Here is a 102,999-nt window from a genome sequence, read left to right on the forward strand (position 1 = left end):
GTTCAAGGCTAGACTCCCCACTAAATATCGAGTGGCCCCTTTATACCCAAAAAACTTTCAGTATGCAAATGTGCTTTTTTCTTCCTTTTGGACAAAGCAAAATGTTTAAGTAAACACTGTCTGTTCTCTGCAAGCTCAGGAATCCCACGCTGACAGTCATGTTTTTCTTATGTACAAAATACACAGAAAATCATTTTCCTTTATTTCAGCTGTGCAATTATAGAAAATTCAGGAAAGAAAAGGCTACAGTGATGATTTAAAGCAACCATTCCTAAAGTTAAGCGTGCTGTGGTCTAACTTAGAAAACAGAAGATCCCATGGGACCCACCTAATTTTAAATCTTCACTCTAATCAACATACAAGAGAAAGTGATGCATTTCCTTGAGAATTTTATTCCAAAAAGATAAACAACACAGGGGATTGGCTATAAATCTCTAATGCAACACAGTCATATGCAAACTTCAATACAACAGCTGTAAATTTAAGTCAAAGTAATGAATAATATCACAAACTAACAACCTCCTGTTTGAATTCATTTTTATATAAATAAATACATTTAGATAAAGATGTAACTGTACACACTTGTGTGTAATCACCCTGATGGGAACTGCAGCTGTAACACAAACAGATTTGTGACAGCATCTTGCATAAGGGTGACGAAACTGTTCACAGACAAACATGCAAACATACGCCAAAGTACAACCCCACGAGTGGATGACTCCAGATGGCACGTTGGGGGGAAAAAGTGTTTAATGTTAAACTCCAGGTTGATTAACTTTTGTTTTCAGTTCCAGGGACAGTAATCAGAGTTAGCTCGATCAGCTGTGTGTAAGGACGGATTGAAGAGGTGCTGTGGTTGAGTTCTGTAAATTGTTATGAATGAAAAGCAAACAAACAAGAAAGACCACTTAAAATATTTTTATTATAGCAAACTTCCCTGATATGCTACCTCAGGGTGCTCATGTTACAGCTGCAGTGAACAAACTGGGTTGTGGATTACCTCAGTCCAAGTTTAATCTAAGTTAAGTAAGTTGAAATGCAATAAAGCACACGGCTCCTTCTGATTTATTAGACCTTTGAACGCTTTAAATAAATAGCACCACTTTAAATCATATTTGGCATTTGCAGAGACTTTTCCCATAAGCCACTGCTTACCGGTATATTAATTTTTACAGTTGACTGAAATGGTGTTTGCTCTAGTAATGACAGTGCAAACCCTGACAGCGATCGCCTTATTTCAAATGTGAAAATGTCCATGGTTCAGGAGAGTTAACGTGCTTGGTTGAGACTGCAATAACAATGATTGATTAGAGCGATTGTTATAGTCTTCAAATTGTTTGTTGACCAGTGGGTACTTAAACAAGCAGAGTGAGTCATTTGTGATCCTTCCCTCATCCTGTACTCTCAGTATGAGTTGTTACCGACAGCCAGGTAGTTTAGACTTTAACAGCAAGAATCAAAACTCCTTTGTTCCTCTGTGGAGACTTTTAAAGGTTAGCCTAAAATGAGCTGAGGCTACACGGCACCCTGAGCGATGCCTGCTGTTAATAAATGTGTCTGTACCTGCTGGTGCTGTGTTTATGGGTCTAGTTTTCTACAGTCCAGATCAAATTTCACCATGAGGAAAATAAAGGATCTATCTTTAATATATTAATGGTTATTTTGGCGTTTTGAATTTTAAATTTTTTATTATAACATCCACGTTTCTGTTCCGTATAGACAGAATATCTGACAGCTGTTAAGATAAGGGTCCAACATCTGGATGCATTTTTCTTGTTAATGGTTTTGAAAGTGACTAAATTGGCTGAGGAAGATGTTGTTTGCACATGATTACACTGAAATAAAACTCCTGATCTGGCGCGAAAAACAAAGGTGGATATTTTGTAAGACATCGGAATAAACTGGGGGGTGGGCAACTCTGGAAATATCGCGACATCAGAATGGTTTAATCCAGTTCTTTACTACTACATTCATGTCTCCAAGTCATTCTCGTTACTGCGCGCAAGCTCCGTCGTGGAGGACTCGATCTTTGGCTCCTGTTGCACCTCACACTTCATGTCCGTCGAGGTGTCCGTGTGTTCTTGGCCGGATGTGTACTCGGCTAAAGCTTCCAGCCCTGCCGCGATGAGGACGTCCTCTCCCTGCGTCTTGCGGCTGTAACCCAGCCTCTTCAGGGTCCGCTGGGCAGTCCTCAGTGAGATGGGTTTCTCCACCCCACTGCTGTTGTACAAGGCATGGATCTCCTCAATCGTAGCCTGGTTGTTAGCCTCCACGATCCTTTCCAGTCTCTTCTCTCCGTTCTCGTCGACGAGCCGCTTCCTCCCGCTCGCTCCGCGGTCGCTGGAGGTTTTCTGCTTCTGACACCATTCCCTGTGAACTCGGGACACCGCGGTCCTTGAACAGCCCAGCAGGTTCGCTGTCTGTGAGATGCTACACCCGGCGTTTCGGGCTCCCACTATCATACCCCGCTGAAACTCACTTAAATCGCGCGACTTGCCCATGAATCCCCGCTTCTTCACACTACCCAGGGGTAAATATGTGAAACCATGGATATTTCCGATGCTAAAAACCAAAACATCCTTCTTCTTTTGTCGTATATCCGGCAAACTAGATGCATTACAGTTGCATTGTTGCCCTCCAGAGGACATTTGAAGAATTGCAACGAAAAAACCCCTGAATCAAATGAAAGACTTGTTACCAGGCCTTTGCCAAACTTCATGGCATGCCAAAGAGATAATCAAACCATTTGATTCAGCTGTGTTGGAGTAGGGATGCATCTAAAAGCTGCAGGACAGTAGCTCTCGAGGACTGGGATTGGGCACCCCGTTGTACAGGTTGGGTACTCAGAGGGACTGGGGAGCCGGATTTAAATGCAAGCGTGATAAATGGTAAATGGCCTGCATTTGTATAGCGCTTTACTCAGTCCCTAAGGACCCCAAAGCGCTTTACACTACAGTCAGTCATTCACCCATTCACACACACATTCACACACTGGTGATGGCAAGCTACATTGTAGCCACAGCTGCCCAGGGGCAGAGGCGAGGCTGCCGGACACTGGCGCCACCGGGCCCTCTGACCACCACCATAAAGCAAAGAAATACAAAATGAGCAACATTTGAGAACCATTTTTATTTTTAGGCGTTTTCCATTGTGGAGGACGAACGGTTTCAAACTTGTCCCGGCTATAAACCTCATGTGTCCTTCCTAGTACTAGCAAATGCATAAAAATACTGAAAAACACTGCATTTACGGTTCAGTATTGAATATTACATAAAATAAACTATATACAAACTGTCTTTGAATGGCAGAGATGCAGAAATGTGTGCATGTAGCACAGAGGCTCATGGCTCATTGTCTCAATGTCTAAATAAGTCTCACAGGCCTGAATGTATGCTTGAAGCCATTTATAATTCCTAAGTTGTTTGTCTTAAGTTGTCATCACAATGAAGCACAAGCAGAAATGTTGGATTTTTAGCTGCTTTTTACAGGTTTTCCTACTGATAAAAACCTTCCTTATGGCCATTCATACTACACAAAGTAACTAAACAATAAACAATTAACCCGTTGAACCCCAATGATCTCGGTGTCGGGGGCAAGAGGGAGAACATCTGATTTAATGGGATGTACCACCAGATCTGTTATTTAAATGCAGACGTGTGCTATCCACAGAAGTGTCAGAATCCCAGCTAAAAGCTCACAAAAAAAAATTCATCAACCAACAAACAGCTACAACAGCAAACGATCAAAGAGCAGGTAAAAAGATTCCACAAAAAGATGTCTGCCTTATTCGCTTGCTTATTAAGCACCAGTCTGTGTGCAGTGTTGTCGGCTGCTGTTTTTTAATTAATTTTTTTTCCAAAATGACCTCTGACAAGAATGTCTCATTTGTGCAATTCAATGCTGAAGATTTTTAAGCTTTCGCAAATTATTCCAAATTGCAAACCGCTTAGCCGTGTCTCTAATAAAACCTCTGTAACGTTGTGAAAATAGGACAACTTTCTCTTTTTCACTTTCTAGTATGGTAATTTCTGGAGGGGGGGGAGGGGTTACAGTTAAGCGGGGGGAAAAACTGGAGATTTCTGTAAAAATGGAAGGGAAGTGGAGGTCAGCCAATGAGAAATCAAGACCAAGCGGTCTTCATCATGTCCACCATGGTGGATTCACAATCACAGAGAGCATGATAATTTTCTTTCAAAGTTTTGTTTAGTACATTAGCACTATGATTAATAAGGAAATCAACACAGACTGGGACTCATCATTCCCCAATGGGGACAGCAGCAAAAACCAGTGTGAACGACCATTTTAGCTAACGGTACTGATGTTAGCTAACTAGCAACCCAGCTTAAATAGCGGTAGAGTTGTCCCCTCCCTGTCTGCCACTGAGGGCTAAGAATGGGGTTCTCAAAATTATGGTTTCTTTGCTTCTGTGTTTTAAGTAGGTTTCATTCTTTTCAAGTATCTTCTGACTAATACAATTTGGCATGTGGGGACATTGAGTCTACTTGCCAAATAGCATTATTGAATTCTGTTCATCAATAAATCATGTTTAGTCCCTTCTAAAGACCTCTCTGTAATAAAATATGCACCCTCTGTGCTCCCAGTTTCTGTTAAGTATATTATTAATAAATATATATTTCTCTTTAATCTGGGGAGTTGTAAATTTTTTATGTTTTTGCAAATTAAGTTTTAAGTTTTGCCTCTTTTCCTCGTTTCAGGAAAAGAGGCAACGATGAAAACCTCAGTTTACTGTGTACTTATATTTCTACTTTGCTTATCATGTGTGTTCCCATGACTTGCCAACTTTTTGTCTATCTTCCATGTTGAGTCCTTTTGTCTTGTGTTTTCTATATTTAGTTTTTCTTCCTCTCTCTGTTTTCCCCTTTTAAATCTGTTTCCACTCCCCCCATACCTTGTTGAGTATTTATTATCCTCCACCCTCTGTTCGTTGTCACTTCCTCCGTCACTGCTGTGTACTCAGCTGCTCCGTTTTAACAGAAGTTACTGTTAGTTTTCTGTGCTGTATGTCCCCTCGCCCTGTGCTTCCTGGGAGTTATTTTTACCCAGTCAGATTTTCAGTGGATTATTTAAAACTTGTCTCATCAGTCAGCACTAAAATTCCCAGCTAAACCTGTTTTGGTGATATTATTTTGGCAGTATTACACAGGAGTTAAAATGAATGGAATTGTAGTATTTGTAGATCTAATATCAACTACCGGTGTTACAATAAATACATGGGAGGGGGCCTACAATGGATCCCCTTTTATCTTTATTTTAATGTCAATTTAATTCAATGAGTGTGGAAAAACAGAGATAGTGCTGAAATTTAGCTTCTTCGTTTTAAGCCTGCTCACCTGTTTACAGAATGTACCACAATTTTAAAAAGCACCTGCCCAGGCAGAGGCAGTCCTCCTGTGTTATGGGAGTTGGGATAGTCGCCAGCACGGTTGGATCAATTTATAGACATTTAAAGATTTAAAGGTATGATCACAATTATTTTTGAAATATCTGGAACTTCTCTTGCTTTGTTTTTCTATTGGTGAAACTGGGCAGCGAAAGGTTTGCCTATTAAAATACAAAAGCATATCTTTACAAATTCTTGATTACATTATTCACATGTAATTGGATTTCTAATTGTTATTTATTTAACCCTGTACAACAAAACATTGCTCTTGGCAGTGGAAAGTTTTCTTGCATAGTTTATAGGAGTAGTACATTTGTATACCTCAGCCTTTTATGGCTTCTCAACTAAAAATCAACATAAATAAATATAATGTTTGTAAATGAAACACCCCATTTGTGTAGCTATCTAAATTTTATACTTATGGGGCTACATGCTTATTTATTACATTCCTTTACACTACATAAAATCAAAATTAAAATGTTTTATGAAACTGAAATGTTTAATTATGTTGGCCAAAGAAAATAAAGTTACAGACTATGTTTATATGAAATGCTTATGCTTACTGCTTTTTATATATGTTAACCATATATAATGATTATTACAGAATGCAACACCTGCATATGTGTAAGAGAGAAAAAAGGTTTTCATTTTGCCACCCCGTTTAATTTCCATGCCACCCTGAGAAAATTTCTCTAGATCCGCCCCTGGATCCACCTGAGGGCGACCTGCGTTGTACCAAGAACCATAGAAGAAGAATGATTACTAGCGGATATCCGCTGCTCTTCCCCATACACCTGTGTTAGTGTGAAGGAGGGGTGATTGATGGGCAAGTCGCGGGATTTCAGTGAGTTTGAGCGGGGTATGATAGTGGGAGCCCGAAGAGCCGGGTGCAGCCTGTCGCAGACAGCGAACCTGCTGGGCTGTTCAAGGACCGCGGTGTCCCGAGTTCACAGGGAATGGTGTCATAAACAGAAAACCTCGAGCGACCGCGGAGCGAGCGGGAGGAAGCGGCTCGTCGATGAGAACGGAGAGAAGAGACTGGCAAGCATGTTGGAGGCTAACAGGGAGGCTACGGTCGAGGAGATCCATGCCTTGTACAACAGCAGCGGGGTGGAGAAGCCCATCTCACTGAGGACTGCCCGGCGGACCCTGAAGAGGCTGGGTTACAGCCGCAGCAATAGGACCACCGTGGCGGGGATGGAGGCTTTACTCGAAGAGACATCAAGGCCAGAACAGCTGGACACCTCGGGGTTACAGTCCGAGACGCAAAATGACTCAGAACAAAAGATCGAGTCCTCCACGACAGAGCTTGCGCGCAGTAACGAGAATAACCCGGAGACATGAATGTAGTTGTAAAGAACTGGATTATTCCAATTTGGCATCCCTGTATTCCCAAACATAGTTGTCTGTTGTAGAGGACACAAGCGTTTACATTTTTCTTTTCTTATTATTGTTATTCCAAATGGAGGCAGGTTTTCATTGAATGTAATCAGCTGTGCAGAGAATATCTTCCTAACTGAACTGAGTTGCCTTTAGTGTGGAAGGAGAGCTGCTGCTGTAATGCTTGCAGGGAAATTGTTCAACAGCCAGCTGAATAAGCACGACATAAACATTACAGTAAACATCGCACATTAAGCAGTGCAGTTTCAGGTGAATTCCTATGAGTTTTGAAGCAGTGTTGTCCCTTTGTTTTGCAAAATAAAGCTTTGATTTTTTTTCCCTCCCAAAAAGGGAAAAAGCACAGTTACGGCTTGTTAGTGCTGATAATATTGTAATCTGGAGACAAAGTCAGGCAAATTTCAGAGTTGTTGGACTTGTTTCGAGACACCGAATCCAAAAGTGGCCCATCATATGCTGCTCCTGGACTTGTATGCCAGTGCTGCAAGGGTCATCCTCTCTTTAACTTCTACCTCCCTGTTGAGTTTGCTCAGCATACATGAAGCGAGTTTATATGAGCCTTGGTCTGACTGCATGTATTCACATCTGCCAGGAGGGGGCACTAAAAGATCTGTATTTGCACTGCACACGATGAAGTTTCGAAGCCTTAAATGTTTACCGTGAGCGCTGAAGGTTTGTCTTCATGTGCATTAAACTCGAGGATGATGCTGTTCAAGTTACATTTGCAACAGTTTGATCACTTACTGTGAATAAAGCACAGGCTGTTTTGGATTTTTCTTAACGTTTAGTAAGACTCCTGTGTTCTTGCCCAACATGCACCTTCACTGTCTTTGCTAGATATTATTTTGACACGCCAAAATGTGATTCTGCAAGTGTGTTTTGACCTTTTTAAATCTCTCAGAAGTAGCTGATGTTGGGACTGCCTACTGCTACTTTAAATAGCTTGCAATGCAAAGGCAGGGAGTGCTTAATATCCATTTAAGTTCTAGCTGTTTTGACCTCGGCCTTTTATCACATATGATCTCAATAATGTAATGAGCCCCTGCTGAATTTGTGTATTTAGAAGTGCATGTCAGGTTACGTGGAAGGTTACAGTGTATGTCTCCAGTTACGATGTAGATTTCCCATAGAAGTATAAATCAGGCCTTACTATGCCAGGCTCATTAATCTGGTCGAAGGTTAAAAATCAAATGAACAGCAGTCTACCTTACTTGAAATACTCTTATATGCTTTTCTTTCCCCTTCCTAATTATCTAAGGAACTGGTTCTCAGTTCCTTTGTTTCACACAAAGAAATATTTCTGAAGTTATTACAGCGACACAGCAAACTGTCTTGCAATGGTATAGATGCTGTATCCAGAAGCTGGACTACCTGTGCAGCCTGATTGGGCTGTGGGTGTCTTTATGAGTAGTGACAAAGATACTAGCAACAAAAAATAGTCAGAAGGGATAAGAATAAGGCCATCACCCACAAAATCTTTCCCTTTGGGGGGGGGATCATGTTGTTGCTTCTTGGGTGCACCTTTTGTCGGCTTTATTTGCACCAAAGCAGGTGAACTGATTTATGCTTCTTGATATTCTCCAAGTTTAACTATCTTTGTGTTATACTGTCACAGTCAAATGTGTCCTAATTCCTATGGGTATTTTTTTTTTCACCTTTATTCAAGAGTGGAGCATTGAAGACAGCACCTCAGTTATTGGAATATTTTATCTTGATTGAAAAAAATATAAGAATAGTTTATTTGGAATTACAAAAGGTTAATCTACTAATTTCTGCTCTGTAAAAACAATATGAGACAGGCATCAACTGGTATGGGAAAGTTAGGGACAAATAAAATAATACATCTAAACATTTTTTTAACAGTACTGCGCAAAAATCTAAAGGTAGAGGAGACAGACTTTCTTAAAATTTCCAAAGGAAAAGGGTTTTCCTTTGGAAATTGGCTGCTATATTTAACTTTTTTTTGGCTCAAATCATTGTCAGTACGTATGGAAGATATCAGGAGAGAGGTACAAAAGTAAGCATTTACAGCCATCTAACACAGAGCGGAGGCTCTGCCATGATTTGGGCAGCAGCAGTGGTATTGGGGATCTTTTCAAAATTGCTGGACCATCCAATTTTGGGCCACTATATATACACCATCTGGAAAGCATTTTCTCTATAATAATGATCCCAAATGCACTGCTAACATGGTAAGAGCTGTCTGGATGGAAAAAACACACCTTCGAACACTATTAGTCACCGATTGGCCTCCCCAGATCTCGGACATCAACATTATTGAAGCAGTGCGGGATCATCTTGACAGAGAGAACAAAATGCAGCCAAGAGCCAAAGAAGAGCTTTAAATCTACCTCAAGAAGCCTAGAGAACTATTTCTGAAAACTACTGAAAGAAATAACAGGAAACCTTTCCTAATAGAGTTCAGGCTGCGTTGAAGAATAAAGGTAACAAATATTGACTTTCAAGCTTGTTAAAAATGTACAAACTCTGTTTTCACCTTACAATATTTCCATGCATGTGTGCACATTTCATTAAACTGATGCACTTATAGAGATGTTGTAAAAATGGGAAATAAGGTGAAAGAAAAATTAAAGATCATAAAGAATTACTCTACAATTGGCAAGTTCTAAATACAGGGGTGCGATATTGGAATAATCCAGTTTTTAATTACTACATTCATGTTTCCAGGTTAATCTTGTTACTGGATGCACGGTCCATCGTGGAAGGCTCAGTGTTTGGCTTGGAGTTGTTTAGCTTCTGTTATTGTAAGTCACTTGAAGTGTCCAGCTGTTCTAGGTCTGCCGCCATGAGGATATCTTGTCCATTCCCCTTGCACCTGCGGATCCTACCTCACCGGACACCCTGCATTCTTCTTCTGAACGACACGTGTCGCCACTGAGAGCGAAAAAGAACCCGCCAGTAAAGAATTTGCTTCAAACCTATTTTCAGAATTTTCTCCAGAAAGTCAGATTTTTGTCAAGCCGTCGCAGCACCCCCTTCTGTATAACCTGGGAATCTCTTGAGTTCCTCAGCTGATTACATCACCGAAATGGCGGTAAAGTCCAACCTGGCCGCAGCACGCGAGCAAACTGTTGTCATGTCACTTGTTGCTGGCTCCGCCCTCTGTGAGGGGGTCATCGACTGGCAGAAGGCACCTGTAACCCAGCCTCTTTAGGGTCCGTCGGGCAGTTCGGAGTGAGATGGGCTTCTCCACCCCGCTGCTGTTGTACATTGCATGTATCTCCTCAATCGTAACTTGGTTGTTAGCCTCCACCACACTCTCAATCCACTTCTCTCCGTTCTCGTCGACAAGCCGCTTCCTCCCGGTCGTCGCGCGGTCACTCGAGGTTTTCTTCTTCTCGCACCATTCATTGTAAACTCGAGACACCGCAGTCCTTGAGCAGCCCAGCAGGTTCGCTGTCTGTGAGATACTGCAACCGGCTCTTCGGGCTCCTACTATCATACCCCGCTCAAACTCACTTAAGTCCCGCGACTTGCCCATGTATCTCCACTTCGTCACACTTCTACGCGATACCTGTGGAAAACGTTGCGGATATATGGTTCTTCTTCTGTGGTGTTCGGTACCTCGGCCTCAACGACGTGTCGCCCTCTTCAGCGGCCTCGTTGATTTTTTTAAAATGTAATTATACATAACATCCTGAAAAAAACGAAATTAAAACAAAAATTATGAACATAAGATACACTGCAGAGCAATAGCAACAAACTCGGTGCATTGAGTGCTACAGTTTCAAATTAAAAGATGGGAAACGAAAGACTTATAAAAAGTTGTGTCATTCTCCAGTGAACCTTCATCGTGTAACATTACATGAGGGAGCCCTACTTTTGTCTTTATAGAAAACGACTTGAGTGCTTAGGTCCTATGGTTGGCCATAAAGTGTCTTGCTGTGCATATGATGTTTAGACATTCAAACCCTGTTGATAACGTCATTTACACCATTACTGAGCCCTGGATCTTAAACAGTGCGGCTTGTTAATCTTGTTATGACAAATAGCGTTCTCCCTCAAGTTTCACTGAGTGGCCATTTGTAGGCGATATTTAAATAGTAGGCATAAAGTCACACATGACTGTGTATATTTGGTTAAGTAAAAGTGGATTTCATGATTATGATGAAGATATTATGAATTAAACCTATAAACTTAACTGTTTTGTAATTTGAAAAGGTTGCTTAAATGACAGACACTCCATTATTTTTATCAGTATACCTATCACAGGATTAAACATTAGCTACTAGGCTACTGTGAGAACCCATGTCCTCAATGATCCAGGTCCAAGAGCCTGGTAAGTGCCAGTTTGTAAAGTCTTCATGGTTTTTACATATTAAACCTGTATGGCATACCATAGTGTACAAGCATGTATGGAAGATGGCCAGGATTGGTTCTCAATTTATCTCAAATAATATAAATATGCATTCAAGTAGTCAGAACCTAAGTAAGACTACAGTTTACAACTGCATCCATATGAACTGAGTAACTACTAGTGTGCCACAGACTGATTTTAATTTGCAGAGCTGTACTGGAAGTCTGAGCTGTATCATGTGAACATTAACAAGGACAGCACACAACCCTGTGAAGCTTCTGTACTGCACATCATCAAACCAGACAAAATTCTGCCCAGTCTCTGATACTGTGGCCTGTCCAGTAGTTAATAATGCATGAGATATTAGTTATATTTTAGTGTCATTTCCTGTAGCTTCTCTCATTAACTTGTGTTAAATGCACTTGAGAAATAAAATATAAAATATAGTGATCCTCACCTGCAGGTACTATCCAGATCCAAGTAAGCTCACTGCAGAATGTTCTCTCTCTCTCTGTTACACACACACCTGTTTGCACTCCTCTGGATCACTAAATAAATGACTATTCTGCAAAGGACAAATGCAGCTGCTAATTTAATGCAGAAACGCGAGAAAACAGTTGCTGGCACGAATTTGTACTGAATAACCACTAGAGTGCGCCGCAGGCTAGTTTTGTATATGATCCAAAACTACATCAAGTACAAAGTTTACTTATACTTCAATAATAAAGAAGAAGTGACTCCGGGACTATTGAAAGAAAAAGATTAAAACAAAGAATGACAAAGCAATGACACAATGTCCACAGTTTGAGAACACATTTATTGCAGTGATAACTCCAGTGGCCCCTCTACATCAACAAGACTGTTTTTATACACAAAGTGTAATTTTCTGGACAAAGCAAAACATTTGAGAAGACGCTTTGTCTGTCCTCTGTATATTCAGAAATCCAGCTGGACGGGTGCATTCTTCTTACATACAAGACACACACACACACACACACACACACACACACACACACACACACACACATTTGGTTTTATCAGTTGTGCAAATATAGGAAAGGAAAGACTACAGTAATAATTAAAAGAAAGAAAAACACATACACACGCATACACAATCAATGAACCTAGTTCCAGTCAAGCAAGTCACTGGAGTAAAATATCTGAAAAACTCAAAGATTTAAAATACAAATTAGTTAATAAATAAATCATCTTACAGTAAATAATACTAACTAGAGATCACCCTGATGGGAATCGCACCAGCCATGACACATAGCCTCTGACTAAAGATCTGTGACGCCATCCTGCACAAATGTGATGAAATCTGACAAACATACAGCCAAACTACAACCCCAACGTGTCCAGGACTACATTTTGGCATGACACACTAGCTCAGACAGCAAGTTCAGAGAAAGACTTTCTTCCTGGGTATAACTGACTGAATTCACAACGCGTGAACTACATCACTGCAGACAGCCAGCTGTCTTTCAAGCATCTGTTTCTCCACTAAGTCTTCCACTCTGCCGACCTCCACCTCGTCCACCTCATCTATAAAGCTGGACCAATCCGTACTGCCGTCTGCTCGTTCCACAGGCTCTGACTGGCTGGAAGGGTGAACAGGGGCTGTTTCATCATGAGTGGTGGTCACACAGTTGCAGCTATCACAGATGCCGAAGCGTCTGAGTCCGGGTGAAACGCTAGAACCAGTGAAGTTTCGTCTGCAGCTCTTGCATGACACTGGCCAGTAGTGTCTGTGGACCTGTGGATGATCAAGACATGGAGGATGTGAATTCATCTGTTTGGACAATACCAACTTTTCCATCAGTGTAGATGAGAATAACAGCACAATATTTTTTTTTTTTTTTTTAAATCCCAGCAGTGGATAGTGCTAAACCTCAGACTACTAACAGATGCACTTATGGTGCCAATTTGAAACTCTACTCCACTATGACGCTTCATTCTCAAGTTATCACATTCACAAACTTGGGTGTCCACTCCAGCCACCTGCCTGCCCGGCAGGGTAAGATCAGCTTTTTATGGCTGAGGGGTAAAAAAAAAAAAAAAAAAAAAAAAAAAAATACTGCACTAATGAAACTTACGTCACACAACGGTGAACAGTGAATGCAATTTCAGTTTTCACTGAATTTCTTTAAGTCACTTAATGAAATTTACTTCAAAATGTCATACTTGCACCTAATATTAAAACAATGTTTAGCATCAAATGTCCTTAAAGTACCTAAAGAAAAAAAATACTCATTATGAATCTGATACATGAACATAATCTTTTACAGTATCACTTTAATGTCGCAGTTGGAGACTATTTTTAATATTCATGTGACTTTAAAATATTACACTGCACAATGTATTAGTGTGGAATGATGTTTTAAAGTAGAAAAGCTTTAAAATGAGTACTATGGAGCACAATGTAAAATATTTCCATCCATAATACGGTGCATTGTAAGTTGGAAGCAGCATGACACAGATACTTTAATGAAGTCTTAGCATACAGAAGCTGTATTCTAGTATTGTATCAGGTCTCTGTCATTGAGACTCCTGTAGTAATTACTGACACATGTTGCTGTAATTGTTCAGTGCAAGAGGCCACAGGAATGCAACAAAAACTGAGATGTGTCTCTTCTCAGATAATATAAATGTTGTGTACAGATACACTTAATAAAAGAAAATCTAACCTGTTCATGCTAATAGTTTGGGTTATTCGAAAATTTATGAACTAAAGTTGCATAAGGTTAACTCAGAATGAAGTCGACCTGCTTGCAGTGCATGAAATTCTTACACTAAGGGCGTGGCTGCGTAGGTGCTCCTGTCGTGTGAACCTCTTGCCACACATGGGGCAGGGGAATGGCCTCTCTCCTGTGTGGCAACGGATGTGCCTCTTCATGATCCCCTTCTGCTTGGCAGTGTATGGGCAGAAGGGGCACTTGTGGAGTTTTACTGGCACTACTAAGCCATCACCTGAAGGAGGAAAAACACAGCAACAATTCAAACCTACCCCTATCTATTCCGGTTGACAATTTACTAACATTGCTATATAGCTTTTTAATCGATTAAATGTCCTTGTATTTATTCTGCTAATTACCTGTGTCCTCTCCAAGCCAATCAGACTGGATCTCCATAATTGATGATCCTACAAATCCCAGACCTTCGTCCAGTCTGCTTCCTCCAGTGCTGCTACCCAGCCCTTGGGTGAAGCGCTGCCCTACTCTGTCCCCCAAAGAGTTGGGACCTTCACCTCTGGCCAGCGCCTCCATCAGCTGCCTAGCATTAAAGGATGAGCTGTATCCCAAGGGGGAGCGTTCGTTAGATGGAGAGGGACTTGGGGGAAGCAGCCTGCTATGATGAGTATTGTGCAGAGGAGGCCCAGGATAGGATGTGATGACTTTGGTGTCTGGTGACTCCATAAGCTCTTCATCAGGGTCATATTCTATCTTAGGGTTCACCAACTCTGGAGTCAGAGCAGAAGATGAGGATGATGAGAGATTAGTCTGATCCATATGTCCCTTCTGCCCTTCACTCCCAGGTGCAAACTCTTCCCGAGAGGGATAGGAGGTGTCCATATCCCTGGTAGCGCCTGGAGTGGTGGTGACAACAATGGACAAAGGTGTTCTACCTGATGTAACAGACTCCTGACCTAAACCTGACCCCCTATCTGCCTCTGAGACCTGTGAATGAGGCTCTGCAACCCCAGCACCACTGGAAATTGTTGCAGAAGGAGTGCCACTGTCTGCAGGACCCATTCCTCCATCCTCTGTCTGATTCTCTTTCTCCGTGTTTCTCTCCTTCTCCTTGCTGCAGATTTCCAAAGACGACCGGATGTACTCTTTGCAGAAGTTCACCAGATCCGTCATCTGCAGGTAGCTGGCTGCTGACATCACCTCGATGACATTGCTCCTGTTCAGAGCCAGGCGTCCAGAGTAGAGGAAGTCCAGAATAACAGAGAAGGCGTCAGCTGTCACAATGTCCAACGACGCTGTGCTGTAGCGCTGTCCGCTGTCCTGAAAAGAGATGTTTTCAAAAGATAGACAATGTTGAGCCAAATGTATCGGAAAACAAATGCTGGAACAGAAGATATTTAGAAAGTGGAACAGGGCTCCAGAGAAATACCGTTATATTTCAAATCATAGTTTTTACAAAACAGCTGAAGGTTTTCAAGATCTCCATTTTCCTGACTTCAAAAATGCTGTTACGCTACTTTCTAGGTCATAGAGCTACTCCCATATTACCCAACCAATGTCTCTTCACCGGCCCTCAGTAATGTTAAGTATCCAGTTAAAATTCTCATCCTTACCTATACAGCATTCACAGTCAGGCTCCCTTGTGGCCGACCTTCTTCATGTCATTCCCTTTAGTCAAAACAATTTAAAATTAATGTTTTTTGGGAGGTTTTCCCCCCACATCCACCGAAGGACACACTGTGACAGAGTACTTGAGGCTGTGACCTGACCTGTGTAACTCTGCCTGTATGCTGGGTGAGTTGTCATTTCTGTGGACTCTTAAAAATCTGTTTACGTGCGGATATTAGTAATATATTTATATCAGTTCTTCTTTTGTAAAATGCATAATTTGTCTTAATTTTTGTACTGCTTTTAACTAGGGCTGAACGATATATCGCATTTGCGATAATATCGCGACATGATCAAGTGCAATTTTCTAACCGCAAAGGCTGCGATTATACTCTGGACATGTCCAAATTCATGGGCTGCATCCTCCTGAGGCCGCATTTGTAGACCGATTACGTCACAGCGACGCGCCGAAGGCTGTCCAAATTACTACCATATCCCAGAATTCATAGCGCGGCCCAGCCAAACTCCAGTTTCCAGCAATGGCGGCCGCTACTAAGTTTTAAAATTACTCATACTAATCTTTCTGGGTCACAAAATAAACTTTTAACATATTTTCAGGCGAGAAAGTAGTTGTGTAAACATCAAATATCTGCTCGGTTTATCAAGATATCCCATATTTGCAAAAGTGCTTCGACGTTTTCAGAGGCGTCTGCTACCCACCAGCTCGACAGCTAGCCGGGAGCTCGAGGGTTACTGATGCGGCCGAGAACGGCACAACTCCCGGCACATCATTTTCAGATCACCGCGGAGTTTCGCTGCTCGGGTTAAACGTAATATATAAGTCACTTAGACAACCTAAAAATGTTATTGTTGGGCTTTTTTCAGTGTTTTGTTTGTTCGTGAGTAAATCGGTTTGGCTGAGATTAAAGTTATTAGATTAGATAAAATAAAACTTTATTAATCCCCCGGGTGGGTTCCTCCTTGGTTTTCACACAGCTGACTAAACGTCAAACAGAAAACTTATTAAACAGAAGTATGAGACAGTCGAGAATTTACACCAGTGTCTGGTTATATTTTAGATAGCAAGAAGCAGACGGCCGAGTTTATTAAACTCCACCGAGACAGCGGTGACGCTAATCAGAACTAGACCGTCCAATTTCACGCCTTTAAACTTTAAAGGCGTGTTTGTGTGTGTGTTTATACAATTGCTATTATGTTTGCACTTTATGTGTAATGTTACTGACTGCAGAGATCAGTAAGATGTGTGTATTTTTTATTTATTAGTTTTATTTATTTAATATTATTTTTTAATTGAATGACTGTCTAGTAGTTCACAGATGTCGAAAAACTGAGTGTGGTAAAGCCACTGATTTTTTTTATGTATATTTCTGCAATCTGCACATTGTACTGACTTTCATTTTAATGTTTACACCAGGGTTCCTTGTCAGCACTTTATGCTCAGATGTTTGTAAGCTAAAAATAAACTATTGTGTATGTTCAAATATACTGTTGTGATTGAAGAAGTTAAATAAAAATGTCAGTCATCAATTCATGCATCACCTCATGTCATCATAACAGAGGTCTGTCTTCCAGGAAAGAACAGTTTAAAATTAATGTAATATAGTATTGGCCATACTATATGATGTATTGCTTGTCTTTGTTTAATAATACAGAAGACAAAGACCTTAAAAAATAATCGCATATCGCATCGCAATCGCAATATTGGGGCAAAAAATCGCAATTAGATTATTTTCCATAATCGTTCAGCCCTACTTTTAACACAGATTTTTCTATTTGTAGCACTTAATGCATTATTTCTGTTGTTTAAATATGACCTCCCTTCATTTTGGAATTTTTACATTGCTTATGTTTGTTTTCTGTGAAGCACTCTCTGCCTCTTGTTTGAGAAAAGAACAATATAAAAAAATACTGCTTGTCTGCAGATTTTAGTTGTGACTTTGACAAAACACAGTGCTGTGGAAAAAGTATTTGCCCCCTTCCCAATTTCAAATCTCAATTAGATAAAAAGAGAGTAAATGCAAAATTGAGTTTTTTTTAAATTATGATTTAATTTATATAAAAAGGAAACAAAAGTCTTCCAAACTTTTCTGCGGGAATTTTAGCCCCCAGAATTGTTTTAATTCAGCCACATTGGAAGGTTTTCAAACCTGAACCACCTGGTGAAGGTCATGCCCTAGTGCCTCAATTGGATCCAGACTTTGGCTAGGCCACTCCAAAACCTTAAGTTGTTCATTTATTTTATTTATTTATTTGTGAGCCAGTCAGGTTTGTTTTTGATCATTGTCCTGTGGCATAACTCAAAGGTGCTTGAGCTTTAGGCCATGAATTGATTGCTTCATGATTTTCTGATAGGGAGCAGGTGCCAGCTGACTGTTCCATAAACTGCAGCAAGTCATCCAAACATTCAAGCAGCAAAGTAGCAAAGCCCTAGACCATCAAAACACCAACATCTATGACTATTGGTATGATGATCTTTTCATGAAATATTGTGTTTTAGTTTTATGCTAGATTTAACACAATTCAAACATTCCAAAAAAGTTTATGTTTTTATCCCGTCCACAAACTATTTTCTTAAAAGTCATCACGATGTTTTTTTGGAAAATGTGAGACAAAACTGTGTTATTTTCGGTCAGCAATCGTTTTTTTCCTTGGAACGCTCCCATGGATGGATAATGGCACTCACTGTGGTTCGTTGCGAGTCCCAAAGTCTTAGAAATGGCATCTGTTCTTGAGTTTCTCTAGATGATGTGTTGCTTTTTGAGAACTTTTAGCCTACTTCATTTTGTCAGACATCTTCTCTTTAAGTAATTTTTCAACTGAACAGGTCTGGCAGTAATCAGGCCTGGGTGTGAGCTTAATTTAACAAGTGGGGGCAATTACTTTTGTTTTTTTTAAACACAGGGCCAGGTAGAATGGATATAAAAAGTGTAGACACCCCTGTTGAAATGCCAGGTTTTCTATGATGTTAAAAAGAATTACTACAATACATCATTTTAAAATGTTCCCACCTTTAATGTTACCTAAACCTGTACAATTTAATTGAAAAAACAAATCTGAAAAATATTAAAAGTTAAAAACACATAATAAGCTGGTTGTATAAGTGAGCACACCCTTAAATCACTACTTTGGTGAAGCAAATTTTGATTTAATCACAGCATTTAGTCTTCTACACACCTACTATCAATAAAAGAGACTCCTCTCCACTGCTGGAGGTTTCTTCCTGCTCATAGGGGATCATAAGATTGTTGGGGTTTTCTCTGTGTTGTTATTGTAGGGTCTACCTCACAATATAAAGCGCCTTGAGGTGACTGTTGTTGTGATTTGGCACTGTATAAATAAAACTGAATTGAACTGATTAAGCCCAAGTAAAGTTAAACTGTCCTAGTAGGAGTTTCCTGGTGGCATGGTGGTGGCAGTAACATGCTTTGGGGTTGCAGCTGGAACTGGGGGTTTAGTCAAGATGGAGGGCCCCAAATCTTCAGGCATCTACTAGAAAGCTGAAGATAAAGGGGAATTTCACCTTTCAACATGACAATGATCCCAAGCCAATTCAAATGAACAAAAGAATGACCTCACCTGAAGAAAATTAAAGTCTGTAATGGCCCAGCCAGACATAAATCCAATGGAAAAATCTGTGGTGTGATCTGAAGAGGGCTGTTCACAAGAGATACCCTAGCAATCTGACATATTTGAGTACTTTTAAAAAGAAAGGTGGGCAAATATTGCGAAGTCAAGATGTGCCATGCTAATAGTCTCCTACCCAAGGAGCCTGACTGCGTTCTTTAAAAAGTGCTTTGCCTAATTATTAGTGTAGGGGTGTGCCCACTTATGCAAAAAGCTTTTTGTACATTTTTTTAATCATTATTATTTATATTTTCCTCCAAGATTTTTTTTTTTTGCTTTTCAGTTGAATTATGCAAGTTTAGGAAAAAGTTTAGGGAAAAGTGTAAGTCATTTATATCCACTGCAGGTTTGGAAAGCCTTTTCCCCCTTTCGACAAGCGGTATGTGAAAGAACACTCTGGGAAACAGCTGTCACAATAACACAACACACTAGACCTTGAAACTAAAGATGAAACTGACTGTAATATATGCCAGTCCAATAATAAATACATTATTCTTGACCAAATTGTTGAATTTACGTCCAAGAAGCCACCTTAGTTTAGTCAGCTCTCCTTAAACACTCAGAGAAAACAATGGAATCCGTGCTTATGTCCTTACCTGTAGATAGTGAACGAGAAGAGCTCGAAAATAACCGCTTCCTGCAAACAAGACATTCCGATGCGCCTTGAAGACACGGCCTTCAACAAGGATGCTGCAGTCACAGAAGAAGTCACGCTTCCGTTGCTCATTGAGCTCGAACAGTAGTTTGGACAGATAGCAAGGCACTTCCATAGCTGAACTCCTGGCGGCTCTGCCAGGATGAGGGAACAGACGGGTAAACGGAGGTAAACAAGCACTTGTGATCATTAACTGTTGGAGGTGTGTTATTTACAATCGTATTACCACTTAATAGTCAACTCCGACAGAGTTGTATTACAAGCTTGACTTATACATCGTTTAAAATCTCCAGGTAAACAAACGTTAATGATTATAGACTTTAGTCCTAACGGTGAACAGTTAACTCAGCTAACACACACTGGGTCTGACAAACTGTAACCACTGACGCTTGACACTTTAAAAACACAACAAGGATAACGGAGTTTAAACACGCAAACATTAACTCAGACACACCTGAACTAACAAAAGTGGAATCACTTTTCTCTGCTTGCTTGCTAGCTAGTGTGTGTTGCTAACGCTGGGTAGCTAGTTGGCAGTACTTTTCCTAAAATAGCCGACTGACGAGACCAGCTGCTTTTTACAAAACCTGTGAAAAAACTGAAATAAAAAGGCGTGAAATACCGACTCACTTGTTTAATTACGCTGACCGTAACAACTCTTTTACAGTAGCACCGCTAGAAGCGAGGCTCTTTTGTCCCATATCCACGTTAGCCAACAACTTCCGCTTTCGGCCAAAGAAAAAAAAAAAAAAACAGTGACGTTTTTGTTTATCTGTCCAATCAGTGGCCAGTTCTGCGTCTGCTGTACTATTTTTACCTGGAGGAAGTTATGGTCAGATTGACAGATTTACATCTTGTTCTGTACATGTGCCTCTGACTTCTTTGTGTAAAGGAATAAAACAACATGACTTGCAAAAATACCAGGAATATGTTAAGTAGTGAGATCACCAACTATGGCAAGTTTGACCCCAAGAAAATGGATTTCTGTCTTCCATGTGCTCTTAATTCAGGATGCATATTTTACTTTATAGTAAATGATGATGCCATGCTTTTAACTATTAGAAAACGGATTTGTTAAGCTTCTGGACAAATACAGAAATAATCTAAAACGTTTTCGTAACACTGTCTGCACTGAACTTTTTTTTCCTTACTATATGGCAGTATTCATTAAAAACCAAACCAGCTGATTAATGCTTACAATTCAATTCTAGATGTCTCCAGGAGAGACTGTATATCAAAGATGGATGTGACCATCATGAGCACACCGTTAGTGTCTGGATTCGGCATTTTGAAGTCTCAGTATATTTTGGCCACAGCTGGCTAAAATAGCTAAATGATCAGCTCACCATCAGGTTTGGCTAGAAAACTGCACTCACAGATGGGTGCAAGTAAGGTCCAGCTAAGTGATTTGAGTTAGAAGTCAGCGTTTGGCTACAGCTGCCTGCCAGTCAAAGTGGCCACACCCCTGACTTTAAGTTTTAACATAATCCATTGGAGAGCCGTTTAACAAATTCATCCAGCACACAGCTGTTACAAAGCAGGAAACTATCCATAAAGAGCAAAACCGTTTTTTGTGATGATGATGATGATGGTAATGATGTTTTGGAGGAAGAACCTCCAAGTGTCACCCTCCATCTCTTACCAAGTCCAGCATGCCGCTGTACAACCACAGGCGGCTCGCGCCTTCCCACATTGTCTGCTCAAGAATACTTGTTTATTTGCCTCCCATTTCGGAGAGAAAATAGATCCTTTTTTTTATTTTATTTTCAGACATAGCAAGAGTAAACAAGTAGTTCCTTTAGCGCTGCACCACACCCTCTCAGCACAATCCACAGCTCTTAGAAGTGTTTTTTACACTGATGGGTGCCGACTGGGCAACTTATTTGTTTCAGATATTTTCCCATGGCAAACAGAGTGAATACAAAGGCTTCGTGGTGGCCTGTGGAAACCACAGGGTAGGCGTACATGAGCCTAAGCACTCACCCCTTTTCTTTTTTTTTGAAAATGAAATTTATAGCACCTCATAAAAACTCTATTCATGCTTATAAGCACTAAATATAAACCAGTATAAAGCAGAAGGCTTTCACTCAGCTCTTGTAAACTTGACCTGATGGAGCGTTGTGTCCGGCTGCAGGCAAGTCCAGCTGTCAGTTGACCCGACAGGCACAGCCCTAACACGAGTCCATCCCAAAACAAAGCTAAAATGGGCCGAACACTGATGTTGCTCTGCTTATTGACCTTCTTCTGGTTGTGACTCAGGGAAACACAAGGCCTTTGTTTTTGTCATTTGTTGACTTCAGGGCAGGAAACTCCCTCTCTGCAGATCGTAGCCAAGCAATCACACTGGACTTTCTACAATACTGCCCTATCTGTGTGGCAGTTTAGCGCCGGTTTACACCCAGCAACTTCTTAGGAACAAATAACATTCATGATTCATGATTGGGTTTCTTGCCTGTCCCTGTGATTACAACGTCGTATGATGATTTACTGATTGAAAACCCAGACAAAAAGTAAATAGATGAAGTGATGGCTGTTATGTAAGGTTACATCCAGACTTGGGACCTCACTCATTGTGTGTGTTAGCCACTCTGAGACCCACGGCTGGCACAGAGGGCTCCAGCAGCACCCCTCTGGGTCCCTGTGGTCTGCGCCTCAGCACATAACAGCCACTTAGGCCGGCATTTTCCCAGGCTGAGACAACACACCATGGTGGCAGCGTGAGCCACAGAGAGGGCCTGATTAAAGAGTAGGGACAATGGAGGGAGAAAGAGACAGGGACCGTGGTGGCATTTTCCATCTCTGCCGCTGTCTCCTGGGGGGACCAAGTATGTGCCGTGAAACGTTTGAATTATCCCAGAATCTCTGGAATTCAGACTGAGGCACCACGGAGAGGACCCTCGACCGGGGATCAAAGAGCTTTGAGAGGAGTGCGGTGGACTCGTGGTGAAGTCGAGTGCATAGCGGAGTATGAATGTGTGTGTGCACGCGTGCTTGTGTGTTTCAGGAAACTAACTTGAAAAAGATTAGGAAAATGTTTGAATTTGAATCCCATGTTCTTTTATGGCTTCATGTATAAAGAAAAAAAAACATGTTTGACTTCTGAGTGATCACTGAGCAATGAAATGCAGGCATGTGGTGTGTGTTTCATCCCTTATGAGATCAGATAATGCAATCATAGCCAATCATTCGAAGTCTAATAGAGTGGGCGCCCCTCTTAGTCTGTGGTGGCAGTAAAGGAGGAAGAGAAAAGCGAGAGGGGGAAACCTCGTCCCTTTCTTTCTATCTCTCTCTGTAATTATCACTTAATGTTCTTTGGTAATCTGGAGACGTCTGTCTCTTTGCTTTGTCCTTTCTTCCCTCGCTGGAGAGGAAATGTATAAGTCTGAAATAAATCTGCTAGCCTTTTTATTATTGTATATTTAGCACCAGAACAGAGTAGTAAATGGAGCCAGCCCAGACCACAAGCTTCCGGTATCGCAGGGCCGCAGCGCTGGCTGTCTTTGCCACAGCCAAGTCCAGAGATCAAAGCCTTCTGCACCATATACAGCTAGCAAGGCGCTCTCAAGCAATGACCTCAAGCAAGTTTTCATGTCTGAGATAGACAGTGTTTGTTTGTGCCCAAGATACACGTGGAGTGTGTAGAGTGAGTCTACTGTACAAGTATGCCTTTCAACATTTGTATGAGCATCTGTTACGGGCAGTTTTATGAATGTGTGCCTGTCCTTTGAATCCATATGTCTGTGTGGATGAGGAATTGTCTTGTGTTTGTTTGATTTCAAAGCAGGCAGCATTGCATTTACATACATATACACATTTACATATATTTACATATATATATTTACACACACAACACACACACACACACATATACATATATATATATATATATTTTTTTTTTTTTTTTTTTTTAGGGGTGCAATGATACTTGTATCGATATTGAACCGTTCGATACAGTGCTTTCGGTTCGGTACGCATATGTATCGAACAATACAAAATTTTTAATTTATTTTATCAACTTTCCTTCTGACGATGCTGTCTGTGTTGAGCGCTCAGTGGATCTGCGCTCGACAGTGCAGCCTAGGCGGAGTAGTCGAACGCAGATCCACTGAGCGCAGCACAAGCTAGCAAGACAGAAGCTAAGCTCGTTGCAACATGGCAAATTGAACCTCCCCCACCCTCATTCAGATGATCTGGCGTTTGGAACTATTTTGGTCTTCATGTGAAGCATGACCCTGATGGTAAGCGCGTCATGGACAAAAGTAAAACAGTATGTTGGATGTGCCACGCAATGCTCAATTACATGGGTGGGAACTACTGCATTAGCGCAGTTAGCTCGTTAACGTGTTGGCCGTCCAGCCCCAAGCACGGGGCGATCCGCGGTAGCTCGTTAACGGAGATTTGCCGTGTTGTGGCGTTAACGTCATTTCACCGAGATTAACGCTGACAGCACTAGTGGGAACAAAATGAATATGACTGCACATTTACTCCAACATCATCCTAGTGCAAAGACAAGTGGAAGCAGACAAAAACAACAAGCATGCATGCTACAAACTTTACCCGAGTCATTTAGACAGCCGTTAGCACATGATTCTCCTTATGGGGACCTGATATGTTTAATATGCTGCTGAGAATATAGCCCAGAAGAAGCGTATAGTATAGCTTTTATTTTGGAAAGAGACATTTCTCTGTAATAAACTCTCTTTTCCAAAGATGAGTGATTTCTCAATCAGATAGATTTATTTTTTTTATTACTTTGTTGTTTCAGCAACGTTAAATTTAAAAACTGTACTTTTGAGTTAAAATATATATTTATAATTTTAATAAATGGCAAATTAAAAAGGCATGAACATTTTTTGTATCGAAAAAATATAGAACCGTGAATTTTGTGTATCGTTGCACCCCTAATATATATATCTATATATATAGATATATATACACACACACACACACACACACACACACACTGTGATTCTATTTTTAAGAGACACGTGAAAAATTTGTACAAAGGAGAAAAATGTGTTTAAAAAATGCCCGTTTGTAATAGATGAATTTGAAACATGTCTATAAGTGGTGCTTGAGCTGCCAGAAAGGTCAGGCGGTCACAACAGTTTTACTTGTGTTTATTTTTTAAAGTGAGATTATTTTTGTCTAATTTATTAGTTTTATGGAATGATGATTTGGCATCTGGAAAAAAAAGTGCTCAATCAAACCCACTTCAGTGTATCCTGTATTTCAGTTTTCTCAAAAAACAAAACACTACTGTACTGACACCAATAAAACCAACTCCCTCAAGGGGATGAGAATGATGGCTGTTATTGCCCACATCCTTCCTCCATCAGCGTCTTCTCTTCCTTTCGCGCACACTCACCATAATCCCCGTCTAAAAATGACCCAGCAGTGTGGTGGCGGTGAGTTCTTATGCTGGGTTTTCAGGGGTTTACGCTCGCTCTCCTGAGCTGCCATCGGAACAAGGTGTCGGCAGGTCGCCCCCCAGATAAGGCTGTAATCTGAGGTGTAAAGTTAAACGAGGGATTTGGGAAAGTGAGAGGCTGTCAAAGAGCAGCAGCACAGGGGTGTCTAACAGGGACGGGGAAAAGCGTGGCCTGGCTTTGTCTGAGAATCCAGTTTTATTTTCATCTCTGAGTGCAAAGCACAGCTTGGATTAATATACATATATGTAAATTCAATCAATCTCCTCCATAAATCTAAACGATGGGCAGCTTCCAAGTCAAAAGTCAGTAAAACTGAACTGAACTGAAGAAGCTTCTTGGATAAAAGTTTGAAACATCTCCAAGAAACTTAAAGAAGTCCAGTTGCTGTTCTTTCTAAGCTCCTTAGATTACCGTGACCTGGACATGACTGAGAACCTACGCAGATTTAGTCAAACTTGTTTTACAGTGGCTAATATTAGCTGAGTCCTAAACACCCCCCTCTCCACACATACACTCATCAAAATCAGGCACAGTCACATGCATGGCTGAGGGGCACTGCGGATTAGCCTCGAACTCTTTCATTTTTCACTCCCCCCCCACACTCCTTTTTTTCTCTCTTCTCCTCCTTTCTCTGTGGCTCGTTAAAGATTGTGTCCTGTGTGTGATGTGGCAGAGGAGAGCAGTCAGAGTGAACTGATTACGGACGAGGGCCAACGTGCCTTTGAGTCATGGCACCGAGCAGCATTCTTCACGTGCTTAAAAATAGTAACAGTCGAGCTTTTTCAGGTTTGTTTTTCCTCACTGGATGACTTTGGGGCATCCTCTGTCAGACTGTAATCATAGCCAGATTCTCTCAACCCCCCCAGCCTTCAATTTTCTTTCACGTCGTTATTGGTGAGCTTGTTTAATCTTATGAAGAAAATTGGCTTAGCGTGGGAAAGGCGAGATTGTTTTGGGGATAGGTTTTCTTGTTTTAGAGTTGTGCACATTTTTTCTTCTTCTTCTTTTTTTTCAGTGCAGGAGGAAGAAAAAGTGCCAGCTTGTGCCAAACCCTCACGAAGCACAGATAAAAAGGAGTTGAGTGAGAGGGAGGCCGCAACACCACGACAAAGATATGGGCTGTCTAAGCAAAGAGCTTTACAAATGACGATCTCCAGGGGGAAACAGAGTGGGTGGGGTGGGGACAACATAAGGGAGAAGAGGAGGCGAAGAGGAGAAACAAATGTGGATGAATTGGTGGGAGGGGAAGGAAGATGGGTATGGTTGGTGGGGGTAGGGGGTGGTGCAACACAGTGCAGTGTGGAGGGATGGGGGGGGGGTGGAGGGTGGTAGATGAGAGGGGAAACATTCCCCTTGCCCACATTAAAGACATAAAAAAGAAAACAAACAGAAAAACATGTCTGACATAAAGAGGCTGGTTTCCGCGGCGACAGCACAATGGCTGCCTGTGGCTCTCGGGGCCCTCGCCGTCCCGTCTGGGGCCCGGCACCAGCGAAAGTCACCGCAGTCACAGGGCCCATCAGCGTGTGTGTGTGCCTGTGTGTGTGAAACATGGTGAATGTCATCACAGGCCCAGTGCTGTGGGAACCGTCATGAAAGGGACCCCACTCGGAAGCCACAAAAGCTCCTTTCTGCTTCTTCTCTTCGGCTTTTAGCCTCTTTATTTATCTTTGCAAAGGGGGAGCCAGATGAGGAGGGAGGACTCTCTCGCCCTCTCCCTGTTCTCTCTCTGTGTCTCTCGCTCTCCGATAGACGGCACGACCCGTAGCCGCAGCCATTTTGCCCTACTGACACCTTAAATCACGGCAGCTACTATTTCAGTCATTCGCTCTGGCTGCGTCTTGCTGCGTTCCTTTGGTAGTTTATTCACAGCTCATCTTAGCTCAATCAGATCATAAAAACACAATGGGTTTCTTTGGAGACACCCTGTGGGCACAAACCTGGCGTTCCCAGGAATGCCTCATATATTCAGGTTATTTGGAGTGAATTGTGAAGACAGCCAGACAGCAAGTGCATCAGGTCCCAGCATTCCTTATGTGTCTGAAAGGCAGATAAATCCCTCATGGGTCCGGCCCAGAGAGTGCCAAGCCAGTCTGATGCCAGTTCCCATGCCAATCCATTCCTGATCCCTGCGACAGAGCAGCCAGCCACAGTCGGACTATTATAAAGGCCTCATACCAATACGGAATCAACTGATTTTGAGGGCATGTGTCAATAGCGCTTGCATGCAGCAGGGCACCATGCAGGGCCCCTTTGACCACATTTGGCCTTTCACAGACTCACTACGGGGCTTCAAGACAGTGAATAAATATTTAACTTGCTTGATGGTTTGATGGTATATTAGCATTTTAAGGACCACCTTCAATTTAAATAACATATTTGGAAACATATTTGTTTTCTTGTTGTTTATTTTCTACTTTCTGTGAATAAGATGTTATATTATTATTATATTGTGAATGTGAAGGTGTCGTTTTTTTTAGCTTGTTCTATTTGCAAGATTTACATTTTATTATTAATATTTTAACATAATAACACAGCACTCTTTTTGATTTCCATACAGTTAATCAAATTTTCTAGAAAATCTGCATCGTTTCCAAATATTCACTTTTATTAGAAATTTAAAAAATGCGTTAAAAAGACCCTCCTTCAGATTTATGATACATAGGATTTTACTTTCATGTCTCTTTTTTCAGCAGGTTTAGGTCCCTTTTTTTGTTTTTAAACTGGTGCATGTACATTACATTTTGACAAAAAAAATTTGTTGGTGTACTGTTAATGAAAGCAAACCATGCAGTGAGACGTATCAGTGATCAGTTATTTAGTTTCACTGAAAAATGCGGAGAAAAAAAGTCACAAACACAATACCCCACTGAGCTTGTTCCATCTCACAGAGTTTCAAACAATAGCAGCAGTCATGCATCAGAAAGAATAATTGCAGCTGTTTGTGCCTTATAAATTGTGGGTATGTGCTGTCCACATTCGTGTCAGGGAGTTTCATGTGTGCGCTAGCTTGTATGAATCAGTGCGTGGCCTCCCGCGCGTGTGTGCGTGCGTGTCCTCATGTTCATATTTGAGTTGCGCATGTGTGCGTGTGTATGCAAATTGTAAAAGTATGAGCTTGTTAATTTCAATAAGGGACTTTGCCTTGTTGTGGTTTGGTGGGATGGGAGGGAGAGTACTTGAAGTGGCCGACCAAGATCGCCAGAAATCTCCCAGAATTCCATCCAACCACCCAGTGCCAGCTCTCGTCTCCCTCTTATGTTGGCTTTACGCCCCCACCATGAAACCATTTTCATAATTAATATATCTATTTAATCATTTATCTCCTTAATTACTTTCCATTTCTTTTCCCTTTTTTTCTTTTCTTGTAACTTGCCTCATCTCGGAACAGCTGGGCGGTGTGGCCGGCAAACCAGAGCGATCTCTCTCTCTTGTTTTTAAAGAGACGTGCGATACAAATGGGAAAGTAAACCTTTGAAGAGAAGTAAAGAGTGGGTGATAAAAATAGCAATACGGAACACTGAAGGCTGACTTCATAGATGTCTTTTCATCTTTCTTTCCCCCCAGTTTTCTGATGCTGAAATGAAATCCAGATCTGAATTAGAGAATGATTAGTAATGAAAGGATATGTGAACTGGGTAGTGGGGGTTGTTTGCTGGGAGAGAAAAGGGATTTCTCCACTCTGTTAGTCCTGACTCATATCCACCACACTGCGAGCCCCCTGGTGATGGTCACACTGATTACTCACACTTGGCTATTGCAAACACACTCACTTGCACATGTTTTAAGTTATTCCACTACTTTACACATGCGACATGACAAAAATGATTGTAGGAAAGGCTCGATTGTCGTCACGCTGAGCAAGATGAAGCTGAAAAGAACATAAAGACTACTGGAAATCCATTTAAAAGACGACCAAATTAAAGTTTTAAAAACGACTTCACTTGCCCAACTAGTATACACAAAGACCTCGCACTCATTCATTGTCGCAGCCTATGTTTAAACTAACACACCCTTCCAGTCTGCCAGGCAGGAAGAGACACCCTCAGCTGGGCATTGTGTGCAAGAGGGCATGCCACTTGGCCTCTCTCAGTCTTTCACATACACATATGCGCACACTGCTGGGTCACTTAGGCATCGCTCCTAACAACCGGCGCCTGGGTCTCATGTTTCCATGGCAATCTGCACCAGCAATCTTCCCACGGTGGCAGAGGAAACAAGTGCCGCGAGTGACTCTGTGTGTGTGAGTGTATAGAGAGTGCTATCTTGTCCAGTGAAGAGCCCAGATGTTCAGACACTCAGTGGGGTGACTTCTCTCCTTGACCCTTCAGTACCTGCCCTCATCTCTGCACACACAGGCTGAATAAAAACGATTTGAATAAGCTGGGTTTATCTGTGCCTCACTTCTTATCTTGAAATACTTGAAGCTGTAATTTCAAAAAGATAGTGACAAATCTACATCTTGACATAGAATGCATATGAAAGATAGATGTATAATTAGTTGGATATTTAAATATATAAATGGTTACATATCCCAATATTTCTGGATAACTGTTTTAAAGCCTGTTTATGCTGTTCGACTGTTGCCAGAACCAATCATATTTAGATGAGAAAGTGGAATGCTGAGTCCTCAGATAGCGCTAGCAGCATCATTTGGCAAGATGGCATGTTTTTAGACCCACACATCTATATGTATAGTTTACATATACTGTATATAAATGATGGGCATAGCCTCTGGGTTCTGCAGTCTCTTTAATGGCCAGCAGGGGCAACTCTTTAAAAAGACTTCCAGTTACTCAATAATAGTTTCCTGGTAATTTTTGGGGTCCATTGCTAGTTTCAAGTCAGTGAAGGAAACATTATGTTTTTGGCATACATTACTGTCTTCATTCGAGTAAAAAAGGAAGATGGTACTCTGACCGTTGATTTCACAGTCGGATCCATCCAGTAACAGGATGGCAATACTAAAAAAACCTCAGCTAATGGGACACTAACTGATAGCGGATATCACAGTGGTTATGTCTATCTTTTTTATACAGTCTATGGTGGATTTCCACATTGAAAAAAAAAAAAATCACTCACTCACTCTCTGAAATTTACAGCTTGTTACCAAAACCCTTTCCCACCAGATCCTTTCTGTAGCCTACTATTGCCAATTTTTATCGTTTCATAGCAATTTTTCATAAACGTCAACTATGAGTGTTAACTGATAGCTGAGCTGTGTGGTCAGTTCTGGCTCCATAAAACAACCACAAAGCAATATGTCCATCTCTTCTACACAGTGATATGCTTTCTTTTAAAGTTTTCTAAAACTTTGTTGACATTATTTGTCACACTGGAGATTGATGCTTGATAAAAGTGTTATTTTCAAAGGTGAACATAAATTATTGGCATTGCTTGTAAATCCCTGTAGTATACTCTTGTAATGATTTAGGTACTTTAAATATCACCTTTTAAAACAAGAGCAAAAAACAGCCAACACTGTTAGTTAAACTGCTGACACGGCTTAATTATTCCCATAAAATCTTTCTATACAAGTATAAAACTTTTCTATTTGTATCATTTATGGAGCTCAAAGGTCGGCGCTGGCTGCGTTTCATCTCTGCAGGCGTGTTTTCACTCTGTGCCGTTTCTCTCTCACAACACAAAATTGCTCAAGAACTCGAGTCAAAAGTGACTCGTGAGACTGTGCAAGTATCAGATGTTGTGCATCGCCTCTGTATGATGGAGTGCTTTCACAGTTCATAATTCCCACACTCCTCACCTCGCTCTCCCTCCTGTTGCCATTGTTCTATGGAACAGCATAATTAAAGGAGCAGAATGAGAAAGAAAGCAGGACAGAAGGAAGGAAGGAAGGAAAGCAGGATGAAATTGGAGGCTAATTGACAGAGGATGATTGAGCAAAGGGGTGGAAAGATGAGGCTGAGGGGGGTGCAGGAGAGAGGGAAGGAGGGTGAAAAGCCAGAGAAGGGCAGATTAAAGGGAGAGAGGAGGGACATGGAAAGGAGGCGGGGGAGCCAAAACTGGCAACCCTGCCCAAACTGCCAAAGTCCTGTTTTGTCATTGGGTGGCTGTGACAGAGCGAGCGAGCCAAGAGAGAAATAACAGTGAAAGAGAGAGAGAGACTATGATTGGATGCCAGTGATAGAGTACAAGACTAAAGCAGCTTGTGAATTTTCTTAGTTGTCATGGGCCCTTGGGGGTTGATCAAGTGGCACCACTGACTCACAGAGAGGGAGAGAAAAAAAGAAGACGCATGAAGAACCGACGACAGCGAAAACAACAAACACGAGTGACAAGAAGTAACTAAGGACAACAGAGCTCTTATAAGTAACCGTGCAAGAGAAGCAGAGAGTGACGGGCACGCAGGGTGAGTGCTTCATCCAGAGGGAGACTTCCTAAAGAGGCAGAGGCAGGAACCAACGAGATCATCCAGCCAGACCTGTCAGTCTCCTCGTCCTTCTGTCATCAGTCGTCATCGCTCCAGCCAGTGAGGAAGGGGCAGCGAAATGAAGAGACCTCACGATTACAGCTCTCCGGACTCGGACACCGACGAGTTCATTGACGTGGGCCAAGAAGATAGCTACTGGTGAGCCTCCTTCAGTCACACCTGAGATTGTAACACGTTCCCTCCAGTCATGTTTGAAAAGAAAATTACATGGCGCGCGGCTGTATTTAGCAGACAAAGTTAAAGGCAAATTTGCCCCGAGCATGTTTTCCAGTCTGCTGCGCAGTAACGAGTTTAAAAGACTGTGGGAAAAGTTTGAGGTCCCACAAGGTTGTGTTTATAAAGCAATTACAGCAAAATAGAACTTCTTATTATTTAAAGATTCCTGCATTCAGGTACAAAGTTTTTTATTTTTATTTATTTTTTAAGTCTTGACACGGTTTAATTTGCATATTATAAATCTTTAAGCAAATTTAAAAACCACGTCAGTGATGTCAGTGTAAAAACTGACGTGTCAACGAAGTTTGAGGCTCAAATCAGCAAATTTCTCTTGTTCAGAAAAGCAGATTTATTATAGATTTATGTTAGATAGATAGGTAAGATATACAGTGTTCACTTTCTGTGTAAAACAGAAGCTTTACAGCGGTTGTTGCACATGTAAGTGTAGGGGTTAGTCGAAAAAGCTGCGTGCATGACCATCCATGTAAAACAAAAAAGGCCTGTCAACGCTGAAGTGTCAACACAGGAGATGAAAACATGAGCAGGAAGTCATTCACTCAGGAATATTAATTGTATATATGTATATTTATAAAAAATCTATTGATTTGAACCACAATGAGTGATTATAGTATTATGTCTTAAAATGAAATGTCTGCAGTTGATGTAGAAAATTTCTTCACATGAGAAACACAAGTGAAAGCTCATGAGTTGGTTTTAATAAACAACTCTAAAATAGTTTTAATATTTTACGTCACATTAAATATGAAAAAAGTGCATTTTCCCACTTGAGTTTAGTGTTATTATTCCATGCAAACAGTGTGTTATTTAATTAGCAACTTTATGAAAGATCTCCTCGTCTATGTCAGACACACATTTTTGCTGCATTTCCAAGACTGCATTTTCAGGCATAGAAAAACTGCTTTTTCACAAACAAATGAGTTTTTCTATGCTTTTATTATAAAGTTATAATCCCAACACTGAAATCTTGCTTTTGCACTGGAAAACTCCGATAAAAAATGTGAACTACACAGTTAAAATGGCTGGTTAAACGCTAAAATACTTCTGGAAGAGGAAAAAAAAATCTTCTAACCTTTGAATGCAAACGCGGCCTGCAGTGCCAAGGTGATTAAGTGCAGTCCACTGCATGTAACTTGTTCCATTGTTGTGGAAAATGCCCGATAAACAGTAAAATTACTCTGAACGCTGCACACTCTATTTTAAAGTCATTAAAGCGTTTTGCTTCTTAGATAAATTTGTCAAATTCCTTGACTTAGCATTAAAAGACATTTTGATTCAAAGCGCCAGTCATTAAAGTGTATTTGTAACAGTATACAAAAACTCATTCCCAGCAGTGCTGCTTACATCACAGGCGCTGAGCGAGCCAGTAACGCTAAAGACGGTTTAGATAAATTAAATTGCCATGTGACATGCAAACAGAAGACAGCGCTGCTTTTTCAAGTCAACCCCATCAAAGATTAACCTAAACAAAAACACACAGCTAAACTGGCAGCCCTCATGTTAAAATCTAATAGAAATAAGTCTCTAGCGGGGCAGTTTGGAGGGAACTGTGAGGCTCGGAGTCTCTTTCAGGCCTGTAAGATGAGAGTTCACAAACAAACACAATCCATATTGGATGACTGTACTCGGAGGAGCTCATGCTCCCATTGCAGCGTGCTGGAGCCCCATGTGAGCGCAAGCATCGCCTCGAGGCTATATAATCATCTTTTCTAAAAGTGCTTTTGCTCAGACGGAAAGGAGAACAGCATGTCATTTCACTGAGACTAATGTCCAGAAATGCATTAAAGTGAAAACAATCTCATCTTCCCTCCTCTCCCGGGCACTGCTCTTCTTTTCTGTGCCCAAAAAACAAATTAGATTGAAGGGAGTTGGTGTGCCATCCTGCCTCTGTGTCATATTAAGGAGGGTAATAATAACAATATGCAGGAAAATCAAATGATTTTTTTTTCTTTCTCCCTCTGTGTCCCTTCTTACTCATCTCGCTCTCTTGCTTCAACACTATCTTCGCGGTACAGCCCAGTCACTGGGTCCATGTCTCCAGGCAGCGCCTCGCAGATTCTGGCTCGAAAGAAGAGAAGAGGGGTGAGTGGATTAGGTCATTGGATGTTAGTCGGTTCTGTCTCTTTTTCAGTTGAGTCTGCAACTCAGTTTGCTTTTTTTTTTCTTATGCAGATCATAGAGAAGAGGCGCAGAGACCGCATCAACCACAGCTTGTCAGAGCTCCGTAGACTGGTGCCCAGCGCTTTTGAAAAACAGGTAAGGAATGAATTTGAGATGATGATATTTTTTGTCATAGTTAGACAATAAAACTAAAAGACTAAGCAGCTTTCTGTCATCGTGCCACTGATCAGAATGTTGCTAATTTTCACTGCAGGGTTCATCAAAGTTAGAGAAAGCAGAGATTCTACAGATGACAGTGGACCACCTCAAACTGCTGCATGCCATGGGAGGAAAAGGTGACAATTTGGACTCTTGCTTGCTGCCCTATTCGGATTCTCCCAAACAGCCGTTCCACATAAAGCAGTGATTCATAATTATTTATTATCCTCCTCTTTAGAAAAGAGATTTTTACTGCCTCCCCCTGCATTTATTCAGCAAAGACTAAACTGAACTGTTTTTCCACCTCAGGATACTTTGATGCGAGGGCTCTGGCAGTCGACTACAGGACCCTGGGCTTCAGGGAATGCGTTGGAGAGGTGGTACGGTACCTCAGCTCACTTGAGGGGGACTCCCCAGACCCTATAGGAGCTCGTCTGGTCTCCCACCTCTCTCACTGCGCGAGTGAGCTAGACCCTCTTCTCCTGCAGTCACCCCCTGCTTCTGCCCTGCCCTTCGCTCCTTGGCCATGGGCATCCTTCCCTCAAATCTCCCCTAACTCCCCAGCCTCCTCCTCCTCTCCTTTCCCCAGTGGGCGAAGGGATCTGGCCCTGCTAGGGAGCTACCCATCGCCCGCCTCCCTACGCCTCACCCCCCTGGCCGGGTGCCAGCAGGGTGCACCACAGCTCCTTGCACCTACAGCTCTTGCCACCGTCCACAGGGTGCCCTCCCTCGCAGCGTCTCCAGTCCTAGCCCCCTCCAGACCGCCACAGCTGTCTCCTCACAGCTCCAGCAGGGCCTCACCTCTACCTCTCTCAACCCCTTCCTCTTCCTCTCCTTCAACCTCCTCCTCTTCCACTTCCTCATCCTCCGCCCCTCCACAAGTCTCTTTCAGGCCCTTTGCACCTATGGGGTCTCCCACAGTCCAGCGCAGGGGCTTGAGCGGATCAGCCAAGGCGGCCCAAGGATGGGGGACTGAGATCGGTGCTTTTTGAGGGTCAGCTCTTTATTTGAGCGGACATGGACCTCCCATGTGCTCTATGTAGCAAATATTGGTTCCTTTGGAGAAAGAAGTATTCAACCTTTGATGATTGTTTCTGCTTCTAAAAAGCCATATCCGGTGATGGGTAAAGTTTCAGACGATCACAATCATATGTTACGGAACAAAGAGGGAATGTGAATGAGTAGCTCTGAATAAAGTCGTATTGTTGATTTTGCTTGACAAATACACACAAAGAAGAGTGTCCACCAGAGCCATAATCACAGTAAAACACTCAACAGAGAGTGCGGTTGAGATTTTACTGATCCCAGAACTGTGATGTTTCTGTTTTTCCAAAACATTTATACTTTTGATCATGCTTTCTGAATGTTTGACAAAATTTCTATAAAGACCAAGTGCCTTTATCTCTTTGCTCAAGTTTTCTGTGTTTTTCTCCGATTGTATCAGTAAACGCAAACATGTAACTGCAGATATGCCATCTGCTATCAATACAAATGGGAAAGGAATGGTTTAAAAAAAGAAAAGAAAAAAGACTGCATGTTAGGCATTTATCCGTATATTAACTATGTCTGCAAACACTGCCTGCATGTTCCCCAGCCATAACCCACTTGGTATCTGAGCTGTTTCCAGTGACGGCTGATGGGAGCTGTGGTCTTGTGGCTGCAGAGGATAAACATGGTGGGAGATGGTGATGTTTTTGGGATGCCGCGGCGAGGCAAACAGGCCCATCACTTTGCCCTCTAATTGGCGGTCCCCTGTAATTAACTTTACCCTCGTATCAGTCGATGTATCTTCCTCTCCTCTGCTGTCTCTCTGCCATTCTTTCTCTCCAATCTTGCGGTACACCAGCGGATATCTTCTCCCCCTGTTTGTCTGCGCCACTGTCTCCTCAACAATGGAGAGACAGAAAAGACGAGGGCGAAAAGGGAGGGATGGAGAGAGAGGAGAGACAGACTGAGAGAGGGGAAAACAAAAGGAAAAGATCTGAAGGGCTGTGGTTGAGTGACTGATTTGGTGTAGACGTTCAATAACAGGGTGGGAGGGAGGCAGGAGACAGGGTTACGGGGACTGCGAGGGTTTAAAAGGACAGGAAAAGAAGCAGTGTGAATCACAGAGAGTGGGCCAGCGTGTACGGGGTGCACGTGAAGCACCCGAAAGCTGATGAATGACACTTGCAACAAGCTTGTTTCTCAAAAACATCAGCATAATTGTGCCATGCTTCACCAAAACTGCTCTGCGGGGATGAGAGGGCAGAGAAGAGCCTTGTGTGTGTTTACTGCTGGGGAACGCTTTGATCTACTTCAGGATGCAATGTCTGTGGTCTGTGGTCCAAAAATGTGTGTGTTCCGCAAAGTGCATATTGTTTATTTGAGTGAGTGTGCTTTTGTGGGCTCGAGCCAGTCTCTTGCGCTTTCTTCTTTGTGTGTGTGTGTGTGTGTGTTTTGTTGAGTGTTTTGTTTATGCAGTGTGCATGGTCGTGTGTGTGTATGTGTTTGTGTAATGTGAGTATTCAGGGCTGGCGTCAGGACTGAACCGCGGTGACGGCGTGGCTCTCGTGCGATGCCGGCCGGCGGTCGGACCGACGGACAGTGTGGTGGTGGAATGTTTGTGGAGGGTGTACGCACACACATACACATATACACACACAGATACGCACTCAGGCATACAGACAACACACAACACAGACACACATAGGCTGGCTGGCACTATTCTAGCCCCTGCGTGGAGGAGCCAGAGTCACCACCACAGCTTCCAGGAAGGACAACCACAGTCACACTGTGCTGGGTTTCCCACGGGGGAGGGGAGAGAGTGAGGGTGGAGGGATGTGCAAGGAAGGAGGGAAGGAAACTTTGGAGAAAGAAGGAGGGAAATGCTGTGTGTATGTGAGTGTGCATGTAGGGCAACAGGACACGGTGCAAACTCAGTGAAGAAAAGAGGAGGGTTCAGCAAGCAGGAAGGATGGCCGAAACAAATCGGAGAGAGAACAAAGTAAACTCAGCCACATCAATGCATCACAGCTGATTTTTTTTAATTACATGTCTATAGATATAATTTTCCGAGAATAGGAACATGGTTCATTTTTTGTTTGTCTGTGCCATAGACAGGGGAGTAAAAGCCAGTCTTTCTAATGGCCAGCCTGCAGATGACATGCATGCATCACTATTGATTTTTTAAATTTTTATATAATTTTATATATATATATAACTAAATATATGTGGCTAACATTAGCTTAGGCGACCCCAGCCCATTGTTACTTCTTAAGGATTTTGTGGGGCAGCTGTTGCACTCATTGAAATCAAATAAATCTGATTATCATGAACTCCAAGTGATAAATTCCTCCTGTCTCACCCCACATCTAATTTATCTGGGGTGAATAACTGCCTGTCAGCTAATGACGGACAAATACTATAAACAAAAGGCCCCAAAAACTCAACTTTAAATTTATCTACTGAACAGAAAATGAAAAAGCCATCAGTTCTTTATTTTTTGAAGGAAAATCAAACTGACAAGCGGACCGACTACAAACCAGCTGATAATGTAATAGCCATGTCCATCCTTACTATACAGTCTTTTTCCAGGCTAACCCTAACCCTCAAACCACTGCACCACCGTACTGTTCTCAGGCCCATGTTTTAAAGGTTTAAAGAAGCATTCGGATCCCCAGACGTTGTATAACACTATTACCCAATAGGGTTTACTTATTAGATAATGGTAGTGCTAGCATATAAATCTAACGTTAAAAAGATCACTGAAAATTAAAGTGATTAGCACATCCACTGGCAAGTAAATGTCCAAAGTCTATACTGAACACAGTATGAGCACCAGTGGTTTATGCAGTTAATTTAGTGACCTCTGCTGTCAAAACTACAAAGGTGCAAAAGCAAAGGAAGAACATGTAGGGACAAAGATTCATTTCCTTCTATCAAAATGTAATAAAACAAATAAACTGCACAATGCAAAAATTGATCATTTATAAACATATAACAACAAACATTTGTAAACAGTTAAAATTCATTAAAACAATGTTCATCCAGAATTGCCACCTTGCACGTATATTCTCTGTTCACGTCACTGTTTGTTCAGGATAGTGGACATTATATTTGTTGCATGAACTTTAAAACCACAATTTTAGCTGATTTTATGTGAACATAGTGCTGTAGCCCTGACAGCAGTTTCCATTACACCTGTTACTGCAAAGTGGTTCAACTCCTGATGTTTAGAAGAAAGTCCTCCAAATTTAAAACAAGACGGGTACATTTACTAGAACACAGAGAAATGTGTGTATCTGGGAGCATTTGACTGTTAACGCTGTTAACGCTGAGTCCCGTCTGGACTACAAAGTTTCTCTTGAGATGTTAGGATGCCGATAAACATGTTCTTTCTTCGTCCATGGTGTAAAGTATTCACTTGAGGTTACAAACATCCGCCACAAGGTGGAAGCATTGCAAAGAGGAGTGGTTATTCTTTACAAATTTTGCCATCTTGGTCTATGGTTTGTGTCATGTTTATTTAAGCTGGAGGTGGGCTTGCTCTGCAATTTTCAGGCAATATTTTAAAGAGGCCGGTGTATATGTTTATGTAGCTGTTGGTGTTAGAGATCATGTGGCTAGAGACTGCCATGTCCTCACATGTGTAGAGATATCCCATTATGATTTGGTGGTCTGGGCTTGGCATTAATTTGCTTTGTTTCTCCTTTGTTTTCTCCTTTCTTTTGTAGCCAGAGCCACTGCCAAATGTCCTGTACATATTTTCCATAGTATGTTTTTGCTTTTTTCTCCTTTCTGAATGTTCTCTGTATGTCATTAAACTGCTGTAAGAACCCCTTTTATTGTGTCTTGTGTGGCAACTAATTACCCGGGCAGAAGTTTTGGGAGCTTGTTGGGGCTGGAGCATGTACATGTGTGTTAATACAAAACCATAATCCTCCCAGGAGCAGAGATTCCAGCAAATTCGCCCTAAACACAGAACGTGCAATCCTTTGAGAAAACCCAAACAAAACATAAAACCCAAGAGTTCATTTATAGATTGCAAAGGCCTCAGTTAACATTTTAAATGTTAAAGTTCATGTCAGCACAATCACAAAAAACTGAACAAGTGGCTAAAAAGAACATAGCAGCACATTTTAGGTTAGGTTAGCTGTGTTGCATCTAAACAAACAAAAATTTCTGGAACATTTTCCTTTTGGTCAGATGAGACTAAAGTGGACATATTTGTTTAATAAACATGTCAGACAGACAGCTCATGTTTGAAATGATTTATTTAGGTTCCACAAAAATCCCACTGAGAGCTGTGAAGTCTTCAAACTTAATTTCACACATGTTACAAGTAGATCCCTGAGTCTATGGGCAGTTTTTAAGGGAGAAACCCGACACAACATTGGTGACTTCGATGACTTTGGGAGGAGCAGGGATGGTGATGACACGCTTCAGGTAGCAGCGACGCCTACAGTACAAAACCCAACAGTTTAAATTAGAGACTGGAGATATAGTTGTCATCAGATTACAAAAAGTGTGAATACAACAGATTAATAAATGTGACGTGGTTTCTGGGTGCGACGTGAATTACTAGTTTAAAGTGTGCACAGAAGTATTCGTAATACTTCACCGATAACTGCGATCAAAGAAGGTTTCATCAACGTAGGTGTAGAACTGGCAGTGAGGGTCCTCAGTGCATGTCTTCTGGCATGTGTCTGCATCATCCATCAACTCATAGCGAATGTCAGAACCATTGAAATCTACTCCTTCATAAGCCACTCTGGCCCAGTCTGTTAGCAGAAACACATGTCACTGTGCTGAAGGGATGGACACATAAAATATTCCTGTGCATAATTACAGTGTCTTTAACAATATTAGGCTACCTTTACAGAACAAAGCCCAAAAGATGATTGTCTCACATCCACATGTTGTATTAGAGGAAAATGACATAGATTTGGTTTGTCATCATGTCTGAAATACTAATTTTTACATTAACCCTCTCGAGGCAGGCGTTGCCGATTTGCAACAGTTAAAAACTAACAACCCGATTACCCCACATACATATTTCTGTTTTGTTTGAAGCTAAAGAAACACTTTCAAAACAAATCAGATTTCAGTGATGTCAGATCTATACTTGTATGACCTCAAAATCCTCCTTAGTAGTTTGTTTGGCCCCTAGACGTGCATGCCTAAGCCTGTTCTGAAGCGGCCTAACCACATCAGGGCATGCATGTCTAATCATACTTATGAGACAGTCGATGGTGTCCTGGGGTATCTCGTCCGGGATCTGGACCAGTGCAACCTGACAATGTGGGACTGAACCATAATGCCCTAGAGGTGGGGGAATCAATTACTTCATCCTCCAGGAACTGCCTGATTGAGTGTTTCTTAAGGTGTTCCAGGTTCCAATAAATTGAACATTTATGTAACAGTGATATAATTCAGTATTCACCCACATTTATTTGTCTACTTTTTAAATTTGTTTGATGATCTAAAACATGTAAGACTGTGAAATATTCAGAAAAATGAGAAATCAGGTAGGGGCCAAATACTTTTCACAACACTGTATGCTGTTCAGTAACTGTTCGCTCACAAACACGTTCATGCGGAGCATTACAGGTTGATTTGCGCTACTCACTGTCGTCAAGCTGACAGGAACGGTGTGGTAGCCCTGAAGTGCTTGTATCTGCCCTGGTGACTATTTCATGTGTGTTTTCCTTCAGGTAACAAACAAAGGTATTCCTAAAAAACAATCAAATAAAATCAAAAAGCCTTAAAATCAAAATGTGTAAGAGGGTCTAAATGTTTGCATATAATGTAGAGCTGTAGAGCTATAATTCTGCACTTAAGTACAGTTTTATTACACTGCCTGTTAGACATGAAAGAAAAAGAAAAACACATAAGATATTTGTTTCACTCTCAGATGAGACGTTGTCTGAAACACAAACAACTACCTGTTATAAGTGAAGTAGGTGCAGCGCGGATGAGTTGAGCACAGAGTCTGACAGTGTTCAGGAGAGGCAGCAGGCAGAGACTCAATGTCACTTCCTGGGATGTCAGTGTTTGGAAAAAGCTTTCTCTGACATACTGAATACAAAAGAGGAAAGACATTTGTTTTGTTTGATATGCTTTTATATTCCCATGTGAAGCACTTTGTAATAGATTCTAGTCTTAAAAGGCCCATATAAATACATTTTACTTACTTACATTAGGAAAACACACAGGCAACAAACAGGAAGTGGGCCGAAAGCTACAACTAGGTCTATGTACCTTTGTCAAAGTGCTGAGTTTGGTTTGTTTTTTGGGAGAATCCAGATGTTACATCAGCTTTTCTTTCAATAACAGGAGTCCTTGGTACAGTCCAACTGAATTTTAGGTAACACTTATACCTTAAACAGAACAAGAAATCATATTCTCCTTTGCTGTTAGAGTGCAAAATATCATGGACAAACATGGACATGCAGTTTAAAAAAACAAGATGTGACGCAATAAAATGCAATAAGATGAACTTTGGGAAATGCAGAGGTGTAGGACAAATCTTTTGTGGTTAAACAATAAATAAATATGGAAACATGTTTAAAATAAATACACTATCCTAACTCAAATTTACCTGACTTTACTATTTGAGAAATTCTGTTTTACAAAAGTGAAGAACTGACACGCAGGGTCCTGAGTGCACACTCGCTGGCACTCCTTGTGGTCACCTGTGAACAAGGACCTGTAGTCTCCCCCGATAAAGTCCATGTTTTGGTACAGCTCAGACAGGCAAGGTTCTGTTTCAAACAATAGAAACATGCATAGAGAAAGGTAAACTGGAGGTGAACATACTTCATGAATTGCTTAATTTTTAAAATGGTTTATTAATGGTTGTAAGCCTACGTGGGCCTGGGCTGCAGGATTTTAGAGAAAAACCAGAAGTGACACCCTGTACTGGAGTCTGAGCACTGGGCTCTCCTGAGGGAGTGGACTTTAGGTAGCAGTAGAAGTGCCTGCAGAGACCGACAAGTGGAAGGAGCCATAGTAAAACCAATATAACACATATATAACAGATCCTGAAATAACATGACATACTGTGCTTCCTATAGCTGGATATGGGTCTTTAGACTTTTGGCTGAACTCTGTGAAATCTTAAGTTGCCATCAGTGAGAGGCAGTAACCATGGGTGAGTATACTGGTATACAGTGTGGGACAGCTCTGTAACATCTCGTGGAAGTTGGGGAGAGTGCCTCTGGATTGGCAGACTGGAGGGATGGTGTGTTCAAACTTCAAGGGGATCAACCTCCTCACTCAAAAAAGTATATGCCATGGAACTGGAGAGCACAGTCTGTTGAATTTTGTGGTGAAAGAGAAACAAGCACAAAGGTGATTTTGATTTTTGTCAATCTAACTTCTCACTCTCACCCAGGACCAGGAGTAGATCACAGATACAAGAAGCAGAAATTAGTTCAGCTCAACTTTAGAGATACGGTGCAGAGAAAGGTCATTTGGAAGGAACTCGTCGCCTTGTTTGGGAACACTTTGGTGGTGTTGCTTAGACTGCTGCACCTTACAACCTGCCACTGCAAGATGGACCTGGATAAGTACGTGTATATATTGCAACTCATTTGTGCCAGTCATACCTGTCATCGTGGGTCCAATCAGCACGAATAAAGCTAAAGAAGAGGCAAGAGGGGTGCTGGGTGCACAGGAGCTGACAGTGGTTAACATCAGGGGAGTAGAGAAATGTTATGTCATTTCCCGGGAAATCCATGTTCAACAGAATATTTGGATTACATGCTGAAGAACAGAAAAGGGAAATATTTAAGGAAACATTTACATGTACAAAGACGTTGTTCATATATCACAAACATTTAACCACACAAAAGTGCCAAAAAAAGCATAATGGTACATGAACAGGTAGTTGCATACGTTTAGCCCTGTCATAACAATATATTGCATAGTGCATCATACCTTGACATAAAGAAGAGCTGAGGAGGGAGAGAAGACCAACGAAGATCAAATGTGTTATCATCTTTAACGTTTAACATCAGAGGAAATGAAACTCATCAAACACGACTACATTTAACGAAAAGGCTGTGCAAATAGAAAATGGTCCTTTGAGCCATCCAAAGGGCAATTTTGCAATCGGATCTATTTGCACAGCCAATCTCTGGCACAGTCAATAACCTGCCCTACAACTAGAGTTTAGATAATTTTATGTTGGCATTTACCAAAGTGAAAATTTATCATGTGCTTTGATTATTGTGTCTAGCTTTGGTTGTTGCCATATTCCATAAATGAAGCTGGCCTCCCATGTGTACAGGCTGATTTTGGGTTCATACTGAAAAGCGTGTATGAATGTTTAAGTAGCAAACTGCAGAATTTAGTTTATTGCTCTTTACTTTCAGACACTGACTTTTCCAAATGCAGAGAACAAACAACACACAAACTGAAATGCAATCACAGATACTAACAGGATCAGTGCCCGATGAATGAAGTGAATCCATCAGCAGAGGGCAGTGATGTTGTACTCTTATCATTATATAATCCTGTTGAACGATACAAAGGACTCCAACTGTAGAAAGACAGACTGGTGTTATGTCTGGAGATTCCCACACAAAGAAATGTTAACATAGGTGGTTAATGTCATAGTCCTGCCCGCAAGAAACCTTGCATGTTTTGCTGTTATGTGTCTTGCACAGTTTAAGGTTTTTCTGCCTTTTCGTGTCAGAATTTAAACATCTTTATGCTTGATAACAGTTGATAACATTATCAGAAAGGAAACACTCAGGAAACAATGACATACAAGAGTATAACAGAATAACCAACAAAGCACTAAAATGAATTTAAAAGAGTTTTGACTCAGTAGCTTGGAGCACCACAGTCTCACCTCCTTTCCTATTTCTCAGTTTGCACACACTTGATTTGTCTCCTTGTCTTCTCTCCTTGGCTCTTAGTCCTTCCTACCTGGCATGTGAACGAAGGCCACTTGGGGAGCGTGGAACAGCTGCATCATAAATTGTTTCATTAAAGCCCAACTACTGCCGTGTAATGCTGTCAAATGTAACAGTGCTCCTCAGTTTTTCTTTGATATTCAGGGCTACATGTAATTACAATTGCAACATGGCTCATACAGTGATAAGATATTATTCCAATTTTGTTTTGTTTTGTTTTTTGATCCCCCACACACAGTGGGTCGAACATCTGGAATGAGTAAAACAGCTTGTGTACACAAAGGACTAGCTGCTTAGAAAAGCTAAAAAGAGAGGAAGGCTGCTTTGTGCAGAGGAATGCAGTGCACTAACTGAAACACGGCAAGTTATCAATGTGACCTCACAGCTAATCTGCAGCTGATTAGCTCTTCCTTTGATATTAATTTACCAACATTAATTTTTTTTGCATTATTTTTTTTTCCATCTGTATTCGACATCTTAGAATAGATTTTTGAACAGGTTTATGATTTAATCCTGTCACTGGTGGTTTTCTAGTGCGCCAGCTGGTAGTAGCCTTCCAGGTGTGGTCAGTGAAAGTTGCTCCCACTTACTTTACATGCGGATTTGATCCTTTGTTTGGTGTTTTGGTTTGTTGATGGTAATTGTTTGCCTCCTGTTGGTCCCATCTTTCTTTCTTGCCTTGGTTAGAATTTTGAAAACTCACATTTGCTTGCCACGGCTTTTTAGATAGAAATTGCCGCAGTGACATGTTAGAGGGAAACATTGGGATCATGTGTCCTTCCTTTATGTACAAATGATAACCCACTGGCGCCAGTGCCGACCTCTCAATGCATGTAGACATTAAGAGTTCTCGGGAGGGGCCATGCGGACACCTGCTGCTTTCTGGCAGGAAACACCATGCCCTCCCGTGTTTTAAATGCACTCTAGAACAACACGCGGCAAAACTACACATGAGCGGACGGAGGGAGGTATGGGGTCTTCCCACACCCCGTTCTCTGTTAGCCATCGGGGCAGAGGGGCTGGACGGAGGTGTTGGCCTCCAATTGGGATCTGGGATGCAGGGGGCGGCCTGCTTGTCTCCACCCCGGGGGAAAGGGTAGCATCTGGACCTGGACCTGAGGTAGAGAGTATGTTTGGGGAGCGTGATTGTGTGTACAATGTCCATTTGTGTCTGTCTTTACGTTGTGTGAGTGCTGAGTATTTGTATATGTGTGCATAAGGGTAGGAATGCACGTTTGTGTCTGCGTGTGCCTGTTTGTCTGTTTCTATATGTCAGGTCGGATCTCAGACTCCACCTCTCTGGCAACATCTCAGGACTATCTCCCCTCACCACACTCCCTGCTGGTGGCCAATGGCCTCAGGTGTCAGTGTGTTGGTGGCGCCCGTGGCTCGGTCGGGCCTCTTCGGGGATGTGGGGGGCCCTCAGGCCTTCGGCCTCTGGGCCTGTGGCTTTGGCACAGCTCGCTGCGGGCAGAGCCTGCGGGCACACCACTGCAGCCCCTTCTGGCTTCTGCTCAGTGGCTGCTGGGTGACCTCTCGTTTGGGACTCTCCTCAGCTCTTCCCAGGAGGGTGGCACAGTTGCCCCCCTGGTGGTCCTCCTTGGGCTCTCGCACTCTGGGGCCTCTGGATGTCTGGGGCCTAAGTCTCCTCCATACCTGCTTCATGCCCTGGGGGACGGGGCTATGGCTCCCCAGACCATCTAGCAGATCATTACGTGGAGAAACCTTTTGAATACAAGCACGCTGATACACACAGGTGTGCACACAGGTGTACACAGACACAAACGACACCTTTCTTGGCTGCTACCTCAAAGCACATTGTGCGCTGTCGGTCCTGCGTGCTGCATAACAACATTCAATATTTAGTATTTACTGTTATTTACTGTTAGCTAGATTAATGCGATAGTGCTGTGTTTATTATGTTGCTCCCTCTTTTTACTTGTTTTCTCTTTTTCTCTTTTCTTTCTCTCAACAGGTGATCCGTGAGATTTTTTTTCTTTTTAAGTGCCCTTTCTCACTGTCCCTCTTCCCCTCTGTGTTTTGTTCCTTCATCTTTCTTTCTCCCTTTCCTATCCCCCAGTCATGTCTGTCCCATCTGTGACAACTGAAAATAAAATAAAATAAAATAAAATAAAATAAAATAAAATAAATAATAACAGCAAAGGTCGATCAAATGGACCAAAACAGCAAGGCCGTGATGATCCACTTGGCAAAGTAAATCCATTAGGTATCTTTGTTGCCTTTCAGACATCAATTCTGACGGCTAAAAAACCATATGGGACAGGCAAAAAATAAATAAATAAATAAAATAAATGATAACCCATGCTGACCGTGTCTCAGTCATATATGTGCACACATATAGATACCTCCAAAAACAGTTTTTAACAGTGAAACTTTAGGATGAGCAGGCAATATAACAACACAAAATTAACAACATTGCGAATTAGACACCGGAAGTACAGCTGTCATCAAATTACAAAAAGTGTGGCTTTAACAGATTAATAAACATAACATGTTTTCTGGATTTAACCTGAATTACTAGTTTTCTTTTAAAAATCAAAAATATATGTATTTAAACAATTGTGCATGTAAGCAACCACTTTTGAACATTATCTGTCCACACACTGCAAATTCTGAAATGTAATCCTTCACGAGCCACCGTAGCCTAGTCTGTTGTCAAACAGTTAAACTTACAGATCAGTTACACTATGCAGATTTTAAATGAAATTTCCAATGAAAATATGCTGAACTTTTCTTTACAAATTGTATACATTGTATCCAAATTATATCCATTTAAATGACAAAGTTTAAATGGAATGTAACTGAAAAAATTAAACCAATTATTTGGCTGAAACTAAACTTTATCAAACTTAAAATGTAACTCTAATAGTGTCACTTAAAATTACTTGTAATACTCAAATAATTTCCATGTGATGTTTCTCAACACAAAAAGGTGGAAGTGCACTTGATAAAAATTCTTCAAACGTTCTTTAGATTTAAAACGTATGTTTATGTCAGATCAACTGAATTTAATGTGACACTTATATGTTAGACAGAACAAGAAATTTATGTTATCAATCAGCTAATCACTCAATCAATCAGTCAATCTACCCAGACGATATACGAGATGATGATGAACACTGGAGGGAAACATAGGTATGGTGTTTAAAAAAATAGCCTCCACCACTCCATCAAAACTCCAAAGCTGAACTCTAGGAAGTCCAGAAAGTCCAGAAAGACGCAGTTTTGCCTGTTTATTCTTTCCTTTCCTTTCAAACCATTTGCATCAGTAATAGTGTAGAGCACTTTAAAAAGCACTGACTGACAAATCTAGACTTTTCTAATCAAAGTTTAACTGCTTTTGTCTTTGAAACTCTCTTGTGTAAAATATAAAAACTAACATGCAATGTCCTTCTCTCAAAAGCACAGCCAGCTTTATGTACAGCTACCATGAACACAAACTTAGAGTTTAGATGATATTTTGTTGGTATTTTCTGAAGTAACTGGGGGGGAGGGGGGGACGTAGAAGGCAACATACAAAACCAAGAGTATGAACTCAAGAACAGCATGCTCTAATTGAAGCATGGGCCACAACGTTTTCTTGATATACGAATCTATGGTTTGGGTGACAGTTGAAGCAAGCCACCACCTGCCCCTGTATCACTTTCAGACCTGCCCCTGTATCACTTTCAGTCACCATGGTCCTGGGACAATAGGAGAAACCAGATAGCTTTAACAGTGTCAAAAGCACGCTGACAAGATGACCACTCATATTTGATTTTAGCCTTCAGTTCTATGACAGCAACCAAACAGTGACAGCCAATGCAAACTGGGAGCTGGTTCCAGAGCAGGGCCCTGAAAGCTGAAGGTGCTGCCACCCGTTCTACTTTTGCATACTGTAGGAATGACAAGTAAACCAGGAGTCTGAAAAAAATGTTATGTTGGGATAGTATGAAACTATGAAATGATACGTGACTATCTAAGACCTTTTATGTAAGTTAAAGGATTTTAAAATTCATTCTCAATTTAACAGAAAACCAAGAGAAGCTGACGGAATAGATATATGTTCTCTTATTGTAGTCCCAGCTAATGTCTTCAAAACATTCTTGGAGTTTAACTAACTAACTGGACTGCATCATATGGCTTCATAGGTAAATAAAGCTGGTAAAATGTATATTATGCCATCTGACAATAGTGCCTAAATGAAGCCTGGATAATAGGAATAGAAATGGTCCTGGCATAGAACCCTGTGGAACCCCATAATCAGCCTCAGCGTGTGAAGAATACTCGCCATTATGGCAACACCCCAAAAAACACAGAAAGCTCATGAGCTCCTTCTTGTTTGGGGAAAACAAACTTGCTGGCTCATAAGAGACACATTAAAAAGAGGAAAAGGAAACAACTCCCTTTTAGGTCAACCGAGTATTTATGGGCCCTGAATTTTCTGAACTACACCTTGATAGAATTGATAGTCTATAACCAAACCTGGAGAAAATACTCACTCTCCCAGTAAATATTCTCTTTAGCAAAATCCCCATGGTGAACCCAATAAATCAAGTTGCTCTTAATTTGAGATCTTTGCTTGTTCTTTGCTTGAGTCCATTATGAAAAGAAATATTTACAATCTGAATAAAAATTGTTCAGAAACAATTATTTAGCTGAGTCTAGTGAGCTGTCTCTCTTTCTCTACAGAAGTTGCAGGAAGGATCATGTCAGTTTTCTTGAAAAGTGCATCCAAACATAAAATCTGCAGTGAAAGTTGTGAAAACCTAAAATAAACTCTAATAGGTCTTTTGTGGTCAATAATATGATATTAATAAAGCAGACAAAACTGAAACTTTTTTTATTGCTGTTTGTTCACATCACAATGAGAATCAGACAGTTTCAGAAACAAATGATGTTAAAAAATATGAAAGGATAGAGCAGTACAACAACTGGAAATACATGAAAAACACAACAGGAAACGTTAGCTGGTTAACCAAAGAGCATCTGAATCTCAGATGTCTTTAAGTATGTCCTGTCCTGGTGTCTCCTTCCAAGTAGGAGGCCAGGTGGCTTTGATGCTGGGTCTGTTCATCAGATTTTTATAGTATTCTGTCAGTTTTGGGTACCGCTCTTCAGAAAGCCTGCAGGAAAGAAAAAAGCTGGAGTGAGTTCATTGCTATTTTTATTACATCCAATCATCTAGCCAGGCTGCTAAGAGATGTTTCTGGTCATTTAGTCCACTTACCCAAAGCGGTAGAGATAAGCAATGGCTGGAAAAACAATCACATCGGCCAGGGAAAAGTTCTTTCCTGCCAGGAAACCGCCTGATGTCTAAAAAGAAAAGGAGAAGTAGTTATGTAAGAAAAAATTGGAAAAAAAGCTAGAAAGCACACTAAGTAAAATAAAAATAGAAAAATAGCCATCACAGGGGGTTATAGCCTGGCTTAATAAATGTTCTGCATTGATTATGTTTCCTTAAAAACCAAGGCAAGATTGACTTTGATGAATAAGGCTTGCTTTATTCTACAGACATGAAGATTAGCACTGCAGACTGATTCAAACTACCAGCATGGCCTTGTTCAAGTAGAACTACATGGATGTCTAAAGATCAATAATTAACACATAGAATTTTGTGTAACACCCTTAAGGGCTAAAGTCTGAAGAGCTAAATTGTTCTTTTACAGCTTGCTGACCAGGTTAATGCTGTTAATGCACACCATTTCAAAACCTTTTGTTATTTTACCTCATTTTTAAAAATTGTTTTAGAAAAAACTGGTAGAAATATTCTGAGTTTTAGTTTAGCATGACAGACTGTAGGCATACACGTCATTCACATACCTTCTGCAGGTATCCCTCCCAAAGCTTGACCTCAGCGGTCAGAGCTTCTTTGTTTCTCTTAATGGCAGAGTCGTGTCTCTCTCCCTCTGGGACCTTCCAGTTGTAGTAGATAACATTTCCTAGAAAAATATAACACACAAAAAAAATAAACCAACAAAACCTGACATATAATTATTAAAGTGTATCTCTACAAAACCTAAATAAAATCTACCCACACACCAGCAGGGAATTTTACGAGTACCAAATCGCATGACAAACAAGTGACTTTACATGCAAAGCTAGTCTGAGCATGTGATCACTGGTGGGATTAACATGTGACCTGTTAACATCAGTGTCTGTTATGAGAGTTGCTCACCAGAGAAATGGACTAAGGGATTTCTTATGGCTTAATTATGTGAATGCACAGATCATTAGTGTCTGCAGTGTGTTTTGAACAACTAAAGGTCTCAAGGGGAAGCTGAGGAGGGTTGGTTGCTGAAGACAAGTGACAGTTGTTAGTGTGGTGTTGCCAAGTACAGCAGTTCAAAATCCCAGAGCACAGACCTCTGAATGGCAACATCAGCCAGGTCACACAGAAAGAGATTTAGCAGCCTTGATATATCCTTTACAGACTCACTAAATCCCTGTGGTTCTAATGTTGTTTGGGGTACACACACTGTGATGAAGGAAGTTCAGGTTTCAACAGTTATGTCACTGCACGGCAAAACAAAACTGAGACATATTCTGCATCTCTGAACTAACATACCCATTTTGTCTCCGAATGTGTTAACCTCAAACACACGCTGGAACATCAATGCTTGTTCCGCATCGCAGTCGGGGATCAGCTTGGTTCCCTGTGACTTGTACTTGGACTGTTGGGGGAAAAAAAACAGCAAGAAGCTCTCGTTCTTTACATCTGTGGTATAGTGTGTCTGTTTTTACAACGCACTGTTAAAAATATAATCACAAGCAGCTCTGCTACCTAGGAACTCCATGGCAACATAGCATTTCAAGTAGGGCCAGATTCAGAGTTCTCACCTCTAAGAAGAAGCATACACCGCAGGACTCATTGATGATTTTGTCCCCACATTTGAAGGCAGGAAGCTTTAAGAGACAGTGCAAGGAAAACCATAAACACTTTGTTTGGTTCAAGTCTTCTTATTTGTGAATGCCAAGTGAATACTCCATTTACTCCATTTCAGGAAGACAAATGCTGATTTCAGATATGAGAGTGTTTACATAGTGTGATATGAACCTACCTGACCCCTGGGGTTAATGTCCATGACTTCCTTTGACTTGTGCTCCCCCTTCTCAAAGGAGAGCAGTTTTTGGTTGTATCCTTGCAGGTTCTTCTCCTCCAGAGCGATCATTATCCTCCAGCAGGGAGGAGATCCAGAGCCCCACAGCAGAGTCATGTCCTTGGCCATGATTTCAGAGTGAAGCGCTTAACCTAACAGCTGAAGTCGAGGAAGGTTGAAGACTGGAGCTGCAGTCGATGAAAAGGCTGGCTTTATAGCTCCAGTCCTCTATGTCAGGTTTCCTGGAACAAAGCCCCATCCCATTTCTGTGCTCCAGCCAAAGAGCTGTCACACCAAGATAGCTAATGCCCGTAAAGGTTAAACACGACATGACGTCAACCTGATCCTGATGAATATTTAAGATGTGTATTCAAAAAACAAGATAAAGTGAGATTTAGTAACCATTTCAGTGTGAATTGTCTTTAAAATAGAATGCAGCCACAAGTACTACAAAAGACGTGTGGAGGAGAGGTGACTTCTCTTGCTTTTTATAGAAACTCTTTGATCCGAAGGCGGCCAAAGAATGTGAGGGTACATGGGAAAGAGGAAACATGAAAAAACTCCAGCGAGTCAGGAAAACCTTAACATTAACGGGTGGAACATTTTTCTAAGACACAATAAAAGACAACAAAGCCACACGGAAACAGTGTTTAAAGAAGGATATAGTGGAAGTTAGAGTGTTACTGCTATGCGCCCGTGTGGTTAGGGCTCTTGCAGCTTTTTGCAGTTAAACCTTTTATCGCTAATAACTGTTGCATATCAATAATTCAACGATTCCTGCAGTAGTTCGTTGTTTTGCTCCTGCTGTTGCTGGTGAACGACGCCCTGAGAAGTGAAACCCGCGGTGATTCAACACTTTGTATTCAAATCTGCACACAGTTCTGACATGACCGATAAATCACAATTACACTGAATGCATCTAATAGGACCGTAATGCAAATAAAATAAAATGTGTATGACTGATTAAACTGTTGGTGCATACTCGGCAGTTTGCTTCTCTGAATCTTTGACCTCTTTGCAGCGGGCACATAAGCAGCTGTGAATATCATTGTATCAGTAAGGCAATGACGCAAACTGTGTGTGCGCCTACATTACTGCAGTTGCTATGTCGGCATTTTGAGTCCGTTTCAAAGGGCAGTTTGTTCGTGCATGCAAAGAACAGTAGTGAATCCGGTTTGATAATAAATCGGTATTACAAAAATAACAAAGGCAGCATGTACAGAATGATAAATGCTTTCTCTCTCTCTCTCTCTCTCTCTCTCTCTCTCTCTTTAAATGCTGTTGGTTTTGTCATGTTGAACCTGTTCCGCATGCATCAATCACCCTCGTGCATGTTTGTTCTCCCTTTCACTCCGAACATTCATTAATAACGGAACGTTATGTTTTTGTGTTTGGTGTTTAGAAAAGAAAAGTTTTTTTGAAGTATTTTGAAAAAAAAAATCCCAATATTTTACTTTTATTTTGGAATATCAAGCAAAACTACTCATAAGGTTATGAGAGAGTTCCTGTATTTAAGCATGTAAACTCAATGTATTCTAGTACACAGCTTAAACTAAATTCATAACTTGTACATGACTGCGATACTCGCTCATGACTCCTCCCACTTTTGTTTTAGTGAGGCTTTTTCATGAAGTGACATTGCAACAATCATGTGGTCTGTGTTTGTATGAGAGAAATCTGTGCCATCAGAAAATGAATTTGAATAAGTTAAATTCGAATTTGAATTGCTCGGATTTAACGTGAATTGTAACTTGAATAAATGCTTTTAAAAACTGAATATGAATTAGCCTAATTTGAACTAAAATTGAATTTTATAGTTTGAAAATGAATTCATTTGCTTTGTAATTGTATTTTATTGTTTAAAAATTTAGCTCTCGAATAATTTCAGATTCACTTCTCACCATTCAGTTTCAGTTCTACAATTCAATTTCAGTTCCAAAATTCAGTTTTTTGGGGACTTACATCCGGTTCCGGTTCAAGCGCAGATTAATAGAACTACGTTTTACTAGCGGACGGAAAGTGTTACTGACGGGAATCTACAGCGTCTTGAGCTGAATTAAGACTTCAGAAGTCATTCGTCATGTCGATTGACCAGCGGATAAACTCTCAGGTTGGTAATAAATGTATTACATGTATAAGGGATGCTGTGTAAGACATAAATAAAGCTAAAATACAAAGGTTTGGACACCGTTTTGATGTTTCCCTACTGTAGGGGTCTCTGCAAGCATACAGGGCTCTGACAGGGTACAAGATGACAACTTTGGAATTCTACTAGAAACAGTCGATCATATTTGTTTGTCAAAGCTGAATTAAGGGCAAACTACGCTAAATTAGCGTTTTTAGCTAACAGCTACAATAAGCATAAAAGTTACTGTACGGCTATCATTTGTTAACATGACGCTTGTTCTTATACATGTAATACATACATTCATTTTCAAACTATAAAATTCAATTTCAGTTCAGTGATGATCATTTTCAAACCAATAAATTGAATTTCAAATTAGGCTAATTCATATTCAGTTTTTAAAAGCATTTATTCAAGTTACAATTCACATTCAATCCGAGCAATTCAAATTCAAATTTAACAAATTCAAATTCAGTTGTTGATGGCACAGATTTCTTCCCATATGTTTGTGTCAGTATGCTGAGATGGCAGCAAAGTATTTAGAAGTTTTGTGTGTACTGATATTTATCTTTAGCCACAAGTTCACACATGTTTCAAGGCTTGTTCTAACCTGCAATGCAACTGTAGGCAGAGTAAAGTAGGACAAAGCACAGAGGTTAGCATGCCCAAGTAAACCACAGGCTGCTGGTTTAATTACTACGATCATAAATGTTTTAATTGCAGTTGCATTAAACCCCAAATAAACATAATGAGTAATACATTATCATCAGGTTGTTCTAAAAGTTTCCAGAACAGCCATCAGTTAATCCAAAGCTCTGTTGGGTTAGAGTGAGAGTGCTGACAGAGAACATGTAGATTTAACATTTAAAATTGTGTTTTAAATATAAAAAGTTACAAATATTTTACTAATTGTTGTAAAAAATGACTCGAAAAAAACATGTTTTTGTAAAGATTTGAGCTAAATGTGGAGAAATGTTGCCGTTAATTTCAGCGTGTTTCACTTTACAAACGGCACCACATAGTGAAAGGGACTGTGTTGTGAAAGGGCCGTCTGATTGTTGGGGTTGATTGTTTTCTCTGTGTTATTGCAGCTCTTTACCTCACAGTATAAAGCCCCTTGAGGCAACTGTTGTGATTTGGTGCTATATAAATAAAGTTGAACTGAAGTGAATGTGCTTATGTCACTGAATAGCCACACCTGTAAGCTGCTATGTGACTCGACTATGTCTTTTTAAAAAAGCTTTTCTCCAACAGTGAAGTGGTTGAGCATAGTTTACATTTATAAACTGCTTGTATAACTGCACAGATAACCTTTCCTGTGCACTCTGCAGAAACAGCTACTGGAAAATAATGGAAATGACTTTTTGTGATCCTTTTTTTCCCCATAGGACTTAAGCTGGCTCTCCCATTAAGAAAGAAAGAAAACACACACACAAACACACACGTAGAAGTTTGTTTGTGTCTGTAGACAGACTTCCTGATGTATTGTGAGTATGAATTGTGGGTGACAGGTTGATATTTCACATTAGAACATGTACCACATTATTTCTTTAATCACATCAAAAGGGACATCTCAGCAGTAATCATAAAAACAAGAACATTTTCATTTAATGTCCCCTTCTGTCAAGACTGCACAGGTGCAGGATGAATGTAAGGTGGGTGTCTCAAATAACAAATGTGACAAAGTCACTGCAGAGCAGCGCAGACAGCAGGAAAAGTTAGCTCAGTCGAAGATGCCTTTAAAAGTCTCACTCCAACAGTGTCCTTCCTAGCAGGAGGCCAGCTGCTTGGGATGCTGGATCTGTATGTTTTTTGTACATAAATAAAGAGGAAATTTTAAATGAAATGAATTCAACTTCAAGGCTGGGCGTGTTGGGGAGTTCAAAGACGATCTTCTGCAAACCTTGGTTGTAACGTGTGGTTACATTAGTTGCTGTTCCTCTCAGATCAAATGTGTCAAGCTGTTCTTCTCTGAACTCTGGCCTCAATATGACTGTTCTGTCCTTGCAGTGAGTTTCCATTTTTTAAACTTGACAGATCACTTACACTATGAAGATTTTCAATGGAAACAAGACTCACCTTGTCTTTACACCAACACACACGCACGCACACACACACAGGTCACCGTGTTTTCTGTTTTCTCTCTAGGCTGAGTCCACATGGTGAAAAAAGAGAATCCAGCAGCAGAGGGCAGTGAGGTTTTATATTCAGCGGGAACAAATTGTTTTCCGTGTGTGCCACACTTCTTTTCAAAGATAAAACGATTTCGCAAAGGAAACAGCGTAGTATTCTCAATAATTTCTCCTCTGGCAATTCCCACATTTGTTTTAGGAATTAAAGCATCCTTAAAAATGGCATAGCCTTTCTGGATCACAGGCTGGAGGAAAGAGGACAGAAAAGTTGAGGAGGCACACATTAGAAAATAAATAAAGCCTTGAGTAGATTTCTCCACAATACAGCAGGCGGAAATGCTGTAGTGACGTCAGAAACATGGCCTGTTCAGTTTCTTGCTCAGTTACCTGCTCAGGTTGCAGGTCATGCATTAGCTCAGCCATCAGTTCGGCTATTTACTCCACCACCTATTCAGCGATCACCTTCATCTGCTCCTCCTGTACAGCAAATTATGTCAATACAATCCGTAAAGGACTGTTTTGCAACCACTAATTCAAAGCAGAGAGACAAACCTGTTAAGACTATTTCGTTCCTCAAAAGGTGGCCTGCTTGGAGACAGTAACTCTCTCCAGGGCTTCCCCAGAGACTGAGTTTCAACCCTTAGCCGACTCTGGACCCCTGGAGGCTAAGAAGCCAGCTGAGGACTGCACCCTGCTGTCGTTGCCAGAGCAGAGTAAAAGCCCTGCGCAGCTCCAGCCTGCTTTGTGTTTGCCAGAGGTATCTGAGGCTGCTGGTTCTGTCCTGTTCAGGAGGTCCCTTCACCTGCCAGTTTACGTTCCAGCTGGAAGGTCTGAGGGGCCTGTCCAGCCATCTGCCTCCACTGGAGGGTCCGAGGGGCCCATTCAGCAGCCTATCTTCGCTGCTGAACGGTCCTGGTCCTGCCTCGTCTGGTCCTGCCTTGTCTGGTCCTGCGGCTGCCACGCCACCATCAGTTTCTGCTCAGTCTGCACGTCCATGTCCTTTGCCAGAACCTCGTCGGCACTGGCCACTTTCCAGGCCATCAGCTGGGCATCTTCGCCATCATGGGCGGCCTCCTGAACTGTTTTGCTGCCACCGGACCCGTGGCAGGCCTCCTGAAGGATGTCGCCAGCATCACCGCCTGCCGGGTAGGCCTGCTGATCTGCTCCGTAGCCTCCATTGACGTAGTGGTCAGTCTCCTGAACCGCTTCTATGCTGCCACTGCCTTTGGCACGGTTGGCTTCCAGAACTGTTCAGTGATGGACTGTTGTGCTGATTGGCCTCCGGGTTGCCCCTCTGAACTATGTTTTGGACTCTGTTTTTTTGAGCTCCACTGCCTTTGTGAACATTTTGTGTTTGGACTCCTGGGGGTTTCTGTTTTGTTTTGTTTTGTGTCATTCGGCTGCTTTCCTGAGCAGCTGAATGAAATAAAGCCTTTGCTGGGCTTTTCTCACTGTTGCTGTGGTGTTGAGAGTCCAGCTCAGGTCTGATGCAACCTGCAGTCCCAGGAATCTGTGGCCGTTGGCCCTCTCCACCTCTGTCACTTTGACGATAAGAGGCTGCAGGGGAGGGGGGGTTCTTCCTGATGTCCAGTATTAATTCCTTGATCTTGTCCATATTGAAGATGAGGTCGTTTTCCTCACCATAGACAAGAAAGTTGTCCACAAGATGCTGCTCCTTTGAAGATGCTCCAGTCTGTGGTCTCTAAGCAGCCCTGCAGGCTGGCTTTTGCACTGTCAGTCCAGGTGTTAATAGTCCTGACTGTGACTGGGTTTGTCTTGAGCTTTTTGTTATAGGTGGGTTTTAGCCGGATTGCCAGGTGGTCAAACTTTCCGAAATTAGGTTTTGGTTGAGCTGAGAAGGCATTTCTGATATTGCTGTAGCAGTGATCCAGTATTTTATTTCCCCTGGTGGGGAAGGTAACAAACTGATGCAGTTTAGGCATAGTTTTCCTGAGATTACAATGAGTTTCCCATAAACAATTACAGCAGCGTTTGGGTGTTTATTTTCGTGCTCGTTGATCATGTCGTACATCTCCTTCAGTGCAGCCTCCTCCTTAGCAGAGGAGGGATATACACGACACTCACAATGATGCACTGCAGTTCTCTGGGCAAATAAAACGGCATTAGCCTTGGAGTCAGAAATTCCACATTTTCAGTAGTTTGAAATGATCTTACAGTCAGTACACCACGATTGCTTGACGAGGGCGTCCGTTCCTCCGCTGCGGATCTTGCCACTTTCCGTAGCACTTCAGTCCGCTCTGAAGACCGTTTAGCCGTCTGGTGTTATTGCCACGCTCTTTGGTTCTGTCCATCAAAAGTTTTGGTGCCAGATATGTGAAGACTTATCAAAGTGTCTGAAATCTACAATTTCGGATAAACATAGTCCACATGGCTCTCGCCTCCTCATGCATTGCTAAGACTGTCAGTGTGAACTGCAAAAATAAAATCTGTCCGGGGCGACCTTATGGGCTGAGGTTTTGGTTGGCCTGTGGGACTTGGGTCCTGGCTGGTGTGCCACCGGGGTTGTGGGTTGGTGTATGCACTGAGGCCAGGCCCTTGCCCAGGAGCCTTTGGTGCATTGGGAGGTGTTCACACAAGTGTGCACACAGATACCCACAGACAAACCTTGTGCCACTGCCTTTCCCCAAGTTCACTTTCTTTCTTTCTTTTAATAAAAAAGGTAAAAGGTTCTGATAGCCCTTATGGTCTGAGAAGCTTTTTCATTTCCAAAACACAAAGATTTATAGCTGGGTGAAGTAACCTCTCTGCAAAGCTGATGGAAGGGTGTAATGCAGATTCTTAACTTGATATCCAAACATCAAACCTAAAGTTTGATTTTGGTTAACATTATATTAACAATAAATATCCCCACTGCAAAGAAACAAAACACAGATGAGCTATAAAATATAAACTCAGTTTTTATTGCTTATTTAGGTCAAAGCACAGTAATAATCACACATTATTGTCACAAATTATATTTTAAAAAATGCATATGAATCACTAGTGCAGTGCAAGGAGTGGTAACAAATGAGCGCCTGAATCTCAGATGTCTTTCAGTGTTTCCTGTTTCGGTGCGTTCTTCCAAGTAGGAGGCCAGCTGGCTTTGATGCTGGGTCTGTTCATCAGACCTTTATAGTATTCTGCCAGTTTGGGGTAACGCTGTTCAGAAAGCCTACAGGAAAGAAGAAAGTCAGTGTGAATTCATTTCTACTATTATTCTATTCATTCATGTGTCTGGTCATTTAGTCCTCTTACCCGTAGTGGAAGAGATAGGCAACGGTTGGGTAAACAACCACGTCGGCCAAGGAAAAGTCCTTTCCTACAATGAAACCGCTCGAGGCCTAAAAATAAAAGAAGAAAAATGTAGAAATCACATATAATATAGATCATTTAACTATGATAGATGGTTAACATTTGACTTAATAAATATTCAATCTCAATTATATTCTTAAATTCAAAGGCAAGATTGATTTTGTGATATAAACCTTATTGCTGTCATGCTACACTGCTAATCACCATGCAGCTGTTTTACATCTACTTCTTCTGCTTTAATTATACCTCATATTTACATTTATGCTACTGTTTAAGGATTTTCTTAAAGGGAACTAAAATGAAGCCTCATCACTCCTATCCTGCAAAGATTAAATGTTTTTATTCAAAGAGAAAACACTACTTTTTCCAGAGCACCTATTTACTTTGTAATTCTGGAGCACATGTGTTATTTATTCCTCCAGATATAAGAATGAATCTTTTCTTATGGACTAAAACACGTTTTGCTGAAAAACTGAATATGGAACAAGCAAAGCTTAATACTAAACAATATATATATTAGCTGTATAATACCAGTAGGCCAGCTCTAATAGTAACTTGGTATGGCTTCGCGGGCCAAATGTAATTAGGCTGCGGGCCAAATTTGGCCCGCGGGCCAGAGTTTGACACCTATGCCTTAGGGCTATGCCTGTAACAATCTGCCTATTGCCATCATATAAAATAATTTTTATATTTTTGAACAATAATTTTTAAAAATATTTTGTCACGTCATTATGCGGGCTGCAAGTAGAAGTGACATGGGCCGCGAGATATAGACACAGGCATTTGAGCTTCTTAATGCGTTTTTTGTTTGGGTTTCCACTGGCGTGGAATTATCAAAAATAGAGAGGGCATAGCCTAACATATGAAACAGGAAAAGAAGGCCGTGTAATCCATTTATTTCAACAAAGTAACTGTATTCTGAATACTGCCTTTTTAATACAGTTACTCATAATTTGTATTTTAAATGTCATGTATTCCATTACTCCCCAACACTATGTGTGGCTAAAACAACAAAACCTAAAAAGAAATTTATGGACCAGCTTATTTCTGGCAAGGTTTAAAATCTACTCCTATGAATTTCCAACGTTTGTATTCTGGGTTTAGTTTAGTCGTTGAGATCGCGTGCACACAGGTCATTCACACACCTGCAGGTATCCCTCCCACAGCTTCAACTCAGCGGTCAGAGCCTCTTTGTTTCTCTTAACGGCAGAGTCGTGTCTCTCTCCCTCTGGGACCATCCAGTTGTAGTAGATAACGCTTGCTGGAAATGTGTAAAAAGCAAAAAACAGAATTTTATATTGTGCCAAGGTGCTAAAGTGCCAAATCTCATGACAAGTCAATTACTTTACATGCAAAAGCTTGGCTGAGCATGTGATCACTGGCGGGATTAACAAACATCAACATGGGTTTTTAGTGTTGCCAAGTTCCGCAGTTCAAAATCCCAGAGCACAGACCTCTGAATGGCAACATCAGCCAGGTCACACAGAAAGAGATTTAGCAGCCTTGATATATCCTTTACAGACTCACTAAATCCCTGTGATTCTAACGTTGTTCGGGGTACACACACTGTGATGAAGAGAGTTCAGGATCAGAAGTGCGTCAGAACAAACTTACATGATTTCTCAACGAGCGCGTTAACCTCAAACACACGCTGCAATATCTGCGCTCTCCCAACCTCGCAGTCAGGGATCAGCTTGGTTCCCTGCGTCTTGTACTTGCACTGTTGGAGGAGACATGGAAATTTTTAACATGCAGTAAGAAGCACTGTTGTTGTTTTTACCTCTGTGGTGTGGGGTGTCTGTTTATGCAATGCATTGTTTAACATATAATCACAAGTAGTTCTCCAAACTAGAAACTCTGTGGAGACATAACATTCAGATTCAAGTCATCATTTGAGTTCTCACCTCCAGATGAAAGCATGCAGCACAGGACTCGTTGAGGGGTACATCCCCACATTTGAAGGCAGGAAGCTTTAAGAGACAGTGCAAACCATAAACACTTTGTGAATGCCAAGTGAATACTCCTTTTTCTCAATTTCAGGAAAACAAATGCAGATTTCAAATATGAGTGTTTACATCGTGTGATATGAACCTACCTGACCCCTGGGGTTGATCTCCATGACTTCCTTTGACTTGTGCTCCCCCTTCTCAAAGGAGAGCAGTTTTTGGTTGTATCCTTGCAGGTTCTTCTCCTCCAGAGCGATCATTATCCTCCAGCAGGGAGGAGATCCGGAGCCCCACAGCAGAGTCATGTCCTTGGCCATGATTTCAGAGTGAAGCGCTTGACAGGTAAAGTCGAGGAATGTTTAAGACTGAAGCTGGAGTGGGTGAAAGCCCAGGCTTTATAGCGCCAGTCGGCTTTGTCACGATTCCTGGAAACAAGCCAAAGATCTGTCAATCTTTGGCAGGCAAGATAAATGACACTTATGAAGTTTAAACTTGGTGTCATGTCAACCTTATGTGACACTTTTTAAAAAATCTGATTTATTAACCATTTCTGCGTGATTTGTCTTTAAATAGGACTCTAGTCCCAAATTTCACCAAAGGCATTTGGAGGAGAGGTGACTAGTCTTGCTTTTCTCAGAAAGTCTTTGATCTGAAGGCAGAAAAAAAATCTGAGGCTAGATGGGAAAAATGTGACTAAACATTAAACACTTAACTTTGTAGTGGGATATGAAAGTTTGAGTGTTACTGCCTTCTCCTGTGTGGTTAGGGATCGTGTCGCTATTTGGAGTTAATTCTCTGAACATTTTATTGCTAATAACTGTTGCATATCAGTAACGATTGATTAGAAAAAGGAAAAGAGTAAAAATGAATTGTGGTTATATTGAACTGATTCCTGCAGTAGTTCATTGTTTTGCTGCTGCTGCTGCTGGTGAACGACGCCCTGAGAAGTGAAACTCACTGTGATTCAGCACTTTTTATTCAAATCTGCACACAGTTCTGACATAACCGATAAATCACAATTACACTGAATGCATCTAATAGGACCGTGACAATGCAAATAAAATAAAGTAATAATATTTTATTGTTGGTGCATACTCGGCAGTTTGCTTCTCTGAATCTTTGACCTCTTTGCAGCGGGCACCTAAGCAGCTGTGAGTATCGTTGTATCAGTAAGGCAATGAGGCAAACTGTGTGTGCGCCTACATTACTGCAGTTGCTATGTCAGCATTTTAAGTCCGTTTCAAAGGGCAGTTTGCTCACACATGCAAAGAACGGCAGGTAATCTGGTTTGATAATAAATCAGTATTACACAAATCTAAAAGAGAGCAAGTACAGAATGACAATTTTTGTTTCTTTGTTTTTTTTTTTTATTGCTGTTGGTTTTGTTGCGTTGTATTGCAACCTGCTCTGCATGCATCAATCTTCCTCGGGGAGGACATTCATTAATAACGGAGGGACTGCTCGGTGCACTGCTCAGTACAAACAGGGCTGGATTTATTGTATGCAGCCCATATATCTTGCAGCATTTTATGTTTTGTGTGTGCTTTTTAGAAGAGAAAAGTTAAGCCAAAGATAAGCTTAATCTTTACCTCACAGTATAAAGCACCTTGAAGCAACTGTTGTGATTTGGTGCTATATAAATAAACTTGAGCTGAAGTGAATGTGTTCATCCCATTGAATAGTCACATCTGTGAGCTGCTCTGTGACTCAATTTTTAAACTGCTTGTATAACTGCACCGAACTGAAAACACAGCTACTGGAAAGTAATGGAAATTACATTCTGTGATCCTTTTTTCCCCATAGGACTTAGCCTGGCTGTCCCATTAAGAAAGAACGAAAAGACACACACACACACACACACACACACACACACACACACACACACACACACACACACACACACACACACACACACACACACACACACACACAGAAGTTTATGTGTAGACAGTCTTCTTAATGTATTTTGAGTATGAATTGCAGGTGGCAGGTTGACATTTCACATACAACATGTACCACATTATTATTATTATTTTTACCAAATCAAAAGACACGCCTTGATTAAGTGATATTATGTTAAAATAAGTCTTATGTGAGATTTATGTATAAAACTTTAAAATCTACTGTTTTAGAGAACTGCGTTCTTTTCTGTTTGGGAGGGTGGATGACTATATCGTAAGTGGCTTATAATAAAACATCTGTTGCTCATTTAGTTTCACTTTAAAATCTTTGCACTCAGTAATTGTAGTTACAGCCTCAACATGACTGTTCTGTCCTTGCAGTGAGTTTCCATCTTCAAAACTTGATAGATCACTTGCACTATGAAGATTTCCAATAAAAACAAGACTTATCTTTTTTTTTTTTGCAGACTGTAGGGCAAACAACAGTATTTGACATTATTGTATTCCCATTTGCTATAAAGTTGAAATGGAATGTAATAGAAAAGGCAAAACAAGTTATTTGGCTTAAACTAAAGGATCAAATTTTAAAAGTCTCCGTAAATGTTTAAAATACAGTCACTCAAAATACTGGCGAGCTGTCCAGAGTACCACAGCTGCTTGTCAATGAATTCAACCAAGACCACCAAGTCAGAGGATGTCTGGCCCCAAGTGTTTCCCCTTCCATTTACATCTATCTTCAGATGTCTCTCACACAACTGTGTGCACTGCAAAGCACTGAGTCTTTATAGTTTAGCCCGAGCTCAATCTTTCTCGCGAGTGTGTGACTTCCATCACTATGGTTGTTTCCTAAGTCTCACTACTGAGTTGAAAGTGCATGGACTGAAATGAAAAACGTTTGCAGGATCTCGCAAAAATGCATCTTCAATTATTTTCTCTCCAATTTCACTTAAGGGGCTCTGTAGAATCCTGTCACTACTACTTTGCTGGGGAAGCATAAATGAAAAGGGTTCTTATATCTCCTATGTTATAGCAGCAGTGAGAACTTATATTGAAAAGAAATAAAAACAGTTTGATTAGTAATTATTCAGTTTCCCACACAGACACTTTTTAGCTTGGTCTAGTGACGTCTCCTGTCAAATCTGCAAAGCTGCAGGAAGGATGTAATGCAGATTCTTAAGCTGGGCAAACACTGTGCAATTTTTTCAGTCATGTTATTCAGCCCCTGCTCAAACTGTACAATTGAATCACAGGGGCTGAGTGCTCATACTGTGCGTCCATAACATGAAGTTTATAACACAAAATCTGTCTCTCGCTCTCCCTCTCTGTCTTTCACTCACACATACACGCACACCACCATCAACTTTCCTGAATTGCTAATGAAAAACATTGACCTGGCAGCTGCAATTGAGCAGCAATGTCCATCCAACTCTTTTCACGGTTGTTGTGGTCGTGATAATTTTGTGAGGCCATATTGAAAAGGCTCGGATGAATTTGTCAAAGTTCGACAAGGTGGGACTCCATCGCTTGTGTCCAGATCACACGCTGCACTGCCGTGCTGCTCCGTCTTTTTCACCGACATTTCTGTGTTTGCACATGTCTTTGCTCATGGCACTGCTTCAACAGTGCAATACCCTCACGAGGGGCGACCAGGATTTTAAACAGGTTGATTTTCTTGCGACCGTACGATTGCTGATTGGGAGCAGGCTGTGAGGTGTTAATCGCTTCTCGTTACCCCATGTATACTACACGATGCACAACACACGATCAAGGCAAAACCCAGGCCAATCCCCAAAACGGTCGCACAACTGAAAAGTCGTCTCAAAATGGGGGAAAAAATCACACAGTTTTAGCCTGACATCCAAACATCAAATTTGCAGTGAGTGGTGTGGAAAACCGATGTTTGATTTTGGTTAACATTAAATGATATCAACTTAACAAAGTGAACAAAATTGAAACTCAGTTTTTATTGCTTATTTTGGTCACAGCACAGTAATAATCACACATTATTGTCACAAATTATATTTTAAAAAATGCATATGAATCACTAGTGCAGTGCAAGGAGTGGTAACAAATGAGCGCCTGAATCTCAGATGTCTTTCAGTGTTTCCTGTTTCGGTGCGTTCTTCCAAGTAGGAGGCCAGCTGGCTTTGATGCTGGGTCTGTTCATCAGACCTTTATAGTATTCTGCCAGTTTGGGGTAACGCTGTTCAGAAAGCCTACAGGAAAGAAGAAAGTCAGTGTGAATTCATTTCTACTATTATTCTATTCATTCATGTGTCTGGTCATTTAGTCCTCTTACCCGTAGTGGAAGAGATAAGCAACGTTTGGGTAAACAACCACGTCGGCCAAGGTAAAGTCCTTTCCTACGATGAAACCGCTCGAGGCCTAAAAATAAAAGATATATAAATTATATCCTTAAATTCAAAGGCAAGATTGATTTTGTGATATAAACCTTATTGCTGTGATGCTACACTGCTAACCACCATGCAGCTGTTTTGCATCTACTTCTGCTGCTTTAATTATACCTCATATTTACATTTATGCTACTGTTTAAGGATTTTCTTAAAGGGAACTAAAATGAAGCCTCATCACTCCTATCCTGCAAAGATTAAATGTTTTTATTCAAAGAGAAAACACTACTTTTTCCAGAGCACCTATTTTCTTTGTAATTCTGGAGCACATACATATATGTGTGGCTAAAACAACAAAATCTAAAAAGAAATTTATGGACCAGCTTATTTCTGGCAAGGTTTAAAATCTACTCCTGTGAATTTCCAACGTTTGTATTCTGGGTTTAGTTTAGTCGTTGAGATCGCGTGCACACAGGTCATTCACACACCTGCAGGTATCCCTCCCACAGCTTCAACTCAGCGGTCAGAGCCTCTTTGTTTCTCTTAACGGCAGAGTCGTGTCTCTCCCCCTCTGGGACCCTCAAGTTGTAGTAGATAATGCTTGCTGGAAATGTGTAAAAAGCAAAAAACTGAATTTTATATTGTGCCAAGGTGCTAAAGTGCCAAATCTCAAGACAAACAAGTGACTTTGCATGCAAAACTAGTCTGAGCATGTGATCACTGGCGGGATTAACAAACATCAACATGGGTTTTTAGTGTTGCCAAGTTCCGCAGTTCAAAATCCCAGAGCACAGACCTCTGAATGACAACATCAGCCAGGTCACACAGAAAGAGATTTAGCAGCCTTGATATATCCTTTACAGACTCACTAAATCCCTGTGGTTCTAACGTTGTTCGGGGTACACACACTGTGATGAAGAGAGTTCAGGATCAGAAGTGCGTCAGAACAAACTTACATGATTTCTCAACGAGCGCGTTAACCTCAAACACACGCTGCAATATCTGCGCTCTCCCAACCTCGCAGTCAGGGATCAGCTTGGTTCCCTGCGTCTTGTACTTGCACTGTTGGAGGAGACATGGAAATTTTTAACATGCAGTAAGAAGCACTGTTGTTGTTTTTACCTCTGTGGTGTGGGGTGTCTGTTTATGCAATGCATTGTTTAACATATAATCACAAGTAGTTCTCCAAACTAGAAACTCTGTGGAGACATAACATTCAGATTCAAGTCATCATTTGAGTTCTCACCTCCAGATGAAAGCATGCAGCACAGGACTCGTTGAGGGGTACATCCCCACATTTGAAGGCAGGAAGCTTTAAGAGACAGTGCAAACCATAAACACTTTGTGAATGCCAAGTGAATACTCCTTTTTCTCAATTTCAGGAAAACAAATGCAGATTTCAAATATGAGTGTTTACATAGTGTGATATGAACCTACCTGACCCCTGGGGTTGATCTCCATGACTTCCTTTGACTTGTGCTCCCCCTTCTCAAAGTAGAGTTGTTTTTGGTTGTATCCTTGCAGGTTCTTCTCCTCCAGAGCGATCATTATCCTCCAGCAGGCATGCGATCCGGAAGCCCACAGCAGAGTCATGTCCTTGGCCATGATTTCAGAGTGAAGCGCTTAACCTGACAGGTGAAGTCGAGGAATGTTTAAGACTGAAGCTGGAGTGGGTGAAAGCCCTGGCTTTATAGCGCCAGTCGGCTTTGTCACGATTCCTGGAAATAAGCCTCATCCCATTTCTGTGCTCCTACCAAAGATCTGTCACACTAAGATAAATGACACTCGAGAAGATGATGTCATGTCAACCTGATGTACATTTTTAAAAAGAGGTGACTTGTCTTGATTTTTTTTAGAAACTCTTTGATCCAAAGGCAGACAAAGAATTTGAGGGTAGATGGGAAAAAAATCCGAGTCAAAGGGAAACATGAAAAAACTACAGCATGTCAGGACTAAACATTAGACACTGAATGTTAAATAGTGAAAAACTTTTCTAAAACATAATAAAAGACAATGAAGCCAGGGGGGAAACAGTGTATAAAGTAGCTAGAGTGGAAGTTAGAATGATAGTGCTGTGCTCCTGTGTGGTTAGGGATCTTGTCAGCTTTTGCAATTTGCATTTAGTCATACTTCAAACAAATGCTTATCGAGAAAGTGTGATTTATGCCTTTTTTCTTTTTCTTCTTCTCCTTTGTTTTTTAAAATTATTATTTTACATCAAGGTATTTCCTGTGTCTGCATTCCTTTCAGTATGCTGATTTTGCTTACGTTGCACGACATATCAAAAAAAGTTCATTCTGTTCATCTGGACGTAGCAGACACACTATTCAGTTTTCAGTGACTTCTTCAGACTCACTAGAAGTTTTGAATTTCCTTACCTGGATGATTCAGCATGCATCGAGACACTGCATACTATACTAATTTTCTGTTGAGAGATCATATATTAAAACAGAGCATGTGCTGAATGACAAATAGACAATGGTAGCTGGGGTTTTTGTACAGTTGTTCGTTATGTTGAATTAGAGCCTGCTCTGCATGCATTAATCCTCCTTTGCTGCCATTGTGGAGGTTTGTTCTGCCTTTCGCACTGGGCTTTCATTAATAAGGGAGCGACTGCTCAGTGCACCACCCTCTATAAACAAAGTCTGAATTAAAGGATGCCGGATTTTTGAAGAAGGTCTAAACCTTTCATATCGTTATATGTTTGGGTGTGGTGTTTTCAATGAAGCTTTGCATATGATGGACATGTTTTCTTTTACCTGGCTTTATTTTGAAATCTCATAAGCTGCTTCATGTCATAGTGATGACATGAAGCAGCTCCTGAGTGATTACAGCCGGATTGGCGTCCTTGCGGTGGTGCCGTAATGTTTGGTGATAAGAAAAAATTCCAAATAATTCTGGCTATAGATTTTGTTTGGGCAAACAAAGGTACTAATAATTGACATCAAAGAGAGACAAAATGGCAAAGATGAAGAAAGTCGAAGAAGATCTGGAAGAGATTAAGCATTCACTTAATTCGTTAACGTCGGAAATTGAAAAAGTAAATAAGCAACAAGGAATATTAATGTCGATGATGGAGCAAATCAAAGAACTAAAAGATCTGGTCAAGGAGAAAGATAAGACAATCCATTTTTTGGAAAGGAAGGTGGACGACCTAGAACAGCAGGCTCGACTCGAGGAAATGGTCATTACAGGTCTGGAAACTAAACACAGAACATATGCGAGAGTTACTGAATCTGGGACTGGTGCAAAACGAGGAGAGGACGTGCCCCCGATGGAGGAGCTACAATCGTTGGAACGGCAGGTTGTGGAATTCTTTTCGAGTAAAAATCTTCCCCTGCATAGTAACAATATATCTGCATGCTATACTCTTCCTAGAAGGCACAAAAATGCTCCTCCAGCAATTGTAGTGAGATTTGTTAATCGAAAACACAAAGTAGAATTGCTGAGACGGTCCAGCCTTTTGAAAGGAAGTGGAGTATATTTGAATGAACATCTTACAAAAAGAAATGCAGATATTGCAAGACAAGCTCGTATTTTACGGAAGGAGAAAAAGATTCAAGCAACCTGGACCAGGAATTGCAAAGTGATGATTAAACTGAATGGAACACCAGAAGAAGCCAAGGTTGTAACGATTAAGGAACTTGAGGAATTGGACAATTATACGTGATAATATGATTAAGATAGACAAATGGTTGCGACCAATTATGGCTATAACTAGTTTATTTTTGGCAAGGTCAAATGCTACCTCGGGAGGAAAAGGACAAAAGGAAATTGTAAAATTGGATATGGAAGATAACAAGATCAACGGACTTTAAAATATGTTGATAAATGAATGTGAGATTGCTTAGGATCTTTTCTTTCCTTTTTCAGTTTTTTTTTTTTCTCCTTCTTTTCTCTTTTTTGTTTCCTTCTCCTTCTTATGAGGTAATAGATAGCGCTAGAATAATTTATGCATTATGTTTGACAACACAGATTATAAATCATATGATTTTGAAGTAGGTATTGACCCTGAAAGGAATGTGCTTAATACAATTAATGTCACATGTGATTATTTTACAGAGGAGCAATTCAGGGATAAGGTTGATATAGCCAATACATTTTCTTTAATTCATATTAACTGCAGAAGTCTTTATAGAAGTTTTGCTTCGATTGAAGATTTTCTGTATAGTCTGAGAGGCAAGTTTCAAATAATTGCTCTGTCTGAAACATGGTTAGATGAGAATAAGGGTTGTAATTTTTGTATTGAAGGATACGATTTGTACTTTGTGAATAGAATTAAGACAAAGGCAGGAGGGGTGGCACTTTTCGTTAATTGTGATTTGAAATGTAAAAAAGTTGAATGTATGTCTGTTGTTATGGATGATTTAATGGAGTCTGTGACAGTAGAATTGGATATAGAAAAGAGAAGTAATATAATTGTAACGTGTATATATAGGAAACCGGGATCACAGATTGAGTTATTTACAGAAGCAGTAGAAAATTTATTGAGTAAGGTTAAGGGAAATAAGACTGTATGTTTGTGTGGTGATTATAATATTGATCTTTGTAAAGTGACAAATGATAAGGCTTCGTCAGATTTTTTTGAATTATTATATGGTAAAGGATTTTATCCTTTAATTATAAAGCCGAGTAGAATAACGGATAAATCAGAAACACTAATTGATCATATTTTTATTAATAGTTTGGAGAATAATATTGAAAGTGGCCTCATCATAAATGATATAAGCGATCATCTACCAGTCTTTTTTATTTTCGATTTAAATATGAAAAGAAAGAAAGAAGCTAGTTTTGTGAGTTATAGAAGGTTAAGAAATGATGAAGCAATTAATAGGTTTAGACAAGATCTCATGGAAACGGACTGGAAGGAGGTTTATGTTAATGAGGTCAACATTGCATATGGAGTATTTCTAAATATATATTTGGCCTTGTATGATAAACATTGTCCATTGATATCATTTAAGCATAAGAAAAAGAATATAAATATGAAACCTTGGATAACTAAGGGTCTTGCAAATGCGTGTAAAAAGAAAAATAATTTATATAGGGAGTATATAATATATAGAACTAAAAATGCGGAAATGAAATATAAACTATATAAAAATAAGTTGGTCAGTTAAGATAAGTACTTGGAATGTTAAAGGGTCCAACAATGTGGTGAAAAAAAAGTCCATTTTAAATTCTCTGAAGAAAGATTTGACTCACATTGCTTTTTTGCAAGAAACCCATTTGACAGATGATGAACACAGAAAATACTGTAGAGATTGGGTTGGTCAAATTTTTTTCTCATCCTACTCCACAAATAAAAGGGGGGTTATTACCCTTATACACAAAAATCTTCCCTTCAACGTTATAGCCACTCACAAGGACAATGAAGGAAGATATATATTGGTTAAAGGGATGTTGCATGGGGAAACTGTTCTCCTAGGTAATATATATGCGCCGAATGCACAGGATGGCGAATTTTATATGGTATTATTTAGTCAATTAGTGGACATGGACTGTGCTAATATAATATTAGCGGGTGACTTTAACTGTGCTTTATGCCCTAAAATGGATAAATTTCCCCCACAATCTATCTTGACCAAAAACTCCAAAGCCCTTTGGCAAATTATAAATGAGCTTGACCTTATAGATGTTTGGCGACACTATAATCCACTATCTAAGGAGTACACTTTCCATTCTAACCCTCACTTGTCAGCATCTCGTATAGATTATATTTTTATGTCCAAGTGTATCAGTCAGTTAGTTCAGCAGGTAAATATTGGTCATATAGGTCTCTCTGACCATGCTCCTGTTGTCTTAACCATTCAACCCATGAGACATATTGAGCGCTCTAGGTCTTGGAAGATGAGCACACTGTCTCTTTTGGATGAGAAATTTATACATTTCATAACAGAGCAAACAACAGTATTCCTAGAAATAAATGACAAAGAGGAGATAGACACGAGAACTTTATGGGATAGCTATAAGGCTTACATGAGAGGGATGATTATTTCATACACAAGTCATAAAAGGAAGCAACGATTAACAAGGCAGTTAGAGATCGAGAATAATATCAAAAAGCTGGAGAAACAATACTATGTAACAAAATCAGCTGAAACATTAAGTGAGCTTAATATTGCCAGGACATCTTTGCGTAATTTGATAATGCGAAAGGCTGAAAGAGATGTCCTTCTTGCCAGACAACGGCTTTTTGAATCAGCTAGTAAGCCTAACCGCTTTCTGGCTCGTCTTGCAAGGAATACTCCATCAAGTTCCTTTATCACAGCTATTGTGGATGTGAATGGTGAAAGACAAGTAGGAAACCGTCAGATTAATGAGTGCTTCAGAGAATTCTATACAAACCTATATCGATCTGAGATGGACATAACAAGGCTTAACTCAGGCTTCTTCCTAAACGACTTAGTATTCCCTCAGCTTTCTGAAGATCAGGTAAGCCTGCTGGAGTCACCCATAACAATGATAGAGGTGGATAAAGCTATATCTGCACTCCAGTCAGGGAAATGTCCTGGGGCAGATGGTTTCCCAGTAGAATTTTTTAAGGTAATGAAAATGAAGTTAAATAGTTTAATATTAAGGGTTTTTAATAAAGCATTTGAAGAATCGAAACTCCCAGAATCTATGTACCAGGCTAATATAATATTGATAGCTAAAAAAGATAAAAATCCAGAGTCATGCTCATCTTACAGGCCTATTAGCCTTCTTGGTGTTGATAATAAGATACTTTCAAAGATACTGGCTCTTAGGCTAGAAAAAGTAATGTGTTCTATCGTGCATGCTGATCAGACAGGTTTTATTAAGGGGAGGAATTCTTATAATAATACTCGACGCCTATTTAATATTATTCATTTTTTAAATTTTAATCAGATCCCTGGGGTTGTTGTTTCTATGGATGCCGAAAAGGCATTCGATAGAATTGAATGGGAATATATGTTTGAAATAATGAGAAGATTTGGGTTTGGAAAAAACTTTCTGGGGTGGATCAAAATTATATACAAATCGCCAATAGCATCTGTGTTAACTAACGGCTTGTTATCTTCCCCATTTTCACTGAGCAGAGGTACAGCACAAGGTAGCCCATTGTCACCACTATTATTTGCTTTGGCCATCGAGCCCTTGGCCATGGCCATTAGACAAAATCCAAGTGTTCTTGGAGTTAAAATTGGGGATAGACAACATAAAATTCTGCTTTATGCAGACGATATTCTTCTGACACTGACTGACCCGGTTAACTCTTTACCCGTTCTTATTAGGTGCATCAAGGACTTTGGTCTTATATCTGGATACAAAGTAAATTTTGATAAATCTGTTATAATGACTTTGTGTAGTGGAGGGGATAATGAACCTTTATATGTTAAACCCTTTCATTGGGCACCATCAGGTTTTGTATATTTGGGAGTTAAAGTTACACCAAATGTTGGACACTTATATAGAGAAAATATTAATGGAATGGTTCAAGATCTTCGGGAGATGCTGACAAGATGGAGATCACTTCCGATATCATTTTTGGGAAGAATAAATCTCATTAAAATGGTAATCCTACCGAAAATATTATATCCCACAGGCATGTTGTTTGCAATCTTGAAATCAGAAGATATTAAAGTAATTAACAAGGCTATGGTGGATTTCATTTGGGCAGGAAGAAAACCCAAAATTAAATTGGAGACACTACAGTTACCGAAAGATCTGGGTGGGTGGGGAGTGCCAAACATAGAAAATTATGTCCTCTCAATACAAGCGAGGATTCTTTCTTCCTGGATACATGAACATTCTGATCTGCCATGGCTAAATATTGAGGAAGTATTATGTAAACCATCCTCACCTGTTAACTTCTTAGGGAAACGTCTAAATGACTTACCTCACGTAATAAAGCATAACCCACTGATATATAATGCTATGTGGACGTGGCGAAAACTGAGAAAAATTTTTAACAGTAGTCTTCCGTTTAATATCTTGTCAACGTTTATAAATAATCTAGACCTTCTGCCACAAAACATAGGGTCAAGCTTTGTGGGATGGCATAAAGTAGGTGTAAAGAGGTTTTATGACCTCTTTAAACATGGTGAGTTTAAATCATTTGAATCCTTGAAGTCCCAGTATTCTATGTCAAAGACTGAGTTTTATAAGTATTTGCAACTGAGAAATTATGTGTTAAAAAATGCTAAAACATTACGAATCTCAACTGCCTCTTTTCGGTTGGAGAAATTTTTTTTGGATAATAGGGAGCATAAACATTTTGTATCAAAGTTTTATTCCGAGATTTATGCCCTAATCGAGGATAAACTGGCATGGTTGAGAAAATCTTGGGGGACGCTGCTTAAATGTGAAATAGATATACAGGCATGGGACAAAATCTTGCTCCTTCCATCCAAAATCTCTGTTTGTAACCGATTTAAAGAACTGCAGTACAAAATTTTGCACAATGTGTATATTTCTCCATATATTTATAGTAAGTATAATATGGGAATATCTCCAAACTGTCTCAAGTGTAAGGTCAGAGTGGGCACTAGATTCCACTGCTTGTGGGAATGTGCTATTATTCAGTCATTTTGGAAAGAGGTCTGCGCCAATATTAGTACAGCCATTGGTCATCAGGTGACAGAAAACCCATTAATGTGTATATTGGGATATATTCCTGTCTCACTGGTACAACATGAGCATGTAATTCAGTCACTGTTAATGTTGGCCAGGAAAAGCATTATGTTGAGATGGGTGGGGGCTGAGCCTCCCTCCATTTCTCTATGGAAGTCGCTCATCATTGAAGTTATGACTCTGATCAGGCTGGGACATTATATTGATGGGAGCTCCCGAATCTTTGTCTACAAATGGAAGAGACCACTGGAAGCACTGGGAGTAACCTATAAACTGGATCCTAGAGGACAACAGTTATGGACATAATGTTGTAATATTCTAGTGCTGTGTAGTGTTATTATTTTGGATGTGAACCAGTCTTATATTTGTTGGGGAAAAAAAGTTAAATAAAAGTTTAAAAAAAAAAAAAAAAAAAAAAAAAAAAATAAGTTGGTATTAATATTGAGGAAAGCTAAGAAAGATTACTATAATAAAGTTTTTCAGGAAAACAAAAATAATATTAAGGGCATTTGGAATATTTTTAAAGAGGTATTGGGTAATAAGAACACACCCATAGTTCGGCCTAATTATTTTATTAATAATAATCAAGTTGTTAAAGATAAGACCGAAGTAGCAAACGAATTCAATTCTTTTTTTGTAAATGTTGGACCTACCTTAGCAAATCTAATCAGGAAAAATGATGATCCAGGAGATGAGGAAGCCTGGATAGGTGATAATAGAATGGTTAATTCCATATTCTTAGCCGATACTACCATAAAAGAAATAGTAGCAATCGTAAAAAATTGTAAAAATAAAAAATCTACTGATTGTGAAGGTATAGACATGGTCATAATTAAAAAGACAATAGATTGTATAAGTACTCCTCTTTGTTATATTTTTAATCTTTCGCTACAGTCAGGAGTATTCCCTGACAGAATGAAAGTGGCAAAAGTAATACCATTATATAAATCAGGAGATAAGCATAGTTTTAACAATTATAGGCCAGTGTCTCTTTTATCACAGTTTTCAAAATTGCTAGAAAAACTCTTTGCACAAAGACTTGATAGTTTTATTGAAAAATATCAACTAATACATGAAAACCAATTTGGATTTCGTAAAAATAGGTCAACGGCATTAGCGTTGTTGACTTTTATTGAAGATATTTCATCTGCAACACATAATAATAAATACACAGTGGGAGTATTTGTTGATTTAAAAAAAGCTTTTGATACGATACAACATTCTATTTTGATTTCTAAATTGTATAACCATGGAGTGAGAGGAGTAGCATTGAATTGGTTAATGAGTTATTTAGAGAATAGGTTGCAATATGTTTATTATTTTGGCAATACTTCTGAAAGACTGAAGATTGTATGTGGTGTTCCTCAAGGTTCAATTTTGGGACCTAAACTCTTTAATTTATATATTAATGATATTTGTGACGTATCTAAAAGGTTAAATTCGATTTTATTTGCAGATGACACAAATTTTTATTGCTCTGGAGAGAATTTGAAAGACTTGGTTGAAATTATGACTTCTGAGATGTTAAGAATAAAAAAATGGTTTGATGTAAATAAATTATCTTTGAATCTGACAAAAACGAAATATATGATATTTGGCAATCGTGTAAAGGAGGATAAAGTCATTATGTTTATAGAGGAAGAATTGATTGAAAGAGTTACTGAATTTCGTTTTTTGGGTGTAATAGTGGATGAGAATTTGACATGGAAATCTCATATTGAACATATTAGAAAGAAAATGGTCAAAAGTATTTATATTTTGGGTAGTATAAGAGATTTATTAAATTATAAAACAATGCGTATTTTATATTTTTCTTTGTTTTTTTCATATATCAACTATTGTGTTGAAGTTTGGGGGAATACATATGAGAATGCCATAAAACCTTTAAACCTATTACAGAAGAAAGTTATACGAATAATTCATAATGTTAAATATAGAGAACATACAAACAAATTATTTATAGAATCAAAATTATTAAAATTAGGAGATTTAGTGAAATTACGGACATTATTAATTATGTTTAAGGCTAAAAATAATATTTTGCCTTTTAAGTTACAAAGAGTATTTTTGATGTGTTCAGGGGGAGAAGAGACTAGAAGGAAATTTTATTTTAAACATCAGTTAGCCAGGACTACACAAAGATTAATGAGCACAACGGTTAGGGGTATAAGACTGTGGAATTCACTTCATTATAATTTAAAGAATTGTATAAATCTACAATGTTTTAAAAAGTGTTATATGTTTAAAACGATAACTCAGTATGAAGAATGCGAATGAATGTGATGTTGGTTTGGGATTCGACCGGAGAGAAATGTCAATATTAGTTTGTTCTTGATTTTTGGTGCCCATCGGTGATATAAGTTCGATGGTAGATAGGGGGCAGGGTTTAATAAGAATATTTTCTTCTTCCTGCTCCTTTTCACACATGGTTGTTGTGTTTTGTTGATAGAAGATGTGGTTGTTTTGTTTGATTTGTAGTACCAAGTGTGAAATAAATAAAAAAATGAAATGAAATGAAATGACAGTGAACCTGTTAGACAGATTTGAGCAGTTTAATGATCGTTATTTTTTTACTTCTCTAATTAATATTACAGATGTTTCCCAAACTGGGCTGATGGGACAAAACAGGAGAACCAACAAGTCCAAAATAAGCTTAGAAAAATTTCCAGAACATTCAGCAGATAGCACAGGTAAAAGGGCCAAGTCACAGGAAGTCACTTTCCACCAGTGCCTTAACTATGTCAGATAAGAAAATGTTCACAAAGCTCATTGTGGCCAAAATACAGTACACTCAGTGTTCCTTAAAGAGAGTGTGCATTTAATAAAGCAATGCAAATTCAGGCAAATGGCATAAAAAAGATTCATTCAAAGTGCTTCATTTATGCAATGTCATGCTAACTCACGGCTTCTGAGTTACCTTTGTGTAGAGAAAAGTAGTTCCAGCACGCCCATTCAAATAAACTCTGAATACCTTTGTTAACACATAGATGAGGGTACATGAGATTGGACACCTGAAGCTTCTGATGACACACTGCAGCACCTGTTCCAACTCCACTCTAAGCATTAGATTTTGTGCTTTCCTTCAGCACTAAAATGTCTGTTTTATTTGGTTAATGTTGACAACTGAGTTAAAATGCATTTAAACCTAATGCAAGTGCAACCTAGTAGGCAGTGGCCAGCTGGCTTTAACACTACGTGTCTCCTTCAGCAGATTGTAATACTCTCCTAGTTTAGGGTAAAGCTTTGCAGTAAGCCTACAGATCATACTGGAAAGTATTTATAAAGTGTTGTGCCTGTCGACACTTATTATACTGACAATACTGCAAGTAACGTCTCCATGTGCTCAACCAAACGTGAAAAGATAAACTGATGGATAACTGCTGAGAGAGCCAGTTCAGACAGGTGACAGTCTAAGACCTACAAAATGTACAGGCCAAAATCGAAGCAGGTTTAGTGAGTTTGAAGTTGTGTTTATGCTGTACATACATACATTTCTCTAAGTAAGCCTCCCAGAAAAACAAAACAATGACTTGAATAGTGTGTCTGATATACTCTGTGGACAAAATTTTAGGACCACACCTCTTAATCTTGGAATTCAGGCGTTTTCAGTCTCATTGCCACATGTGTATGAAATGAAGCATCTAGCCTTGCAGCCTGCCTTCACAAACATTTACAAAGGAACTCATTGTTCTGTTTAGCTCATTTAATTCAGCTGTAGGTGGTATTATTGCAAACTGTACTTGGGCTAGAAGAAATACGGACAAAATGATCACATCTATTTTCCATTTTTCCTTCTGTGGCTATTTCACATAAGAACAGCTCTCAAATATGTAATCTACTTCATTTAAATAACTCAAATACGTTAACTCAGAATTGTGATGGTGTTGTTGTTTTTTTGTGTGGGGTTCTTTTTGTGTGTGTGTTTTTAGTGGGGAGGGCATGTTCAAGAAAATATTGTACATTTACCATGACGTGTAACTTTTCCATCCTTTAGTATAGTTTAGTTTTCAGGACTCTGCTTTATTTTGTTCATTTATCTTTTCTCTCCCTCTTTAAGTTATTCTTTCCTATATTATGTCTAAAATGCTTTGTTTTTACTCTACATATTTATGTGGTTACATTTTTACTTTTCTACATATCATGACCATGTAGTAACAAGTTTGGCAGGCCCTTAAACAAACAAACAGCTTTTTCTTCACTCCACAAGCAATTCCTCGAGCTACTGCAGCTAACTTATCCCACCCCACCTCAACAAAAAAACAAAAGAGAAAATAAGGACATCTGCTGAGACCTATGGCTTCTTCAACTAGTTACTAGCAGTGTAGGGACTAACGCGTTATTAAGTAACGCGTTACAGTAACGCGTTACAGTAACTACGTTATTATTGTGGTAACGAGCACGGTAATTAGTTATTATGCCAAAATCAGGAACGCATTAATCATTACTGGGATTTAGGTAAGGTCATTATTCGTTACTTTGTGTGGTAGCTATCACAGAGCTTCCACAGATTCAGTAACATTAGCAAGTGGTGGAGGCCAGCAGGTGGATGAGGGAAAGGGGAGGCCAGAGGAGCAGAGACCTGAGGTGGCCGCCGGTACGAGTGTCAGGTGAACTGAACTTCAGGTAAGAAGTTATGACCTGCAGTTTATCTGGGTCAGATATGAACCAAGTTTAGGTGGAGTTTATTTCCATTATGCTGACTTTTTTGTAATGGGTACTAGCTAGCATGACGGAGTTTCTATACAGCTGGGTGGGTGCTATGATGTTACTGATGTTGAATTTTATTTTGTTCATAAGGTTAATTATTAGAGTTGCCAACCGTCCCCTAAAAAACGGAATCGTCTCGTATTCAGAGAAAATATTACGCGTTTCGTATTGAGGTGAAAAGGAACGTAGTTTGTCCCGGACTTCAGCTACGATGAAAAAGACACAAAGCTGGAGTTATTCTGTGTTTTGCTGCACAGCTGCCTCTTCTTCTCTCATTCTCTCACCCTCCCTCTCCTGTTTCTACTTCAATCATGAAACTGATCAATGGTCACTTGCCCCTCCCTTCCTTCCCTCCCCATCTCCAACTGCCTCCCTCTTCCCGCTCCACCACAATCACCCACACATGCAGGGCCTTGGGGTAAAGGTGTGTCACCCGGGTGCAGGGGAGGCATCCCCCCCTCTGTCCCCTTCTGGCTGCCTGTGCCTCAATTTTATCTCACAACTTAGACATTCACATTACTCACACTCTCATAACACATACATATAGGATCTTGGGGGTGGGCACAAAAGACCATCAGGGTGTATGCCTCACCCCTGGCGTCGTTGCCCACCTCTCAATTTTAAATACACGTAGACATTGAGGGCTATCAGGAGGGGCTATGCGCTTACCTGCTGCTCTCTGGCAGGTAGCTCCATGCCCTCCTGGGTTTTAAATGCATCTTAGAACACACATGCATCAACACTACATATGAGGGGGCGGAGGGAGGTTTGGAGTCTTCTCTCACCCCCGTTCTCTGTGGCCTGCTGGAGCGGGGGGCTAGGAGGAGGAGTTGGCCGTCCGACTGGGGTTTGGAATGTGGGGCCTCCCTGCTGCTGCGGAGTCGGAGCGGTCTGTTTCTCCCCACCGCAGGGAAAAGGGTAACACCACCTGGGTCTGGGTGCAGTTTCCCCCTCCAGGGGCAGGGGTACCTAGACCCGGGGCTTAGAGTACGCTTGGGGAGTGTGATTGTGTGTACAGTGTCTCTCTATGTCTGTCTCCACGTTGGGTGATGAGATGAGACATGAGATAGCCTTTATTTGTCAGTTGCAGGTCTTTTGCCCACAACCGAGATGACAGACCTTGCCGACCGTACATACAATACACAAACATCACATTGGGGAGACAGGTCAGGCTAGGTAGCGAGGAAAAAAACATCGAAATGTGTAACACAAAAGGATAATACAGGAATGCACAGATATCAACACACCATAGCACAATAAACACAGACAAGCAACATGGGAAAGAGTTCCAGTGTGTACATCTGATCTGGGACCGCTGCAATCTTCGACTGCGCCTCCAACTGACCCGATGTCCACATCAGAGGGGAGGTAAGCGTTGGAGGTGGCGTTGGATCCGGGGTAGGGAGGGTGATGCGTCAGTGAGTGCTTATCAGTATCAGTATATGTATGTGTGAGCGTGTCCAGAGTTCAGCTGAGACAGTGTCCTTCGCCCTGCCAGGCTAAGTAAACAGTCTTCCAGCCAACCCAGGTGGCCTTGCATGGAATGGGAAGGAACAGACTAAACACAGTCGTTATCAGGGTGTTTTGTTCAGCTCCGGCCTTGCAGCTGGCGCCGAAGGGGTATCCGCATAAGTGATGTTATTTTTTACTTTAGTGTGAACAGCTCATATGAATTTCAAAGCAGTTCTACAGTCCAACACTGGTCTCTCGATCTCCCGTTGGAGAGCCTCGAGCTTCGCCATACTTGTGTTCTGTGATGTTGTCATTTCTTGTGCTCAAGGAGCCAATTTCTGAGAACTCACGGCAGTGTGCCTCCCTGAGATGTCATCCAATTTTGCGCCCAGAGATGTTATTCCGGGCTAGCCCTTCCGAGATGTATCCAGTCTGCAGTCAGAGATCTTATTCTGAGTATTCACAGCAGCCGTAGCCTCTCCAAGATCTTATCCGTGCTGACTCAATGGGCCCATTTTGAGAAACTCACGCCTCTCCCATCGTTCCAATCCCAGCGGGCAGCCTTGTGGGGGTTTGAACAGCCGGTTCCGCTTTCTTAATTCTTCGATAAGTCAGGGCCAAGCCAGCTCCGATCAGCCAGAACCCTGTTACCATGGTTCTGAATAGATATCTTCAGCACTCAGGCCCAAACTTCTCGTTGAGAAAGGGGTGTCAATTGCATTTAGGGACCAGTTGATCCAATCCATAATTCCTCTTTTAGGTTATAGAGAACAGACTGTGAAAGAATTTTCCAGGGAAAATGCAAAAAAAACACGAGACTAGACAAGGACATAAGCAGGGAAGATAAGGGAGAAGCGAAAAAGTGCGTCCGCCTCCTCCGAGAGCCAAAGAAGCCAAGGGGGGGTTGCAGTGAGTTGCAGTGCTCTCATATGCAATTACTCAACAGTGAGTGTTGAGTAATTGCATATGAGAGCATGAGGGTGGGAATGGATGTTTGTATCTGTGTGTACCTGTATGTCTGTGTCCATATGTCAGGTCGGGTATCAGACGCCACCTCTCTAGGGACATCTCGGGCCCTCCAAGGTATGGAGGCCTATCTCCCCCCACCAGTGGCGGACTCCCTCAGACATCGGTGCGTTGGTGATTCTTTGTGTCCGGGGATGGGCGTCCAGGTACACACCGGCTCACTCCTTGTCGGGGCCTGGAGCCTGGGGCTCGCTTGGGCCACTTTGGGTGTGGGGTGCCCTCGGCCTCTCGGCCTGGGGCTCGGTCACTCTGGCACAGCTGGCTGCTGGCAGAGCTCACGGGCACGTCAATGCAACCCCCCCTGGCTTCTGCTCCGCGGCTGCTGAGTGAGCCCTCATCTGGGACTCTCCTCAGCTCTTTCTGCGATAGTGGCGCGCAGTGGCGGTCCCAGCCTGTTTGGCGCCCCGGGCGAACACCCCACCACCACCACCACACACACACACACAGAAGAATCAACAGTTGACAATGACTAATTAATATTAAAATCTGTAACATAATGTATTGTTTGGAGTTTAGTCTGTTACTGTTACTATTTTTACCATTTCTCTTTGGAGCAACTGTAACACACATTATTTCCTTGGGGATTAATAAAGTATTCTGATTCTGATTGTTTCAGGATACATGACCTGCCATTATCCAATGACACATCTGCTTACCTGTATCTTTTGCTCGTTTCTCCTCCTCTTCTTTTCTATTTTTTCTAAACTGAGCACCTGATGGCTTTGAACTTTTCTTGTCCATCTTCCATTGGTGTTCATTTTGCACTCCAGTATGAACACCCATCCCCCAACTCGAGGATCACCACAATATAACCTAATAGACCTACACCTTAGTTCACAGATTCACTTTGTCTAACGTGTATTTCTGGGATTTCACACAACCCAGGATTCAGATCAGGAATACATAATGGGCTTGGATTTACATCATTATGAATGAAATGCTCTCGCGCTCACTTTTCCCGTATGGAGACATAAAAGGTCACAATCTTCAACAATGCCCCGCGAGGGAAGCCGCATGTAGTTACTGTAAGAAAAAAAATGTTGCCAGGATGTGCAGAAACAAAAAACTGTGTGAAGTCAATGCTGCAACAGTTTCAGAGAACAGCGATACAGATGATGAGGTCACTTTCTTGGGTTCCCTCTCTGTGGACACCAAAGAGAGTCCATGGGTAACAGAGATACATGCGGACAAATGCAACACACTCTTTAAAATCGACACCGGAGCAGATGTCACAGCAGTCCCAGAGACTTTCTACACACAGCATCAGTTGAGGAGATTGGATAAGTCCAAAAGGGTTCTGCAGGGCCCAGGAGGAACACGTCTGAAGGTAAAAGGCATGTTCACAGCCACTCTCAGCAAGAACAACCTCAAAACCAAAGAAGACATTTATGTCGTACAGGGTTTATGCACAACGCTGCTGAGCGGGCATGCTGCAGTGGCACTACAGCTGGTTGCTAAAGTGAATCATATTAGCTTAGACTCTATTGATGCTGTCAAACAAGAATTCCCCAAGCTTTTCAGCGGCTTAGGCAAAATGGAGGGGGAGTACAATATTATTCTGAAACCAGAGGCACAGCCGTTTTCCCTCTCGACCCCTAGGCGAATCTCTCTTCCACTCTTACCAAAGGTTAAAGAAGAGCTGAACCGGATGGAGCAGCAGGGTGTCATTTCCAAGGTGGAGGAGCCCACTGATTGGTGCGCGCCTATGATGGTGGTTCCTAAGCGCACAGGCAAGGTGAGAATATGCAGCTATCTCACTGAACTAAACAAATATGTCATGAGAGAGAAACATCCACTCCCTTCAGTAGAACACACACTAGGACAGCTTGCAGGAGCAAAAGTGTTTTCAAAGCTGGATGCCAATGCAGGATTTCGACAGATTCCCTTATCCAGGGATTCTTCTTTGCTCACGACCTTTATTACACCTTTTGGTCGGTATTGTTATAATCGTCTGTGCTTTGGAATCTCATCAGCCCCAGAACACTTCCAGAAACGTTCTTGAGGGCTTAGAAGGAGTTCTCTGTCAGATGGATGATGTGCTCATCTGGGGGACGTCACAAGCAGAGCATGATGAGAGACTTCGAAAAGCACTGGTTCGACTACAGGAGGCTGGAGTAACATTGAACGACAAGTGTGAGTTCTCCAAGAACAGGATAAAGTTCCTGGGGCAGGTCATTGAGGCATCGGGGGTTAGCGCAGGTCCTGACAAGGTGCATGCCGTGAGTTCCATGGATGAGCCCAGCAACATAAGTGAGGACAGACAGTTCCTGGGCATGGTGAATCACCTAGGAAAGTTTCTTCCTCACCTGGCAGAAAAAACGCGCCCCCTAAGAGATCTGCTGAAGAAGTCCAACCTGTGGTCATGGGGGCCACAGCAGCAGCAGGTTTTCGACGGCATCAAAAAAGAACTGACAACACCCCCAGGGCTTGCTCTGTATGATCCAAGTGCTGAAATGTGTGTATCAGCTGACTCATCTTCGTATGGCTTGGGAGCAGTGCTTCTCCAGCGGCACGCTGATTTAGGGTGGAAACCAGTAGCATACGCTTCAAGAGCTCTCGGCGCGACAGAGCAGCGATATGCTCAAATTGAGAAAGAGGCTCGCTTCAACATGGGCCGGTGAGAGGTTTGCAGAGTTCCTAATTGGGAAAACATTCCACATTGAAACAGACCACAAACCTCTGGTTTTGTTGCTTGGCTCCAAGGGCCTGGACGAGCTTCCACCTCATATACAACGTCTACGCATGCGATTGATGAGGTTCTCTTATACCATATCTCATGTTCCTGGTAGAGACATTGCAACAGTAGATGTACTGTCCAGAGCTTCTGCATGTGACACAACTGAGGGTTTGCCGGAGGAAGAAATCAACTTGTATGTGGAGTCCGTCATAGCAAGTCTGCCAGCCACAGAGCCACGACTCAGAGAAATCCAGACACATCAGGACAATGACAGCAGTCTATGCCAACTGAAGAAGTTCTGTGTGGACGGATGGCCAGATAAGTACTCCATTGAAAGGGTTTTCCAGCTTTACCTGCCATTTTCAGGTGACCTCACAGTCCACAATGGTTTGCTTCTTTATGGGAGCAGAATAGTGATTCCCACATCGCTCAGAGCAGACATTCTGTCTAAACTACATGAGGGACACCTAGGAATAGCGAAATGCAGAGAGAGAGCTAAACAATCTGTTTGGTGGCCAGGCCTGAGCAGTGAGCTGATAAAAGTGATTGAGACCTGTGACACTTGCTGCCGTGAGCGGACTAACCACAAAGAAACCATGCTACCTACGGAGTTCCCACAAAGACCGTGGGCCATGGTTGGAACTGATCTGTTCCAGATAGAGAATAAACAGTACCTGGTCATTGTGGATTACTTTTCCAGATTCTTCAAAGTTGCCAAACTGACATCTACAACATCAGAGGCAGTGATCGAGCACTGTAAATCAATCTTTGCACGTCATGGCATACCAGAGCGGGTTCGCTCTGATAATGGACTTCAGTTTTCATCTGATTCCTTCAAAAGATTTGCACAAGAATGGGGTTTTAGCCATGAGACATCCAGTCCCCACTTCCCTCAGAGCAACGGGGAGGCCGAGAGGGCAGTCAGGACCATCAAAAGTCTTCTTAAAAAGTCTGGCGATCCCTATCTCACCCTTATGGCATACCGGGTTACTCCATTGGCAAATGGCTACAGCCCGACTGAGCTTCTCATGGGTAGAAGGATAAGGACAACTATTCCTGTCATCCCATCACAGCTAAATCCAAGAGGTACGGACACAGACAAGCTTAAAGCTATAGAACAAACGTACAGACAAAAACAAAGACAAAACTTCAACCGCAGACACAGAGTACATGATATGCTACAGCTCAATCCTGGAGACAAAGTGTGGGTCTCAGACATGGATACTAGAGGGACAGTTGTGTCCATGGCAGGCTCACCAAGGTCCTACATTGTTGAGACCTGGGGCACCAGAGATTTCTGGCGATCCACCAGAGGCTTCACCTGAGAACTCTGTTCCAGTTGCACAGAGTGTGTCGTTTCCAGACACTATCTCACAGGAGGCCAGCCAGCAGACTCCTGAAGCTGGGAGCCAAATCCCACCCAGGTCTAGGAGGCCTCCAGCATATCTAAAAGACTATGTTTGCTCATAGGGCTAGGAACTGAGTGAGCAATGGGGCAGAATAATCCCCACACTCAGTTAGAGGGTTGGGTAGTCTACACCATCCCTCATAGAGACAATGAGAAATAAAGCAAATGGTTGCACTGTTTAAACATGTTGTTTGTAGCTGCACCAGATAGTTCAGAAATGTGCACTTATGCTTAGTGTTCAGAGTTGTATACTTTGAGAGTTTATTTTTGGACATTCTGAGTAGTCTGGGTTTAAACCAAACGAGTTCAGTAAACAAGCTGTTACCAGATAAAGCACAAGGAAATAGTATACTTTAACCCTTTAAGACCTACCATAGAACCAAGTCCGCCAGAGCTTATATTATATTTTTACATGCTGTGGAGCCATTTTTGGGAGCATTTCAAGTTGCTATACATCAATACAACCATTATAGCCCAGATTTTAATAATATGTATTCATTAAGTGCATAGTAATTACATAAATTGCAAAAAAGTGCAATAAACTACAAAAAAAATTGAAAATCGTTTTTGCTTTTTTAACATATATTTGTAGTTAGAGAAATTTAAGAGGCTTATCCCTCAAAACTGTAAATACAAAAAAGTTGCATAAAATAGTTTCCCACCACAGGAAATTTATTTTGAGTGTCTTCATAGTTTTATTTTTGAAATACACCAATTTTTATACACTGCAGGAAAAACGAAAATAAATATTATACTGCAAATTTGCAAAAAAGCAGCATATGCATCAAAATAAACTATTTCCAGCAGTGCAATATGAGTCCTAAACATCCCAGAAACGACACAGAAAGTCATAAAGTCAAAGATAACTTTTAAAAAGAGCAGTATAGGCCTTGAGGCCCTGATCGCAAAAAAGACTACATTTCCGTGAAAATGACGTCACTTCCAGTTTCGGCCAGGTAATGGCGGAAATGCAAAAGTTCGCGCTGATGTCTATTCCAACGTAGGAAGTGTTTTGAACAGCTGATCGGACCGGCAAAGCGTGTTTCTGGAATATTATGTTTTTGTTCCTGCAAGCGCTTTTTATGCAGTTTTTGCAAAGCTTTATGTGGAAGGAAACCATGACCTAGGACAAGCTGATGGCACAATATGTAAGTACAACTCCTCCGGTTTCATATGCAAAAAAAATTTTTGCGCTAGCTTACGTGGTTGCAGTGCTACCGGGATTTAAAAATAGTTACGCATAACTGGGCTGTTGTGTGGGGGGTGGATGAAAAATAATAAAGGACACTCATTGGAGTAATGGCGCATCTTGTGTGTCTGTGAGTTATGCCTCCAGTCAAATAACATCCATAACCTCAAATAATGGAACATAAACTACTAACTCTTTTATGCTACGTCCACACCTACACGGGTATTTTTGAAAATGCAGCTGTTTCGTTCACACGTAAACAGCGTTTCAAATCACTGAAAACTGAGATTTTTTTTAACTCCTTTTTTGCGTTTCCATGTGGATGAGGAATACAGAGTTCGTCACGCAACGTCAAAAAGAGAAGCTTATCCAAGATGGCGCCGAGTATGGCAGCCTCGTCGCGAGCTCCCCCAAGCAACAGCTTTTTTCTGTGTTTAATTTTACTTTTCCTTCATTTTTTCGCGAGTAGCACATGTCTCCTTGTGTACGACCGACAAACCTTACTGGACATAAAAGACGGTCTTTCTTATAACTTTCCGGAGTTCAAGTTTTGCAACACGGACGCTCCGTTTGCAGACCCCCCATTCATCTCACCTGAGACGCCTTTGTTCTCTGGCCCTGGAGGCCGCAAACGCCGACGCAGAGGGAGAAGATCTGGCGTTCTGGTTCGACTGAGACGGCGCACTAACAGACCACCGTTACCCAGTTTATTACTGGCTAATGTGCAGTCTCTGGAGAAAAAGCTGTGCGAGCTTCGGGCACGGATCTCATTCCAGCGAGAGATGCGGGACTGCTGCGTGATCTGCCTCACAGAAACCTGGCTATCGGACAAGGTACCGGACTCCGCAATACAACTACCGGGGTTCTCCGTGCATCGCGCGGACAGGTCACAGGATCTTACTGGGAAAAGCAGAGGCGGTGGTGTGTGTTTCATGATCAACAACAGCTGGTGTGATTATGCGAACGTGCACCCGGTCAAATCCTTCTGCTCACCGGACCTGGAGTACCTGATGATTAAGTGCCGGCCATTCTGGCTACCGAGGGAATTTACAGCAGTGATTATTACGGCTGTTTACATTCCCCCACAAGCCGACACTGACCGTGCACTCAGGGAACTGTACAGCGCGATCAGCAGCGAGGAAACCGCACACCCAGAGGCAGCGTTTATCACAGCCGGAGACTTTAATAAGGGAAACCTGAAGAAAGTCTCACCCAAACTCCACCAACACATCCATTTTAACACCCGTGGAGACCGGCTACTCGACCACTGCTACACCTCTTTCCGGGATGCGTACAAAGCCCTCCCCCGCGCCCCATTCGGCCAATCAGATCACCGCTCCATCCTGCTCCTGCCCGCCTACAGGCAGAAGCTGAAACAGGAAGCTCCAACCCGGAGGGCGGTGCACTGTTGGACGGACCAATCGGAGTCTGCGCTGCGGGACTGTTTTGATCACGCGGACTGGGAAATGTTTCACGTGGCTGCTAGGGACATTGACGAGTACACAGACTCAGTCTGCGGCTTTATCAGGAAATGCGTGGAAGATGTCGTCCCATCCAGAACAGTTAAATCCTTCCCAAATCAAAAACCCTGGATTAACGGAGATGTTCGCGCGGCACTGGCGGCACGGAGCACCGCCTTTGCCTCCGCGAACACATCGGACTACAAACACACACATTACCAACTCCGGAAGACGATCAAAGCAGCCAAACGTGAGTACAGGGACAGGGTGGAGCAACAGTTTGACAACCCTCGGAGTATGTGGCAGGGACTAAACACGATCGCAGACTTTAGAGGGAAAACCAGCACACCGCAGACCATGGCCTCTCTGTGTAAGGATCTAAACGTATTCTACGCTAGATTCGACACAGCGAACACCATGAGACCGGACAGTGTGCGCACCGCGGATGACGTCAGTGCGCACACTGTGTCTGAGGAGGATGTGCGGAAGTGCTTCAGGAAGGTGAACGCACGCAAAGCTACTGGTCCGGACGGGATTCCCGGCCGCGTCCTCAAGTCATGCGCGGCTCAGCTGGCTGGAGTGTTCACACACATCTTCAAGGAGTTGATAGTGGACTTCCGGGGGTGCAGAGAAGTACACACCCCCATCACCATCAGCAGCGCTGCTGTGGAGAGAGTGAGCAGCTTCCGGTTCCTTGGTGTACACCTGGCTGAGGATCTTACGTGGTCAGTACACACAAACAAAACAGTGAAGAAGGCGCAGCAGCTTTCTCAAGAGACTGAAAAGATTTGTCATGAGCCCCCGCATCCTCAGGACCTTCTATCACTGTGCCATTGAGAGCACCCTCACTGGATGCATCACCACCTGGTATGGCAACAGCACCGCCTACAACTGCAAAGCTCTCCAGCGAGTAGTGCGGTGCTCTGAACGGATAATTGGAGGTGAGCTTCCCTCCCTCCAAGACATCTACAGGAAGCGCTGCCTGAGGAAAGCGGGGAGGATTATCAAGGACTCCAGTCACCCCAGCCATAAACTGTTCAGACTACTTCCCTCAGGAAGGAGGTTCTGCAGCATCCGGTCCCGTACCAGCAGACTGAGAGACAGCTTTTTCCATCAGGCCATCAGACTGCTGAACACGTCATAGACACCTCAGCTTCACTACTGGAACTTTAACATGATGCACTCCATACTGTACAGTAATGCCACTGTTTTGCACATGTCTCAACTCTGTATATTTTTATATATTTTATTTATTGTTTACTCTATTTAATTTGTAAAATATGTGTACACACACACACACACACACACACACACACACACACACACACGTAGAAAAATATTTAGTATACACATCCAGAAATGCATATACTATTATATATTGTACATATATTTATTAGTTTCAGATGTAGCCATTCTTGTATTTTGCTTGTTTACATTATTGTATTTTGCACAACTCTGTTGCTTGTGAAGCTCGCACACAAGAATTTCACTCACATGTGCTGTACCAATGTACCTGCACATGTGATGTGACAATAAAAGTGATTTGATTTGATTTGATTTGAAATTATGTGCCTTTTTTCACGTCACGCTGTGCGCCACGTTATTGTTTACATGAGATGAATTGCAGAATGGCAGATAGAGGCAAAATACTGTTACTGTTAATCTGACTATCTTCAGGTTTTACACGCTTACATATATACACGCAGTCCATTTAGAAAGACAGAGGCGTCACAGTGTGATTACTTTAGGTGTAGTTGTGTTTTTTCCTGTGTAATAATATTCAACATTGCTGTCAATTCATTTTCCAAAAATGCCTCTCTGTGCAAAATGGGTTTAAAAACATAAACAACTGTGGGATACTGTTTGGCAGGATCAGCCTGACATTATTTGTATCCCACTGTAACTTTACTGTATAAAGAGCTAACATCTCCAAAATGTCAGGAGTAGTTAGTCATTATGAGAAGTGTTTGTGAACTAAAAATCAAGAATGTGGGATGCTGTTTGCCTGTGATTTGAAGAGCCCAGCGCATGCTCCCGATACAGGGAAAACTAATTCTGCAGGGAAGACCTACCTCGGCACTTGTGCAGGTGAAGCCAAAGGGCAGATATGCTTCACCATATTTTCTAGTCTTTGGCTTAGAATGAAGTTGGTTTGGAAACATATTCAGCTATGCTTCATCTCCTGCTTTGCGTTTGTGTGGGAGCCCCGTGCTAGCAGTGTCCAAGCGTTTTGTTTTTTTCCCCCCTTTTTATACCGCGCACCCCCTGCAATGGCTCTGCTGCGCCCCCCCCCCCCCAGGGGGCGGGCCCCACACTTTAGGAAGGTCTGTACTAAGAGATCAATTCAGTGTCTCCATCATTGTGAGCAAATATGTCTGATTCCTCATAGAGAATTTGCTGTACCTTACTCTGGTCATGCTCAGGCAGGTGATCTAAATCAACATTTGGTTGCCATTTTTCTTCTGCGTTGTCAGCCCTGCAATTATTTCTTCCCATTACTGTGTCTATTACTGGTTGAACTTACTGGGGTAGCGCACAGAAGGGTATCATTGTGTGGTTCTGCGAGCCTCTGTGTAGTTGGATGGATGTTTACAAGTGTACTTTCAACAATTTCCCCAGTAAATGCTTTTGGAGGTTAAAAAAAACCAAAACATCATGCCTTGTGGAATTCTGGATTGGAATTTTCCCTATTTTAGAGCCAATACTCTCAATACTGGGAGTGACTCTTCCGGGGGTGGCTTTGAGTTGATCACACAGACAAAACCTTCAGCATCACTCTTCTGAATTATCAAAGCCTCTGAAAGAAGATACACTAAGTTGGTGTTATCTATTTGATCACAATTCCCTGCATTTATCTCTTGTATTACACTGAAGCCTAGTAATGGGCTGCTCACACCTTGTTGACTTACTAGCTTGGGAACATAAAGAGCAACTGAGGCTTATTTGCTACTTGTGATCTCATTAAGAACTTCTATCCACCCATCAAGTGGAACAGCTATCCAATGAGTTACAGTAACTTTGAGTGGGTGGTCTGAGAGTACACTTTCAAGTGGCTTAATTGTCACATTTGGCAAGGCTTTCTGCACCCAAAAATTCTCCACTATGCTTGCCTGGGTCCCACTATCCAATAACATCTAAAGTTTGACCCCATCTAGATAACAATTTACCATGCACCTACCCCCGATCAGCAGGCGAGACATCCCCTGATCCTTGAGGCTCTTCAGTCATTTACTTCTCAGAAAGTCAAATATAAAATCAAAGAGCTCCATCTCAGTTACGTCATCACGGGGAAGATTTTCCACCTCTTCTTCTTGACATGATATTGCAAGTTTATGGAGCAATTCCGAGTTGGAGCCACTGGTCAGCTGATTAAGCTGTTGCTGGATCTCCCATTGTAGGTCGTGCCAAGTGGCCATGCCTGGATAGCTGAAGTCTGTCGCTCTGGATAGTAGTGCTGTTAAGCATAGGGACATGAATCCCACGGTTCTTAGTTGATCAGCACCTGACTACCACGGCACTAGTACCGGACAAGCGCCCAAATTTGTTTTCTCCCTAAGTTGGTGGTCAGAGGGGCAACTGGTTTCCTTTGCCAGCAACGTATAATGCTGTGATAAAGAGTAGAAACAGTACACAAGTTGAGCTTCATAACAGGAAGTTTTACTCTTCTTCTGTGCCCCAAAACACTACTCAATACCAACAGCGCACTATGCACCCTCTGGCGCCCGAAAGTTCAATAGCATTTTAATACCTAAAACTGCCATAATCCGACAATAATGTTTAAATGACAGGTTACCAAATACAAATGTAACAAAAAAAACCTTTAGGCTTGACTCTCTTTCTCTTTTTATTTTCAATATTATATTTTAACAGATGGCTATTTTCAACTCTCTAAATTTATATTACTTCAGAAGTCAGATGTTGAAACTCTGGAGTGATGTCAGGTATATGCATTAGTGGGTTGCAGTAGGAAAGTTGGAAAAAGAAGGAAAAACAGGATTTATTTTTGCTTCTTTGGCAGGTAGAGCTATTTGGGTATCACAAGCAATACAGCATAACATTTGTTGTTTGTGCTTCGCTGCAGCACGTCTGTGGACTCGGCATATGGTTATTCAGCAAGTTATAGTTTTACTGCTGTTTACATTCACTGCCAGCATTATAGATTGTTAACCTCCTGGTGGAGGAGTTGCTCAAACTTTCCAAATGAAAAATCCAGGTTAAGGGGGTGTTCCAGATAAAAATTCCAACTGGGAACTCAAAAATTCTGTCAATACATTTTGTCTTCCCTTCTGTAGTCTCTGTTTTTTCTGTCTCTCTATGCTTTGTTTGTGTTTCCTATGTTATGTTTTAATCTCTGCTTCTTTTTCATTTCTCTTTCAAATCCTGTGATACATTTGTTCTCCTGGGACTTAAACTAGCTATCCCATTAAGAATTAAAAAGAAATAAACACACACACACTTGTTTGTGATGCTGAATATAATTCTAGTGTTTGTAGAACATCTTTATAATTTGTGAGTTGGACTGTGGGTAGCAGGTTGTTTTTTTGAAGCACAACATATATCAGATCTTTGTTTTTTGGTGTTTTGTTTGTTTGTTTTTTGTCCCCTGGATTTTGTAGAACAGATCAGTGTTTCATTTAATGTGACTTTGATGTCTTTACAAATCCATACAGTGATTGCTCAAGTGTTGCTACCTAGATAGGAAAGCTCAGTTTCAAAGAGAAGAATGACAACAATCAAGTAAAGCGTTAAAGTTTTGATTTAGTGACCTTTCCTGTCAAAACTGCACAGCTGCAGGATGGATTTAACCCTTTCACACATAGTGGTCACTGCAGTGGACAGCAATTCAAAGGCTTTTTTTTGTATTTGTGTTAGTGTTGATGGTATACTTGCAAATAAACCACTACATTGGACACTGATGTGTCACTCCATACACATCAGTTGTCCACCTAAGTGGACATATAAAAAGGTCTTTGAAAAGTATATGTTAAAAAAATATTCATCATATTGTACTGAAATACGAGGAATAGTAACAAATTAAAAACACAACAAGAAAAGATTGGCTTGTCAGCTGATGAGCCTCTCAATCTCAGATGTCTTTCAAAAAGTCCTGTCCAGGGGTGTCCTTCCAAAGTGGAGGCCAGGTGGCTTTGATGCTGGGTCTGTCCTTCAGATTTTTATGGTATTCTGACAGTTTGGGGTAACGTTTCTCACTTAGCCTGCAGGAGAGATCAAAATCAGGGTGAGTTCACTGCTGTTTATTATTGCATTCATTCATCTTGCCAAGCAGCTAAACGTCAGCCTTAGTAAAATAGCTTACTTACCCCATGCGGAAGAGAAGAGCAACGGATGGATAAACAATCACATCAGCCATTGAAAAGCTCTTTCCCGCCAGGAAACCACCTGGTGTCTAAGAGAAAAAAAATAAAGCGCTGTGAGGGGAAAACAGTGCAGAACTCAGATTCTAAATATTCCACAGTGTGTCTTTACATTTAAACATAAGTAAAATTTTTAGGTAAGATTTTTACACAAACAGTGTTAGCGTATATATTGACTGTTTAAATTTGGTACAGATAGTCTGCCTGGCTTTGTCCAAATATCATCCAAACATGTCCTGCTGCTTTGTTTTTTAACTTTTGGTGTTTTTCTAACCTTAAGCCAGTTTTCTTAAGAGGCTTTAGAATCTGCCAGATTGTAGGAAGGTTTTTCCTGTGACTCGCCTGGTTAAAGAAAAGAGTTGCATCTCTGTAACACAGTGCAATAGGCTGTTTGGGTGTAAAGTACGTGATTTTACCTCCTCCTGCAAAGATTATGTTTGTGTCAAAACATAAACTTTCCTCAGAAAAAAATTCCCAGACTGTTTCTCCCACTACAAAGCAGTTGGAGCACAAAGCCAGAGCAACACAGCTATGTAGGTATAAGTTTTGTGCACTGGATGCTTGTAGCAGTAGAGTGAAAGTGCGTGCAGGTCATTCACATACCTTCTGCAGGTGTCCCTCCCACATCTGCACCTCGCCAGTCAGCGTCTCCTTGAGTCTCTTAAAGGCAGATTCCTGCCTCTCATTCTCCGGGACCCTCCGGTTGTACATAAAAACATCCGCTGCAAAATATCAGAACAGACATTTCATGAATATATCCACTGTCTGAGGATTTAAAGCTTTGAGAAAAAAGAAAGTTTCCACACACTGCACAGCATCCACTTCCATATTTTGTATTTTTGGTATGTCTGTGCATTGCTGTGTAACATCAGGCTGTAGGCTGTAAATGCTTGCTTTGATAAACGGAGATTAACATCCTGTTGTGAGGGTTACTCCCAAGGAAATAGTGCATTATGCCAGAGCCTAATTATGTGAACACACAACTTATTTTGGGTGGCATGTTTTTTGAACAACGCTGACCTCGGGAAGAGCAGGGGAACCAACTCTGAGGAGGTTTGCTGAACGCATGAAGTATCAGTGGTTTAAAGGTGACAGGTTCGTGCGTGATGTTGCCAATCATTGACTCAAAATCCCAAAAGGCAGATCTTTTAATGGCAACAACAACAGATAAGTCATGTAGAGAGTGAGCATGTCCCACTAAAACCTCACTAAATGTAATTTGGGGGATCGGACGTGAAAGTGCAGGAACTCAACAGTTATGTCTTTGTGGTTCAAAACCAGAGAGAAGTTTTAAGCTAACATACCCATTTTCTGGTGAAGCGTGTTACCCTCAAAGGTACGCTGGAGCACCAGGGCTTTCTCGCTTGAGTTCACAGGGATCAGTTTGGTTCCCTGGGACATGTACTCACACTGTTGGTCGAGACAGGAAAACAGTAAGTGTTATAAAGAGCAGCAAAAAGCTCTGGTTTCTTTTACTCTGCAGTGTAGGGTGCATGTCCAAACAATCATGGTAAACCTAGTAATCCCTCAACTTGACCTCCAACAACCTATCTCCTTGACAACAAGGCAGTAGCTTGCTCGAGTTCTCACCTCCAGGAAGAAGCATGCACCGTAGGACTCGTTGATGATTTTGTCCCCACATTTGAAGGCAGGAAGCTTTAAGACAAAGTGGAAAAAATATGAATAGGTTCAAGTTCAAGCATTCAAAGTCCAGATTGAAACCTGTGATGCAAGCCTACCTGTCCCCTGGGGTTTACATCCATGACTTCCTTTGACTTGTGCTCTCCTTTCTCGAAGGAGAGCAGTTTTTGGTTGTATCCCTGCAGTTTCTTCTCCTCCAGAGCGATCATTACCCGCCAGCAGGGAGGAGAGCCGGAGCCCCACCAGAGAGTCATGTCCTTGGCCATGGTTTCAGAGTGAACAGCTTAGTATGGCAGCTGAAATTACTGAAGGTTAGAGATAAGAAGACTGAAGCCACAACGACTGAAACAGTCTCGTTTTATAGCAAAACTCCAGCCCTCCACATCCGGATTGGTGGATTTAGGTACCGTCCCATTTTGGTCTTCTGACAAGAGATCTCTTACCCTCTTACATCACAACCCCACAGTTTATATGACATGATAATGAAAGTCAGAGATTTCTGCAGCAGCACAATTAAATTTATTGACTGTGATTTAATCTAAAGCTGCTCGTATTCACAGGTGTGCAAAACTGTCATTTTTATGTTGAAAAGCGTTTGGAAATGCAAACAAAACAATTCACCTTCAGATCAAATCAAGTGCACAGAGTAAAGTGACACTGGGCGCTTTGCTGCCGTGCTCCCGTGCAGTTCGTTCAGATGTCATCATTCCTGCACGTTACTTGTGTGTGCTTCATTAATACGGTTGCATGTCAACAGTCACAACCTTGGTATCCATCTAATGTGCATATGTTAAACCCTTAAAGATCATTCTTCATGCATTCATATATTCTTACAAGTAATGCTGTTGATTTGTTGAAACTCACGGTGACTTAGCACTTTGTTTTCACCCCCTGTACACACATGCACACACGATTCTGGCACGTCTCTCACGTCCATCAATCGCATTAGTTCTGAATGTGTCTAATATCAACTATTTTATGTATCTTTGTACTTGAAATACAAATTTCATCTAGCACTAAAATATACACAATATAATACTAGTTGCTTTGTGCTTCATTCTGTAAGCCTTTGAATTCTTGTCAAAGTGCACTTGAACAATTGCCAATGTCACATAGCGGTGAAATAAGCTACAGTGGACACATTTGCTGCGATCACTATCTCTGCTCTTCTGGGTCCGTTTCAGTGGACTGTTTCCTGAGTGAATGATTGCTAGAGGAAAGGCAAAACTCGTGGTTTTTACTGAAGTCCCTTTGTCCAAGTAACACACACACACACAGCTGCAGCCCTGCAATATTATTACATGCAAGTTTCAACAGTAATAGGCTGCATCGGGATTTCTCTACACCTAAAAGGAAAGAAAAGGCATATGCCGAGAATTTAATTTGAAAATGTGCTTTCCTGTGTTTCCATTAATTCAGTATTTTCATTTTGCAGACGTAGCATGACACACTCCTTTTTTGAGCAAGCGTATATTCAGACGGACCATGCAGCAATGTTTCAAACAAGTCAGAATTGTTGTGGGTTCCCAACACACACACTCAGAAACAATTGTGCTTTTTGGTCTTTGTACTCTCCTTGTTCCTGTTGGTCACCTCCATACTCCATTCAGCCTGTTTTAAACTGCTGCCAGCTCTCCTTCTCATTGTAAGCCCGCTTCCGTCTGGTGTGCTACTGAATAAATAATGGAGGCAGGTTAGACAATGTGTAACAGGTGTCTCACACAGCCTCTATCCCATAGCCTTGCAGCCTGAATCACCTGCTCTCTCCCTCTTCAAACAGCTGAGCCAAAAAACACACCCCACCGAAAGACAACCAAATGGGCCTATGAGGTTTTAAACTGTGATCACAGCAAACTTGGTGGACAGATTTGGACACCTCATCCAAATAATATTGCAAATGCATTTTCAAACTGAGCTTTCACTGATCCTTAATAAGGAGAATGTGCATTTAACATAGCAGTGAAAAGGATTAATGCAAAGTGCCTCATGTATGCAACCTCATGCTGTCACGGGCCATTTGAGTTACCTTTGTGCAGAGAAAAGTGGTTGCACCACACCCAATAGATAAAGGACTCTTTTGATATGATGACCTTTCATTGCGCTTTATTTGTTTAAGCTTGTAAATGCTATAAAAAGGAATTTTACTATAAAGTTAGGCTATTCAAGCTTTTCTGCTGAAGCAAGCCTGTTTATATTTTAGCAGCACAACACCACTGAAATTATCGTAGCTTTAGTAACAATAACTTCAACAATCACTAGAGGGTTTTATTGATTTTTTTTGATCAGCTGAAGGCATAATAGTGTTATTGCACATGAATGCCTAAAATGTAGGCATTAATATGCATTCATATCAAAAGAGTGGGTGAGAAAAGAAATTACTATGACTTCTACTGCAAAATGAATGCAAAAGCAGTTTCTGCACCACTGCAATGTAAGCAAAGGCCTGGCCACCCCAACGAAAAATCTGATGGCTTTGCCACTGCTCTGATTGTGACACGGCAGCATAATTATAGAAATGTTTTCGTAAACATGACTGCGATGTTTTCAGAGAAAACAAAGCAAAAAGTTTAATTTAAAGTTTCTGTTTGGTGATCTCTCCTGTCAAGACTACGCAGCACTAATGTGAGTGGTACCTCGTTAAAAATAGCATCAAAACTTTAAATTTACATTGACGGGCCAGGTTTGACGCCAAAGGTCAAATTTTATTGGTGGAAATTTAACTTGAAAATAATGAAGCAAACAAAAATAAAACTTAGTTTTTATTGCTTTTACTCACAGCACAACAGAGATAAGATGGCATGTTCAGTAACAAATGTTCAAATATCCACTGCAGAGCAGCACAGGGTAACAAATTAAAAATGCAACAGGAAAAATGTGCTCGCCAGCTGATGGGTTTCTCAGTCTCAGATATCTTTTAAAAGTTCCTGTCCTGGGGTCTCCTTCCAAGTAGGAGGCCAGGTGGCTTTGACGCTTGGTCTGCCCTGCAGCTTTTTGTAGTATTCTGCCAGTTTGGGGTATTTATCCTTGCTTAGCCTGCAAGAAAGACGAAAGTTGGTGTGAGTTTGTTGCTGTTTGTTATTCAATCCAGGCAGCTACAAGTCAGTTTTGCAAATTTAGCTTACTTACCCCATGTGTAAGAGAAGAGCAACACTTGGAAAAACAATCACATCAGCCATGGAGAAGTTCTCCCCTGCCAGGAAACCGCCTGGTGTCTTAAAAAAGAAGACAAAGAAAAAAAGATTTTGGATGGAAGCTAAAAAAATCTTTTAAATAGTTGGTGAAACTTGGCTTACTAATTCTTCTACATATATTGTCTCCTTAACAGCAGCTGCTGAGCATATCTCAACAAAAGACTTCAGACAATCAGCTCGTCATCATCCAAGTACTGTGCATCGGCCAACTGTCAACATTCGGTACTTGTTTTTTTGACTTGCCTCTATTTCCTCTTGAGGCAGTCTGGCCACTATTGTAAATAGGAAGGTTTTGCCAATGACTTGCTTAGTTAAATAAACATTACACTGACTTCCTGCACAATCTTGTACTGTGAGTTGGTGTTTTCAGGAACGTAAACATCAAATGTTCAACATCAATTGATATCTCTGTGAACAGATGTTTTGGACATTTTTTTCCCCTTTAAATCATTATAATGAGTCAAAATACCGAGGGGATAAAAAGAAAAGAAAATAGACAAAGTGCTTTTACACGGTAGCACCCATTACATCCAACAGCTTATAACTTCCTGCTAGGGTTATTGCCTGTTTCTGCAGCTTTGTAGCTGTCGTGCTCTGGGTGCTTGTGAGTGCATGCGCATCATACCTTCTTCAGGTGTCCCTCCCACATCTGCAGCTCAGTAGTCAGCGTCTCCTTGAGTCTCTTAAAGGCAGATTCGTGCCTCTCATTCTCCGGGACCCTCCGGTTGTACATAAAAACATCCACTGCAAAATATCAGAACAGACAATTACTGTCTAACATCAGGCTGAAGACTATAAAAAGGTACCCAAATAACATCTATAGCAGCTTATTTAAAAATGAGTGATCATGTTAAGCAAATGTTCATTTTGGTTACATGGGATTTTCTGGTGTCATTTCTACACTGTCTCAGGAATTTACTTGCAAGGCTAATTTGAGCAGAGATTAACATCCCAGCATGTTGTGAGGGTTACTCCCCAGAGAAATAATGCATTATGTAACACTCTTAAGTGAAGGCACAGCTCTTTTGTGTGTTGCATGTGTTTTGAACACCTCGGACCACGTCGGTGAAAGTTGATGTCAAAGCCTCTGAGGAGGTTTGCTGAAGACATGAAGTCTCAGCGGGTTAAAGGTTGCAGGTTTGTGCGTGATGTTGCCAAGCATTGTTTAAAATCCCAAAAGGCAAATCTCTGAATGGCAACAAAAACAGCTAAGTTATACAGAAAGAACTTTATAAGATTTTCTTTATAAACTCTGTAAATCCCCTGGTTTCAGTGTCCACATCAGCATACAGGGATATCGAGCTCAACAGGTATGTTCAGAAGGCCATGACAGAGTTAACGTACCCATTTTCTGGTGAAGTGTGTTGCCCTCAAACACACGCTGCATTATTAAAGCTATCAAAGCGCAATTGTTGTCGGAGCCGGCGCAGTCAGGAATCAGCTTGGTTCCCTGGGACTTGAACTTGGACTGAAAACAACACATGAAAGCACACGGAAACACATGAAACGAGCAACTGTTCTGAGGTGCAGTGCACCCTGCGGTGTAGGGTGTCTGCTTATACAAAGCATTGCAGAGCATGCAATCACCAGTCGCCCTCCAACTTAACAACTCCTCAGTGACATGAAATTTTAAGTAAGGTTCTCACCTCCAGGAAGAAGCATGCACCGTACGACTCATTGATCACTATGTCCCCAAATTTGAAGGCAGGAAGCTTTAAGATAAAGTAGAATGAATGTTATTAATATATACTTCAAAATTAGGCATTATTATTTGTAATTGCACAGTGAATATAAAGTACTTCAGGAGGTGGGGGTTTGAGTGCAGTTTAAAGGTATGAATGTGATGCAAGCCTACCTGTCCCCTGGGGTTTACATCCATGACTTCCTTCGACTTGTGCTCTCCTTTCTCTAAGGAGAGCAGTTTTTGGTTGTATCCCTGCAGGTTCTTCTCCTCCAGAGCAATCAGCACCCTCCAGCAGGGGGGAGAGCCGGAGCCCCACCACAGAGTCATGTCCTTGGCCATGGTTTCAGAGGTTAACCTGGGAGCTGAAGTTAAAGGGAGGTTAAAGATGAGAAGACTGAAACTAGAGCAGGTAAAGAGCCTCATTATATAGCAAAACTCCAGCCCTCAACATCCGGATTGGTGGCTTTAAGTCCCGTCCCATTTTGATGCTCTGACAAGAGATTTCTCACAGATAGCGGGGTGTGAATTATTTTTTGAGCGAGATCACGCACCTGCATTTTACCTGACATGCTGCTGTCGGAACATTTTTGTAGCAGCACAGTTTGAAACATTTTGTTTGATAAAGATTGTTGTATTCACAGCTATTGCAAAACCGCACCAATATTCTGAATTTCAGTGAATAATAATGTTTATAACGTTAAAATCAGGTGTAGAAACTAAAGTGAAAGTGAAAGTCTCTGTGGGGTTTATCAGAACCCAACTTTATTCCTGTGGGCTTTATTATTACGGTTGCATGTCAACAATCACAGCTGTAGTTGACATCCATCTGTTATACGTATGTTAAAAACTGTTATCATCCTTGTTCGTGCTTTATAGATTCTTGCAGTGTTGTTGCTGATATTTTGAAACTCACAGTGACTCAGCAGTCGTGTATTTACAACTTCACACGCAGGCACTTACGCAACACTGGCACAGTTTTCACGTCTCTCTGTCTGATACCCCTGATTTTAATGCATTCTTTCATTTGACATCCACATTTCTAGCTTCACCAAATCCCTGCTTCTGTTTTTATTTTCTTCTTTTGTGCTTCTTTCTCATGTTAGTGTGCACTTGGCAGCATGGACTTCTGCATGAACAGCGGTGAAGAGAACTGCATGTTTGCTGCGATCGCTGTCTCTGTTATCTTGGGCTGTTTTTCAAAGAAGAGCTTGCTGTGGGATAAACTTCTGCAAGATTTCCCCATACATGTCAGAATAAGAAGCACGTTTTTCTTCTTGCCTTTGACTGATACATACATACACATATATTGTGTTTGTGCATTACTTTCAGTGTTTTCATTTTGCTTAGTTGGCATGATGTAAGCATTTTTTGCTGACTACAGCAACAGTTTGTTTCTGATGTTTTTATCAGGTCCACTGATAACCTGGCAACCTGGTTGCATGCCACACGCATTACTTGTCCATTAGTGGAATTTTATATCCGTTCTTTTGTTTTCTTTGTCACACAAGGCTCCCATTGAAAATAGAGGAACTCCTTAGTGTACCACCTTATATGAATAAAGGTTAACTGAGAGGCTAAAGAGAGGGCAAAGTCACTAGGTGGAAGTATTTTCTGATCGACTGTACATCTGAACATTTCAAATTCATGTGTATGCGCTCTCCTACTCGGCAGAGGCTTTCGGGCAGGTTTGTGCAGCTCCATGATAGTTACTTTAACCTTTCCAAGCAAGTACAAAACCAGGTGAAGCTCCAAGAACTGAGTACCTGACTCAACTCAATTCAACAGGTACAGCAGAGGCACGTACTATGAAACATGTTTAGCATAGTAGTGATATCTTGGGCCTTATCTGGCTTCATTTAACCATAACAACTGCATTCAGGATAAGCGGTCACACGCAGTGTTTACCAGCTTGGTAATCCAGCCCAGGCTTTTTCCAGCACGTTCACATGAAAGGGGCAGAGCTGGCAGCATATAACCAGTCACAAACTGCTTCCTACAGGAAGACGGGAGGTTTTTTTTGTTTTGTTTTTTACAAAGAAAATCAAAAAATATTAAGAGATTAAATGAACAATAAAGGCTATAAGCAACACAGCTGCTGCTGCTGCTGCTGCTGGGTGTGATAGGAGAAGCACTAGTGTAGCATTGTACAGTATAGTATTAAAACATGCTGCATGAATGTGTGGAGACTTGAAAATGCCGTGGTTACGACTGGAAGGCTATCGTATACAGACTTTATTCTGCGTGACACCAGGCGAAAAACAAAACTGCTGATGTCAGAATGAGTGAAATGACGTTGGTGTGCGACAAAAAAGCAAACAAAATGCTGCAAAGCAAAAGAGAAATAAAACCTGTGTGAGCTGACATTAACTGTGTCCCTCTCATACAAGTTCCCTGATAAGAAGTTGACCAACTTTATAAAACTAAAAAGGCTGGGTTCATCCTGAAATTACCTCACTCAGCTTCTGATCATGCTTTGCAAAAAAACCCTCACGTAAAAGGGTTTTAGTGGTGCCTAGATGTGCAGGATCTGAGTTCATGTTCACAAGCATAATGAAATACGTCAACAATGCTGATTGACACAAGTTTATTTTTAACTGAAGTGACAATGGCCAAAATACAGTACACTCAGTGGGTATACATGAGGCTGTGAATTTAACGTAGCAATGTAAAATCATGCAAATGGTATCAAATTGAAGCATGAGGCATTGGAGTTCCCTTTGTGTACAGAAAACTAGTTCTTAGTCCTTTTCTTCTTTAGCAAAAAATGTTCTGACTCCAGTTCACTGATATAAATTTATTAAAGGTTAAAAAAAAGTGTAGATTTAATTTTTTTGACTGTTGGTTGATGCTACATGACATCTCATATTAAAAACAAACAAACAACAAAAAAAACTGCTGTTAATGGAACCTGAACTTGTATCAGTCAACAGAAACTGTTGTTCGATATACACACAAACAAAAGCTGCAATATTATTATGTGACATTCATTCACGTCTGCATGAATGTCAGATGTCTTTCAGTGTGTCTTGTCCCTCAGGGTTCTCCAGCCAATGAGGAGGCCAGCTGGCTTTGACACTGGGTCTATCCTTCAGCAGATTGTAATACTCTCCCAGTTTAGGATAACGCTTTGCAGACAGCCTACAGATCAGAGCAGAAGGTAGAATATAGAATATAAAGTTCAGTGACTACAGATCATCACTTATTATACTGATGAAACATGAAGGAGAAGCAGCTGTCATTTCTATTTCCTTCTCTGCCACTCTTACCCAAATCTGAAAAGATAAGCAACTGTAGGAAAAATGACCACATCTGCCAGTGTGAAGGACGGTCCTGCCACATGAGAGCCTGAGCCCAGCTTGGATAAAAGAAATGCAAATTACAGCACAGTTTGAATAAACCAAAGCAGGCGATGTCAGCTTGTGTTTCTGTGTGTGTGTGTGTTTGTGTGTGTGTGCCTTCACATACCTTCTGCAGGTAACCCTCCCAGAGTTTGAGTTCAGTGGTCAGAGCCTCTTTGTTTCTATTCAGAGCCGATTCATGTCTCTCACCTTCAGGAACAAACCAGTCGTAGTAGATAACCGCATCTGAAAATAAACAAAACTCAATCACATGATGCTAAAAACATTTTTTACTGTAAAGGCATCGCAGCACTATTTTTATCAAGCACTATT

General features: G+C 41.2%; 10 protein-coding genes and 1 long non-coding RNA gene across 14 annotated transcripts in view; 1 reads left to right on the plus strand and 10 right to left on the minus strand.

Annotated features, from left to right (window-relative positions):
* Positions 1-310: 310 nt before the first annotated feature.
* LOC147304286 (uncharacterized) lies at positions 311-2,648 on the minus strand. Its single transcript, XM_086281096.1, has one exon. The coding sequence runs from the start codon at positions 2,646-2,648 to the stop codon at positions 1,971-1,973; it is 678 nt and encodes a 225-aa protein (XP_086137222.1). The 3' UTR covers positions 311-1,970.
* A 9,273-nt stretch (positions 2,649-11,921) lies between these two features.
* On the minus strand, positions 11,922-20,512 carry zbtb8b (zinc finger and BTB domain containing 8B). Of its 3 annotated transcripts, none has more exons than XM_086279925.1 (5): positions 20,346-20,512; positions 19,657-19,849; positions 14,212-15,127; positions 13,909-14,087; positions 11,922-12,873 (listed from the first exon to the last, which is right to left on the minus strand). In XM_086279925.1, exons 2-5 carry the CDS (start codon positions 19,828-19,830, stop codon positions 12,559-12,561), a joined length of 1,584 nt encoding a protein of 527 aa, XP_086136051.1. In that variant the 5' UTR covers positions 19,831-19,849; positions 20,346-20,512; the 3' UTR covers positions 11,922-12,558. The 3 variants fall into 3 exon arrangements, with proteins under 3 accessions (XP_086136051.1, XP_086136052.1, XP_086136053.1); XM_086279926.1 differs by lacking the exon at positions 20,346-20,512 and adding an exon at positions 19,942-20,289; XM_086279927.1 differs by lacking the exon at positions 20,346-20,512 and adding an exon at positions 15,421-15,475 and having other exon boundaries at positions 19,657-19,783.
* On the plus strand, positions 19,611-36,064 carry heyl (hes related family bHLH transcription factor with YRPW motif like). 2 transcript variants are annotated; one of them, XM_086279929.1, is made up of 5 exons: positions 19,611-19,883; positions 33,848-33,914; positions 34,005-34,088; positions 34,207-34,288; positions 34,461-36,064. In XM_086279929.1, the coding sequence occupies exons 1-5, from the start codon at positions 19,858-19,860 to the stop codon at positions 35,141-35,143; spliced, it is 942 nt and encodes a 313-aa protein (XP_086136055.1). In that variant the 5' UTR covers positions 19,611-19,857; the 3' UTR covers positions 35,144-36,064. The 2 variants fall into 2 exon arrangements, with proteins under 2 accessions (XP_086136055.1, XP_086136054.1); XM_086279928.1 differs by lacking the exon at positions 19,611-19,883 and adding an exon at positions 31,236-31,736 and having other exon boundaries at positions 34,461-36,062.
* Positions 36,065-39,388: 3,324 nt separating this feature from the next.
* On the minus strand, positions 39,389-43,218 carry LOC147304289 (coagulation factor XI-like). The gene is made up of 9 exons (XM_086280817.1): positions 43,074-43,218; positions 42,743-42,899; positions 42,003-42,112; positions 41,734-41,896; positions 41,394-41,512; positions 41,078-41,210; positions 40,762-40,865; positions 39,754-39,913; positions 39,389-39,591 (listed from the first exon to the last, which is right to left on the minus strand). Exons 1-9 carry the CDS (start codon positions 43,132-43,134, stop codon positions 39,489-39,491), a joined length of 1,110 nt encoding a protein of 369 aa, XP_086136943.1. The 5' UTR covers positions 43,135-43,218; the 3' UTR covers positions 39,389-39,488.
* A 282-nt stretch (positions 43,219-43,500) lies between these two features.
* LOC147304290 (uncharacterized) lies at positions 43,501-44,768 on the minus strand. Its single transcript, XR_015126812.1, has 3 exons — positions 44,647-44,768; positions 43,993-44,109; positions 43,501-43,677 (listed from the first exon to the last, which is right to left on the minus strand). It is a non-coding gene; the product is annotated as an uncharacterized LOC147304290 (long non-coding RNA).
* A 4,116-nt stretch (positions 44,769-48,884) lies between these two features.
* LOC147304291 (glutathione S-transferase A-like) lies at positions 48,885-51,371 on the minus strand. Its single transcript, XM_086279052.1, has 6 exons — positions 51,118-51,371; positions 50,897-50,962; positions 50,625-50,730; positions 49,880-49,998; positions 49,287-49,372; positions 48,885-49,182 (listed from the first exon to the last, which is right to left on the minus strand). Exons 1-6 carry the CDS (start codon positions 51,283-51,285, stop codon positions 49,053-49,055), a joined length of 675 nt encoding a protein of 224 aa, XP_086135178.1. The 5' UTR covers positions 51,286-51,371; the 3' UTR covers positions 48,885-49,052.
* Positions 51,372-58,318: 6,947 nt separating this feature from the next.
* Positions 58,319-61,046, minus strand: LOC147304292 (glutathione S-transferase A-like). The gene is made up of 6 exons (XM_086279053.1): positions 60,821-61,046; positions 60,630-60,695; positions 60,340-60,445; positions 59,871-59,986; positions 58,669-58,754; positions 58,319-58,585 (listed from the first exon to the last, which is right to left on the minus strand). The coding sequence occupies exons 1-6, from the start codon at positions 60,986-60,988 to the stop codon at positions 58,456-58,458; spliced, it is 672 nt and encodes a 223-aa protein (XP_086135179.1). The 5' UTR covers positions 60,989-61,046; the 3' UTR covers positions 58,319-58,455.
* A 3,470-nt stretch (positions 61,047-64,516) lies between these two features.
* LOC147304293 (glutathione S-transferase A-like) lies at positions 64,517-66,594 on the minus strand. The gene is made up of 6 exons (XM_086280138.1): positions 66,361-66,594; positions 66,170-66,235; positions 65,880-65,985; positions 65,412-65,527; positions 64,872-64,957; positions 64,517-64,788 (listed from the first exon to the last, which is right to left on the minus strand). Exons 1-6 carry the CDS (start codon positions 66,526-66,528, stop codon positions 64,659-64,661), a joined length of 672 nt encoding a protein of 223 aa, XP_086136264.1. The 5' UTR covers positions 66,529-66,594; the 3' UTR covers positions 64,517-64,658.
* Positions 66,595-91,419: 24,825 nt separating this feature from the next.
* On the minus strand, positions 91,420-94,785 carry LOC147304294 (glutathione S-transferase A-like). Its single transcript, XM_086279736.1, has 6 exons — positions 94,552-94,785; positions 94,403-94,468; positions 94,117-94,222; positions 93,416-93,534; positions 92,759-92,844; positions 91,420-92,653 (listed from the first exon to the last, which is right to left on the minus strand). Exons 1-6 carry the CDS (start codon positions 94,717-94,719, stop codon positions 92,524-92,526), a joined length of 675 nt encoding a protein of 224 aa, XP_086135862.1. The 5' UTR covers positions 94,720-94,785; the 3' UTR covers positions 91,420-92,523.
* A 2,414-nt stretch (positions 94,786-97,199) lies between these two features.
* LOC147304295 (glutathione S-transferase A-like) lies at positions 97,200-99,751 on the minus strand. Its single transcript, XM_086280152.1, has 6 exons — positions 99,500-99,751; positions 99,291-99,356; positions 98,989-99,112; positions 98,270-98,388; positions 97,580-97,665; positions 97,200-97,486 (listed from the first exon to the last, which is right to left on the minus strand). Exons 1-6 carry the CDS (start codon positions 99,749-99,751, stop codon positions 97,357-97,359), a joined length of 777 nt encoding a protein of 258 aa, XP_086136278.1. The 3' UTR covers positions 97,200-97,356.
* Positions 99,752-102,107: 2,356 nt separating this feature from the next.
* The window catches only part of LOC147304296 (glutathione S-transferase A-like), a 3,112-nt gene continuing 2,220 nt past the window's right edge, over positions 102,108-102,999 (minus strand). The window contains exons 4-6 of the mRNA XM_086280580.1: positions 102,794-102,912; positions 102,595-102,683; positions 102,108-102,466 (exon numbers count right to left, since the gene is read on the minus strand). Coding sequence (XP_086136706.1) covers positions 102,334-102,466; positions 102,595-102,683; positions 102,794-102,912 — 341 coding nt within the window. The 3' untranslated portion in view covers positions 102,108-102,333. The remainder of the gene's footprint in view (positions 102,467-102,594; positions 102,684-102,793; positions 102,913-102,999) is intronic.

This window comes from Aulonocara sp. 'chitande type north' Nkhata Bay, linkage group LG22 (assembly GCF_057382095.1).
Source record: "Aulonocara sp. 'chitande type north' Nkhata Bay isolate Kocher_YH1m ecotype deep benthic linkage group LG22, A_spYH_male_GT1.1, whole genome shotgun sequence".
In the NCBI taxonomy this organism is placed as follows: domain Eukaryota; kingdom Metazoa; phylum Chordata; class Actinopteri; order Cichliformes; family Cichlidae; genus Aulonocara; species Aulonocara sp. 'chitande type north' Nkhata Bay.

Excerpts from the sequence above, each read along its gene's own strand:
- LOC147304286 (XM_086281096.1), bottom strand. The coding sequence starts at position 2,648 with ATGTCCTCTGGAGGGCAACAATGCAACTGTAATGCATCTAGTTTGCCG.
- zbtb8b (XM_086279925.1), bottom strand. The coding sequence starts at position 19,830 with ATGGAAGTGCCTTGCTATCTGTCCAAACTACTGTTCGAGCTCAATGAG. Across the intron at positions 15,128-19,656 it reads TTCTCGTTCACTATCTACAG|GACAGCGGACAGCGCTACAG; the intron begins GTAAGGACATAA and ends ATCTCTTTTCAG. Across the intron at positions 12,874-13,908 it reads TACGCAGCCACGCCCTTAGT|GTCCACAGACACTACTGGCC; the intron begins GTAAGAATTTCA and ends GATCATCCACAG.
- heyl (XM_086279928.1), top strand. The coding sequence starts at position 31,657 with ATGAAGAGACCTCACGATTACAGCTCTCCGGACTCGGACACCGACGAG. Across the intron at positions 34,089-34,206 it reads CCAGCGCTTTTGAAAAACAG|GGTTCATCAAAGTTAGAGAA; the intron begins GTAAGGAATGAA and ends TTTTCACTGCAG. Across the intron at positions 34,289-34,460 it reads GCATGCCATGGGAGGAAAAG|GATACTTTGATGCGAGGGCT; the intron begins GTGACAATTTGG and ends TTTCCACCTCAG.
- LOC147304289 (XM_086280817.1), bottom strand. The coding sequence starts at position 43,134 with ATGATAACACATTTGATCTTCGTTGGTCTTCTCTCCCTCCTCAGCTCT. Across the intron at positions 42,900-43,073 it reads CAGCTCTTCTTTATGTCAAG|CATGTAATCCAAATATTCTG; the intron begins GTATGATGCACT and ends TCTGTTCTTCAG. Across the intron at positions 41,211-41,393 it reads AACTCAGCACTTTGACAAAG|TATGTCAGAGAAAGCTTTTT; the intron begins GTACATAGACCT and ends TTTTGTATTCAG.
- LOC147304291 (XM_086279052.1), bottom strand. The coding sequence starts at position 51,285 with ATGGCCAAGGACATGACTCTGCTGTGGGGCTCTGGATCTCCTCCCTGC. Across the intron at positions 50,963-51,117 it reads ACATTAACCCCAGGGGTCAG|CTTCCTGCCTTCAAATGTGG; the intron begins GTAGGTTCATAT and ends TGTCTCTTAAAG. Across the intron at positions 49,999-50,624 it reads CACATTCGGAGACAAAATGG|GAAATGTTATCTACTACAAC; the intron begins GTATGTTAGTTC and ends ATATTTTTCTAG.
- LOC147304292 (XM_086279053.1), bottom strand. The coding sequence starts at position 60,988 with ATGGCCAAGGACATGACTCTGCTGTGGGGCTCCGGATCTCCTCCCTGC. Across the intron at positions 60,696-60,820 it reads AGATCAACCCCAGGGGTCAG|CTTCCTGCCTTCAAATGTGG; the intron begins GTAGGTTCATAT and ends TGTCTCTTAAAG. Across the intron at positions 59,987-60,339 it reads CGCGCTCGTTGAGAAATCAT|CAAGCGTTATCTACTACAAC; the intron begins GTAAGTTTGTTC and ends ACACATTTCCAG.
- LOC147304293 (XM_086280138.1), bottom strand. The coding sequence starts at position 66,528 with ATGGCCAAGGACATGACTCTGCTGTGGGCTTCCGGATCGCATGCCTGC. Across the intron at positions 66,236-66,360 it reads AGATCAACCCCAGGGGTCAG|CTTCCTGCCTTCAAATGTGG; the intron begins GTAGGTTCATAT and ends TGTCTCTTAAAG. Across the intron at positions 64,789-64,871 it reads GCTTATCTCTTCCACTACGG|GCTTTCTGAACAGCGTTACC; the intron begins GTAAGAGGACTA and ends TCTTTCCTGTAG.
- LOC147304294 (XM_086279736.1), bottom strand. The coding sequence starts at position 94,719 with ATGGCCAAGGACATGACTCTCTGGTGGGGCTCCGGCTCTCCTCCCTGC. Across the intron at positions 94,469-94,551 it reads ATGTAAACCCCAGGGGACAG|CTTCCTGCCTTCAAATGTGG; the intron begins GTAGGCTTGCAT and ends TTTGTCTTAAAG. Across the intron at positions 92,654-92,758 it reads GCTCTTCTCTTCCGCATGGG|GCTAAGTGAGAAACGTTACC; the intron begins GTAAGTAAGCTA and ends TCTCTCCTGCAG.
- LOC147304295 (XM_086280152.1), bottom strand. The coding sequence starts at position 99,751 with ATGAGGCTCTTTACCTGCTCTAGTTTCAGTCTTCTCATCTTTAACCTC. Across the intron at positions 98,389-98,988 it reads CACACTTCACCAGAAAATGG|TGGATGTTTTTATGTACAAC; the intron begins GTACGTTAACTC and ends GATATTTTGCAG. Across the intron at positions 97,666-98,269 it reads GGGAGGGACACCTGAAGAAG|ACACCAGGCGGTTTCCTGGC; the intron begins GTATGATGCGCA and ends TTCTTTTTTAAG.